The sequence below is a fragment of the Arachis hypogaea genome, chromosome 1 (assembly GCF_003086295.3).
Source record: "Arachis hypogaea cultivar Tifrunner chromosome 1, arahy.Tifrunner.gnm2.J5K5, whole genome shotgun sequence".
In the NCBI taxonomy this organism is placed as follows: domain Eukaryota; kingdom Viridiplantae; phylum Streptophyta; class Magnoliopsida; order Fabales; family Fabaceae; genus Arachis; species Arachis hypogaea.
In genome coordinates, this window is record NC_092036.1 from 108478491 (window position 1) to 108582757 (window position 104267).

At 30.1% G+C, this 104267-nt stretch overlaps 10 protein-coding genes and 1 non-coding gene across 15 annotated transcripts; 4 read left to right on the plus strand and 7 right to left on the minus strand.

Annotated features, from left to right (window-relative positions):
- The first annotated feature begins 6770 nt into the window (after positions 1 to 6770).
- On the plus strand, positions 6771 to 7723 carry LOC112708831 (uncharacterized). Its single transcript, XM_025760762.3, has one exon. It carries the CDS (start codon positions 6832 to 6834, stop codon positions 7339 to 7341), a length of 510 nt encoding a protein of 169 aa, XP_025616547.1. The 5' UTR covers positions 6771 to 6831; the 3' UTR covers positions 7342 to 7723.
- Positions 7724 to 13116: 5393 nt separating this feature from the next.
- LOC112770737 (uncharacterized) lies at positions 13117 to 15868 on the plus strand. Its single transcript, XM_072233334.1, has 3 exons — positions 13117 to 13409; positions 13505 to 15406; positions 15669 to 15868. The coding sequence occupies exons 2-3, from the start codon at positions 14029 to 14031 to the stop codon at positions 15866 to 15868; spliced, it is 1578 nt and encodes a 525-aa protein (XP_072089435.1). The 5' UTR covers positions 13117 to 13409; positions 13505 to 14028.
- Positions 15869 to 18600: 2732 nt separating this feature from the next.
- On the minus strand, positions 18601 to 22059 carry LOC112708838 (uncharacterized). 4 transcript variants are annotated; one of them, XR_003156503.3, is made up of 5 exons: positions 21451 to 22007; positions 21157 to 21231; positions 20348 to 20397; positions 19795 to 19873; positions 18601 to 18846 (listed from the first exon to the last, which is right to left on the minus strand). XR_003156503.3 is itself a non-coding variant. In XM_025760769.3 (5 exons), the coding sequence occupies exons 1-4, from the start codon at positions 21597 to 21599 to the stop codon at positions 19818 to 19820; spliced, it is 339 nt and encodes a 112-aa protein (XP_025616554.1). In that variant the 5' UTR covers positions 21600 to 22059; the 3' UTR covers positions 18601 to 18846; positions 19795 to 19817. The 4 variants fall into 4 exon arrangements, 2 of the variants coding, with proteins under 2 accessions (XP_025616554.1, XP_025616562.1); XM_025760769.3 differs by having other exon boundaries at positions 20339 to 20397; positions 21451 to 22059; XM_025760777.3 differs by having other exon boundaries at positions 20339 to 20397; positions 21157 to 21228; positions 21451 to 21977.
- Positions 22060 to 42929: 20870 nt separating this feature from the next.
- LOC112708860 (oleosin G) lies at positions 42930 to 43919 on the minus strand. Its single transcript, XM_025760790.3, has one exon. It carries the CDS (start codon positions 43713 to 43715, stop codon positions 43248 to 43250), a length of 468 nt encoding a protein of 155 aa, XP_025616575.1. The 5' UTR covers positions 43716 to 43919; the 3' UTR covers positions 42930 to 43247.
- Positions 43920 to 44308: 389 nt separating this feature from the next.
- On the minus strand, positions 44309 to 48107 carry LOC112708868 (zinc finger BED domain-containing protein DAYSLEEPER). The gene is made up of 5 exons (XM_025760798.3): positions 47685 to 48107; positions 47502 to 47569; positions 46870 to 47088; positions 45546 to 46510; positions 44309 to 45371 (listed from the first exon to the last, which is right to left on the minus strand). The coding sequence occupies exons 2-5, from the start codon at positions 47542 to 47544 to the stop codon at positions 44451 to 44453; spliced, it is 2148 nt and encodes a 715-aa protein (XP_025616583.1). The 5' UTR covers positions 47545 to 47569; positions 47685 to 48107; the 3' UTR covers positions 44309 to 44450.
- A 5335-nt stretch (positions 48108 to 53442) lies between these two features.
- On the minus strand, positions 53443 to 57103 carry LOC112708878 (uncharacterized). The gene is made up of 4 exons (XM_025760804.3): positions 56758 to 57103; positions 56331 to 56452; positions 54294 to 54467; positions 53443 to 53904 (listed from the first exon to the last, which is right to left on the minus strand). Exons 1-4 carry the CDS (start codon positions 56977 to 56979, stop codon positions 53811 to 53813), a joined length of 612 nt encoding a protein of 203 aa, XP_025616589.1. The 5' UTR covers positions 56980 to 57103; the 3' UTR covers positions 53443 to 53810.
- Positions 57104 to 59740: 2637 nt separating this feature from the next.
- Positions 59741 to 62413, minus strand: LOC112708890 (single-stranded DNA-binding protein, mitochondrial). Of its 2 annotated transcripts, XR_003156504.3 has the most exons (5): positions 61975 to 62370; positions 61607 to 61833; positions 61412 to 61512; positions 59950 to 60090; positions 59741 to 59838 (listed from the first exon to the last, which is right to left on the minus strand). XR_003156504.3 is itself a non-coding variant. In XM_025760816.3 (4 exons), the coding sequence occupies exons 1-4, from the start codon at positions 62218 to 62220 to the stop codon at positions 60008 to 60010; spliced, it is 657 nt and encodes a 218-aa protein (XP_025616601.1). In that variant the 5' UTR covers positions 62221 to 62413; the 3' UTR covers positions 59741 to 60007. The 2 variants fall into 2 exon arrangements, 1 of the variants encoding a protein (XP_025616601.1); XM_025760816.3 differs by having other exon boundaries at positions 59741 to 60090; positions 61975 to 62413.
- On the minus strand, positions 62332 to 62413 carry TRNAS-GCU (transfer RNA serine (anticodon GCU)). The gene has a single exon. It is a non-coding gene; the product is annotated as a tRNA-Ser (tRNA).
- A 414-nt stretch (positions 62414 to 62827) lies between these two features.
- LOC112708910 (peptidyl-prolyl cis-trans isomerase CYP26-2, chloroplastic-like) lies at positions 62828 to 64263 on the plus strand. Its single transcript, XM_025760835.3, has 2 exons — positions 62828 to 63995; positions 64081 to 64263. Exons 1-2 carry the CDS (start codon positions 63094 to 63096, stop codon positions 64181 to 64183), a joined length of 1005 nt encoding a protein of 334 aa, XP_025616620.1. The 5' UTR covers positions 62828 to 63093; the 3' UTR covers positions 64184 to 64263.
- A 43-nt stretch (positions 64264 to 64306) lies between these two features.
- Positions 64307 to 68853, minus strand: LOC112708902 (uncharacterized). The gene is made up of 8 exons (XM_025760828.3): positions 68628 to 68853; positions 67782 to 68001; positions 67131 to 67254; positions 66717 to 67048; positions 65757 to 66536; positions 65411 to 65507; positions 65075 to 65274; positions 64307 to 64669 (listed from the first exon to the last, which is right to left on the minus strand). Exons 1-8 carry the CDS (start codon positions 68699 to 68701, stop codon positions 64571 to 64573), a joined length of 1926 nt encoding a protein of 641 aa, XP_025616613.1. The 5' UTR covers positions 68702 to 68853; the 3' UTR covers positions 64307 to 64570.
- A 13250-nt stretch (positions 68854 to 82103) lies between these two features.
- Positions 82104 to 84180, plus strand: LOC112708917 (uncharacterized). The gene is made up of 2 exons (XM_025760839.3): positions 82104 to 82676; positions 82863 to 84180. Exons 1-2 carry the CDS (start codon positions 82455 to 82457, stop codon positions 84093 to 84095), a joined length of 1455 nt encoding a protein of 484 aa, XP_025616624.1. The 5' UTR covers positions 82104 to 82454; the 3' UTR covers positions 84096 to 84180.
- The last annotated feature ends 20087 nt before the right edge of the window (positions 84181 to 104267 follow it).

Here is a 104267-nt window from a genome sequence, read left to right on the forward strand (position 1 = left end):
ACAATCACCGCCTCTTCCATCCTTCTACATCAAGAAATCTATGTCGAGTGCTGCATGAGGTTAATGTTATACTCCTCAAGTTGTGGTAGCACCCTGTCCACTTGATGCCACTCTATAACAACAAAGTATATCAATGCCATCATTGCCTTCCACAATATCGTATGTCGTGGCTCTAGTATATCAGGGTGCACCATCTAAACAACATGGACTGTGTTGTAAGGCATTCATGTGAACTGTAAAAAGGAAATAATTTTAAAGTTCATCATTTAACAGTAAACAACTCAAAGGAAAAAGCTTTATAAATAAAACACACAGTTAATGAAGCTACAGTAATACTCACATCTCTGTCCTGCAATAAGTCTAGTCTTAGCCTCCACTGCATCACTTTGGGATCTTTCTTGCACGAGATTGGCTAATATCCTGATTACCTACCATTAATATATTAGGTTAATAATAACAAGGTATAAAGTAACTAGTAATCGACATAACACACTTAAGAAACATAAGTACCTCAATGCCAACAACCAATGAAATACGTTAAACCCAACAAGCCTAAAAGTAGGAGACCGCCAACAGATCCATGACTGAAGTAGCTACAATGGACCAGCCAACTTAATAATATTTCTTTTTGCAACACGGCACATGTATCAATATAGTCATGCAAGAGCGGCAGACCCCCAACTATATCTCCCATGTCGTCCAGCCTAGCTACATAAGGCAGCCATCGAATGTATAGACGTGTCTCATACTTGTCACCAAAGTGTTGAGTTGATAACAGCATAATAATGTACGCCCTCGTATATCTCGTCACAGTCTCCTCATTTACATCTGGAGAAAGCTCACTGAATGTCTCTTGGAACCACATGCACTTCACAATGAACTTGTCCTTTTTTCTGCAGGAGGTAACACACTAAGTAGCTCCTTGAAGTCTGTCAGGCATCCACTCACGTAGTTACCATCAATCTGACAGCTTAGCTGGTACGCCAAATATTGTAACATAATGGTGCACTTTCCAAATGACATATGAAACGTATGCATCTCAGGACGTTATCTCTCAAACAAACTGCTAACTAGCGGCTCATCCAACCTAAATTAGTGGTCGCTGAGTCTCGTAAGATGTTATATTCCGGTAGTTTATAGATATGGTATGATCCAATCTTTCAAAGACATACGATGTTGTCTCCTAATGCTAGTAATACATCAGGTTGGCTACATAATAGTAAAAAATTATTTACTAAGAATCCATAATAACCTTTACTTAATTAACAAATAATTATATTAAAGAAATTTTAAATTATTCATGTTTTGTTGAAAAAATTAAATAATAGCCAAAATTATAATTTTATAATTTATTAGGTACCTTTTTATCAAAAGTGATAATAATTTTATCCTAAAATATTAAAGTCCAATAATAACATATATGCAAAATCTAATCATGGAGTTTTTACCAAACATACTACTCTAACCATATCCATAGAAATGAAATTTCAACAAAATCTACATTCACCTATCACTAACATTTATAATTTAAAAAGATTCTAATTTAATACAATTCTAAATTATTACTATCACTAACATTTTTAACTTAAAAATTCTAATAAAAAATTGAAAAAATAACCATTTGATCCATGAAATTTGTGAATGTTGACAAAAGTACCCATCAAATAAGAAAATTAACGTTAAACCCATGAAAGATGGGTTTCGTGTGACAAAAAGTACTCAAACCTTAATTTTTTGTTAACTTTTTAATAAAATTCTCAAATTATCCATACTCTTTATCTTCAACCTTAACTTCACCACCATCTCTTCTTCCAAAAATCTTCTAGCCCAATTTTGTTATCTACGTACTCTTGCACTATGCGACAAAGACAAACACAAAACACAAACCTTATTCAGCTGAAATATTGTTTCAAGAAACAACTAATTGCTTGTTTCTTAAGAAGGCTTCACATAATCCCATTCACCAATAATAATAGCAACAATAGGTTCATCCACCTCCATGTTCATAATGAGTTTGATAGACAACTCTATTATCATATTTTTCGATTATGTAATGGTCTACTACTTTGGGAGAGAACCCCGAAAAAATAGCCTCACCACCCTAGCGAAAGGTGTTCAAAAATTCAATGTTTACATAAGTAACCCATCAATTGGCCATTGTGTTTGTATTATAGACAATTGCCACCAAAAGCATTGCTTCTGCCGGCCAGATTTGAGGTCGACTTCGTGTTCCTCTACTCTATCTCGTCATGCTAATTTTAGGGTTTCTTTTTGCCATCCAAATCCGAATTTCCAACTCAGTGTATTCTCATCAAATTCAAACAATAGGCAAAAAGAAACCAAAGGACCCTAAACCCAAACTGATTTAGCTTCGTCCCCTCTCGTTGTCAAAATTTTCTCCTCGTTCTGTCGCAACGCCCGAAGCAAGCACCGCCCGAAGCTTCCTTATTTTTCGACGACAATTCCTTTCAGAGAGAGCCCACTTAACCTTCTCAAGAATCAAACGAATAAACTCAAATCCCTAACAATGTCAGATCCGCACACCATGACACCGGTGAGGAGGAGACAAAAAGAAAACTTTAAAGGAGAATCTGTCTGTCAATTCCACAATCGAAAGTTTCGGAGAAGAAGAAGAGGAAGTACCATGAGTCAATTGAAGAAGCCAAAGACTCTGCCTTAGCGAGGAGGAGGAGGAGGAGGAGGAGGAGGAGGAAGTATGGTGCGGTAGTGGAGGAAGAAAAAGAAGTATCTTTGTTGGAGAACAAAAAAGTTAAAAAGAAGAAATGGTGGTGGAGTTGAGGTTGAAGGTAAAAGATAGGGGTAATTTGAAAATTTTATTAAAAGTCAACAAAAAATTAGGATTTATGTATTTTTTTTTATACGAAATCCATCTTTTATGGGTGTAACGTTAGTTTCCTTGTTTGATGGGTATTTTTGTCAGTGTTCACAAAGTTCATAGGTACAAATTGTTGTTTTTCTAAAAAATTTTAAATCACTACTCTAACTAACATTTATAATCTAATAATTATGATCTAAGTTATTAAAGATTGCTAATATTTCTAATCTAAAATAAAGAAAAAAAATTTGATATACTAACCTCCTCATTGATATTACCTACAATATAGACAACCTCGTCCAATTAGTAGATATGATTCAGGTCGTCATTCATCAATGCAGTTTTGAATTTTATCACTTTATACTCTAAAAAATCTCTCTCCCATGAATTTTTTTGGAGGAGGAAGGATGGAATTGTAAATGTAATTGTATGAAGCTAATTCAAATCCTTATATAAGGTCCACTAACAATAAATTGAATAAGGATGATATGTTTTATATAGTATAACATTTTTCACTAATCCAAATTTAGTTAATTCAATTTACTATGTCTTTTGTAATTCAAACTTAGATGGTTCAATTTAAAAGTCACAAATTTTGTCATGTTTCTCCATCAATAAATTGAAGTAGCCTATGTTAATTTATTATAGTTTATGCTAAATTAAATTCATTTGATTAATTTTATATATAAACGTGTGATTCGAGTTACACTAATTTAATTTACATAAAGATGTAAATCAGACAAGTGTGTAATTTATTTATGTTTTGGACATCTGTATAATTTTTAACTTAATTTATTTTATTCATGTGAATTATCTAAAAAGTTATGTTAAAATAAAAAATAATTATATTATGTATACACTAAAAATTATTAATTATTAAATTAATTATTAGTATAAAATATATATTAAAAATAAGTTAAATAATATATATATTTATTTACAAATATATAATAACTAATTTTAATCGTACATATAATATTTTTGAATAAAAAAATAATAAGAGTTGAATTTTAAAATAATATCTAACATTAATTATTTGTATCAAAAAAATTTTAAAATATAATTATATCATAAAAGATTACAATGTTAATTTATTATTCTCTTTTTATCAAATTATTCATGACATAACACATAACACGACAAAAAAGTAAAACAAAAATTAATGTAATATAATTTTTTCAATCTCAAAAATTTTTATGATGCAGTTAAATTCTGAAAATTTTTTTGGATACAAGCATAATTTTAAAGGATTAATTTTAGAGGTCACTCAAAAATAGTGGTTATAAAATCTTTCCGAGGAGTGCATTAAATATACTGCAAACCATATAAGAAAGACAATTAATTAACAAAGTTTGGCACGCAATTTAGTGGGACCTATGTGAGGCCCACATAAGTTGCCCACTTGGCCCACCACCTCCAGATGTTTTCGAAAGATAGACTTGCCCTTTGCATTATGGCATAAATAATTGCATCATTATCCAAAATGCGATAAGCTATTGTGACTTCTTATATTAAAAGTTTATAATTGACTTTCATATTACACTCTCTTTTATTAAATAAGTATGATATATTATTGAAATATTATTTTTTTATTTGATATAAAATGATATATTTGATATTAAATAATTAAAAATTTCGTTAAAAGTTTAATAAAAGTATAAAGATCAATACAGCAATCAAACCTAATCAACAAAATATGACCATAAAATATATGGATAGATACTAATTAGTAATTACATATAGAAAAGTCTACTGCACTGCGGCATTGGCACCGCCATTGATTGAACCAAACCACTTTGTTGTTTGAGGTTGCATTCATTATGGTAGGGATTAAGACAAGTGGATACCATGATTTGATGTTCACTAATTCGTCCTCCATATGTTAATATACGTTTATAAATATATTATCACAAGGTTTTTCATTGTTATTGATAGAGAATAATTATTTACGTATATTTTTATTCATTTAATTTTTTAAGATAAATAATTTTATAATATTTAAAAAAATATGTTATAAATATAATAATTTATGTATTTTTTATTAGAATTTAATTTTAAATTATTAGTATAAAATATTTTATACAATTATATAATCACAATTGTATTTTTAGATGATTATTTAACGATAAATATAAAAGTTAATTATTTAAATTTTAATCACAAAATTAAACTCTTTTAATTAATTTAATTTTTTAGAATAAATAATTTGATGAAAGTAATTATTAAAGTGTTTAATCCAAGTTATTAAAACTTGCCTTGAGTTACATGTCTAAAATTATGGCATCATGGAACCAATATTTTGTTTCAATATAATTGATATTATTATTTAAGGGAATGAAACGATCATCTTCTACGTGTATTTTATTTAGACAAAACTGGACCTCGATCTTAAATCTTCAAATTGGCAGTTATAAAATAAGAATAATGTGATATATAAGGTTTTTTATGAATTAAATTTAACAAGTTAAATAATAAAATTTAAAATAATATTAGTTATAATTAATTTTTATTATATTAGATTAATTTAATTAAATTTAATTAATAAAATAATTTAGACGTATAATATTATTATTCATAAAATACAAAGGTTTTAATATAATTAATTAGGTAGAATTTATTCTATCATAAATCATTCCACTCGCTCTATCATAAAATAATGATATAATTATTTACTCAACTATTAAAATCACATTATATTATCTTTGGTATTTTTTTTTGTCCATTCCACGACGACCGTACCATACATCCCCTATCCAAAGAAAGTCAAAGCTTATGAGCTTATTTTGAATTAATTCGGCGTGTGCTTGAGGTATAAAAAATTAAGTATTAGATTGGTTTGGTCTATTTTTGAGTTAAAAAAATAAAAGAATAAAATATTTTTATTGCATTTTAAATATATTTTATAAAAGAATATTTTTATTAAAAAACTTATTTTTTTCTGAATTCAAATAATATTTTATTTTTAAGAAAAATAAAAGTAAAAATATTTTTAATATTTAAAATTCCTTTTAAAAAATTATCCATATATAAAATAATTTTTTATTATAAATATTTTTTAAAAACCAATACAAACTTATCTTAATATTCTTACTCATTAATTATAACATTTTATTATTGTTTGAGATATTCTTATAATTATATATCTCAAGATAGAATCTATATCCAATGAATGAATTATCAAAGCATAATAATATAAGTTGCGGTTAAGATATATAAATTTAAATTAGTATAAAAAATTACAAATATAGTAAATAACGTATTATTAAGTTAATAAATTTAATTTTCATACACTAATAATATAAAAGAGAGATCTAACTATATATTATTGGTTTAACATCAAAATTAACTCATTTTCATAATCATCATTAAAAAATTATCTAAATACATAATTTGATTAATTATTAAATACATTGTAAATTTATCAAAATTTAAACTCTAAAAAATTAGCAAAAGAATATATATATATATAACATCATAAATTCATTTTCTTTTCAAGTTAATTAAATAGTTCTTCAAACACTCAATAAATTTTCCATCCAGTCACTTCCAGAGAAAAAGAAAAAATAACATCTAGTCATGATCATGGATTTATTTTCAATCTTAATAAGAAGAAAATAACAAGAATACACATTATTTTGTTTCTTTATTTGCCAACCAATTAATTTGAACACACAAATGTAATAATAATAATAATAATTAATACAAGACTGATGGAAGAATTATTCCATGTCTTGCCCACCAATATATATCTCTCTACCAAAACTCTCTAACTAAATAATTTGATACTCAAAAAGAATATTGAATAAAATAAATAAATAAATAGATATAGAAAATGAAAAAAATTAACTAAAAGATTGAGTCAACCCAGAGAAGCGTGGACTCTCCACTCTTGCGCACTTATATAAACCCTTCCTCACTTTTCAAACTCGAAAACAAAAAAAAAACAAAAAACTTACTAAAGAGAAGAATTGAAGAAAGAGTTCTTGATTTGGGCCATGGTTTGCGTTTCAGAATCCTCAGATTCTTCCAAGCATAACCGTTCCAATGGCTTCTTTGTAGCAATAACTGCCGTCTTTTCTCTCCTCGCGAAACGTGCCAGCCGCCTCAAGTCCAAACCGAAATTTTCCGCGGCCAAAACCGTGACGGACGGAGGTTTTGACGACGATAATTGGAAAATTGAGTTGAGGACGCCGCCGCCAAAATCTCCTTTGGCAGGGCCAAAGAAGCTGCTCAACAATATAAGCAGCAAGGCGTTGCTGTCGTTCGGCCATCACAACCAGAAGAAGAAGGAAGGTGGTTGTAGTGCCGGGGCGGAGGATGGTTGGGGCGACGGCGGAGTGTGGCAGAAGGAGATATTGATGGGAGGGAAGTGTGAGCCGTTGGATTTTTCCGGCGTTATATATTACGATATCAACGGAAAGCAGGTGAGTGAGGTTCCTCTTAGGTCCCCACGCGCCAGTCCCTTGCCTGGGTATCTCACGCGCCCTAGACAAGAAGCTCACTGAGAAAAAGAAAAGAAAAATAGAAAATGATATGTATTATTACTATTATGATTCATTTCAGTTATTAGATTAATAATCATTAGCCTAAACGGATATGCTTTGGAAAAACGCTTCTTTAGATTTTCTTTTCTTTAGTTTGATTTATTAGTATACTTTTAGTGTTGTTGGAGACTTGGTTTTTCACGTATAGAGTTTGTGATGATGAAATTCAAAATTGTGAGACGTGTGTGTGTTCTAGTTTTCAAGTGTGAATGTGAGTAAGTTTGAGGAATGCTTTCATCTATTTATGGCACTAACTTGCTTTAGGAGGGAGCATAATTATGGATTCTTAATATAACTTCTTTTTTTTTACTATTATAAATGAAATTATGTAGTTATAATTCAATGCGCATATGAAGTTGGTTTTAATAAAATTCATTGAGTGCCATATAGCTACATAAATAATTAAATGAGAGGTCATTTGATGTTTGTGTGTAATTAGATTCTGCGATTGAGTAATAGCATATGGAAATGAAAATTAATGATGTGTATTTAATTATTCAATAGTGCTTTTGGGAGATTATAAAAAGAGTAATTTTACACGTATAAATATTTTTGACAATTAAATTTAATTAATTTAATTTAATATTAATAAAATTATTATTATCATTTTTATTTATTTAATATCACTTACTCAAATTTTATTATTTAATTTAGCTAAATTTAATTTAAAAAAATTATACGTGTAATATTTTTTTAAAATAATTGTTTGAATAGAGTTAAATTATTTTATTTAGTATTTAATTATTATTAAAATAATTGTATAATTTTAAATATAATAATATATAATTATAAATATTATATATATATCTAATATTTTAATTATTAGATATATAAATATTATATCTAATTATAAATATTATATAAATAATATATAATTATAAATATTATATATATATATCTAATATTTTATTTAGTATTTAATTATTGTTAAAATAATTGTATAATTTTAAATATAATAATATATAAATATTATATATATATCTAATATATATATCTAATATTATATAATTTTAATTAATATCTATCTAATATTACTGTGACTATTTATGCTACGAATTTGCTTATAATTTGTTATTAGAAAAAATAATATATATATATATAAATTAAATATTATATATTTGTGTATATTTATATTTGTTATTTTATATATTTTAATGTGTATTTTATATTTAAATATATATATATTTTATATAAATAATTAATTTATGTTATACATGCAGTTGTATATTACGTTTTAATGTGTATTTTATGTAAATAATTTATTCATTTACTAATTTTTTTATACCATAACAATTACCGATCAAATCATATATGCAATGCAATTCCAACTACTACATTTGTAGATAGTTTTCAAGGAAAAAAAATTAACCGGGTCAAATACGTAACGAAGAATACTCGCACTCTAATTATCAAATATAATAGAATATATACAATGGGTGATGATATTATATAACTAAGTTATTTTATTAATTAAATTTAACTAAGTTAGTACAATAGCAGTTTTTGGTAAATAAAAGTGAATTGAAGAAAAAGAAATGTATAAAAAGAAAAAAAAAAGTTTGGCTGAATTTTTTTTCGATTGTTATTAGTATTCTCGACTATTATAGATTATAGAAATATTTACATTTTAGGAGAATTTTTGCTAAAATATTTTAAAACATTTTGAATAAAAAATAAATAAAAAATTATAATTAGTGTTATATATTATTTTTAATTTTTTATATTTACATAAGTGTTAAAATAATGATAACATATAAGTTGAAGGACTCAAAAATATTTTGATTCAAAAAGATACTAATATATGTAAAATTTTTTAATTTTGGCTGAATTTGTGAAACTAATCAATATAGACACTAATATTATTTTGCTTTAAAACAATCATAGTTAAATAAAATATATTTAAATTATATATGTTACTACTTATTATATATTATATAAATATTGATTTTCTTAATAAATTAGTTAATATAACAATTAATTAAAAATAATACAATTTGATAAATTATGTGTATAATTTATATTAAAAAATCATTATAAAATAAATATTGTGCTTTTATAACTAAAAGAATAAAAAATATTACAAAATCAAGTTATATTTTATAACAAAATTTTATGATAGAAAAAATGATATTGTTACAAAAAAATATTTTAAAAGTAAAAAAATATTGTCACTTTTGTAACAAATTTTAATTTTTACATTAAAAAAATTTGTTACAAAATGTTATTTTGTATTATAATAATTTTATGTTTTGTTACAAATTTTTTTGTAATAAAATATGCTATAACAATTTTATAACAATTTCTTTTATTATAAATTTCTTTCATTTCAAACTTCAATTTTTTTAACAATTTCTTTATTATAAATACTGATTTTTCTTGTAGTTCCGAAATAATAGGAAATAAATTCAGTCTAATTACTTTATAAAAATTAATAAAATTACTGCTATCACACCTAAATACTTGAATATACCTAAATAAATTACTCTCTTTTAACATTGCTATTAAGGAGTCACTAATTTAGATTTTAGACACATATACTTATTATATCATCGTCAAATATATAGTTTCGCAAAATTTTTAATTAGGTTTTTATATTTTTTTTTAATTGAGTTTTTACACCAATTTTTTTCAATTAAGTCCCTCTTAGTAATAATTAACTTAATTGTATAGGAACCCAACTAAAAAAAATTAATGCAGAGATTCAAATAAAAAGAAAAAAATATAAAAACTCAATTGAAAAAAATTTGGTGCAGAAACCCGATTAAAAAGAAAAAAATAGAAAAACCTAATTAAAAATTTCACAAAACTATAAAAACCAACAGAGTAATTAAACCATACCTAATTAATACTTCTATTATAATGTTAACTATTAATTATATTTCTCCAATTATTGATGTATCTGAACTCCTTAAAAAAAAAACATATTGGATTGTCACCTTACCACATTATTGTACAAAGTTTTTAAATCTATTTATTTTAAAATTCAACCTCTAATAACTATTATAATCACGGTATGTCTAATTGACCAAACATGAATCATTTGAAACATTTTTTTATATCAAATTCTTCAAAGAAATGAGTTTCAAATAATACAACTATTTTATTTATTAATAAAATTTAGTTACTTAATTAAGACACATGAATATATAATTTAGAGGCGCGGGAAATTTGGTACAAGACAACAGAATAAAGGAATATGAAAAAATATATTTGATTAGGTCTTACCCGAATTTGATCCTCTTGCAATTAATGGGATGGACCAATGCTCTTAATTTAAAACCTTAAACAAGTTGAATATGATGGAGGATTCCTATTCATAGCAAGTGCAAGATATATTATTTTCTTGTTCTAAGTGATAGGGGAACAACTTCATTCTTTAATTTGTTCTTTAATCAAACGTAGTGCTATCAATTGAATCAAAATTATATACTAGGATATTTAATTAATTCATTATAGCTAGACAACTTAGACTACAGTGTGGGAGGTCGTTCTATATTTAAAATACACCGTAAACATCAACAAAATACAAGAATAATGATAATAACCAAGTTAGAATAAGGAAACATCTGGTTTTATTATTTTAAGGTTGAATAAATTATGCAGGTTATATAGATTTAGCATAATTTTAATTAAGTAGCTTTATTTTTTAGAAGTTTTTTTAAGTTCTTATATTTTATGATCTTTATATTATAGAAAAATATTAAGTAATTAACGTTTTTATCTTGCATTATTTGATCAGTTAATAATAACTAATTCTCTATCTTTTTCTACTAAAAAATGTTAGCCCCAACTATTCTTGGTCGCTTTCTTTTTTCTTTATGTTATTGTAGAGAATCTTTTTAAGAATTTGGTTAAAATCCGTTTTAAAATTAAGCCATATTTTAAGAATGTAATAATGAATGTTTACAATTTTTATTAATTATTATATTAAAATGTAAAAAAAATTATCTTTTCAATAATAGTAAAATATTTTCTTCAAAGAAAATTACATATTTCCTATCTAATTATGTTATTATAAAGTTCAATTTAAAGGATTTAATTAAAATGTGTTCTAATATTATATTTTAAGAACATAATAATAGAAATTTCTAAATATTCAATGCATTAAAAATATAAAAATTAAATATTTTTAATAACATATTTTTTTATTAACATATTTTTTTATAGTGTTCTTAAAATGTATCTTTAAAATATGTTAGCAAGAATTTTTTTTAAAAGAAAAAGAAAACTTAATTTTCCATCTTTGGTGAATCATCTAAAAGCTAATTAAGCAAATCTTTGTTTCTTCCTTGTGCATAACCCCATCAATGTTTTGAAGCCTGAAAACGCACGCACATACATTCAAAATTTCAAACCCTTCCATATTTGTTTCTTTTGATCTTTTCAGGAGATTTAAGTTTATGTCAAATTTGTGTTTTTGCTACGTTACCTCATTGACGTATTTATTAAAGCTTTATGCATTAACTAAACACAAAATAATAAGTACGTTGTTCAATTTCATCAATTAATGTAAGATTAGGCTAGACCGGGTCACAAACCTAATTAAAAGTAAACTAAATAAATTAGGAGATTTGGTATACCATTTCATTAGTAAATTATTCACGTGGTCAAATAAGAAAAAAGTGAATGTTGGTTTGACTTTCGACTAATATATAGCGTGCCTAGTTGACATAATGAGGCTTCAATGAAGATTGAAGAACAAAGAAAAAAAACAAAAATGTTTAATCTGACTCATTCAAAATACGGCGGAAACCGCGGTTTACTTCACGATATGTATCTATCAAAGTATCAAACAGTTTGAGCAATGGAGTTAGGAAAAAGGAGACCCAAAAGTGGTTTATTTCTCTTCTAAAAAGTCTACTATCATAAGTATCATGGAGGCTATTTAATTTTCGGCATTAAGTGCCACATTCAAGTTAAAGATCGTATATATTATTTGAAGGAAATTTTTTTTTTTATAAAAAAAATATAGATAGACAACTCAAACCAAGCAACTTTTTAAACAACTCTAATTAATAGATATTTGTTTTATTTTTTAAAAATTAAGAATTGAATTATCACTAATCAAAATTTATCCTAATTTTATTTTCATTTTCACTCCCCAAAAATCCTAATCTCTTTCTCCCAAGCCCTCCAGCCCGCCCACGCTGTCCTTTCTCCAATTCGTTTGTCGCGCCTCCACCATAATCCCCCACGTCGCACCGCCTTCTTGCCAAAGACCATAGCCGCTTTGTTCGTCATGCCTCTACCCTAATCTCCTTACATCCATTGCCGCTGCCACCTCATCATCCGCCTTTCATGCAAGGAAGACAGCTAGCATCGGATGTCTGCGCATCGTCATTGCGTCCCTTCGGCCACCCTTCCTCACGTGGAGCCGATCTCTCACTCGCCGTCTTTCTGCCGCGTGCCTTCCATCGTAGACTTGTCGTTGCACTGTCAAGAGTTCGTGAGCCCCCCATCACCGCTGTAGACCGCCACTAGGTATGACCATTGACGCATCACACTTCACGCGAGACACGTTTGAGTTTTTGCCTTTGTAGGCAGTGGCGGATCCACGGGGGACCTAAGGTGGCCATGGTCTCCCCCAAATTTTTTTAAAAAAAATAGTAAATAGTAATAATTAATAATATTAAATTTTTTATATATAATATTAAAAAAAAATATAACTTACAAAATTTTATAAATTAAAAAAACTAAAAACTGCATTATGTATTAGATATTTGAATTATTGTTGCTCTTGTTAACAAATAGCCCATTCTAATAATTAATAAAAATGGTTCTATTATACTAGTCCAAGCCCATACTATTAATTAAAGTAACCCTAGTACATTTTTCAAATATTTGTTTCAAACTATCATAGGCATAGCGCCACTTTTCTCTCTCTTTTAGTGATTCCCAAACTTTTGGTCTTCTACTCTTCTCATTCTAATTTTCTTTCCATACCAAAACAAGACATATGAAGAAAAACCATTGAAGAGAAGTGAACAACAAAATATTAACCATTGAATGCACAACAAAGATTCAAAGAGGTATATTTCAATTTTTTTTAAGTTAATGACAATGTCAAGTATTATTTACATTATTTATTTAAAATAATTAATTTATTTTTTTTTATAATGGACAGTGTTCAAAGATTGAAGTGAGGACAAAACTCAATAGAATTATTTTTTTGTGAGACTTGGAACAAAAAATAATCAGGTAAATCAATAACTTTATTTTTGGTTATTATATATTTGTGTTTCTAAAATTATTTGTTATTGCTCAATAGGTTTAATATTTTTTTTAAGAAAATAATATATATGCAATTATTTTTGTTTTTTTTTGTTAGATAGTTCAAGTTAAGTTAAAAATGTCAAAGATGAAAACAATTCACTCATTTTTCAAGAGAAAAGAGAGAATATATGATGAACAAAATTCAGCTTCAGATTCTTTGAGTAATGTTCAAAATATTATTGAACAACCTGTGACACAACTTGTTGAGCAAGATATTCAACCCCCTGCTTCCAAAATAGCAAGGACTGAAATAGATCAAGTTAATATTGATACATTGATGCGTGATCCCGGAAAGCGTCCGCAAATTTGGAATTATCCTATCAATCAACAAGATGAAATGTTGATGAAGCTAGAGATGAATCTAGAAGAGAACAAATGGCACTTGTTGTTAGATTTGTTGATAAGCATGGATTTGTCAAAGAAAGGCTAATAGATGTTGTTCATGTCAAAGATACTACTTCTGCTACTCTAAAACAAGAGATTTGTTCTGCATTATCTCATCACAATCTCAACATTCAAAATGTTCGAGGTCAAGGGTATGACGGAGCTAGTAATATGCGTGGAGAGTGGAAAGGGTTACAAGCTTTAATTATTCAAGAATGTCCTTATGCATATTATGTTCATTGCTTTGCTCATCAATTACAGCTAGCTCTTGTTGCTGCGGCTAAAGAAGTTGTTGATGTTCATGCTTTTTTCCAAAGTTTGAGTAATATTATCAATGTTGTGTGCTCTTCTTGCAAACGCAATGATGAATTACGATCTGCTTATGCAACTGAAATTTCCCATTTAGTTGCAACTAATCAAATTGAAACAGGAAGAGGAGCAAATCAAATTGGCACATTAAAAAGATCAGGAGATACCAGGTGGAGCTCTCACTTCAACTCAATTTGTAGCCTTTTACGTATGTTTGGAGCAACAACTTCAGTTCTGGAAGATTTGGCTACTAATGGATCTACATATTCTCAACGTGGTGATGCTACTTATGCTCTTAAATCTTTATTATCATTTGATTTTGTTTTCATTTTGCATATGATGAAAGAAATCATGGGAATCACTGATAAACTTTGTCAAGCATTGCAACAAAAATCTCAAGACATTTTGAATGCTATGCATCTGGTTTCTAGTACAAAGTCATTGATTCAACAGTTAAGAGATAGTAGTTGGGGAGCACTTTTGGAGAAAGTTAGTTCTTTCTGCAATGATCATGCTATTCAGATACCTGATATGGGTGCTTCTTTTAGTGACATAATTCGGTCTCGTCGTAAAAAGGATGTTGTCACTGTTGAACACCACTATCGTGTTGACATTTTTACTAGCGTGATAGATTTTCAATTGAAAGAGCTAAATAGTAGATTTAGTGAGCAAGCAACCGAGCTCCTCATACTGAGTACATCTCTAGATCCTAAAGATGCTTTCAAGTTATTCAGTGTTTGCAACATATGCAATCTTGTAAAGAATTTCTATTCTTTAGATTTTTCTGAGCAAGAAAAGATTCAATTGGATTATGAGTTACAACATTATGAACTTGATGTGGTTAAAGCTCCAGATTTTCAGAATTTGTCTACTCTTGCTGAATTGTGTCAAAAATTGACAGAGACAGGAAAATCAAATATATATCCTTTAATTGATAGATTAATTCGTCTTGTTTTGACTCTTCCTGTGACAACAGCAACAACTGAACGGGCCTTTTCAGCTATGAAGATTATTAAAACAAGGCTTCGAAACAAGATGGAAGATGAATTTTTAGCAGATTGTATGATTGTATATATTGAAAAGGAAATTGCTTCAAAATTCACTTCAGAGATGATAATTGATGATTTTAGTTCCATGAAGCATCGTCGAGCAAGTTTAAAAATATCAAAATCTTAAAGTATGTAGTTGAACATTGACTTTTATATAATATAATTACTTTTTTGATATATATGCTACAAATCATATTTTGTTAATTTTTTGTTATATTTTATATTTAATTGGCCCCCCTCTTATGAAATTTCTGGTTCCGCCACTGTTTGTAGGTTTTCTGAGCCAGCGTCGCCGGCCCTTCGACACCGATCTCCTCCTGCCGCCAGCCCGTTTATTTGGTCGCTGTTGCAGGCCTTCCGAGAGAGCAACGCTGGCACATTGTTTTCGAATCCGAATCAAGTATAGTCATTCAATGGTTCAATCTCCCTCTCCAAATTTCTTATTTGTCCAAGTGCATCTGTATGATGTTTGAATTTTGGTGATCAAGTATGTTAAATATTCACTATTTTTGGAATTTTTGTTAGTGTTATGACGTTGTTTCTGTTATAAATTAAACTATGATGACGAGGGTGACAGATGTTGGCTCTGTATCGGAATGCATGATTTTTTTGTTGTTGTTGGGTTCTTGTGGAATTTGTGCTATTTGTTGATTTTGAGGTTTGTGTTATATTGTTGCTAATAAAGATTATTCTTGTCTTTTTGATTTAGTGATTTTTTGCATTTACTGTGATAATGCTAGTAACATCATGTATTTTTCCAATTACTCCCTTTTGTTAGGGAGGTTCTTGAGATCTTCTTTCTAAATTAGTAGGAGAGATTGTAGGAGTTGGATATTTATCAGAACAAGTTAGGGATAAGTCTATGTTACTGTGACCGACCTCCGTGAGATCAGATAGTGGATCTGGACTCTAGTCTGTAGATCATTGATGAGACTTTTGATTATTTTGGGCCTAATTCTTTTAATAGGAAGAGGTATGAACAATTGTTATTTTTTCTTTTTATAAGAGAATTAGATTTCATAATTGATCATAACGTCCTTCATTAAAATTAAAAACGAATAATTATGATAGGGATCGTAATAATGGGCTATATGTTTTTGAGTACTTTTAATTTAAATTATTTTTAAGCATAGAACTACTAAAATTAGAATATTAGTGATTCGAATATATATAATAATCTTCATTAGATAAAAATTAATAGATCTCATTTATTAAATTTTTTGCTCCTTGGCATCCGAAATCAGAAGATAACACGCTCACCTACAAATTTCTTTGTTAGTAGAGTCAAATAAAGGATAATACATTAAAATAAACATGTATAACGCAAAAACATTAAACAATACCTGGATACAGGTTTGTTGGATAGATTAAACCTCTGCTCTTTTGGTCCAAACTTCCTTCCTCTGCATTTCAATAGAAAAGCAAATGTGTCAAAACCATAAGGTTTCAACGTAAGGAACTTCCAGAATATCCAAAATTGTAGTAGCTAAAGTGGTTCAACCAAGATAGTGACATTTATGTTAGTCACTCGACACATGGATCTATACAATCATGCCAATGCAGTTGAACCCCAGCTATAATTTTCCAACTCGTCAAGCTTTGCCATATATGGCAACCACTGAAGGCGAACCCGATTTCCATTCTTGTCACCAAAAAGTTGAGTGGATAGTAGCATCATAATGTAAGAACGAGCATATATATGGACTGTGTCCTCACTAGCATCGGCTGGGAGCACTCTAAATCTCTCATGGAACCATGTGAGGTAGATCGTCATCTGCTTAACTTTATTCCGTTGGAGAATCACTCTATTTGCCTTCGTTTTCGAAACTTGTACCGCTATTCTCTTTTTTACCTATTTCTTTCTCCAAGTAAATCCTAAAACCACTCCCAAACTGGTTTTCCATTAGGAATGAATTGTTTGAAGTTAGTGAGGCACACACTAACAGCCGCCCCATCAACGGAAAACCCCAACTAATACGCCAAATCCTACATCATGATGGTACACTCTCCGGACAATATGTAGAAGATGTGCATCTCAAAATACCACCTCTCAATGAATGTGCTCACCATAGGCTCATCTGGCTAGAACCAATGAGTGCACAACCTAGCTAAGTGATACAAACTAGCAGTTTCTAAATAAGGTATGATCCAATCATGTAGAGGCATATTCTGTTGCATTCTAACATTATAAATACATCTAGTTGGCTGCATCATACAAAAAAGATAAATACGTATTAATCAAATCTTAGCAAATAAAAGACTAACACATAAATTATTTATAAAAATTTTCTAATCAAATTTTAAATATAAATGCATGTTATTTATCTAATCTTTCAAATATACAAACACTATACAAATGTAAGGTGAGAAAAAGTATAAAAAGACTAGCATATAAACAACTACCGCCAATGTTTTACTACAACGAAAAGTCTTATAGTTAAAAAAAAGTAACTGACATTGATGCCTCCAGCAACGTGAGCATCACCATTCATTCGATACAAATGTTTTTATTCCATGACCCCACTAGAGTATGGTGCTCACGTGATTCTCCCAATTCCAATTTTTCTCAAGCACTTGAATGAACAATCTGTCGCTAGATGTCGCGGTTTTATAACACTACTACATGTAAATCGCGATAGGCAGAAGTGATTTCATTAGCTTGTTGATTTGCTCAACACTACAAGAAAAACACCGATTCAGGTACACTTGAAAAGTGTAGCCAAAAGTGAAAAAAATGATGCTTTAGGCTACGGCTACGCTTTTTGAGGTGATTCCTATTCGGCCGTTGCCTATTCTCAAAGGCTACGCTTTTCTGCACCAAGGACTACACTTTTGGCGTTTAGGAATAGGCTACGCTTTTCAAATGATGCTGTCTAGAACCAAAAGCTACGCTTTTCAGCTTTCATTTTTCCAGAATAGGCTACGCTTTTCAATGCTACTGCATCACTTGTAAAGCGTAACCACATTGTATACCATAGCTACTTTTTATAAGCGTAGCCTTAGGTCCCTCCTTTTTTTTTTGTATACCATGGCTACTGTATATAAGTGTAGCCTTAGGTCCCTTATTATTTTTTTTAATTTTCTGTATATATATAATATTCTAATAATTATTAATACAACATAATTATACTAAATAATTTCTTTAAATAATAAAAATTATCCGTAACCAAAATATATTTATAATAATGATCCAAAAATACTAGAATGAAGTTAATTTTGAATATTCATACATCTCATACTAAAGTAAGCAGTCATACCAAAATAATCATGATACATTTAGAATTTACTACTAATACTCTACGAAAAACTATAATATTATATCCTACATAAGTATCTTCTAATAAAAGTCATTAGTCAACCATACATATATCCATTCCTAACACTACTCTATCTTAGCCAATAAACCACAATAATAATCAGCTTAATCTTTATTATCATCCTCAATATTATCCTGCATAATTATATAAAAAAAATTAGAAAAATATTTATAATGACATTCGCAATTATAAAAATTAAAAAATCAAACTCAAAACTATCAATGACTGATATCATTAATTCTTTCTGTACTGTGTGCAAGTTTCACCAATGCATAGTAGTATTTCACAAATCCAAATTTAGAATTCAAAGATAAAAAAAAAGCATAAGCTAGATAAAATGCTATAAATGATTGGGGGAACAAGCAGATTCACAAGAAATATTCAAGTTGCAGTTTATATCCAATCAATTATTAAGGAGATTAAATTGTGTAATATACAATGATTTGCCTGTTGGTGCTGTCCAATGTGACATTTGGTAATTGGTAATGGTAGTGTGATTACTCATTAGTCATTAACCACTTCTGGGGGATTGCTTGTGGGAACTGTAACTAAGCAAAAGGGGGCATTTTTTGCATATTTTATTTATTTTTATTTTTATTTTTATTTTATAATTATATAAGACTTTACGAGAGGAAGAAAGATACTGAATGCAAAAATGGATGTCAGTGTTGAAAAGGATCTCGTGTTTTGCATGGAGAAGACATATCATATTATGAATAAGAGGGAGAGTTAATTTTTATACTCAATGAAATAGAACACACAGATGCTAATATTTTGAAACTTTTAAATAATTATTATTTTTTTAATTTACAATTAATTACTTACTCTTCTTAAAATAAGTTTTCTATTAATAGTATTATTAAGAAGGCATCGAAGTTTGGCATTCCATTTGGGCCTATGATATTAAGTCATGATGATTATAGTATTACTAAATTACGAATTGAGATTAGGGTATAATAGTCAAGTTAGGGGAAGGGCGTGTGTGAGGAAGGTGTGGAAAAAAAAGAAACAGAGCAAGTAATATCTAAATTACAAATTGGTGCAAGTTATTGCTAAATTATATGCCGCAATAAATAACTAACCTGAAATGAAGTTACACTTCTCTCTAACTTTGATATGTATTGCAGCTTCCTATGTGCAGAATGTCTATTTGCCAAGATTCTAATACAAAACAAATAAGAATTTTCAGTCAAAATCATAAAAGTGTAATGTAAAGCAATTTCATATAATAATTGTCAATAAAATTCATTGGTCAGCATTCATAATAAACTCAAATGCAAATTACAGAAAATGCATATAATAATTCTCAATAAAATGCTAAGCCAATATCCCTAAATAACTGCACAGAGCATGCACCAAAGTAAAATTATACTGAAGCACTTAGCCAAGCATAATTACAGAAAATAAGAGATCAAGTTTCAATTCCTATGTGACAATCATTGAATGTCTCCACTAATACGCTTAGCCAAGCATCCGAACTGATCATTTTCAAAATTTTAATGAGTCAGTAGTCCATTTCTTTGTTTCAAGTTTCAACATCCTTATAAAATCCCTGTTCTTCAATCATATGTAATTCAAATGCAAATACAGCATACTTCTAAATTAACCACACAGAAAAAGAAATACCAAAATTACATGTCCAGCAGCCTCGTGGCTGAAATTTTGGGGAAAAGTGGAGTTTGTCCCTGAAAGGCCAAAGCATAAAAAGAAATGACAAAATGCAGAACTTAATTCCAAATTCTTCAACAATAATTTGTATCTTTCACCAATTAATAAACACAATTGTATAAGTTCACTCAACTAACGAACTCCGTCAACTAGTAACATGGTACCTAATCAACATTTTGTAGACACAGTCATGAATGCAGCATAAACATTGTTGTTACTATAACCACTGAAACTGCATCAATGCAGGAATTGCAGCCATGTGAACCAATTTTTCTATGAAATTAATTTTTAATTTGATTCACATGCTAATGAGATAGAAATTACAACTTACAATATGAAACATGGTAGAGGAAAAGCATTAATTAAACATGTATTGAACATTCAGGATATGCAAATTATTTCAACAATAATAGCTACGCACATAGACAAATTGTGCGGTGTTTCTATTGAATATTGAAACCAAAAATTCAAGGAAACCCAATTGAATAATTCGAGCAAATCGTAAATACAGTAGAAGTTAGTATACTATTCAATGATCAAATCTTACGGATTGGAGAAAAAGAAATTAACAAAAACACAAAAAATGCTTGACAGTTAGTACTATGGTAGTAGTAGTGGGCAGGGAATCAAATTTCTGGAAGCTTTGGTGGAAGTTATGCATGTCTTCCATAAAGGACTAATTAACTAATTAATTATATATCAACTTAAAAAAATAAAAACAGAATCAATATGGAGACAAAACTAAAGTGATGCAGCAGAGAGCAGACACCACTTACCACTCTTGGAGGAAAACAAAAATCAGTTCGAATGCATCCTTTGGAAGTGTCACACCTAACTCTTTGAGCTCCCTTCTGAAAAAGAACTTAACACACTATTATCTCTGAAATTACCACAACAATGGCGTATCTGGCTCATGCATCAACTTGGTTTACTCTCAAATTTCAACATTGTAATTGAAATACAAGAAATAAATAAGAGCATAGTAGCTGTGTTTGTGATTACCGACCGGAAACCGCTTTCAAAAATCGGAACCCCTGAAATTTCAGAACCAAATAGAAATTAATACATACCTAATCGACGACGTGAGCACAGAGACAACGATGAGAAGCGCAGAGATCGACCCCAGGAGCACGGCAAGCCCTAGCTGCGGCGGCGGCTTCAATCGACCCCAGGAGCGACGACAGTGCACGGCGGCACAACCTCCTCTCTTGCGTCGCATCTTCGTCCTCTCTCTCCATCTCGTCTGCAAATCGTCTCTCTCTCCCCTCTGGGCTCCCTGCTCCGCGACGGCAATGGCGGCGGCAGCAGCGACGTTGCGGCGGTGACCCCCTCTCACTCTCCATTCTCTCGATCGCGCTCTCTCATCTCCGTCTCCTCCTCTCCTCCCTCTGGTTCACTCTTTCTCTCGGATCTGGGTGTGTGTGTGTGTGAAAAGGGGCGTGGTGGGGGTGGTGAGTGATGGTGAGAATGAGTGTGAGTGTGTGGGTGTGTTAGGGTTAGGGTTTTGAAGAATTAATTCGAAGGTGATTTGCGAAGGTGAGGGGCGAAACTTTTTTCTGATCAGATGGCGAAAGTGAGGGTATTCAAATGTGAGTGTGATTTGGTGATAAGGAAAAGAAAAATTATTAAGTGTTTGGGTGCATTTGGTCTAGATACATTAGGCTACGCTTTTAAAGTGCACTCAAAATATAGCAAATATGTTACTCTTTAAAAGCGCTTCTTTTGGTATAAAAAGTGTACCCATAGATATTAACATAAGGCTACGCTTTATAAGTGATTTTTATTGTATCTAAGGCTACACTTTTTAAATGATGCTACAATTGTGTTTCCTATTCTCTTATAAAAGGGGAACACGGAGAAAAGCGTAGCCCATTCTATAAAAAGCACAGCGGATTATAGTTAATTGATGGTTGCTTGTAATCCGCGATAGGGTGTTACGGATTACATGAAGATGGTAAAACGTGGTAGGCTGCCGCAGTTTACATAGAGTTGATATAGGACACAAATGTAACCTGTTTCAGAAAATTGCATTTGTATAAATATGAACTTCAATTATTTTGTTTGTGCCATTTGCCCTAATAATAATGATAATTGGGAATATTAAATAATTAATTATTTATTCTATGATGAATTTTAAATATGGATAATTTCTTAAGTGATTCTTTTTAAATTGAGTTGTAATTTAATTCATAAGAATTCGATTTGAAATAAGATAAAATAAGATTTGAATTGAGATTTAATACCCTTGGAGAGGAATTTCTGGTGCAAGGAGTTGCAAGAGGTTTTTCAATTAAGTCCATTGATCAAATAGTTGACAGCAAGGATCAATCTCAGTGTGGACACACAGAGTTTTCGTACCATCGAAGGAGAAAACTTTTTCACTAGTGTACTCAGGTATTGTCATTTAGTCCATCTTATTTTAATATTATTTTAAAGACAAAATATATCAATAGGATTACTTTATCATTTTCGTTGTGTGGTAAGAATACTTCGTAATCATACCGTGTTATTAGAGTTATGATCTTTTTGTATTTAAAATTTTATTTTTAATTACCAAAATTTACAAAGTAATAGGATTAATTCAATTTTTGTTATTATACATAGTTAATGAAGGTGATTCATAATATATGGCATGAAATGCTATTATCGAAATTATAAATTTATATTGCATGTTATGAAAACTGTGTATGTTAAGGAACATATTATTTTTTATTTAAGAAATAAAAAAAGAGAAAGATAAATAAATTTTATATTTTGTTTATGAGGAGCGACTCAGAAGATTTATACTCAAAGATAAAATTTATATAAGTATTTGATGCATGGAATGAATAATTTTTACTTAAACCTAGACAACCTAGGAGTATAAAATATAATTTAATTAAATAATGACCTGACAACCAAGTAACTATTTGAGATTAGAATTGTATGGGATACATTTTATCATTTATTTGAAATATACATGAGTAATGACTTGACAACTAAAGAACTTATTCATAATTTTAAATATTTCTTAATACTTAATTTAAAGAATAAATATTTCTTATCTTTTTATAATAATATTTATTATAAAAAGTGTTATTTATGTGTGTGAACATATACTCACATTTATTTTTTCTGTTTAGATTCATAAATAATATGTTTGCTCTATCATTGCATAGCATACTTGAAAATAACAAATTGGTTGGAGCCAATTATGATGACTGGTATCGCAACTTAAAAATTATTCTCACGCATGAAAAACTAATTGATATAATTGATACGCTTGCTGTTATGACTCCAATCCCTAAAGAGGATAGAAGTATTGATGATGAGGCAACAAAAACTTATGAGAAGTATTTAAAAAGTTGTCTTATTGCCTATGAGAATTATTTGAAAAGTTGTCTTACTGTCAAATGTGCAACCATGGGTTCTAATCTTAAAGACAATATTAGGATATGGATCCACCAACTATTGTTGAACATCTTAAGAAGATATATAGTACATAAAGTAAGACAACCCGATATTAAGTGTCCAAAATTATGTTTAGATCCACATTGGCTGTCGGATCCTGTGTTCTTAAGATGATTGATCTTATTGAACAACTTGAGAAGTTGGGATGCACATTAGTCAAAGAACGCTTACAAAATTTGATCTTATATTATCTCTCAGAAACCTTTTTATAGTTCATTATTATCTTTAATATGATAAAAGTAAGTTGTGATCTTCATGAGATGTTTAGCATCCTACTTGATTATGAGAATCAAATTGTATCTGAGAAAAAAAAGAGTTACTATGGTAGTTAGTAACTTTTCTAAGAAGAAAGAAAAATGAACCAGAAAAAGAAATGAAAAGAATAATTCTAAAAGAGAATCGATTGCACCCAAGGGTGGTGTGACCAAACCCAAGAATAAGCAAGAAAATACTGACAAAAATGACGTTGAATATTTTTATTGCTAAGCAAAGGTCATTGAAAAAAAATTTAAGGAGTACGTTGCTTCTCTAAAAACCAAAGAGAAATGGACTACGAGTATGTTGTTAATCATTTGTTTATCTGCTATGGATTTACTTGGCGGGTGTGGTGTACTTGGTTGACATACTTTGATACAGTTTGGGTTGTTCCGAGCACGATCAAGAACCTGTTTGAAAGTTAGACAGAAGAGTCTGGCAGAAAAATTGAGTAGAATAAGCGGTTGGTTGGATTCTGTACAATAATTTGGAATAATTGGATGAAACGAAATGTGAGAATATTTAAGAATGAAGAAGGTAGAGTTGAGGACATCAAATTGAGGTCAGTGTTGAGCTTCAAAGAGTGGTCTGGTGCTGATCCATGAGGTTGTTGATGGTAATGCCGGAGACGACAATGGATTAGTCGCTTTGGTACTTTTTGTTTTTACCTTTTTTCTTGTGTCTTGGTTCTTTGTGTCGCTCCACTTTAGTGTGTTGAGTTTTTCTTTGTTAAAAAAAATGGACGATGAGTAAGCAGATGACCGAAAAAGGAAGAAACTTACTTTCAAGTTGGGAACAGAGCAAATTATGTTGTTGTAGCTATATGATTTATTTCTTTAACAATGTCTATAGGCAAGACATTAGTATTGGAGAATTATCATTATGTTTTACATTTTGTTGCAAATATTATTTCTATTTCTATGTTAGGCACGTGATTTTTAATTTAATATTAAAAATGACATTTGTTCTATATTATAGTGATGATTTATACATAAATGGCTATCTTCAATATAACATTTATATTCTTCTAAATTTGGATAGTAATTTTGTTATGCATATTTCTATTGTCAAAAGAGTTCGGATAATGAAGTAAGTGAATCATACCTTTCATATTGTAGACATCATTATATAGGGAGGAAGGGATCTCTAAGTTACACAAGAAAAGTTACCATTGCAAATATAATTATGAATCATATGTAATTTATAAATTCTGCTTAAAAAAATGACCAAAATTTTATTTATGGGACATGGAAAAAGGGTTACAGAATTATTGGGATGGATACATACAGATGTTTGTGGACCCATAAAAATTCAAGTAAAAAAGAATATTCTTATTTTATCACTTTCACTGAAGATATGTCTAGATATAACAGTGTATCTTATGAAACACAAATCTAAATAAGATAAAATTATTAAGGTGCTTAGATCTGATAGAAAAAGAGAATATCTAAATGATTATTTTCTTGAGTACTTAAAAAAAATGAAATTCTTTCTCAAATGAACACCTCTTGGTATTCCACAACACAATGGTGTATCAGAAAGGATGAATCGAACTTTATTATATATGGTTTGATTCATGATGGTTTTATTGATCTTCCATTAAACTTATGGGATTATGATTTTGAATCAGCGACTTATTTGCTACATAAAGTACTACTAAAGTAGTTTCTTCAACACCATATGAGATATGCAAAGGACGTAAACCAAGTCTTAAACTCATTAGAGTTTAGAGATGTCCAGTATATGTTAAGAGAATGTAGAGTAATAAACTTGATACTAGGTTCAATAAATATAGATTCATTGGGTACCCTAAAAAAATAATGAATTATTATTTTTATCATCCTTCTAACCACAAAGTGTTTGTGGCAAGAGGTAGAACTTTTTTAAAAAATAAATTTTTTTGTGAAGAAAGATAAGATAAAGAAATAGAACTTGATGAAGTTTAAGAAACCAATGAAAAAGTATAAGCTCAAGAATATGAAATTCAAGTTGAGCAACCGATTTTGAATGTACTCAAACCGATACCAAATTTTTCATCTTCAACGGTTAAGAATAAAGAATCAATAGTAATCCAAAGAGAAGTTAATGAACCAATCTTTGTACTACCCTTAGAATTGGTTCAACAACCTCCGAATTTAGTATAAAAAATACCTTTTTGATGGTCTACAAGAGAATATTATCCACCATTAAGGCTAAATCTAATGGTGCAAAATGTTGTGAAAAATGGAATCGATGATAATCTAAAACCTATAAAAAAGCAATGCAAAGTTCTAAAAGTCTAAAATAGTAGAATGCCATGAAATCCAAAATGGAGTCCATGAAAATCAACAATGTTTGGACTTTGCTTGAACCCTCAAAAGATATAAAATCTATTGGTTGCAAATGAGTTTATAAGAAAAAGATTGAATAAATAGTAAGGTGGTGACCTATAAAACCTGTCTAGTTGCCAAGGGATATCGTCAAAAGAAAATGATAGATTATGAGAAAATATTTTCTCATGTGATAATGTTCAAATCTATTTGGATTCTACTTGCTATATTAACATACAATTATTATAAAATATGAAAAATGAATGTGAAAGTAGCTTTCTTTAATGGAGAACTCCAAGAAAATATGTACATGATACATCAATCTGAAGGTTTCACACTCCAGTTTAATTATAGCAAAGTTTGTAAGCTACAACAGATCATTTATGGGTAAGTTTCTAGAAGTTAGAATATTTTTTTTTAATAAGACAATCAAAAAAATCATTTTTGTCCGAATTGAAGAGGATTCTTATATCTCCAAAAAGTTTAGAAGGAGTACAATCATTTTTTTGTACCCTATGTTGATGACATATTGCTCATAGAAAATGATGTATCATCATTACAAAATACCAAAGCTTGACTATCTCAACAATTCTCCATGAAAGATTTGGGAGAAGCAATCTATATTCTTTGAATTAAAATCTATATAAATAGATCTAAAAAATTGTTTAGACTCTTACAATTTATGTACATTAATACCATATTAAAAATGTATAACATGAAATATTTAAAAAAAAACTATTTATCAATAGGCACTAGAATTACTATCAACAAAAAAGATTGTTCTAAGACTCCTGAAGAGAAAGTATGCATTATTAGAGTACCATATGCTAGTGCAGTAGGAGCTATCATGTATACGATGATATGTACATGTCCCGGTGTCGCATATGTGCTAGTTGTAGTTAGTCAATATCAGGCAAAGCCTGGTGAGAAACATTGAAAGGCGGTTAATTCCATTCTTAAATACTTAAGAAGAACCAAAGACCAGTTCTTTATCTATAGAGATTCTGAACTAACACAAAAAAATTTCAAACTAACGCAAGTTTTGCCTCAAACAAAGATGATAGCAAATCTACTTTAGATTATGTTTTCACCTTAAATGATAATGCAATGAATTAAAAAAATTTCAAACAAGCCACTGTAACTGATTCAACTACTGAAGCTAAGTACATCGCAGCAAGTGAGATTGATAAAAAAGTTGTTTGGATGAAGAAGTTCATATTGAGCATGGTGTGGTGTCTTCAATTTAAAAAAAAATCACTTTTAATACTGTGCAACAATAATGGAGCTCTTACTCAAATGAAAGAGCCAAAATCACATCAAAGTATATCTTGAGAAAGTATTATTTGATAAGAGAGATCATTAAATATAGATACCTTGAAATTCAAAAAACTACTAACAAAAATAATGCACAAACCCATTCACAATAAAAATATAAATTTAATATCCATGTATGTTCATAAAAAACTATTTTGCATATAAAGTAATTATAAATTAATATGTTAATAAAAATAATTATTTTTTTACATATATGATGTGAATAATTATTTAAAAAAATTAATTAAATATGTAATTTATGTTATATATAAACTATTTTATATTATGTATACATCATAATTAAACTCATAAAATATATATATTACTAATATAATTAAATATAATAGGAAATGTTAATACTATATATTTTTGCAGAAATGCTAAACAACTTTTTTTAACCAAGTTTGATAAAGTCAAATTTACGTGCGGACATTATATTTAACATATTCATACTTCCCTTCTTTTTATTATTATTTTATCTTTTTAAGAAGAATAAAAACAAAAAAAAATAAAAATTTAAATAAAAAAAGTTTAATGATATAAAAATAATATTCTTTAATTTGAAATAACACATATTTTTTTATGAATGATATAAGAAATCTTCATAGGACCACAAGTTAAAAAATTTTCTAATAATTTTTAATTTATTAAAAAATTTATGTCACAGTTAAAATTTTTTTTGTATTAAAATTAAGAAATTTTGGTGCTATTTTATTTCTGATAACTTTTAATTCATTAAAAAATTTTCCATTTCATGCTTAAAAATTTTCTATATCAAAATTCAAAAATTTTTTGCGTCATAAAAAGTTTCGGTGCTATTTTCCTAATAAATATATACAATTTAAAATTCTCCCTCTCCTCTTTTTTATTATTATTTTCTTTTTTTATATTCTCCTTTTTATTTTATCTTTTTAAAAAAATAAAAATAAATAAAATAAATAAAAAACAAAAAATGTTGCAATAAAAAAGAGGAGGTGAAAAAATTTAAAAAAATTGTAGCAACAGTAACAATAATAATAAAAGAACAAAAAAAAAGGAAATGCATAAATTAAGAAAGAGAAAAATCACAAAAAAATGTGTTATTTATGTATATATTATAGATTTAATTTGTATTAACTTAATTAAATTTAATTGATAAAAACATTTGAATTTACAACAGAAGTGATACTTTTGTCATTATTGAGCAAGGTTTAATTATTGCAATACTAATACAAAGTGATGAGTGACTAAGGGGATAGTCATCAAAGCTTTTAAAGTATGGATGCAATAACATTAAATTCTCACCTGAAGTCCGTAGAAGATTGATGATTGGAGTTTTAATCTGTCGTCCTAATCATCTTTGTATTTTTTTTTAAGATGGAAAGTTTGAACCTATAATTTTTAAATGAATATTAAAAAATTATACTATTTAAATTATAATTTATTGGTAATTATCTTTTTAATATTTAAATATATAAAAATTTAAATATATATTATTTTTAAAAATATAAAAATAGTAAAAATTTTAATTTTTTATTTAAAAATTAAGACTTAGAAAGATTAATTGTGACTTCTAAATAACTTTTCTTATTATAATTTTGTCAATAACAGAGAGTGATAATTCAATATAAATTTGACTAATTTAAAAATAATACGGTATATTTTAAGTTTATTTATGTCTATATTTCACCATATAAATTATAAAAATGCACTACCTCATAGTAATAAACAACCAATAATATATAGTTCTCAAACTAGAGAAGTTGGATTTATATATTTTGGGTGAAATATTTACCCACTCATCAACATCATCGATCTTAAATGATATGTGAAATAATTCAGTTTCCAATTCATTAAAAAAAATGTAAAAATTTTACTTTTATAGTTTTTGTCTCCAACGTTTGGGATAAGTTCTAAAGTTGTCTCTAATGTTTCAATCGTCCTATTTAAGTCTTTAACGTTTCAAAATTGGTTCAATGTTGTTCTGCCATTAAGGATCTGTTAACAGAATTGACGGCGGGACAAAATTGAGACGATTTTGAAACGTTAAGGATCCGTTAATTTTATCCTTCAATAATATCAATTTTTTACTGTATATAATATTCAATTATTTTTTAATCACATCTAAGTAAATTACACTTAATCACACTACTTTCATTCAAAATAAATTTTTTTATATTTTTATATTAACTTATAATTTTAAGTGTAAAATTATGAAAAAATATATTTATTAGAATGAAAATAATGTGATTAAGTATAATTTACTTAGATGTTATTAAAAAATAATTGAATACTATATACATTAAAAAATTGATATTATTGAAGAATGAAACTAAAATTTATTTCTATGCATCATTTTTGTCCTCAACATTTTCGTCCTATTTAAGTTCCTAACGTTTCAAATCGTCTCAATTTTGTCCCGTCGTCAATTCTTTTAACAGATCCCTAACGGCAGGACAATATTAAGTCAATTTTGAAATATTAGAAACTTAATTAGGACAATTGAAACGTTAGAGACAATTTTAGAACTTACCCCAAACGTTAGAGACAAAAACAATACTTTACTCTAAATAATATTATAGAAACATGCATTAAATATATACTACCAAAATTGACACAAATATTTCCTAAACTAACACAATAATATCTCCCCAATATGGACATGGAGAGATGCGATGAAATCCTGGGATTGTGCCACAATTAATTTGAAAAAAATAAATAAATAATGCCATTATTGAATCAAGCAAGCTAGAAGGAGATGACCTCTTAGCTTGTTATTAATTGACAGCAAAATGTATCAGGTAGGAGTAGTTTGGTGATGATGTTGCTTCAACCAATAATGAAGATAGAGACTCGATTGTTCAGTTAGTTTATTTTATGCGGATTAATGTTTTTTAAAACTCGTAAACCCAACCTAATCCTTGTTTCGTTGATTAGATTGAGTTCGTGTTTTTTAATATAAAATTCTTATCATTTATTTGATGTCAAGTATTTTCTTCCTTTAAATAACCAAATATATTATTATTTATTTAATAATTAAATTGCATATTTACTAATAGCATTATCTCATTAATTTGAAAAATAGAATTTTTGTTACGGTACTTATTTTTATAAGATTTACGAAAAGTTTTATGCAAACTAAACTCAGAATTTTTTTCAACGAAAAAATCTTAGAATTTTTAAGAGATATATATATATATATTTTTTTTGCTTTTTCTAATTTTTCTATCAAAGATATTTCTATATTTCGTTAACAAAATTATCGTTACAACTTTTTATAAGTCATATTCAAACATAACAGCTCGAAAGCATAAAAGAAAAATTTTCAGAAAAAATAACAAATAATATTTGAAGAAAAGAGAGTCTAAAACAAAATTAAACTTCAACTGCTTGGATCAGAATTTTCTTAGGAGCTTTCTTTTTTTCCCTCTAACACCAAGGAATTTCTGTCTAATCAAATTCCCCACAGGAGGCAAGCAATAATTTAGGATTGTCATGGTTAAGATTAATTAAAAAATCAAATTTTTTTTGGTTAACCAAATATTTGGTTTAGGTTAATTAATTAAATTGGTTTTATATGATAAATTTTTTTATTAATCGATTAAAAAATTAATTTTTAACTGGTTATCAAAATTAAAACTAATTTTGTAAAAATAATCGATTTTTATTTAAAAAACCGGTTTCTATATAAACAAACCAATTTTTCCAAAAAAAATTCGTTAAAAATCGATTTTAAAAAAAAAAAACAGTTAACCAATTTAAAACAAGAGTTGTATAAATAAAATTTAGTTTTAATTTTGATTAACCAATTAAAATTTAATTTTAGTTAACCAATTTTTAATAATATGGATATAATTTTGGTTAACTACATTTTGGATTTTAAATGTAGGCGGCTTGCAATATGAGTCATGTTCATGTTGGAGTCCCTTCCTCTTGTCAGCGTATCCACAAGTTCAATAGCTCAAGAACTTGATTTATAGGTACTAAGCTGGCCACGGATGATTTATTCCATTCTGGACAAAATACAAGGGCGTGAAGAGATTATTTCTGGCGCAGTGGAGCAATATGCGTTTATGGATCTTCTCCTTATTTGCTAGTCTATTGTGTATCAATTTTCATATGAAGACTTTGATTTTCGATTGGCATATAATAAGTTTTCAAATTGCTTTCCATATTCCCTTTTACCTAAATCGTTCATGTTGGAAGAAATGATATGCAAGTTCATTTATTTTTCTCAGATCGCATGAACTCGTTTCATCCATCAATTACTGTTTTCATTCCTTAGAACTTTGAAAAATCATCCTACAATTTCACTGAGCCATGTTTTGAAATTCTCCATTTCATGCCTTTTTTCAATATCTTTCATCCTTATAAGAGACTCTCATGCCCAGGAAGGCTTGTTGAAGTATTGATTTTTAAAGATCTTGTAGAATAGAGAATTAGGCTTGATTATCCCTGCTTTACTAACATTTTTTTAATTTTAATATGAGACTAGGTTTGGGATATTTTATAGTTATTGGATCTGGCATGCATTACATGGGTGTGGGGGCTGCATAGGTGAAATCGGACGGTCTGATTTAGGGGGCATGTAATCGGACGGTCCGATTACTGGCGTGGAGGGTAAACAAATCGGATTGTCCGATTTGCGTATCACTGCCACGCGTCGCGTATGCACCAACCAGCCAGTGGACCCCTTATGACATTCGAGTAATACCCCAGCCATCCATTCAAGTGTCCTACTTCGTTTAACACTCACTCTCCACTCTTCCATCTCTTTTAAATCCCATTCCCTTTCTTCCATTGAAGCTCGAGCAGAAGCAAAAAAATCCAAGAGGGGAGACCGAAGTAAATAATGTCAAAGAGACGAAGAATAAAAGATGTTAATCGTTCAAAGTTACACATTGTTAATTATCTTGATCATCTTAATTATGTAAGTTTGTTTTACTAAATTATTTTTTTAATTTAAATAGTAATAATTAGGTTAAGTTAAATATTTTATTTGAATATTTAGTTAGTGTGTGCTGTTAGTTAGTTCAAGTGCTATAGTTGTGTAAGTATAATTAGTGAACTAAGTAACAGATTATTTTTTCTTGAGGTATATATATTATTATTTTTTTTCTGGTGGCCGTTAATTTAGGTTTAGGTTACTAATTTAATCTAATTTAGGTAGTTAATTACGTTAGGAACAATGTGGTTAGTTAATAGAATATATTATGTATGGTTGTTAATTTTTTTATATGTGTCCGTACAGTGATAATAATAATAATAATAATAATAATAATAATAATAATAATAATAATAAATAACAAAAATGAGGAATCAGTTATATTAATATAAATTAGGTATTATTAATAATTATTATTATAAACCAAATAAGATTTAGTTTAGATATTAGAATATATTTTTTTATTGCCGTCGACTAATAATAATAATTAGATTTAATTTTAAATTTATTTGAGTTTAACATTCTATTTATACTAAACGAATGGAAATTGTTATTAAGAAATAAATAGGATTTAGATATTAGAAAATATAGTTTGATAGAAATAATAGTAATAAATAGATGTATATTTTAGATTCATTTAAGATTCATTAATTATATTATGTTACTTATGTGATAATGAGAAGGGTAGAATGTTAAATATTGTATGTTAATTAAGTATGGTTATAGTTGATTAATGTGATATATGGTAATGTTTTGTAGGGTACGGTTCACAGATGTTAATATGTGATCATTATTTGCCACCGGATCCATATAATCTAATTGTGGAGGGGCATTTGCGGGAGACAGGATTTTATTACGTTTCACAGATCGGAGTTGTCCAATGTCAGTCAGCATTGGTTAATGCTCTGATCGAGAGATGGCGGCCCGAAACTCATACGTTCCATTTTTCAATTGGTGAGTGTGTTGTAACGTTGGAGGACGTGGCGGTAATTTATGGCCTTCCGACAAATGGTATTCCAGTTATAGGACTGACTCTGAATAGTTATGAGGCATTAGAGGTCGAATTCCTCCAACATTTTGGTGTTGCACCCAGGAAGACAGAATGTAGAAAAAGTTTCGTAAAGTTGACTTGGTTTTGGAGACTGAAGGCATACATATAACAAGGCCATATAATAGGTTCAAATAGTCATGCAACATCATCATAAATTAATATAACAAGTTTTATGTGGCTGGATCTGCACTTGCACCACCACGTTGACGACATCTGCTACGGCTATGGCCTTCGGCTCCATATTGCTTACAGCGCTTCGGTGCACGCAACATTCGAGGGTCCATTTCATTCAAGAAGCGGGTTATCTTTGGCCGACCTTTGGCAACACGTATGAGAAATGGATTGCCTACGAATCGAGGTCCAGTATAAACAGGCCACGTCATCGGATTTTCTAGTGGCCTAAACCTAGCTCTATAAACTCTTCAAATTTAGTCTATCTTGTATACTTCATGAACGTACACCTGCCAATCAAGTCGCTGATTTGCACAACAAGCAAATACATGTCGACACGGAATGCGATCCACTTGGAATTCACCACAGTCACATACTCTTCGACGCAAGTCGACTGCATACTCCACTGCACTAGGCATCTCACGTACCTCAAATACCTCATTTTGTCTATCAAAGCAACTAACCTGGATGTTTCTCGATGCCCGCTGATTTGCATGCAATTTAGTAGTCACAATCTCAGAGAATACATGTCCAGCATTAATATGAGCCTCAGTCTCGGCTCTTTTTCGTGTGAACAACTAATTAAGCCTGTAAAACATTGCCTTAACAAGTGCAGTGACTGGATATAAGACACGAATGTCAGGAACCAAGTCATCACCCTGGTACGCAGGCATTGTTTCAAAGTGAACGACCGCCGATGGTTCTTTGTGACACATGGCCTCAAACCATATGGGCAAAGCTTCATACGAAGCTTCCCACCTGCCGAAAATTGACTCCACTGCCTTCTGCTTTGCTAACCAGGCTTTGAGATAACTTACGGTGTAATTAAACTTCGACTGTACTTCCTAATGACTTATTTGACCTTTATAGATAGGTCAACTTCTACCAAAGGCTTAATTGCTTCTGCAATTGTGTCGGAACCCAATTTCGAATGATCTTGAGAAATGGTGGCTCGAGTACACGTGTGACTATCATTGTACCTCATTATCTCTCAGCAGTACTTTTTGCACATTTTACTCACCCTGATCAGCCAGTCACAACCAGCACCGTACTGTGTACATTTAGCATAGAATGTTGTTGGCTCCGACTCGTACACCCGATAATCTACGCCTCGACAGATTGTATAATCTTTCATCGCCTTAATCACTACCTCCCTAAAACTGAATTCCATCCCCATGATGAATTCACCATCCGCTACAACAGGAAGCTATGCTACATTCACACCACAAATTATGTATTCTGATTAATAATTATAAATTACACATATAAATATAAAAAAGTAATTAAATACACAAAAAATAAAAAATCAACCAAAAAACTAAACGCTAATTACCATAGTTAGCAACACCAAACTGATTATCAACCAGGTCATACGACCGGATCACTGGTTTACCCGGTTGATCCGGTCATAATTAAATCAAATTATAAAATTATAAAAATAAAATTAAAATGAACAAAAAAAAAAGATAACACAATTAATATCAACATATTTATATCCTATGGGTTGTTACTTGTTTGGTATTCGTGTCCATGTGTAGTCCAACCGACCAACCGAATCGGTCAGACGGTCGGTTCACCTGGTCCGGTCAGACCGGTCCAGTACGTTTTAGTCTAACCGGTCCAGTCTGGTCCGATCCGGTCGAACCGATTCTGTCCGATCCTGTCGACCGAACCGATCCGTTCCGATTTTGCCAAGTACGCTAGTTACCAGATAAAAAAATCTTGCACAATCAACTACTATTTCTACTGATCACATGTTAGTCAAGCTAGCTAATCAATCTGTCATATTAATCTATCATACATTGTATCAAAACTACATACCTGCATTCATATACTCAGGAAATTCCGGTGTATGCATAGCCTCCAAATCCAGCGAGCGCATGAAAGTAGGCTCCACAAATGGATGCTGGTTTACTAGTGCATTTGCCACATCCGCCACATCTGCCTGCATAGTGTCGTCGGCCTGATCTTCGTCTCCACTCGGATCAAGGCATTCATAATTACTTTCGAACTCATCCTCACTATCACTGTTATAATTTTCCATCTCAATATTCCGGTTTGCTTTCGACTGCTCGAACTCAATATACAGCTCGATGAACGACATCCGTGAGCGGGTTTCCATGTACACTGAAAATATATCATGCATGCTCGCTTCATCAGTTACATATTTGGTTTGAAACTGAATGAACCCACCAAATACAGATACTGGGTTCCTGTACAAAATGCATGATATTCTCCTACATATCTGAGAAACCATCTTCTCACAAATTACACATTTTAATTCTTCAAATGACAACGTGAATGGAATAACAATATCCAATGGATTTTCACACACAAATTTTACACCTTCAGCTGTTTGTAATAAAATCTGCCCATAATAATAAACCTTTAACAATACTCTATCATTCATTATGATATACTCACACGAAACACTCTCAAACTTGGAAAAATAGGATCTTCAAACAATGAAGATGAAAGCTGGTTCCCAAACAATGAAGAAGAAGAAGAAAGAATTAAAGGGGTTTCAGAAGAGAGATTTCAGAGACAAACAAGAAATGGAGACTTCGGGTAATTTTGAGGTATATATAAAACCAGAAATCGGACGGTCCGACCGCATCTCAACAATTAAGTTTTATTACGCATTGAAATTGGACCGTCCGATTTTGATCACATTCGAATTCAAAATTTTTAGCATGTAGCAAATCGGACCATCCGATTTTAGTGAACCATTCATAAATATCTCAGCCTCATGTAATCGGACAGTCTGATTACTATGTTCAAATTTTCCCATCATGCACAAATCAGGCCGTCCGATTTGTGCACTCCTTTCTCCCACAAAGAAATCAGACGGTCCGATTTCCAATCCCTATTCAGCTAACTAACGCCGTCACATTACTGTAGTAACCCCTCAAACCTTCATAACGTTGAGTTACACACATTACATTATCATATTAAAATTATTGAGCCCTTTACTAACATCACCAAATTGAAGACCTTTAGATCTTTGAAACATAAGCCTCCTACAAACTTTTCTCTGCTCAGCGTATCCCCTCTAATCTAGTGCATCTTTTTTTCACTCTACTTTTAACCCCATCAAAAATTCATCACCAATCTATGTAGCTCATCGGACAATTTAAAACAACTAAAAGTGTATATAGGAATAAAAGTGCCCACTGCCTTGATCAGTATTTTTCTTCCAATAACTAACAAGATTTCTCTTCCAATGGTTGAGTTTTTTGTTGACTTTGTCTTTTACATAACCAAGTGTCTCATTCTTCGATTTATTAACCATAGAGGATAGTCCTAAATGCTTATCCTGAGGACTCACATTCAGAATTCCAAGTAAATCAGATAGCTCTACGGAGTATTTTTATTAAAAAAAAGCAATTGATTTATTAGTTTTGAAAATCGAATCGAAGTGGCCGATTCAACCGTATTAATTAGAAATCAATCACATGGTCAGTTTAATTGACCTCAAAACCACCTGACAAAAAACCAGTAAGAAAACTAGTTGAACCGATCGTTAACCGATAAACCACCAGAACCGGTCAAATTTTTTAGGAATTTTCAGTTTAGGGTAATACCCTAGAGAGAGAGAGAGAGAGAGAGAGAGAGAGAGAGAGAGAGAGAGAGAGAGAGAGAGAGAGAGAGAGAGAGAGAGAGAGAGAGAGAGAGAGAGGGGCCCAAATGCCCAATACACGTATCCTGGCCATCCCACCCCTCTCTTTCTCTCGAAACTATGAAGAACCCTAGCCTCCAAACCTCCTTGGAAGTTCGAACATAGCCCACAGCTACCGTCCCTCTTCAAAGTCATCGCCGAACTCTTCTCCTCCGGAGACAAACCGTGGGTTAGGGATGTGCATGAGTCGGGTGAAACCGAATTTGATGTGACCCAGACCCGACTCGAAATGTATACAGGACCTATTTATTAGACCCAAACCCGATCCTAGACCCGATGAAACCTATACACTTTCGAGTCACGATTATACCGGGTAAAAATCGGGTGAAAACCAAGCCGTTAATATTACATTACCTTGATACCTTCTTATAAGCTAACATGTGAAAATATCCAAATTTCCAAGACTCCAACCATTATTTGACATGGTAAAATTCACTTAGAAAAATATAACAAGAACCAACTATTCTCTAAAATTAAAGCATAACCATAATTAATACTAATATTGTCTAATAGCACCAAATATTTAAATCAATACAAATAACACAATATTATGCATTAGTGTCTAAAATCTTATGCATTTTAAACATAAACCATTAACTTATAGTCTTATAATAACTAATAACATAAAATATTAAGGTTTATAATACTTAAATTCCATATAAGAATAGCCATTATCTATCACTAATAACACAAAATATTAATTGTGTTTGATGACCGGGACACCGGGCCGAATTCGGGTGACCCGAGCCATGGCCCAGACCTGACCCAAAATAATGACCAGATCTATTTTTGAGACTCTTACCCGACCCTAGACCCGGTGAAATCACACCAAAATAGCCCCTAAAGTATTCGGGGCCTGGCCATGCACACCCGTACTGTCGATGTCGCATCTCATTTGGAAGCTCTGTTAGGCACTTCGGGTCTCCTCGATTCGTTCCTCCTGTCATCACGTGTGGAAGCTCTATTCGGCAGCTTCAGTCCTCTTCGATTCGTTCCTCCTGACATCACCATCATAGAAAGGTTTCATAGAAAGGTCTCCTCTCCTCTCATCCGAGCTCTATCTCTATGTCTTCGCCGGCAGTTCCCATTCTTCTGTCACCATCACTTCCCTTCCTCCCTCTGTGCCGATAAATACTGTTGCTTGAAATTATTTTTGCTTGTTTTGTAATTTGTACTTTTGTTAATAATATTAGGTTCTCATTGTTTGTGGTAGTTCTCATTGTTCCCCTTCTCATTTGAGCTCTCTATCTTCAATTTATTTTTGTTTGTTTAACTCTGAATTGCTTATAGGCATGACAATTTCTCCCGATGGAGCGATATCCACATGCAATTACACGTCGGGGGACGAATTTAGGGAGCAAAATCTCCTCGTGGGGATGGAGACCCATATAACAAACGGGACAGGGGCAGGATACAAGTCCTCAAACCCGTATAATCCCCGTTATAGGAAAGGACCAAAATGCCCTTCATATATATATATATATATATATATATATATATATATATATATATATATATATATATATATATATTAGTTTCTATAACCCTTACCTCCTCTATTCTTCATTTCTTTTCTTCAGTCACATGGAAGTGATGAAACCCCAACATCTCTACTCTCTAGAAGTCAACCTCTCTTCTTCCAAATCTCATCACTGGCGGCCACCCCCCAAAACCCCTTCACTGTCGCACTCTCCCAAAATCCCGTCACCGTTGTCGTTGTCTTCACACGTTAGAGATATTGCAGCATGACTGCAAGAGCATCGCGCCGTTGCCGTCTTCGTCGCAGTAGGAGCGCCACCGTCTTCATCATTCTTCTTCTTTGTCATTCAGTGAGCGTTGTTCTTATTCGTCCCTTATGGTTTTCATTTAACTTAAAAAAAATTTAATTTCTGTAAGATGTGTGATTCATGTAATTTTTTGTGATTTTCTGTAATTTTTGTGATTTACCTTGAAGCATTTGTTAATTTGATTTTTGTCATATCTGTAATATTTTGCAATTTTTGTGATTTATATCTCATATATATGTCTCATTGTTTCTGTGATTTACCTTCAATTTCAGTAATTTCTATTTTTTTCAATTTGTTCCTTTTTTTTAATTCGTGGATATCCATGGATACTCGAGTTCCGACAGATACGGGATCCCATTACCCGTCGCGGGGACGGGATGGGAACGGGAACCGATAATGGAGGCGAGGGGTGGGGGCATGTTCCCGCCTCCATGGGACCCGTTGTCATCCCTAGTTGCTGAGTTAGGTTTAATTGTGAGTTGGGTTTAATTTTGAGTTGTTGAGTTAATTATAATGATTTTGTTGATGTTTGCTTATTCTGAGTTGTTAATTTTCTGATGGTTAAATTTTTTTGGCTATTTGTTGAGCATTATGTTTGTCATTTACATACAATTTAATTTAATTTAGGTATAAATTTTGATGTTTTAAGTTGAAATCTATTTTAGGTATAAATTTTGATATTTTAAATTGTTTATAACTTTTGTTGATAAATTATGAATAATTTATTAGATGAAATTGTAAAATTTTATTAGGTTAAAATTTATTAAATTTAAATATTTAAAATTATATATTAAATTGTTAATAATTTTATTTAATATTTAATTAAATCGGTTAAACTCCGATCAAACTATTAAACTAAGCATTTTACCAATTTATTAACCGATCCGATTCTCATAACTTTATTTCAAATTAACTAGTCCGAATTCTCGCAACTTTATTTCAAATTAACTAGTTGCCCATTAAGTTTACTATATATCTCTAGAATAACTGAATAAGTCGTGAATTGTTGCACGCTAAGTTTATTATTGTATATCTCTAGAATAAGGACTGAATTGTTGCAACTTTATTAGTTTGCCTTGAAAAATAGTAGGCAACTTTGTTAGTTTGTCTTGCAAAATAGTAGTTGTCCGCAAATAAAATATGATTGATGGATGGACATCTATTGTTCTGCTGAAATTCCTAGGAAAATGTTATTTTAGGATAAATAAATTCATAAATCAAACACATTTCAATTTTACATCAATTTTTCAAAACAAAAAATATTACATAAATGTTTCCATGCATATTTTTATTTATTGAATTCGAATTAAATTTTATAGTACTAAATCGAATTAATATGATTCAAATTAATAGTGTTTCATGTATTTATATAAATCAAATTCATTGAATTTAAATTAGCCTTTATAATACTAAATCAAATCAGTTTGATTCGATTTACTAGCTATATATACAGATTATTGATATTTACTACTTTTAAGTTAATAACTTTAAAACACAAATGTCAATAAAAAATACCCCGTTTGAATTCAAATAAAATATCAAAAAAATCAAAACGAATAAGAATAAAAATTCAACTTTTGTATTTTAGTTTAAATTTCAGAAAATATGCATTTTTATAAACTTATGAATTTAAAACGAAATAAAAAATAATTTCTAAAAATTTATTAAAAATCATCGTTTGACTCATTAGCATCTAAAGAATCATTATCCGGACTTTTGAGGTAAAAAAATTAATATAAAGCATAACCCTCCAATGTGACATAGAAGTTAAAACTTAAATTTTCCAAAGTCAGAAGTAACAAATTGTTATCCATTATAAAATGACCAATTATATTTAATTATTTATACAATATGTAACTTGAGAAATAATTAAAATATTATATCAATTATTGAAAGTGTTTTATAATGTATAACTATTATTTCTCAAGTCACATATTGTATAATTATAGTTGGCCATTTTATAATGTATAACTATCTGCTATCTTTGACTCTGAAAAAATTTAAGTTTTAACTCCTATGCCATTTTGAAGAGCTATACTTTATATTAAATTTTTCAATATGAAAAATCTCGGTAATGATCTTTTAGATGCTAATGAATTAAAAGATAATTTTTAATAAATTTTTAGAAATTGTTTATTATTCCGTTTTAAATTCATAAGTTTATAAAAATATAGATTTTTTGTAATTTGAACTAAACCACAAAAGTTAAATTTTTATTCTTATTCGTTTTGATTTTTTTAATATTTTATTTGAATTTAAATAGGAGTATTTTCTTATTGACATTTATATTTTAAAGTTAATACACAATTAACTTAAAAATAATAAATGTCAATAATCTGTCCAAGTTTGATTCGATTTACTATTGGTTTTATTCTCCCTTGTGGAACAAATAGAAAAGACCCTAAGAAAAAGGAAAGGAAAAAAGGAATCTCCTTAATGAAACCTTCTAGTTGGCTTGAAAGAAAAAAACCAAAAAGTGAACCTTCTACAATAATAGAATAAGAGATAATAGATACACACTCCTATCCATCTAGCCCAGAACTCTAATTTCTCCAATATCCATATAAAACCCTACTCCACCCCCGATCATATGCCTTACTCATGTCAAATTTCAGGGCTAAATCATTATCTCCATAGCTTTTATTCTTCAACAACTGAATGCATCCATGTGCTACCAAAACATTGTCGATAATCAGTCTACCACGAATAGACATTCTGATTATCACTAATAATATTGTTCATAAGAAATTGCATTTTATGAACAAAAATCTTAGAGATAATTTTATAAAAAAATCGTGGCTAGACTAATAGGCCTTATCTGAGACATTGTCATGGCATTATTCACTTTGAGGATTAATAGATTTATATATGATTGAAACTTTTGAGAATTTCATTACCTCCCCAAAAAAACTCTTGGCGGCTCTGCATACTCATCTCCTGAGACTGCCTCAAGATTAAACAATGCCTTCTTAATCTCTTCATCAATAATCAGCCTCGGTAATCCCCTGTGTATCGGCTGAGATCTTCCTTCTTAAACTACTTAATGCCTCGGTTGGATCAATATGATTGTCTATTAAGAATAGGTTCTCAAAGTATCTTTGAGCTCTAGCCCCAATATTGTCTATCTTCATCTTCTAATTTCCAAATTTTATTCCTTTTGTTTCTTGCTTGATGCTTGAAATGAAAGAACCCTGTATTTTGATCCCCCATCTCAGCCAGTTTACTCTGGACTTTTCTTTCCAAAATTGTTCCTCCATAGTATAGGCTTCAGTCAACTGATTTATTTCTCTTGCACATTCGGCCATTCTTTCATGATTGAGAGTGTTTCCTCCAACAATATCTCCAAACTGTTCTTTTCTAATTTCCTTCTTCCTAAGAGAAGATATGTTGGAATAATCCAACAAATGATTAAACACTAATATTTAGAAAGAGAAAATCATAGTGTACACTAATCTAGGACATTATTAGTTCCACGCTTCCACTTATCATGGATCAACATAAGGAGGAAAGGAACAAGGTTTTATAATTAAATTCATTACTTCCCAAAAAAAAATAAAAATTAAATATATTTATTCCAAAACTTCGCGAAAAAAAAATAAAACCCCTAAATTAATAGAACAGTGCTATTCGATATCATTTCTTCCTTGTGAAAAAAAATACATAATCGGATATGGATGGCAATTCTCATGTCTTGATCAAAATTACACACACCCGAAAACCCCCATAAGAAAAAGGAAGAAATGAAACAACGCAAGAATAAAATAACAGCGGAAGGGAATAATTAACTCCTACAGAGTAGTAATAATTATACACCATACAAATAACAATACCAAAAATTATAAAAACCGGTTCACCATTACCCGATCCAAATCGGTCCAAACAAACACCGGTTTGGTTCGCGTCCTGAATGAACGGATCAGAGCGAAGCTAAGCACCGGGTGCAGCATCTTTGACCTTACTCTGCAAGTACCCACCGTATTCTCTAGCGTAGTCCTTGACGTGGGTGGCCGTATCGTAGATCCGGCTCCGGGCGTAATCGACCCGGTCGGAACCGGGCGGGTGCATTCCCCGGAAGTAACGGTACATCCAAGACACGGCGGCGACGAGAACGATCCCGAATCCGCACATGGATAAGAAGGCGGCGGTTATGAGAAGAAATAGGGTTCCGATTGGGACCCAAATAGGGCTGGAGATGATTATCAAGGGGGAGAAGAAAATCATGGCGATTATGGTTCCGGTGACGGTTAGGCCGGTGAGGAGGAGCAAGATTGAACCGGTGATGAGAAGGGTTAAGAGGCCGGCGAGCTGGGTGGAGTTGGGAGTGTGATCTTGGAGCCTTCGGAGGAACGCATGGTGCGGTGATAGCGGTGTTTGGAAGGTGGGTCTGTCAGCCATGGTTATTGAGAATGATGGTGAAGGAATGAGAGAGAAGAGTGGTATTGTTGTGTTGTGTAGAGAGAGAGAGAGTGAGAGAGACAAGTGTGAGAGAAAAGGTGGTATTTTGGTGACATGCAAGAAGGGTACGTGGAACGGTCGATGTGGGGTTTCTTTCTTGCACTTTTCGGTGGGGGTGGATGGGGATCTTGTTTCCTTGCCTCTAATCTGTTTCTTTTCCCTTTTTTTTTTGCCCAAATATTTAACTCATTTATTTCTCTGCCTAACAAATTTGTTAATTTGGACATGATTTTTAAAAAATATTTATATACTATTTTGTATCTTTCGATATTGTGGCACTAGGAGAGATTTGTATAAGGGGTGTGACAGCCAGAAATTGTTGTTAGCGAAGCTTGCGTGTTTGTTTTAATGAAATCGCTGATATAAAATTTTGGTCTACACCTCTTAACTATGCAGCAAATTTTAAAATTTGAAAAATAATATTCTTTCTTAAGAGTTGTATAAGCCAAGTTGCCTTGAAGTTATTCCTGTTCTGATATTGCCAGGTTCATAAGTGAAAAAATAAAAAATAATTCTTGCTTGCGATAAGGTGCTTATTGAACATGTTTCTTCCAAGGTTAAGTTACTAGCAGAATTCAACTGTACAAAATAATACATTACACTAATACATACAACAATAAGTTTTCAAAACATTCTTTGGTCCCAAATCAAGATATAATCTAAAAGTGACCATGTTTATTTTTGCTTCTTGTCAGAACTAGCAGGGCTGTTATCTGTTGCAGCAGCAGATGTTGCTGCAAGTTCCATCAACCTCTCATAATCTATCTCCGTCGACTTGAACTTAAACTTGATGCCTGCCTGAATCCACGACTTGATGCACAGAATAGCTTGCGCGCTATCATGTGCGAGACAGAACCTTTGCTTCTCAATTTCGTCGCCCTTGCCGCAGAAGAGTTCTTCAGGCACAACCGAAGTTGCTTGCACAGCAAGGAAATCTCTAGCCATAACGGATAGCCGAGGATATCTTGTGCTATTAACCTTCCACCACTCCAAGACATCTGTTGGTATCGGGGCTGGAGCCTCCGCCAGGTACTGTGTAAGCTCGTCTGTGGCAGAGTTCATGCTTGCTCGGCGTTTCTTGCGAGCTATTTCCTCCGCAAAAGAGACGCTTCCTCCATCTTCCGTTTCTTGTGCATTGTAACCAGAACTCATGGATGGAAAATGACTGGTAGAATAGTTTCTCATGAAGTGTGTTCTCGCTTCATCCAGAAAATTTTCCGAGGTTAAACCCTCTGGGATCAGCTCTCCCTTGATTCTAGGATCTAGGATTGCTGTCATATATGTAAACATGTTAGAAACCTGACTAATATAATTTCTGGCTTTTTCTGTCATTCCTTCTGCAGCAGATTTTAGCCATTCCGGGCTGTGTCGCGATTCGCTGGACGTAGCACTTGTTTCTAATATATGATCCATGAAGAAAAGGACAAGCCCCACTGTTGGAACCTTAGTGGTGCATATGTTGTTTGTGGTCTTGTAGAATGGTTCAAGATACTGATGCATGATGTTAACCAAACTCTTGTCCGCGGAGCTCAGAAGCATTCTGCTGTCGAGAATTTCGTCATATTTACCGATAACATCTCCCATTGATTTACCTGCCTGCAATATAAAATCAACATAGTTTTAGTTTTGAAGCCATCCATCATATTGCACAACATTGATTCAAACATTTTTCAGATGCCGCAAACAAATCAAGAGTAACACACAGGCAAATTCATTTAAAATATAATACTACCAAGATCAAGATTCTGGTTATAAAATATAACATGGTACCTTGCACACAAGATCAAGCATCTGGTAGTTTCCACTCCACCTTGTCGTAAAATCAAGAGGAAATTTCCAAGTACCTTCTTGATATGCTGCCGTCAGTTGAACAAAATCTTCAGAGATCACTGATGAAGCATTTAACTCCATTACAAACTCACGGATCTTAGAGATGGCTTTTTTTGCAGATTTCAATCCATCATCTATTATTGAATTCAAAGTTCGAGCAGCACATGGAATATAACAGAATGGCCCTATTTTCTGACCATCCAAGTTCTCTTTCAATGTATGGCAGGCCTGTAATGCACCTTGACTGTTATCATGGGTGCAGGACATGATTCTGTTTTCAATATTGTAGAATTTAAGAACCTTTATAAGCGATCGATAAATCTCTGCACCACCACATGGATAGGGTATGTACGAGATATCAAGAAGCAGTTTCTGGAAACACCAGTTTTCATCAATCCAATGACATGTTACACTCATATAGAAGATCTGTTCAAAAGAAGTCCAAAAGTCAAGAGTAATGGAGAACTTGGAAGAAACATGTTCTAACATCGTTTTCACATCTTCCTTCATGCTTCTAAAAACTTCTCCCAGCACATTCTTGTACTTGTCACCTGACCAGAGCTGTATAGATGGATTTAGAAACTTGTAGGAATTTACAAGCCATTTTTCTTCTAGAGTTGAAGGAGGGAGAGAAGCTAAAACGAGCCACCGAATCAGCAACCAGTTTAGATGATCATAATCCACCCGGTTTGCTTTTACTTGGGGCTGAGACTGAGACTGAGGCTGAGGCTGAGGTTGAGATTGAGGCTGAGGCTGAGGCTGAGGTTGAGATTGAGGCTGAGGCTGAGTTTGAGGCTGAGACTTCTTGGCCACAGCCGTGGGCCGGGGTGCCACATTATTGACAGCCTCTCCCGTTGACTTATCATAACCTGGATGGCGATTAGCAAGATGCCGTCCCAAATTGCCTTCATGAATAAAGGATATTTTAGTGAATGTATATATGAAAAAAGCAAAGCATATTTATGAAATATTGAAATCAAAAGCTTGAGATATTTAAACAACAAAGTTTCATAAGCATTTATCAGGTTTTAAAGCTATATGCCCATGAGGATTATGGTCAACTTAAGCTGCAATTTAAGACTATCTAAAGAAGAAATAAAAATACATTGGGGGACAGAAATCTATTTATTTAGAGAAAGAGACATTCAAATATCTACATCTCAGAACAAATTTTCACTTTCTCTTTCTCCACTGTGTCTTAATAAGTATGAGCCCTATTGGATAGGAAATGCATCAACCGCAAAAGGTGGTGAAGACAGTTCACCTGTGGCAGTTGCAATAGAATAACTCTGTCCACAAAACTTGCATTTCCGAGTCTTCCCATCGGCGGCTGTCTCAAAGAACTTCAAAAAAACCGATGTCATTGTTTTCTTTCTTGGCTTCTGTGGATTAACGGGAACTGGCTTATCTGAAGAACTCAGGTCAATGTTAACTGGATCCATGTTTGAAATGAGAGCCACATCCATCATTGGTTTTTGGTCGCCTACTCAAAACAAAAGAGAAGAAGGAATTCAGAGTCATAAAAAATGCATCCTCAAGAAATTGATAGGATGTTGAAAAACAAGATTCAGACTGAGACATCATTTAACAACTAAAGTATGCCGAAGTGAAAAACCACTTCCCTTTCTTTGATTTCACATAGCATGTTATGCTAATTCAAAGTAGCTCAAACTATAGTTCACAGATTTAATTGGAAAAACGTGATCAAAGTCCACAATGTACAAGTAAGTCCCTCAACAACAACAATTTAACTAAAGCATCAGTTTTTCCCGCTATTTGAAAAAGGAACCATGATCATGCATTACACGAAGCTAGAATCCAATAATGTACAGAGTCTTCGAAAAGAAAATGTAAGAGGCTAAAAAACAGAAAACACAGTGGATATTGAGTAGGTACCTTTATATGTTTTGTAGTGGTTGTTATTATCACCCCACTCCATGTAACTAACACCAACTGTCACCTGCCTAAAAATTCCACACAAAAAATAGTCAGAAAAAAGGAAGTTTTTTGTTCTTATCAACGACCCAAAAAAAAAAAAGTAAAATAAGCATGAAAAGGCAAAGAGGGAATTGGGTATACCGGAGAGGGGGAATTCATGAGAACCCAAGTCTCAAAATTCAATTTTTTTGTTCTTTTAAAGCAGAATTTGGTTGCTACGATGAGAGAGAGAGAAAGATGAACGGAAGCTGAGGAAGATCGGCGTGGGATCTGAGCCGAGAGTGAGAGAGAGATATGAATGTTAGAGGCGCGTCGGCGTAGAGATTGAAGCTGCTGCAGATCTGAGAGTGTTGTGTTTCGCTGTTTTTGACGGCTTCGCTCAAACCACAAACAAAGAAGGGAGTGAAACAAAGCAAACCCAATCTAAATTTTCTTTCTATAAACAAAGCAAAGAGGGTAAAGTAGTAATTAAACCACCTTTCTCCCACTCACTGAGTCATTCGCTCAGTTTGGCTCTACCCAGTGGCTTGGTTCTGCACGTCATAAACATATGTGACTTCACTCACTCAGCCATTGTTTGCTTCACTCACTCATTAATGGGCCTTCTTCGTTATTCCTAGGCCCATACATAGCCCACTATGTTTTTCCCTTAATTCACTTTCTGTTTTCTCCCCACCTCTAATTTCACATTGGGCCCAAAGTAAAATAAAGAGTATATACTCAACTCGGTTTCTGTCCATTTTAAATTAGGACAAGATGATCCCTCACAAAAAAAAAAAATAATTCACACCGGTCCTTGTTTATGCATAAAATAACTCATCGTGCTCCTCCCGTGTATCCCCCGTCCATAGTTGACGAAAAAGTCTGATGTAGTACTTACCAGCGTTGATCTGACAGTTAGTCCAGAGTTAAGTGTCAGCCTGGATTAGGATAAATGGACAGGGTTCGATTTGTCTCCCTATCAATATTCAAAAACGATGTCGTTGCTAGATTAAGAAGGAGCAAACGTCATTCTCACCCCCAAGCCCTAACTCATATTTACAGAATAACCAAAACCCCTCAACCTTCTTCGCGCGATAGGACAAAGCGTGGTGGAAGTGGCAAGTGTTGGTGCTGACAAGGCCACCATGAAGGACTCAGAGGACTCCTCTAACTCCGCACTTGACAGAGTCACCGACGTCGTGCAGTGGAGGCAGCTTGTGTCGGCATTCAGGTTAGTAACGAATTTGGGCATGTAAAACATTATTGTAATCCAATCTCTGTTCCTAAATTGCATGTTGGTGTTGTAGTGTTGAGTAGGTTGAAATGGGTTGCCTTGTTGTTTATTTTTAAAAATGTTGTGGACGTGAATGAATTTTAAGAGGAATGCAGAGGGCAAATTAGAATATGTTGATGGAAAAGTCAAGAAGTGGCCACCTTTAGACATTGATTTGGTGAACTTCTTTGATTTTGAAACGTTACTGAAGGAGTTAGGTTACACAGAGTACATGACGATATTTTGGTTTGATAGCATGGCACCTGACTTGGAATCTGGCTTACATATTATGAGGGGTGATACTGAGATAAATAACATGAGGAATAATAAGCTTAAAAGCAAGGAGACAAATGAGATTTATATCTACTTTGATCACCCGGTTAGTATGCCAGAAGTTGTGGATGAGGAGATGCAAGCTGAGGAGGTTATTATGAGTGACTCAAGGTGGTGTGACAGAGGAATTTTCTATTGGTATAGGATTACACCAGGGATCATCCTTAGGTCCATACCTTTTCACATTAATCTTGGAAGTACTCACAGAGTATATCCAAGAGCCTGTACCATGGTGCATGTTTTTTGTCAAAGATATCGTCCTTATGGGAGAATCAATGGAATACCTAAATAAGAAGTTGGAGTTATGGAAAAAAGTTCTAGAAGTATATGGTTTGCGCATAAGTCGTAGCAAGACGGAATATATGGAATGTAAGTTCGGTCTGCGAAGGAAAAATCCTAATATAAAGGTGAAGATTGGAGATAACATCCTACAAAAAGTTACGAGTTTTAAGTATCTTGGGTGCATCATACAGGATAATGGAGAGATTGAACATGATGTAAATCATAGGATCTAAGCAGGTTGGTCAAAATGGTAGAGTGCGTCTGATTTTATATGTGATAAAAAAGTGCCTTTAAAACTTAAAGGTAAATTCTATCGCACTGCTATCAGACCGGTTATACTTTTTGGTACAGAGTATTGGGCGGCCGAAGGGGAGCACGAACATAAGTTAAGTGTGGTAGAAATGAAGATGTTGAGATGGATGAGTGGTTATATACGATTGGATAGAATAAGGAATGAAGATATAAGAGAGAGAGTTGAAGTAACATCTATTGTAGAAAAGATGGTAGAATCGCGTCTCAAGTGGTTCGGACATGTGAGAAGAAGACTGACAAAATACCCAGTCAGAAGAGTGGATGAGATGGAAGATGGACAATGGGTGAAAGGCAGAGAAAGATCTAAGAAGAGCATCCATGAAGTGGTCAAACGAGATCTATATGTAAATGGTCTCTCTATAAACATGATACATGACAGAGTTTAATGACGTCGTTTGATTCATGTAGCCGACCCCACCTAGTGGGATAAGGCTTTGTCGTTGTCGTTGTTGTTGTTGTTGTTGTTGTTGTTGGTTACATTAATATCCCGAGTATAGTTTAGAGTCCCGCTATACATACAAGCATTTTTTGCATACAAGTTAACCCTAATCCAATAAAATCCACTTACATAACACGCACATGAAATCACGTTGTTCTTCCTCCAATATTTGTATCCCGCGTTCCTCCTCCTCCTCCTCCTCCTCCTCTTTCTTCTTCTCCTTCTTCTTTGCGTTTCTCCTCCTTTTTTTTCACGTATTTCATCTTCATCGTCATTCTTTTTATTATTGTTATTGCTATATTTTTTTCCTCCTCCTCTTTCTATTGATTTTACAACATTATATATTTTTTATTCTTTGTTTAATTTTTTTTCTCTTAAGAAAAATTATAAGAATATAAAATAAGAAGATGAAGAAGAAGCAGATGCAAAAGATAAAGAAGAGGAAGAAAAAGAGTTTTAAATTATGCAGAACTTATCAGAATAAAAATACACCAAAATATTTTCAAAACACACCGCAAGTTTTCCAAAATACACCGAAACGAGAATGGAACAAATTCATCACAATAACAATTCAGATTCATAACTCTTATATCGAAATTTTGCTATAAATAGACAAAATATTTTCTTTAATGCATTTTTTCTTCTTCTTTTTTTCCTTATTTTTTTCTTTCTTTTAGTTGAATGAATATAGGTTCATTCTCTTTCAAATAATTTTACATCATTATGTATTTCTTCTTCTTCTTTATTTAATTTTTTTGTTTCTATTCTTGTTAAGAGAGAAAAATAAGAAAAAGCTTGAGAATGTAAAATAAAATGGAAAATATGAATAAGGAATAAAAAGAAGAAAATGATGATGATGATGATGAAAAAGAAGAAGCAACAGCAGAAGATGAGGAGGAGGAGGAGAAAAAGTAAGAGTTTTGAATTACGCAGAACTTATCAGAATAAAAATACACCGAAATATTTCCAAAATAAACCGCAAGATTTCCAAAATACACCGAAAGTTTTTCAAAATACACCGAAACAAGAATGGAACAGATTCATCACAATAACAATTCAAATTCAGAACTCCTATATCAAAATTTTGCTACAAATACACAAAAATATTTTCTTTAGTGCATTTTTCTTCTTTTTTTTCTTGTTTCTTTCTTTCTTTTAGTTGAATGAATGTAGATTTATCCTCTTCCAAGTAATTTTATAGCATTATGTATTTCTTCTTCTTCTTTGCTTGATTTTTTTGTTTTTATTATTGTTAAAAAAAGTAAAACAAGAAAAAAATGGAGAAGGTAAAATAAGAAGAAACTTGAGAAGGTAAAACAAGAAGGTGATGCTAATAATGAAAAAGAAGAAGCAGCAGCAGCAGCAGAAAAGTAAGGGGGAGAAAGAGAAAAAGTTTTGAATTATGCAAAACTTATTAGAATAAAAATATACTGAAATATTTTTAAAATATGCCACAAATTTTCTAAAATACACTAAAAGTTTTTCAAAATACACGGAAATGATAATAGAGCAAATTAATCACAATAACAATCCTGATTCCGAACTCCTACATCAAAATTTGCTACAAATGCAGAAAAATAATTTCTTTAATGTATTTTTTTCTTCTTTTTTTTCTTATTATTTCTTACTTTTAGCTGAATGAATGTATGTTTATCCTCTTTCAAGTAATTTTGCAGCATTATTTGTTTCTTTTTCTTATTTGTTTGATTTTTTGTTTTTATTCTTGTTAAGAGAGTAAAATAAGAGGAAACTTGAGAAGGAAAAACAAGAAGAAAAAGATGAATAAGAAAAAAAATGATGACAATGAAAAAGAATAAACAGTAGCAAAAAATGAGGAGAAAGAAAAGAAAGAGTTTTGAATTATGCATAATTTATCATAATAAAAATACACCAAAATATTTCCAAAATACACCGCAAGATTTTTAAAATACACCGAAAGTTTTCCAAAATACACCAAAACGAGAATGGAACATATTCATCACAATAATAGTTTAGATTCAGAACTCCTACATCAAAATTTTGCTACAAATGCACAAAAAAGTTTTAATTTTGAATCAAGCAGCATTATCAATATGGCAAAAATTCTACGATAACGATAACAATGATATGTATAAGAAGAAGAAGATGATGACTATAACGATGATGATCATGATGATGAAGATGATGGAGTGTTCGCGGTGCGGTTTGGATCAGTCTTGAGTCAAAAACTCATCCAATCCGAACACTAATTTTACTTGCGGTGCGGTTTGGATTGGATGATTTTTTTAAAAAAATTCAATCCGAATCCGATTTCAAGGGATTTGGATTGGATTTGCAGTTTTGTAAATTAAAAAAATTAAATACATATAACAAGTCTCAACATCAAAGTTTAAATAATCAACAATGACATAACAAGTGTCAACAATATGTTAAAAAGCCAATAATAACATAACAATAAAAATAAAATTATAGATTAGTTAAAATAAATAAATAAATAACATTTTGAACATAAAATATTTATTAAATAATAATAATACATGAATAATATAAAAATATATAACAAATTCAACATGTTATAAGTATAATTATAAATATAATAATAAAATAATAATATTATAACACATTGTGCGGTTTGGAATAGATTAGATCGGTTATCCAAAGTATATCCGAAATTCGATCCAATCCGATCCATCTAGTGGTTTGCAAAAAATAGAATCCAATCAAATCCGAATTAGTGCGGTTTTAATTGTTTTTCAGTTTAGATTGGATTGAATGAGCAGTTTAATTTGAATCGGTTTGAATTTAAACACTCCTACACCAGACGTAGTCACTCAATGCCTCTTTCCCATCGGTGCGGGCTCTCTTAGCTTTCTCCCCAACTTTATCGCTAAATGCTTAGATAAGATGAAAATGGAGATTTTTGTGTGCAACGTTAAGAGTTGTGGTTAACTCCTGGTTAGATCTTAGGGTGTGCTACTTGAACATAAATCGTGGCAGGATGCTAAGATTACAGTTAACATATAAATCGTGACAGAGTAGTGAAAGTTATAACTTACACATAAAAATTTTTTCTTGAATCTACGTAAATTCTCCCACACACCTTGGACGATTTACATACAATTGATAAAGTTGACCACCTTAAAACGATTTATATGTTATTCTTTAAAAATCATTCATACATAAATAGTTTCTGATTAAAGTGGTTAACATATTATATATAAATCATATTCTCCTGACACGATTTTATATATTATTAGAATTAGAATATATATTCACGTTTCAAAAATTGCTTTAAGAAATTTGAATAATTTTAAAATTTATTTAATTTATTTAAGTAAAGAAACCCTAAGAATAATTTCCTACTCTTTTTTCTTTTCTTTTTTCTTCCATTATATACTGTTTTGTTTGGTAATGTTACGACAAGATCCTTTATACAATTAGAAAATTTTCAATACAAACAACCAAACTATGTTTTGTTGTGTGCCAATTGCACTTTTCATTTCTATGTATCTACGATTGAGTAAAAAAGAAAAAATAAAAGAAAAGAGTAGCCCAAATTTCAAAACTCCAATTGTTTGCAGAACCTTCTTAATATATATTTTAGTAACAAATTGACTAAGTCAGCTTCAGGAAGAGATAGAGGTGTTGACTGTTGACCATCCTACTTTTACCTTCTCCTTGACTTCTTTAATCTCCAAATAATTGCAGTCGGGTCAGGGCAAATCTGGTATTTCACTTTCGGTGGAGGGGTATCTGGAACTCTGCAATACATATCTAAAAATATTACTACAAAAACATCCCTTCATTTTTTTTATTATATTGTAATAACTAGTTAAACTTTACCCTAAATTGAGATGTATAATCATATGTAATGTAAGCACTAACAAACCTAGAATTAAAGATTGTTTTATGAGGTGGTTGATAGGTAATTAATTTGAAAAAAAAAATAGTGTAATAATTTGATACGGTCATTCATTTATATTTATTTTTTTTAGATAATTATTTATAAAATAGATGTTAAAAAAAGTTATCGACTGACATAATAATACGTAATTAAATATATGTATTAAAATCTTTTACAGGGTCAAAATTAAATAAAAATAAAAGTGCCAAGAAATAGTAATGGAAGGTAGATGTTGGAGGAACTAACTGCAATCCAGAGATGTGAATAAGTGAGAAATCCATGTTAGCTGAACTGTCTAAGACACCAAGTGATGAAACCATGGAACTTTGATGAGTGTGTGGGGACATTATTGGAGGCTGATTTATGGCAATCACTCTGCAATTGAAGTACCTGGATATGTTGTTATGCCCCATTGCCAATCTATGCAAGTTCAAGAAATAATAAGAAACAAACTTCTTTCAATTATGATATTAATGATAATAATAATAAAAAGGTTTAGTTAAAAAAGAGTAAATTAGATATAAAAATGTATCCGAATAAAGGTTAAGAAAATAATTTTAAAAAGCAAAGAATGACAAAATAACTCCTAAAAAATAATATTTGTTTGACAAAAACTATCAAACACTATTTTTTGAGGATTTTTTTGTCATTTTCAACTTAAAATAATAAAAGTATAATGCATCTAAAATTCAATGCATTAGCTATCTGATTAAGACACAAACTACAATGAATGGATGAGTAGAGTTAGGGTTCTTGAATCACATTGTTGCCGAAAGTGCTATCTGTGATACAAAATCTCTAATCTCTCACTAAAAAAAAGAAAAGTTAAGTGTAGTTGAAAGGTTATGTTTCAACTTTCCACCCTGTTAATAGCTTATCCTTATGTTTGCCAATTTGGCAATTTCCTGTATTGATAACATTATTTTTGGAGCTTTCTTGGCTCCATTATGCATAACTAACAAATAGTTTATTATCATATTATATGATAATTTTCATATACCTTGTAAACTTTTAGTGCTCTTATAAATTTTAATTTGATATCTATTCCAATCAATTGTATTGTTAGATTTTATTCTTAGATTGTTTTTGGTGTTTACAAATTATAGATATTTAAATATTTTTTTATTTTTTATTTATTGACCACTGAATTACTACATGTATAATATAGAATTCGAACTCTCGATATTTACTTAAACGAATAAGTGTTCCAACCAATCTACTAACTCAAATTGGCTGTAAATACTAAAAAAAAATTTGAATTCTAAGTTTTAAATTTAAAATGAAATTTTAATATTTTAAAAAGAAATAATATGGGGCTATAGCCCATTCCAAAGTGGAGCCCAAATGCTTTTTAGGTTTTCCTTTGTATGGCCATTAAGAAGGCACGTGCAAGTGCCAAAGTTTTTCAAAAGACCAGTTTCTGACAATGCCAATGGCATGGCCATGGTCCTTTTCTAAGTTTAAGGAGCACAATACAAATATAGACAATTCACCCAATGTCCCACTTATCATGTCTTATCAATTATCAAATACATAAAAGATTAGAAAGAGTTTTAAATGTATGGAGAATACCAGTATTTTAGTTATTTTAATTATTTATTTAAATTATAAAAAATATATATAATATATATTAATTAAAATTAACGGTTAAAATAATTGGAACATCAGTTACATCTAAATTTTTTTCAAAAGATTAAAAGAAATATAGTTTTTTTTTAGTATTTAAAAATTAGGGTTAATTTAAGACAGTATAGTTCAAAATCTAAATATGTGAGATTCAGTACTAATGTAAAAGTCCCATTAATACAGATGATAAAATATACAAGTGTCAATTGAAAATAGAAAATATAATAATATAGATGTTCAACCAAACATTTTTCTTAATACACTAATAAAGAATGATATGAGTGATGAATAATTAAAGGGTGAAATTCCCCAGAAATTTCAGGTACAAGTGGACCTTTACTTTTTGCTATAGGAATGCATGTTTCTAAATAGAAAGTTTTATAACAGAGATCCAAACTTGACTCTCTCAAATGTAAAAAGAACTTGATAAAAAAAAAAAATTGACAATTTCCATATTATTCAATTTCTAAATTTCTTTCTCTGGAGCCAATTCCAACGTATTCAAGCACCCCAAGAAGATAATAATAATGGACCCCATCATATGAAACTATATTATATTTGATTCAATGCTAACAATTCCAATAATATGAATACTCTTGAAACTGATTATCCAAAACCTTAGACAAACACATTTAGACATTAATTAATTGGACTTACTTGTAAAGAAAACTCTGATCATGGAGTCCAACCACAAGCATTGAGGCTCCAATGTCTCTTACAGTTCCCACAATCTTCATCCCTTCCTTGTTCTCTTGCGTCACAACAATCTCAACCTTTGTCTGTTAACACAATCCTATATAAGATTATAAACACACATAACCATTAATTTGAACAACCACAATATTTAGTAAGCCAAACAAATTGTAACAAAACAAACTAATAATAATTTCTTCACTCTTAAAATATATCCAATATATTAACATTAACATTTAAATGTTAATATAATATTTAGTATCTTTATTTTTTTTTCACAAACTTTAAAAAATAAAAAATATCGAAAATAAAGACAAAAAATGAAAATACAAATTAAAGTAAAGGAAAGGCTAAGTGTCTAAACAGGAAGAAAGTGGAAAAAAATGCTTACATTTGAGAATTTGTTACATATATCTTGGAATGAAAGTGCTAAATGAAATCCTTTGAGTCTAAGAAGACGAGACTTGGATTTAGATTTAGAAGAAGTGAAAGGGTAGAGATGGAGGAGTGTGATTATGTCACCATAGCGAATGATGTTGTGAAGTGCCCATTGAAGTGCAGTTCTAGCTGCTTCCACCTCTTCCACCACCACCACCACCTTCCTCACATCCATTATTATTAGTATTATTCTCTCTTGTTCCTTCCTTCAATTCTTTCTTCTTTCTTCTTTATGTATGTGTGGATGTTATGAACAGAGCTATGAGAAGTTTCTCTCTCTTTCTCTCTTTAGAAGAAAATTTAATGTGACATTTATTATTGTGACGTTGATTTGCTCCAAATTAATTAGCCCACAACACAAGGCATACAAAGCACATAGGACAAAGTGGTTGCTCTATTAATTACTTATGCGTGTTATGTTCCTATAAAATATTTATAATAGAAAGTGGATCATCATGATGATATGATAAGGTCGGGTACCTAAGACATGTATAAAATTACATGTGTGTCTCTTATTTGTACTTGGTGATCACTACATGGATACCCTTTTCTCACATTTCTGGAATTACGAACGAAAAAGTGAAAGCTTTTATTATGTGCGTCGTGATTGATATAAATATATAGGTAAAAAAGATTATACTATTATAATTAAGATTAAATAAATAGACCTATCTCACCCCAAAAATTAGGTCACAGGGTTAAGGATGTATTATATTTACAAATTCTTTAGATACTTTATTTTTGAAAAATATAAAAATTTATAATACACTCTTTTGTCGTCCAAAAATAATTATCTCGAATATAAATGTTTACATGCAAGTGATTCAATAATATTAGATCGAATAGGTTTGATGCTATATCATGAAATTATTTATCTTAAAAATTTAAGATAATAAAAAGAGGTATATGAATAGTGTTAGTCGAGATAATTATTTTTGAAAGATTAAGCTGATTCGAAATGCTGGTGAAGGGTCAAGAAAGAAACAGAGGCCAAAAAGATGCACGTGCAGACATTAATTAAAAGTTATTTGACACGGACTCAATTTAGACACCTTGCTAAATCGAACAAGTACTCGAATGAAGAATCGAACAGTTGTTCGAATGGAGAATCGAGTGGTTACACAAGTAGAGAAGTTGAAGGCTTACTCTAAGTGAGAAATTTATGGGTAACGTTCATGGGCAAAAGAGTGGGAACAGTTACCTAAGAATTTGCATACAAGGCAGCGTCATGTAATTAATGGTCGGTTATGGAAGCGGGCTATAAATATTAGTAAGTTTTAGGAAATAAGGGTTGGAACTTCTTTTCAGAAATACACTCAAGCACACTCATATCGAGTTCGATTTCGGTAGTGTTCCTTCCACTGTCTTTACCTTTCATTTACAATTCTTGCAAAAAATTTTATCTTTCAAGCAAATTTATCTTTCAAGTATTGTTTAATTTTCATGTTCAATTTACATTTCAGTACCTTTAATTTCCATGTCTACAATCCTTTGATCCAATCAAGGCATTTTCGCTTTCTTTACATTTTGATGCAAACCTTTTCCATTTCAGTCAATGTTAAGTTTCGAATCCTTTATTTCACATTTTTTTTTTGCCCTTTTGCACTTTTCAAACTTATTTCCCATTTTAATACTCGTTTAATTCGAGATTCTTTGATGCACTTATAGAAAATTGGTACCTACAAAAAAGGGGTTGGTTTCGCTCCCAGACCATTAAAATCAAACTACCATCGATTTGCTAAAAATCGACAAAACAAATAATTATATGTCTAACGTATATATAAAAATTATATGTGTAAAAAATTAATTTTTTTCCAATTTTCTTAATTAAAAATAAAGGATCGATCCTAAATTGGTCCGACAAATTGGTCACTCCTTTATTTTAAAGGAGATTAATTTGTTTTATATAATATTTTTAGAAATTTAATTATTTTATAACAAAAATTGTTAAGAATTTATTTATTCAATATGAAAATTAAAAATTTAATTGAAAGTAATGGATAGACTAATTTACAAAAATAATTTTTAAAGACTTCTAGTAAATAAAAATTTATTAGAACTAAAGTTATTCAATTTAAAATTCGTTAAGAATTAATTTGGAGGTTACTTGATAAATAGAGTTTACTTATGCAGGTGGGGACTCTGGTAATTTCCTTTATGGTGATGAAACTTATTTATTTATTTATTTTTCTTTTTGGTCCTATTAAGTATTAACTAATCGTAAGATTGGGATTCGGTCCCCTCATATTCACCCCCCCCCCCTCCCATTATAATTAAAATAATAAAATAAAACATGTTTACCCAAATAAAACGAATAATAATAATAATATTTATGAGGACATACGGATTCATGTACGAATACCATTTTATAAATAAATTCTAAATGATATATTGTTGCTTTCTTATCTAGAAACAAGGAAAAAGGGGTATTACTTATTTTAGATTTCGATGAACCTGCCGAATCGGGGGTATTAGTTGGGAGATTCATAGTATTCTTAAGTGATTCATTACCCATTTTAAATTCAACGTTCAGGCATGTATTAGGTACCTTCATCTCTACTAAAAGAATATTTTCCCTATTTTCACCTTTCGCATAAAAATACATGCTATAATAATAGGGAGTGGAGTTAGGTACATCCTACTTTTAAACAATTCTCTTAATTAGCATTAGTATGTCATATCACATATGTGCCAAGATGTGACATGCTTTGTTCTCATCATATTCATCATCCCTGAAGTCACCATTATTAGTTTATTACTAATTTATAATAGAGGTGATGTCAACGTAAATGTTATGCTAAAACCTAATACCGTCCGAAAACAAGAACCTACATATCAATTTGATTAATGCTATTATACAGATCTCGAATGCATTCAATAATGTTAATTTGTGTTAAAATTTAATTAAGGTATTGACTATGAAAAAGAATGGCACATAAAGAGAATCATTCTTCCAATTCAAAGCAAAAATAGACTGAAATGTTTGCACTATAACACGTTTAGCACCATGCCATACATAAGCCCTTGAGATTCCCTGCATAACATTGCACATATTAAGGACAGTAATCACGCAATGTCAAATGTCCATGCAACAATTCGAACTTTGCATTAAAAAAATTATCAAAATCAGAATATAGTTACAAACTCGAGATTTTCTCCGTTGCCAAGCGAATTCCACGTTGTTCCTACAGCATCCATCTATATTAGTAATAACCAACAGTTCTGGTGGATTCATATTGTTTCTGTTGGTCATCATCACCACCTTGATTTATGAATACAATTCGACCTGTGTATCAGAACGAATAGAATTGCATTAAGCATCTTCATATTAGTTCTCACGCAATCTTCTGTCATTTGACAACTACATTTTAATCATGGATCATATCAACCACGGCTAAAGGGCAAGACTTGAAAGAAAGTATGTAGAAAGTGGCTTAAAATAGTTGTTCAAGAGCATTAACCCAATACACATATCAATGATTTCAGTTCTTGGAAGTTGCAAGAAATGCACCAGGCATAAAATTGTCATATCTCCTAGATCCATCAATTGACTGTTAGGGACTTTGGGTATTATGGGGTGCCCAAAGTCCTACATCAGTAGTGTGAGAAGAGTGGTTCTTCCCCATTAAAGCTGGCTTTTAAGGTGCAGTTTTCCAATTTCCTTAGGTATAAGGTATATAACATTGACAATCCAACATGTCATACACAATTAACAGTAGGTTGTACATTGCTGAGCTGAAAATAGGCAGTTGCTCAATAGAACCGAAATGAAGAACTGTTGGAAGTTGAATACATACACACTTTCACTTCAAGCTGACAACATATGGATTCTCCTAGCATAGCATAATGAAAGGGATCTAGAATTGATTTTTTTTATGTCATTTTTTTAAATTTCTATGTTATACCCTCAACCAAGATATTATCGGGTGAAAATTTATGAAATATCCTATTCCTAATTTTAACATTTATATTTTCCACCTATTTTCTATCATCTATCAATAAGAATACTGTACTTTATTTTCTCTCACTTTTCAGTAGCAGCGAATTTGCAGAAAACTTTCTAACGCTATTCACAATATATAGGTCCCTAATCTCTAATAACATATAAAAGTGTTAGTATGGTATCAAGTAGGAGCTGTGAGCTAGTGTACAAGACAGAACATTGAAACAAAAACAAAAACCTTCTGCATAGTCATCGAGTGGGAGTTTTGACCCAATTAGCTTGTTTAGATAATATCGTAAGCAACAATCCTAGACCATTTTCTTTTCAGCAGAACTCGGAAAACCAGAACAAACCATGCCAGCGACACAAGTCACTATATAAACAGTGCAACCCTACACTACAGAGCCACAAGCCCACAATGACAACATCACGCATATGGTTAGGCATCTTTATCATCCAAGTTCCAGCTACCTACCCACATTTAACTAATTTGCAACAGACAAACTGTATACAAGCATCACAGAAACGAAAGTCAAAACTGAGAAAACAAAAAGACCTATGGATTTATGAACAAAGAGAAGCAATTAAATACAAAGTCAACTAGGAAACAAACAGCAGAGAATTACTTAAGAAATCAAACCAGCACTAATGAAAAAAAAAATACCATTTCTCCGAACAGCAACCTCTCTAACTCGACGGACAAGACCAGTGACCGGATCTGCGAAAACCTTGGTCTCCAAGTTTCCCTCCACATACAAGATTGAACTACAACAAATGAACAGACAATTCATCTATACATAAGAAGAATTATTTTGCCAGAATTTGTAAATATCCAAACAAGGGTTTGTTAATTGTTTACCCTGGAAGAACAGTTTTCATTGCAAGATTTCCAAGCCTCTGGGGATAAATGCAAACACGGTGCCACTGAACGGCGCCCCGGTTGGCGTAGTCAGAGGGTTTCTCACCTTCGAGAGGCCTTCGATTATTGCGGATCCCACCGGTCCCAATTGACAGCAGAGTCATCACTGTCCCACTCCTCAGCTTCTTCTGAACCGGCTTCTGCCCAGCCTCACCCACCAGTATAGCCTTTCAATAACAAAGCAACATTATTCAAACAAACGTACAAGTAATTAATTGATTGATTAATTAATCACTTAACTAATTGATTAATTCATCCAATTGAATCATGATTAAGTGAAACCTAAGAAGAATTTCGAAATACCAGACCCTGTAAATGCCAACATCGAGGCCATTCTCGAGGGGGCGATCGAAGAACTTTTGCTGCTGCTGCTGCTGTTCAGAGGAAGAATCGGGTGATGTGTCTGAGTCAGGGAGGGATGACTCGTCCGAGTCAGAAAGGGGGTTGGTGGTGGAGAAGTGACGTGGCAGGTTGAGTTTGTAGGGGTTTCGGGCGGAGAGAAGAGAACGATAGAGCTTCCTTGAGATGGAGGTGAAACCGGAGGAGCTCGACATTTTTTTGGTTGAGTGTGTAGTTTGCTCTGAATTTCGATTGTCTTAAACCCTACACAACTTCCAAGCAAACCCTAAAACCCTTACGTTTCAAAACCCGAAAAATAAAAACAACGACGCCTGAGAGATTCGAACTCTCGCGGGGAAACCCCATGTACTTAGCAGGCACACGCCTTAACCACTCGGCCAAAGCGTCGGATGGGATGTTGGCACCTATAACCCTTATTATTGTCAATTTGATGAATGAAAAATCAAATAAATCATTAAGTCTTGAAAGAGTTATTAGTTCTCATATATTTTAGATATAAAAATTTAGATATCTAGCGTTTTAGAAGTTTAAAGATATTTTTGCATTTTTAATTAGTCATAAATTTATTTGTCTTTGAGTTAAAAATTTGAGAATTATTTTTCTCTTCATCCTATCAATTAAATTATAATGTATTACAAAATATTTATGCCACGTATTATTAACTTTTTAGAAAAATTTTAAATGTTCTTGAAATACCGATATATCAGTATTTTTAATTATTGATCTTAATTATAAAAATATATATAATATTTATTAATTAAAATTAATGTTTAAATTACTGAACACCTTTCCTAATTTATTATCTAACAAAAGGAAAAATTAATCTTATTTTTAGTGTGATATGGAACAAGGTTTAGCCTTTAGAGTAAGTTATGAGCAAATAGCTGCCATAAAACATCAACCATTTCCACGTTTCTTATCCACAAAATCTCCTCAGTATCCATCATTCTATCTATTCTTCTCCCTCCCTTTACTTTTCCAAATCCCATAATCTCATTGCACCTGCTACAACTGATGCAGACACTAACATAAACCAGTTCCTAAGCAGTGCCAAAACCACCATAGAAATGATACAAAACACAAGAGCTTCATTACCTTCCCCACAACCATTCAACACTCCAACCCGTTCTTCAGCACCAACCCCTTTGCCATTTCAGCTCCTACCCACATCCAAATCTTTCCCAACAATCAAACAGCAATGCAGTATATCGCGTAGGGATCTCGCAATCTACGGCAACTCTTGCTTGCTACTTCTGTTGGGTTCTCAGGGAGTGGAAGTTTCCAAAGCAAGAGCAGAGGAAGAAGTTGCTGTTACTACCAACACAAGCAACATTGATCAACAAGAAGAGAATAATGTGAATGCCACCACTCCTAACTGCACTGAAAGAAAACCAACCAAGCAAGTGTTCTTGGATGTATCGATTGATGGCGAACCTGTTGGAAGGATTACCATAGGTCTCTATGGAGATGATGTTCCAATAGGGGTCAATAGGTTCAGCAAGATTGTGAGTGGAGCTGCTGGCATTAGCTACAGAAGAAAAGAGTTTGTGAAGATCATGCCAAATTACGTGCAGCATGGTGGGCTTAGATCCTATGGGGTGGACGCCGAAATCGCAAAGGGGACAGGGAGTGATTTGGCTGCTGATACTCTGGTTGGGGAGTGGGAGAGACAGTATGAGACATGCTCTGGGGCTAAGAATGTTGCTGGGAGTGTTGGAATTGTTGTGAGAGACCCTTCAAAACCGCCTCCGAAACTGAAGCTGGTTGCAAGAAAAGGGAAGCTGGAGATTGATCAGGAAGAAGTTGGAGCTGATCCTAACGGGACAGAGTTTGTCATTGCCACAAAGGATTCACCAGAGTTGGATTCTTCTACTCTGGTGATTGGAAGAGTAGTAGAGGGAATGGAGGTTGTGAAGAGGATTAGTCAAGTGAAAACGGTACAAGAGAATACAAGCTCTCCTTATTTCAGGTGAGTCAAACAGACAAAGACTTTGCAATTTAACATAAGTAAATTACACTAAATCCCCCTATAATATGTAATATTGATGTAACAGGGTGGCAAAGCTAATAGGAGACAAGAGAGCTGTTGTAGCAGAAAGAGGATTCAACAGGCCTTATTCAAAAATCATAATTACAAACTGTGGTGTATTAGCCTAGCACATCTTCTTCAGTTGATTTTACAGTGTCAATGTAAGGGAACATATAATCGTTCAATAACAATCTCCTTTATCATCAAAGCTGATCGTAGTGTCTGCCATAGAAAAATGAGGAGAAAAAAGATTTACAGCCCAATTCCAATGGGCAAAGTAATTGGGAATCATAAGAATTAAGATGTAGCAAATTTAGTTTCTTTCGTTATGAGGGGGATTGGCCGAGATATATTATCTCTAAAACAATATTGAACTTTTGTTACAACCATTACACAAGGTTTAAAATGAAATAACATGCTATTGGCAATTTGGCATGTAATTACACAAAGAAACTACGGTGAGGAAAAGAGGAAGTATGTCAGAATCGGAACACCCTCTTTTACCCAAGCCCAGACTACCTATGCTCTGTATTTTGGCTTGCAATGTGAGCAAGCTTTCTTCTAGTAGATGGAGACAAGAAAAGCTTCTTAACCGAACTTACAGGGTCATCCACCTGCATAAACACACACAATTTGGTAAGATGCTGAACTTCCTCATGTGACAATTCCACTAAAAAAAAGGGCAAACAATAAAGAAATAAAAGGGAGGAAAAAAGGACATAATAAAGAGTATTAAAATTTATTAAACTCTCATTTCCATGATTTTTATTAATGGGATTGGCAACATTCACTTTGCATAAATAGACAAAAGATGGTCACGTTAACCTTGACTCTTCTATACCAAATTCAAACCCTTATATTTTAGTAATTGGTTTCAAGTACCAATCATAGGTTTGTCAAAGTTGAATGCATCACTTTTCTAATGAAATTAACATAAGGTCAAACCAAGCACTCTTATTCATGATGTTGCGAACTACCAATTTATTATAGTATGCAATAGTCTGATTCATAATAAATACCTTAACAATGAGCATAGATGTTGGAGATTTATTTGGTGAATGTGGAAAATGATTTTGCTGATGAAACAAAGCAGATAATGTTTGTTTCCACCCTGGCTCCATGTCATCTATGGATGCAATCCAGGGGCAGAAGTATCTGTGATGCCTGATTGGATTAAATTCCATTGTTTTATCAGCCGTGGTTGATTTCATGTCTCTTTCTGTGTAAAGCAAAAGGAGAAAAAAATATTCTTAAACATTTCATTTATCTTACAATATCTACAAATTGTCTCTCACATAGTCACATTTACAGTCAATGGTAATAATTTATCAGGGAAAAAAAATGTAAGTACTGACCTAAACTACAATGTTGATCCTCCCTGTTGACAAAATTTTCTACGTTGTCTTTGGCCCCATAGTTTGAAAGACGATTTACTACTCCATCCGAATTCTTCTGTGAAACAAAAAGAGATTACCTTCAGTCAATCTTTCTGCACAGCAATATAGTTAACACCACTTGCAATTTCCAAAGAATACATCACATCATAAGTGCTTATGATCAAGCAAAGAAACTCTATCACTTGCTATACTTTCTTCAGTTTGTTATAAATTATGAATACATGATGCAATGATCTAGAGATAGAATTTTCTCTCGTTGAACAAATAAATTGTCCATCTGACAGAAAAGAAAACCAAAACTAACCTGCAAGCTACTAGGGTCACCTGCAGCCGAACTGTTCAATCCATCACCCTCATGATGGGTGCTCTCTGTAACATTATCCACTACAGGGTCACGAGCACTAGCTTTAGAACCAGTTTGATCATGTGAACTTTCCCTAATTTCAGATGACATGGGAACAATTTGTTTATTAGAAGCATCAACTATGTTATCATCAGGATTCTCCTGAATCCTGATCTTCTTCCGTGAATCTGACTGCATACCATCTCCATCAACAAAGACATGATCTCTAAAATCCGAGTCATAAGAAAGACGAGCCCTTAAATTCTGACCAATAACAGGCAGAGATATTATGGCTTTAAAATTTTGCTTTGTTGGAGGAGGACCCCCTGCAATCGTCATATTGAGACTAGAAGACATATCCTTTGACGAAGTTGCAATGTCAGACACATTATTTACACCCTGACCCTGTCTGTCTTGGATCACAGAATCGTTTTTGCAATTTACTTCTGCATACCCCACTATTCTGAGTGATTCGACAGGCCGAGGAATTGTGCTGAATGCCCACAATCCAACAGTAGCTCCACACAGGGTACATTCTAGAACTGCAGAATTGGGATCTAGTTGTTCTCCATTAGAATCCTTGAGGTTTTCATTCGTTTCAAAATTGTTGTTATCAGCAACTACTTGAGAACGGTCCAGAATAGTTGTACTTCTAACAGATTGCTCCTTTGTATCCTTGCAATCAACTATGTAAGGTAGAGGGCGAAGATTCCAACCACATAAACTTATAAGCTTTTGAGACTGCAAATAAACACCAATAAATTACATTAAAAAGGTAGGAATGAAAGAAGTGCCAACATACACAAAGATGTTTTCAAGAGAATAAATGAGACAATTGAAATTTGTTAATATAAACAAAGATCATTCATCTAATGCATTTATCATTAAGTCACTAGAACACAGAAGTACACTTGTTATTACCTGGTAATACAATTTGAGTTCCTCTTGACTACTAATAATTTCTATGTCAGAATTTCTGGCAGATCCATTTCCAAAATCAAGAAACAATGATTGTCCAAGAAAGTCTTCCAATAGTGGACTGTGCATGTGCTCTATAACTGAAGATGAAACATGTGGAAGAGCTGAGAGTTGCAAAAGAGAAGAACAGCGTTCTGTGAAATTGTCAACTAACACTGGAGGAGCTGTAGGAGGAAACTGTGCCAGTGTTTCACTGCAGGCATTGTCGATCCATGGGCAAAGTAACTTATGTCCATTATCTAACTTTAAGCTAAATACCCGGGCGGCTTTCTCCACTGAATTAATGGAACACTAATTAGAAAATCATAAAATTCATTATTCCAGTGAATTGTATAACAAGCATCAAGAATGGCATACCCTGCTGCTGGTTCCAAGATGCTGGTGTTGAGAAAAGCAGACGTGCTCCACATGCTTCACAGGCTATAGTGTCAATATCCACATTTATCCAACCCCTTCGAGCACAATTTACAGCACTTACAACCTGTAAATGGCATAAGTCAAAGCATAAGCCACCGTAGAGTAAATGTTACAAATAATATATCTATAAAGAAAGTTGGCAAAGGGAAGTAGGAAGCGTGAGGCAAGGGGCTTTCTTTGGTAATGGAGATGCCGTGCCATGGTAAAATTGACGTCTAAAAATTATAATTATTCTTCAAAATAAATTTTATAATAATATTTCACTTGTCGAGTTTGAATTCATTTGTTTCCTCAATACTAATTTTTTTCTTTTTTTTAACACTAATATCAACAACAGTGTATCAAACAAATATATTCTGGTCGTGAATAAAATTGATCAATTTATTTGCGCCGTCACAGAGTTTTTTCCTTCCTTAAACGAATGGAGAGTTCATTAAATTTCTGCAATACAAGCATAATGTTCCTTTTTTATTCAAGGGTAAATATAAATAGAAAAATCATATAATAATATTAAGAAAATGTTAAAAGTAATGATAAAGTACACCACACTAGAAAGAGACCATGATTTATAGATGGAAAATGAAAAGGTACCTTGGGTTTAGCAAACCATGATATAGATTTGAATGTGGCCAATCTTCTCATAAAGTCACCACGATCCCATGGACGACAAAGCGCTCCTTCAGTTGCTCCCACTGTGGCTGACAACGAGTGTGGTACCTCAGCAGCATCCCCTCTCAGATTCAGCTCCATTGTCCCCAATGAAGTTGAGTAAGGACGCTTCTTACCACTCAAAAGTTGCATGCCAGATGAACTGCAAACATATAAACACATTATTGGTTATCAAACTTAGATTCAGAATATGGATATCAGAGAAACATGAGAATCCACAAATTCAACTATCAGTGAATGAGTTTATATGCATGGACGAAGCACAGTGCAACAAGTGCTTCCAGCTCAGGCACTAACTGATTCTAACTAAATAACTGAACTGCCGCGAATATTATATTATCTATAACTACCACTAGCTAATCCTCAACTAGCAATCCAGCATAACTGAATAGATAAACACACAATTCCTAATATAAATACCTAGTTCAAACAAAACCTGATTTAAAAAAAATAAATAAAGATTCAGAAACAAGGAATTAAACTAAATCCTCAAACAAATCATTACACAGGCTAAAAGCTTCAAATCTTACGATGTCATACAACTCTTACAGTTACAGCTAAATTAAAAGATTAAAATGAAAGAAAATTTCAAAATTCAGACAAACTAATTGAGCATTCATCTGTGACACTATCCAGCATTTCATAAATGTTGCCAAACGAAACAACAGAATCGAAAGTTTCAAGCAAAATAATAATAATAAAACAGAATCGAAAGATTCAAGCGTAATAACAATAATAATGATAGAAAGGAAGGAAAAGAAGAAGAACCTGGAAGGTGATTTAGGAGTATGGAAAAGCTTATCCATGATTGAATGGAACTTCTTCTCGGAATCTTGCGCCATTTGGGTCGTGAAACAATAAAGGTTTTAAGAAGCAAAAGACCTTAAAGAGCTTCTTATCATGAATTTGCGTTTTTCTTTTATAATTAATTAAAAGCGTCTAAAAAGTAAAAATAAATGGTAGCGGCCACGGTGGTGCTGCTGCCTCTAGCGACGATTATTGAAATCCAGACCCACCTCCTCAACCCCATTTTTGCGGTTTTTGCTTAATTGGGCTTTTTTTGGGTTGGGCTTCATTTTTATTGTAAAAATGTTGTTATTCTTGTTGTTAGGAAATGTGCTACCGATGGGCCCATTACCCATTTCAAAAGATTAGGCAGAAGCCCAACAGTCTGAGAATCAATGATCTATTACCCAAAAAAACGTTACTCAAGGATCATTCTGTTCCATGACAAAAAAAAAAAAAAAGGATCAGTCTGTTCACTACTCTTCTGATAAATATAGCTTAAAGTCAATATTGTATTTCCGACCAAAAAAGAGTCTATTATATTCGATTAATTCCACTCAAATTGGAGGGAAGAAAAGGTATTATAATGTAAAGTTTAATTGTATATCATTATCTCTCTAATATTATTCTTATTGAATGAAAAATAGTTTCAAAATATTTCATATAATTTAAGTTCTGTTAAATTTTAAAGCATGTAATTAATTCTAAATTATTAGAACTCATTATAATAACCCAAAAATAAACATAATATTTAGATATCGACGTTATGTCATTGTGTGTATGTTATCATTGTGTCATTGTATGAATATATAACGAGAGATGTTTATTTATAGGCCAAGAATATAATCTAATCATAATAACAAAATTAACATAATATTAAATTTAACCAAATCGTGTTATAATTAAAAGGATAGCAGGAAGAAAAAAGAGTTAAAAAGAGCAATGTAGATCTCCAATAGAGTGATGTTGGGAATTAAGGGAGTCCATATATAGGACATGGGAAAAGAAACAAAGCATATTAATTAAGATAGATAGATAGAAGGCATGGGAGAATGAAGATGAAGGTTGTGTAAACTGTAAAGTGTACGGTAACAATGAAAGGACATAGAGGAGAGAGTGATTGAGCTGGCAAGCATATATAGTTTGCATGCAGAATAGTGAAAGAGAGTACCTCTTTTACCCTTTCTTATTACTACCCTTGTCCTACCTCTATCTAGGGTGGTCCATCTTCGTACATCTTATATTATATAGGTCAACTGTTCTAGCCAGCGGCCACCCCTTAATTCAATTCTTGTATGTACCACTCTCTTTCTACACAACACCAATTATTATTTATATACGTGATGAATTCTAATAAGATTATGTTATGGTCATTACGATAATTATATAAATATTATTAAAATTAATTTAAGATTAAAAAAATATCACTTTAATTTTAATAAATATTATAGTTATTATAATATATTCATACTAAAATATATATGTATAAATATTTACCAGCTATTATTTTATGTATGACTATGATATATATATATGGAGAGAGGGGATGTGTGGCTTGAAGAATTGTAACTTGGAAGTTGTAACTATAGATTAAAAATATTATCTTTTTAAATATTGTTAAATTCTTAAAATAATTATTTGAACTTTAATACTAATTTTTTTATGTGTTAAAATTTAAATTTTTAACAAAAAATTTATTAAAAGATTGTTTTATTTTTTATTATATTTTATAAATTTTATAATATTGTTTTTCTGTTTTTATTTTATTATCATTTTGATATTTTTTTAATATTTTGCAAATTTAATAATTTTTACGAGTTGATTTTTATTTATAATTTTTATAATTCTTTTAATATTTTCTTTTTTATTTTTGAAGATCTATACTTTAATCTATTAATTTTTATCATTAATTGTTCTATTTTTAGTCTAATAATTCTTATTTATTTTGGATTCTTTGAATAAATTTATTGTGAAATTAAAATTTTTAAAAAATTATTTTGTATAGATTTGAGACATTTAGTGTCATTTAAATTAATACTAGTTAGAATTGTTAATATAATTATTTTTTTCTTAGATTCAATTTTATTCATAATTTATATTTTTACTGTTAATCAACATTTTTTAAAGTATGTTTTTTAATTGAAACTAAATAAATATTTTTTTTTTGTCATTTTTACATGAATAGTGCTCTAATAGTTTTACTATTCATGCCGTATATATGAGCTATGCTGTTTTTAACATCTTTACGTGTTTCTTTCTTGTCCCCTTCTTTTAACAATTTTGCTACTTTATTAATAGTATTTTTGTTAACTTTTGCCAACTTTTATTTATAACTGTATTTAATAAAAGTATCTTTGTGGACGTATCTAATAAAAATGTCTTTTTTATGACTATATTTAATAAAAATATCTTTATAGATATATTTTCTAAATGTATCTCTTTATATATGTATTTAAAATATAATAATTAATTATTATTGACAATAAATTAGTACATAATATATTAGTACCCTATATTTTTTTTTTTAATTAATAGTGTATGTATTTTGGTAGTGTTTGAGACGAGTTTTAAGAGCAGCCGAGGATCTGCTGCCTCACAAGTAGTTGCATCCGGGTTAAGTCCTATGAAAAAAAAAATAAACCTTTAAATGAATTCATGTAGTGTGTGTGAGTGTGTAATATATGAATAATGCTTAAAATTAAGAATTGTCTAATCCATCTGACAAAAAAAAAAGATGAATTTTAAGATATAAAAATAAAGACAAGGAGTATAACGATTTATTTGGAGGATGGGAGCGATAGAGATACAACTATTAAGAAATAAAGAAATTTTTTGTTTCTATAATTTTGCCTTAATATCCTTCAATAATGTTATATATTGTGAGTATATGTATATATATCAAGGATAACCTGTAATTTGTAAACACTAGCAGGTAATAAGGAGAAAAATACATAATATATAAATATTATTTCCGTCTCTCTATTTAGGTTATAAAAATAATTTCCGTATGAAAATGGGGCCTAAAATTATGATATCGATAACAGTGCATATTGTGTAGTCACAATTTTGTTTAAAATGTGTCCATGTAAATATTGAGAGGGCACAAGTTTACGTACTAGTTTGTAAACCAAATAAACCAAATTGGTCCATTTGGCAAGCAAGGCTAGTTTGTTTCATTCTTATCCTCTTTTTTGGATACTAGCTTAGTATATATGTCAATTTGTCTGCTTACTAATCGAATTTCAATGTGCTCTTATTTAATTTTGTTCAGTGTGTACGTACAATAATAGCGAAATAATAGTTATTATTATATATATTGCTTCTGATTTTTTTCCCTTCTTATACTCTCCTCAATGTCCCTTTGTTTTTCTAAAAAGATAAATATTAAGTGATGAATAATTATTTTCTTATTTTGATCTTATACTTAAATTAATATTACTTAATTCTATATTTTTTCTTATTACTAAAAGCGTCTAACATTCCTTTGCACATAAAAATTTAGCTACTGAATTAACAATGTATATTTATATATATTATTTTAGTATAATTATATTATAGTAATTATGGTATTTTAGAAAGTAATGTTAAAATTAAAATAATATTTTTTATTATTAAAGATTTTTTAAAAAGTATTACTTAAAAAAAATATTACTAAACTATAAATTAAAAGATATGCTTTTAATTTTATCAATACTTGTATAATCACTATAGTATAATCATATTAGAATTTACGTGTATATATATAATCAAATTAATTATCCGTATAACAAGGTTTTGAAAATCGAAACATTCATTAAACTGGTAGATTTAGAAGTTTAAAATTTTAAAAGTTTAACTAAAATTAAAACGGATATAATAAAATAATATATTTATGTATAAAATATACATTTTTAAAAGTAATTTTTTTATATTTTGTTATTTTAAATTATCAAACCGCTAAAAAATCACACTGGTTCAACAGATAATCAATTCTTTGATCGATTTTTTCTGAGTTTTTGATGTTTTTTTTCAATTGGCTTTTTCAGTTGAATTCATTAATTTGGTCTAATTCTTAAAATTATTACTGTATAAAATATATATTAGCATATAAAATATATATTAAAGATAAATAAAATAATATATATATAATGATTAATTTGTTAGTTAATTTTTTTGTATATATAATATTTTTATTTTATGTAAATGACTAATTTACTGCTTAATATTTTATTTACACAATTACACACAATATGATTCTTAATATTTTCTTATAACTGTTAATTCCTATATATTCGTACACATTAATTAATGAGCAATGCTAGGGGCCAGCAGTTTTATTGAATTTTGGCCAGCATGTAACCAGCAGAGCAAGGTGAGCCATTGGATGAAATTCCACACCAATCTCACACCATCAAATCATTATTGATGGCTAGTTGATGGCTAACAATTACAAAAATTACTGGCCCTAGACTTTTCCTTAATTAATTTAAGAATCTAGTAAAAAGATGACAGCAGCATTTAGAAAGAAACTGAGAAAATAATTCAGCTAAATAATAGAATTATTGCAGCCGCTGTAACTTTTCCCAGAACAGTTGAGGATCATTAACTACATGCATGTAACTTTAATAATAGAAGAGATCGCAGTAAATCGCGGTGCATCTATGAATATATATTTCAAATTTTCAATGAACGATTATGTATATATTAAAATTAGTTATTAAAATTTATTATTAGTATCAAATATATATTAAAATATAAATATATTAAAATAAATTAAATTTTATATATTTATATATAAATATATTGATGATTAATTATTAATAATTAATTTTAATATATAAATAATATTTTTATTTTAAAATTAATCATTAATATATTTTATAAATATATATGAATAAAGTTTAATTTATTTTTAATATATATTTATATTTTATATTAATAATTAATTTTAGTGACTAATTTTGATGCATACACACAATATAGTTGATATTTTAAATATATGCATGTGATTGTTACATAGAGATAGAAGCATAGAAGATAAGAATTATATGGTGCCCCAAAGTTCCAACCGAACCCACTCACAATATAATCGTTTTAGATATCATTCTGTATATTTAGTGTATTTTTTGTATCTTATAAATCAGAGCAGTAATGTTCATTAGTTTGTCATCGTTGATTCTAACAGTACCTTCCTCATAATGTCCTCATAAATTATGCAAAATGATCATATAATAATGCGTGCAACGCTAAATCTACTAATTAGTATTCAATACAACCATTTCAATCACGTTTACTTCGTTACTAGTATTTTGGTCATAATAACATTACAAAAATAATCTTTTTAAAATTATATCAATTTTATTCTGATATGATAAATTGTAATAGAAAGAATTTATAAAATTAAACTATTTTTAAAAAAAAAGTTATAAAAAATAAAATTTTTTGTCTACTAAAAAGATCAATATTTTTGTAAATTAAAAAATTAAATAATAAATTTTTTAGATGTTATTTTCATATAAAAAATTTAATTTTTTATTAATAATTAATTTTAATATTTATTATCTAAATCCTAAAAAAAAATTTAATGTGTATACTTTACATTTGATTAGATATTAAGTTTGTTGGACAAATAAAAATAATTAATTTTCATGCTTATTATTTAAAAATAATATTTTTCTTTAATTTGTGTTTATATATAAATATAATTAGGTATTAGTATAAAAAAAATTATATTAATAATTATAAAGTAGTTAACTCAAAATTAAATTTTTTCTGAAATAATTGAATATTGATTCTAATTATTAATTATAATATTAGTATTCTCTCCAAATTATATGTAATAAATATTTGAAAGAAGAGAAGTACAAATATAAATTAGAAAAATAAGCAGTAAAAATTTAAAACTAAATAAAAAACCTAAAACATATACATATTATAATAATAATAATAATAATAATAATAATAATAATAATAATAATAATAATAATAATATATTTGTTATATGAATAATATTATGGGATCATTCTTTAATCATATTTAATTATAAGTTTAATTTGTTTGTTATAATTTATGAATTTATTTAAATTATATTATTTTATAAATTTTATTTTTTGCAAAATAAAAGGATAGAGAGAGATAATGAATGAGAGAGAAAGATAAAGAAAAAGAAAGAGAGAGGAAATTTATTTAATTTTGGAATAAAATATTTTATTTTAATTATAATAAAAAATATTTTTTTATATATTTTAATTGGTCAAATTAGTAATATATAATATAAAATATAAATTACAAAGATATGAATAATTATTCAAATCAATTCCCATAAATTTTAAAAGTGGATATTTTAGTTTTTGAAAAAATTAATTCACAGATTAATTCCTAGCGTTTTTCTCCATCAGAAATAATAGTCTCCAGTTCATTAGTGAGACTAACTAACGGAGAACGTTGAGTTGGCACCTAAACTCGCACACGTGGTAATTAAGTGTTCACGTGTAGGAGATAGACAACAAAACAATACTTGACCTTGTAATAAAAATCGGTATCGTTCCTAATGGAGGTCCCGTTCTTCATCACTAAAGCTCCTCATGAAACCCTAGTTTTTCATCTACAGGAATTGAAATCTCCAGGTTCATCAAAGCGTGTCTTCACCATTATCCCGCTGCATTTTGCAAGATGTTGTCACAGCTCAAGACTTCTATCGGCGACGTCTCCTGGCTTCTTCGTGTATCTGCCCCTGTCGATGAGTATCTTGGCATTCCTCCAATCACTGCCACAAGTCTCTGATGGCGGACAGTGGCTGCCTCTCTCACGGGATGTGATAAACACCAATTTTGTAGTTTATCTTGTGTAGAATTTGGAGGGTTTTATCAATATTTTTCGCACTTATTCTCATAAATTGCATGGTTTTGTGTTTCCTCCTAGATTTTGTTTCATGGTTGAAAATATGCTTCTTTGACCCCAAAAATATTATATTTTAATCCTCTTCTATTACCATTCGATGCCGTGATGCGTTTGTTAAATGGATTTAGGTTCTATAGAGCAAGGATGACTTAGATGATGGAAAGGAAGCATGCATAAGTGGAAGGAACATGGAGAATGGAGTTTTGGAGAATTGACCGCGATGCGCACGCGTGACTGACGTACACGCGTGGATACATGCAGTTGAGACTCGCACACAATTGTTGACGCATTCGCGTGGATTGGCAAAAATCCCAACGACGCGTAGGCGTGACATGACGTATATGCGTAGATTGAAAAACCTCAGACGACGCGCACGCGTGGTCGACGTGCACTCGTGGCTAGCGATTTCTGAGGAGTTCCAGGCCCAAATCCAACTGGATTCTACATGGAAAAGACCCAAGAATTGAGGGGGGGAAAGGAGGAATCAATCATTCACACTTTACATACAATTTTGGCTAGTTTTTTGTTCTTGTGTTCTAGAGAGAAAAAAAACTCTTACTACTCTCTAGATTTAGTTTGTTTTGATCTTCTCTTGTTGAAATTCTGAATTGGATTTTGTTAATTTTAGTTTCAATTATTTAATTTGAATTCTCTAGTATAATTTTGTTTAGATCTTGTGTTTGAATTTGAATTTTCTTGTTATTTCTCATTTTCTTCTCATTTTAGGAACTTTGTGGATCTTGAATTTCTATTAGTGCATTGATATTTTCTATGATTAATAGTGTTGTTTGAGTTGTTTTCCATTGATAATTGTTAGTGGGTACTTGTAATTTCCAATTAATTTACAATTTGAATATGTCTTTTGTTAGTGCATACCATGTGTTTGATGAAATGTTTCCTTTGATTATGGAGTAGTCTTTTTTACTCTTAGTCTAGGCTAAGGGAATTGGATAAACTTGAGTCATTGGGTCTAATTGATTTGGTGATTTGAGAACCCTTAGTGGTCAATTTGATAACCATTGACACTAGCCTACTACTAAGTCAATTAGTAGCTAGGTTAGGACTTACGGATTGATGTTGATCAAGCCATTTGACATACTTCAAGCATAGAAGTAAACTTAATGAGTTTGGATCCTCACAATTGTCAAGATATGGTTATTAGATAAGGATGGTGACCCCAATTTCTATGCCTAGCCAAGAGTTCCTTTTATTATTCATATTTGAAAATCAAAAATCCCAATTGCTTGATTATTGTTATAGTTAGTTTAGTTATTTACTTAGTTATAGACTAGAAATAGATTACATGTTCTCTTGTTGGATTGAAATTGATCATACCTTGCTTTAGTTACTTGATTTAGTTTCTTGCACTTTAAGATTCCTTACATACTAAGTCTAGTAGTTTAAATTTGCGATCATGACTCCCAACCCCGGAATTCTAACCAATATTGATGCACATGTTTGCCCATTCCTTGTGAGGCGACCCGAGATTTGAATACTTCGGTTTACTTTTATTGGAGTTGAACTTTGTGACAACTATATTAAAATTTGATTTGAGCATTACTTGTTGGTTGAGAACTATAGTATCAACGAGGTTATTTCTCTCTTACCAAGAAGAAATTCTTAGTCGACGGTTTTGTCCTTTCAAATTTGGAAACTAACTCAGTAGAAATCTAGCCATCAGAACTTTGTTGTATATATTTAGTCACTTCTCCAACCCTGCTGCCACCAATATCAGTGGCGTGTTCAGGGACTTGCAAGGCCTGTCTGATCCTGCAGCAATACAACGAATAGAAGCCCCACCAAAAACATGGACATATCGGAAGAAGCTTATGGCAGAAGGTTCTGAGGGCGAGTTGGGCCATCCTAAAGACAATGGTGAGGGTGCGGGTGGAACCTCCCAGAAAATGTGTGCTCTCTCGATGTTGCTTTGTGTGAATGTGGCAGCGACAATTAGGGGGATTGAAGTTGCGGCGAAGAGGAGTGAGAGAGAATGAGGGTTGTGTGTGTCTATGTCGGTATTAGATTGGAAGGATAAGACGCATGGGTGGGTACGTAAGCATGTTAGTTTTGGAAGCTATTGTTGTTGGGAAGAACGGCATCGCAATTTGTGAATTAGCGATTTAGGGATTGCCATCTTACGACACTGTTTTTACTACAAGGCGAGGGACGATTTTGTCTTTTTCAAATACGTGGATACTTAATTGCCACATGTGCATGTTTATGTGCCAATTCAACATTTTCTGTTAGTGTGTCACGTCAAAAAATGGACTGGAGACTGATATGTCTGACGAAAAAAAGGTTGAAGATTGATCTGTGTGTATTAATTTTTTTTTTTGGACTAAAATGTTCGCTTTTAAAATCCTTAGAGATTGATTTGGGTAATTAGTACTCTAAGGTTATATATAGAATAGAAAGGGTAGAGAGAAATAAAGAATGGGAGTGAGGTAGATATATAAGAGGATGGAAGAAGGAAGTTTATTAATTTTGAAAGAAAATATTTCATCTCAATTTTAAGAAAAGGGTGTGTCATAACATATTTTGGTTGTTAAATTAGTAATATAATATAGCTATATTTTAATTTTAATTTTAATTTAATTTTAATTATAATTAAAGAATTTTATGTTGTTCATTTTATATTGTCAAATTTGTAATTAGTCATTAATAATAATATATAAAAAAAGGTAAATTCTACTCTACCCTTCCAATAATAACATGTATATTACCCTCTGTGACATGTCACTCTCTAATTGGTGATTATGTTAACTATAGTTAAACTATTGATAATTAAATTATAGCCCAAAATGGATAATTGTATAATTTACTAAACTATTAAAAATTCAATTTTTGTTTCTTCCCCAAATCATGCCCCGAACAAATGAACCCTTGTTTTCAACTGATAATGTTATATCAAAGGCATGTTGTGGCTTTGCAGAATCAGCTACCCAAAATCGTGAAGACTTCTTGCAAATGTTGATCCTTAAGGAAAGAAATTCTAGCATGGTTTGAGCATCAGGAAGAAGATGACGGAGTGTCAGTGTCATTCCCCCAGAATTGTCCTTCAATTGAAATCATCGCACTTGCTCTCTGTTTCCTAATTGAAATTGAAGAATATATTGACGCAGTACAGCCATTGGTGATCTACAACGGTGAAAAATTCATCAACGCGAGTTTATCCGTGGCCACTTGTTCAGATCATTTGTTCATTGTCTGCGTGAATGGTTACTATTTTAGTAAGCTATTATGCCAACATAATATAATTTCAGGTTATCATCATGAGATGATCTTGATATAGGACGTAGATATGGAGCACGTTAGGTGACTAAGTATTGTTTGGATTACCGTTTGTAAATGAGAGTTTGCATAAAATTGATTTTGATGAAAAGTTAGTTTGGATTAACGTGATTTATTTTTGGCAATCTTTATATCAAAATTGATTGTAGTAAAATAATTGTTGTTTGGATTATACTACTCAAAATTATTTTTAGATGAAAAATTACTAAAAGAGACATCAGTTTAAATAATTTTTTTATATATATGTAAAATCAGAACACTAATAAAAATAATATAAAAAATATTTATCATATAAATAAAATAAATACAATAAAAAATAAAAATATGAAAGAGAGTACTATAAATTTTATAATGTCAAACAAAAAAAAATATTTTATAATTTTTTTAGTACTGTTAGTACTCTTTAATTTAGTATTATTTTGGACTATAAATTTTCATTATTTATGGCTTTATTGTTACTTATAATTAATTTTTTATTTATTTTATCCTTTTTTATAGGATCATAATTTATATTATACAAAATTTTGATAATAAACGTAATATATAATAATTATAATTACAAATTTTACAAGGTCAGAATAAAGAATATAAAAATTAATACAAAACAAAAATAGAGTACATCAAAAAATGGAAAAAAATCATACAGATAAAAAATAATAAAAATTCCATAAAATCAACAATATATATCATATGAACAAAAAAATACAATAAAAAATAAATAAAATTTGTATGAATAAAATCAAATAAAAAAATAAAAAAATTTTATACACAACCTAAATACAATGCAGTAAAGGATAGGAAAAAAAAGAATTCATATGAGCAAAAAAATAATAAAAATATCATAAAAGAAGTCAACAACATTTGTCATATGAATAAAAGAAAGACAATAAAATAAATAAAAAATCATATGAACAAAGCCAAACAAAAATAAAAAAAAAAAGATTTCATAAAAAATATACATATAAAAAATAGTATAGTAAATGATAAAAAAACTCATAAAAATATAACATAAGAAATCAGAACACTACATAAATAATATAAAAATATTTATCATATAAATAAAAAATATAATAAAAAATATAAAAATTAAAATATAAAAATGAGTACTAAAAATAAAAAAATTAAAATATTCAATTTGCTGGTGATTAAAACAAATCTGAACTATTTTAATGAAAAAATAAATTAGAACGAACAATTATGAAGAAGTAGGAAGAACTACAAAGACTTATTGTTAAGGTAAAAGTTACTGGTATCCTTTTCAAAGAAGAAAATAAAGAGTAGGGTTGGTAAAAAAGAAATAAATTTTTCATCTAATTTTCCAAGGATAATAAGTAACCATGAAACGCAGAGGCTACAAATTTTAGCTTCTCCTGAACGTGCTTTCAGAAGCAGAATCAATTCTGCGTTCAGAAAGATAAAAATGGCCAAACATAAAAGTGAAACTTTCAAGAAGTTCAAACGTACTTCTTTGCTCTCCAACGCGTTTGCCAAACACACCCTAAGCAAGAGGAGTGAGGTACAGGTTGAGTTATTTTTTCTTTCAATTTCAGAGAGGAATGAAAAAATGGGCATTGAGCTTCTGAACAATGATGAGAAATATAACTTTACTTTTTAATGTTTACAGAAATTATATATTCTTCCCTCTTATAAAAATATTTAATTACAAAGTTACTCTACTGTAGTTAATATATTAACTCTTATCAAGATAAATTAACTCAAACTAAAACTAAACATCCAATTAAAACATGCCATGTCATAAGGGGTAATTTACATGTTGATTTAGAGGGGGTTGGGTAGAACTCACCATAAAAAAAATAGAGTGAATGAATGAATTAGAGAGTTAGAGAAAAGGAAAAAGAAAAAAAGAACTCTTTAATTTTAAAGGTAAAAATTTGATTTCAATTACAGTAAAATAAAAAAAATATATGTGACGCATTTTAGTTATAAAATTAATAATAAAATATAATAAATTTGACAAAATTTAATTTCGGATGTACAAACATTATAAATAAATAACTAGTAATTTATGAATTCTTTTCTTATCAATTATTTTACAACGGTAGAATATATAATGACGATGGTTAATTTTTTTTATATAGTATATGAACTTAATAATAATAATTTATACTTATATATAATGAATATTTGTATTTCGATTTTTTTTTTAGTGTAAAAAAGTATTCCTTAAATTTGAACAAGAAACAATTAACTATTAAATTAAAGAACTTACTAACTATCTTAATGACTAAATTACTATTTTACACTTTTTCAATAACATATATAAAAATAAGGATTGATACATTAGTAATAATAATGATAACATCTTTTTACCAAAAAAAAATTTATTGTCTTCCTGACTTTTTTTTAATGCAGAATAAATATACATGCGTGACTTCTGAATGTGACCACCAACTTTCAACAAAGAACATTTTAAAGAACTGATATTGAAGTTGGAAAATGAGGTGTTGGATCCAGAATGATGTCTAGATTTTATATATACTTTGATTAAGTGTTTTTTCTTAAACTAACTTGGCTTAGTAAAAAATGGTCAGTTCATTTATTAAGGAGTGAACGGAATTAGATTGAATTGGATATGATTAAAATTTCGATCTGATCTATATTAAAACTGCGATTTTTAAGTTTGGATCCAATCGAATTTGATCTCGAATATATTTTTAAAAATTTATTTTTATTAAAAATATTAATAAAATTATTTTTTTTTCCACTCTTTTATATATGTTTACTTTTAAAATATTATAAACATATTTTTTTTAAATAATAAAAAAATAATACACATATAAAATAATTATTAGTTAAAATCAAACATAAAAATAATATTTATTTATTTATTTATTTATTTATTTTTATGAATCCATGAATATGAAGATATTTATATAAAATTCGAAATCCGATTTTACTAGTATGTGGATCGGATCGGATCGGATCCGATCTAATCTGATCTGATAATTTTGTGAATCGGATCGATATCCGTAATTTTTGTGAATATACAAATCGAATCCGATTCATGAACACCCTTATATTTATCCCTTCAAACAAATATTGAGAATTTGAATGCTCTACTACAGGCCTACAGCAAGTTATATTCTTTCTAAATTAAATACTACAGTTGTTTTTAAATTAAAAATCTTTTAACCTAAAATCTAACGCGCAATTAGATTATCAGATTTATTCTCAAAAGTTTTTGAAGCTATGCTTTAATAATTGGATGAATCTTCCTCTGCTTCTCCCTCATTCATTTAAGGCCCTTCCCCCATTCAAACCATAACCATGTGGGAATTAAATATTAGAGAAATTATTATGGTCAATAACAAGTTGAACAATAATATTAATAACTAAAGAAAAGGCACATGAAAATGCGCATGCACATGCATTAGCCTGAACTGCTGAACTTCTTCGCCACAACCCTATTGGTCAATTTACCTCTCTACCCCATCAATGTTTTTTAACCATTTTATACTCAAATTTTCAGAACCACTCTTGTTATTACCTTTGCCTCCATTTCCGTCCTTTTGAGTACAAGTGTTACTATTAACACATAGTTGCTATACTTATTCTGATAAAATTCACAATTTCCTGAGCTAAATTTTTCTGACTTGATTGTTTGATTTTGTGATATTTATGGCTATTAGGATTATATCAAGGAAGTGCACACAAGCTGTTTGTTTTATGTTCCTCATGGTTTTGCTTTTTTGTGTTTGTGAGGGACAAGACTCTTCTTCATTGTCACCAATGGATGAGAAAGAGAAGCAAGTCGTCTACAATGTGATTCAGGGTTTTGTAGGAAAATGGTGGAATGGTTCAGACCTTTATCCAGATCCTTGTGGCTGGACTCCAATACAGGTTTGAAATTCTGAACACAACAATGTTTCTACTGTTCCTTCTTTTTGTTTTTTTAGAAGTCAAAACTTTAATGGAACAGTAATAACAGTGTTTAGTAAACTGTGTTGAATGTCAAAATGTTACTTTTACCTGCTATCATTGCATTCTTTATAGTTTCTTTTTTTGATTTCATGAATAAATTTGCAGGGAGTTTCATGTGAACTATATGATGATGGATTCTGGTATGTAACTGTTGTGAACCTTGGACAAGTTTTTGACAACTCTCTCATATGCAGCAATGATGCTAAATTCCCAGAACAACTATTCAAGCTCAAGCACCTCAAAGTTCTCTCATTAACCAGTTGCTTTCTTTCACCTAACAAAAATCCAGTTACACTCCCAATTTCAGGTTGGGAGAAGTTCTCAGAAAGTTTGGAATCTTTGATACTCAGATCAAACCCTGGTCTTGTTGGCACAATTCCATCCACAATTGGAAGCCTTAGAAGCCTTCAATCTCTTGTTTTGCTGGAAAATAGTCTCACAGGTGAATTGCCACGAAGTATTGGCAATTTGGTTAAGTTGAGACAACTAGTCCTTGCTGGAAACAACTTGGTTGGTGAGGTTCCAATAACTTATGGAAGCTTTTCTGAGCTTTTGATATTTGATGCAAGCAGGAACAATCTTTCAGGTTCACTACCACCAATAGTTGGATCTTGGAGTTCACTTCTAAAGCTTGATTTGAGCAACAATGTGCTTGAAGGGTTGTTGCCAATGGAGCTTGGAAGGCTAAAGCATCTCACATTACTTGATGTGAGTCATAACAAACTTATTGGTGGTTTGGCTGAGACAATCAAAGAACTTGTTTCCTTAAAAGATATGGTCTTGTCCAACAATCCAATAGGGGGTGATCTCTTGGGAACAAAGTGGAGAAGTTTCACAAAAGTTGAGACTTTGGACCTTTCCAACATGGGTTTGGAAGGTAGTGTGCCAGAGTCCATAACAGAAATGAAAAGGCTAAGGTTTCTTGACCTTAGCAACAACAACCTTAATGGAAGTCTCTCTAGGAATCTTGAGAACCTGCCATGTCTTAAAGCTCTTCATGTCAATGGAAACAACTTGACAGGGAGACTTGAATTCTCACAAGAGTTTTATGGGAAATTGGGAAGGCGGTTTGCTGCTTGGAACAATAATGAAAACTTGTGCTACGTTGCCAAACAAGTGACACCAGTGCCTTATAGTGTGAAACCTTGTTTACAGGAAATAACTAATTCTGAGGGAGTTTCAACAGTTGAGAATTTTGAGATGAGTGAAGGGAGTTATGATGAGGATTCCTTTGTAGAAACCTCTTTTGGAATTTCAAGTTTTGTATTCAATGATGTATGGTTGATTCTTAGTGTAAATGTAGTTCTTACTGTGCTGCTGTGGAATTTGTCATTTTAGGCTAATTTCAGAGAAAACTGATACCACCACATGTGTTACTATTACTCTAGAGAAGTAAACAATATTAACTATTCATTCTGACCAATGTCATTCATGCCTAGACTAGTAACTTATGATATTCGGATTTATGTACATACATTATTTATTGTCTCTAATTTAGCATATGTGTATAATAATTATTATTTTTATTTGACTTCCCTGCTCAATTGGAGTTTTAAGCATACAGAATTTGGATTTTTCACTTTCATAAAATATAAAAAAATTTTAATTTTCAAAACAACTTAAAAGGACATTATTTTCCATAATCTACTTTTTTTTTGTCTTTTCATTAGCTTCGTTTAATAGAGAGGGAACTTCTGCAATGCACACAAAATTCGTCTATCACAACAACGGACTTGCCTATTTACACAAAGTTGGTTTATGAGTTCAACGGATTTTTTTACGATTTGGATAGTATTAGTATATTTTTATTTTTTTAATTAATCCAATTTTACTCAAGTAATTTAAAATTCTACAAATATAAAATTTTTAATTTAAAATTTAAATAAATATAATTTAAATTAATAATTTAATTTAATTTATAAAAATAAATGCACTTGATTATTGAATTTATATGATTAATTATTATATTTATTCGTTTTGAAAAAATTAATTATTTGAAATTGTTAATTTTAAATTAAAAAATACATGTATTTGTATTATTTTTAAATTAAAAAATTTAAATAAACATACTCTTATTATTTTAAATTAGTGTATCAATTCGTGCCAATTAATTCACTCTTTTATGTATTAAAATTAAAATATGTATAAAAGTAATAAAAATTCAATTAGTTGAGATGGTAACTGATTTATAAATGAACAAAAGACTACGAGTTCAAATGTTGGAAATAATATTTTTTAGAATTATATACAACGAACAAATCTTCTTGTATTCCTATTATATACAGTATAGAATAGATAGATAGATATAGATAGATGTATAAAGTAATAAAATTGAATTATTTGAGATAGTAAGTGGTTTATAAATGAACAAAAAGTCACGAGTTCAAATATTAAAAATGACGTTTTCTATAAATTATATACAACAAAGGGAATTTTAGAAAAAGAAAACTAGACACCAAATATTCTTATATTCCCATTATATATACTATAAATTATAGATTAGAGATATATAGATTATAAATGTGTAAAAATAATAAAAATTGAATTAGTTGATATGCTAACTGGTTTATAAATGAACAAATAAAATGTTATAGGTTTAAATTTTGGGAATAATATTTTTTATAAATTATGAGCAACAAAGGATATTTTAGGAAAAGAAAATTGGACATCAAATCTTCTTGTATTTTTATTATATATAGTAGTATACTTTTCATTATATATAGTATAGAAGTATAGATAACTTTAAAATCAATACAAGTAGGTTTATTTAACATTTTTAAACATATATATTCGTATTATTTTTAAATTAGAATAATAATATGAGTAAATTATTTTTAAAAAGTTAATTTTTTTAAAAACCGAATAAACATAATTAATTATATGAGTATAATCTCTAAATTGTTGTGTCTGCGTGTTGGACACATTTCGAATACCACACTCACCGACACTCGTCCGACACGCTGTCTTAATAAAAAATAAAAAAATTTTCTCGAACACGCTTGGACATACCTAAATATCGTCCCGTATCAGCGTGTCCAGTCTTATTCTTAATATATATTTTTGAAATAAATTTAGATATAGTATATATTATTATTTATTAAAACAAAAAATATTTTAAATAATTGATATAATTAAAATAAAACATTAAAAATAATTACAAAATTAATGTATATTTTGGTATCAATAAAATATCAAAATATCATTACGATTTATCTAAAAAATATTTTATATTTTATATTTTATATTTATGCATGTCTTTGTGTCTTATAAGATTTTAAAATTCACATGTCGGCGTGTCCCGTGTCCGTATCACCGTCCGTGCATCATAGAGTATAATAATAAAAGATGTTTCTCAAATTACATTAAATTATTAATTTAAAGTATATCTATCTAAATTGTAAACTAAAAATTTTATTTTAAATTATTTGAAGAAAATTAGATTAATTGAAAAAAAATAATACCATCTAAATCGTACCATAACGTAAGCAAATTTTGTAAATAGGCAGATTTGTCGATGCTATGGGCAAATTTTGTGGGTATGGTAAAAACTTTACGAAAACTCAACAAAGAAGTGAATCCAAAAAAATAATGTCCTTTTAATTTGTTTTAGAAATTACTTTTTTTTTTATATTATACGAAAGAAAAAAAATCCAACAAAATTTTTATTTGGAATAGTCATGTTTTGGTAAGATGAGATGCACTGTTTTTAATTATTTCTGTTGGAAAGCAGTGAAAATGAAGAAGATGCAGTTGTCAGGACCAGACTTTAGAGGAGAAGCAACAAAGCAAACATGCATTTTGAAAATATATTAAAAGATTAACTTGCTAAATCTTAATTACGTAACTAAGCATGTAGTGTTCAACGCTTTATCATCTAAATGTTCACATTTCACGTATATTCTTATCATCAGAGCCAATAATAATTTCAGTTCCTGTTGACTGCGCTAATAATAATTTCATTTCCAAAATCAAGAAACAATGATTGTCCATAGCTGAGATCCCCAAAAGAGAAGAACAAAGTTCTCTGAAATTGTCAACTAGAGCAACTTTCTCCAGAGAATTAAAGGAATACTAATTAGAAAATCACAGAATAGAATTATATAACAAACATAAAGAATGGCATACCCTGCTGCTGGTGTTGAGAAAAATATTCCTTTTTTATTTAGGGGTAAATATAAATAGAAAAATCATATAATAATATAAGAAAATGTTAAAGTACACCACGCCAGAAAGCAAGCACGATATATAGATGGAAAATGGGTTTAGCAAAGCATGAAATAGATTTGCTCCCACGAGTGTGGTACCTCAGCAGTCCCCAAAATGCAGTTGAGTAAAGACGCTTCTTACGCTCGAAAGTGGAATGCCACATTATCAGAGAAACATGAGTTGAGTATCCACAAATTCAACTATGCATGATAACGGAAATGCCGCGAATCTTATCTATAACTACTACTAGCTAATCCTCAACTAGCAATCTACCATAACTGAATACATAACATCAATACCTAGTTCACATAAAACCTGATTTTAAAAAATAAATAAAGATCCAAAAACAAGGAATTAAATTAAATCCTCAAATAAATAATTACACAGGCCAAAAACTTCAAATCTTACCATGTCATGCAAAGCTAGAACATTCATGAATGTTGCCAAACGGAACAACAGAATCGAAAGATTCAATAATAATAATAATAGAAGAAAGGAAGAAAAGGAAGAAGAACCTGGAAGTTGATTTGGGAGTGTGGAAGAGCTTGCCCATCATGAATTCATGATTGAATGGAACTTATTCTCGGAGTCTTGCGCCGTGTTTGGGTCGTGAAACAATAAAGATTTTAACTTTTACACTTTGTTTGGATGGAAGATGGAAAATAAAAGAAAAAAAATAAGAGAAAAGAAAATGAAAAGAAAAAAAATAAAAAAAAATTTATTTTTTTATGTTGTTTGGACGAAAAAAAATAGATAAAAAAAATAAAAAAAATTATAACCAAATGAAATTACATTAAAACCTTTCATTTTTCTTTTATTTTTTTAACATTATGGATAAATTAGTAATTTGACTTTCACTTTGTATATTATCATCTATTTTCTCTGCAAGAGTGAGAGAAAAACTTGAGAGCTGATTTCATGCCACTTTTTTTCCTTTTCTTCCAATTTTCATTGTCATCCAATCAATGAAAAATGAAGTTTTCCATCTATTTTCCCTTATGCATTTTTCTTCTTTGCATTTTCTAGTGATCCAAACAGTGCGTTAAGAAGCAAAGGAGCTTCTTATCATAAATTTGCGTTGTTTTTAATCTTTATAATAATACAAATGGGGAGCTCATTTGCTAACGTGGCACTCATACGCTGAGTCTGGGAGTTTATTTGTTGACGTGTCGTCACTAGAAATTTTAAGATTTATATTTATAAATTATAAATTTATTTGCTTAAGTTATTATTTTCAAATTTTAAGTTTAGGTTGTTTTACTTAGGTTATTATTCTTTAAATTTTAAATTATTTTATTTGTTTGGGTTGTTTTACTTAGGTTATTATTTTTTAAATCTCAAATTATTTTATTTAAGCTGTTATTTTTTAAATTTTAGATTGTTGTACTTAGGTTGTTATTTTTTACATTTTAAATTATTTTACTTAGATGGTTCTTTTTTATATTTAACACTATTTTTTAAAAATCTATTAATTCTTTTTAGCATTATTTTTTAAAATTTTGTTGATTTTTTTTAAATTGCAGCTACATAAATTCTTTTAAAGAAATTTAGAGTTTAAAAAAAAATTATGTTAATTATACTTTGGTTGTTACATACTAATACTTCGGTTGTTTTTAAATATTATTTGTTTAGGTTGTTATTTTCAAATTTTAAGTTTGGGTTGTTTTACTTAGTTTGTTATTTTTTAAATTTTAAATTAAAGTCAACCAAATTAAAAAAAAAAGTTAGTTATGATACAACTATAATAGTATAAGTTATGAGAGATGTAAAGCATCACAATTTAAAGTATATCAATCCCTTTCTTTCCGTATATCTAAAATCTCTCTACTTTTTTCGCTGGTATTCACAAAATTACTGACATTAATCCTACAATCAACAATTTATGTGTACGTATACGAGTAATACAGTTATGGACACTACCAAGTTACAGAAATTCTCCATTGCCATACTCAATTGAGATGGTTTGGCTCGATGAAGACGTGAGTTTTCTACTAATATTTTTCTATTTTATTTTAAATTTATATTATTTATACTTTAAATTTATTTGTTTCTTCCCATCTAATCGTTTTTTTATTTTTGTTCATTAATTCTAGGGAGGAAAAATACACACCTCAGTTAAGAGGAATTTTGTGTCTCGATTCGTGAATTTGCTGGAGGAAGAAATATCTTATCAAATAAGATATTTTGGTGTTGAACTCAACAAGGGTTACTTCAAGACTACACATCATGAGTATGTGATAAATTTAAACCGACGTACTGATGTGCATAGACTTCCAGAATCATCGATCCTACGATATGGATTTAAGTTTGTGAGTTTTGACATTTTCAATACTCCTGGGTATGATTGCACCTATTTAGTTGGTAAGTTTATTATTTTAAAAAAAGTATAATTTATATATAAATTTATTTATTTTATTGATAATTTATTGATTTATTCTGTGTTTTTTTAACAAATTTATTTACAACAATTTTTTATTTTATTTTAAACCATTTCAGATGTTGTTAGATATCTTACTGGAATTAAAAATAATAGAACTCTTAAAAAGGATGACAAATCTACTAAGTATACTATTATCGAAGATTGATATTAAAAGACAAAAAAAATACAAAGCATAACACAATTCAAGGTAGTTTTCATACAAAAAATAACTAACATGTGATGAGTATTTTGGCCGAATGAAATCTCATAAAATACAATAATTTCTATATATTATTTAGGTATTGACAAGTAATAAATTATTAATATATATTGTCTTCGTAATATATATTACTAAATTTGTTTATGAAAAATTTACGAAAAATTCGAGTGATGGTTTTAATGATGTACATTTTCAATCGGTGTTGTCAAACATTACAAATAGCATCAATAATTGATTTTTGGATGATTTTTTTTGAAACTTACTTGTGTGAATGCACATGCACTTTATATATTTTAATTTTCTTACTATTTATTCAATTATAAACTTTAACAGATGTTCAAAACTAATATCTCGAGTTATCTTATTAGGTAATAACCCAACACCATATCGATCAAGGTCTCTAACTACTAATCTACACTCTCTGTAGGTGAAAAAGAACGATGTTTCAATATTAGTGATATTAGTAATTCGGATATCACATGCGAAGCATATGATAGCCCATGTCATCAGACAAGTCAACAACAGCTTCAACAAAGATCAAACAATATCGATCAGTTGCAAAGCCAGCTAATGTTAATATGCTTTTATTACTTAAAGACCAAGCATTTAACTTTTTAATTGGTCAATTAAAAACAATCTTTGGTATATACTAAATAATTATTATAGATTCATTGGAGTATACAAATTGAATTTGATTGCAAAAAGATACAAGACTGAATAGGAAGACTATGCTATTTCAAAAGAAACATAATAAAATAAGCATGATAGATTAAAATTATTACAAACCTAAAATTTTACTTCTTTTATATATATATATAATTCAGCTGATTCAAACATTTAACATATATTCATTTTTCTTTTTTTATAATATAAAGTACTTGATTTATTATCTTTAATAATTACAGGAGCAAGTACATCTAATTTAAATTTAGATACTAAAGAATTAGAAAAAATGTACATAGCTGAAAAAGGAAGACACCTAAGACAAAGAAAAACATTCTTGAAGAAATTGGTTATAAATCTTTCAAAAATTATTGCAGAAGTTAAGGATATTATTGAAAATACGACTACATTAGATGATTCTGTGTAAATTGAATACACAGCCATATTCGATGTTGCTGAGAATACAGGTAATCTAAGAAGTAGCAATATCATCACTTTATTATTTACTATTGTTATGCTTTTTATAAACAAAAAATTATCGTTTAGTGTTTAAGTTTTTAAAATTCAAACTAAGATATGGTTATATATTATAATTTTTGTATTTGAATATTGATTTATTGTAATTCTTATTGTTTGATTAGCGTGCATGTAAAACTTAAACCTTGAGGTTGGCACAATGAAATTGTATTATATGATCTCATCTTTTTAATCCATAAATTGCAGTTTTCGGTAATCTTTTATAAATATTATTTTTATACTTAACATGGTGAAAAAAAGGTATATTTTTATATAAAGTATTTGTTGCAGATATAACTGAAACATAATTTATTATCTTGGTGATTATTAGATGTGATAGATATTGGTGACCCAGAATTTTTTTGTCGCCATTGTGACGCCATGATGTGGTATGAGGAGAGATCATAGAAGTCAAGATCCAATATTGAGTTCTCAATACGTTGTATGCAAGGGAAGGTACAACTGCCGTTTTTGCAACGTCCACCTCAACTCTTGCAAGGTTTAATATCTGGAGCAGACCAGAGAAGCAAACACTTTAAGGATAATATAAGAACTTATAATAGCATATTTTCCCTTCAGATTCAGGATTGCCATTTAAGTTCCAACGGAGACAATTTTCATTAACAGCATGCTTTGCAATGACCATTAACAAGAGTCAGGATTAATCATTATCACATGTAGGGCTTTATTTGCTAAAATCAGTATTCACCCATGGACAACTTTATGTTGCTTTGTCAAGAGTTAAGAGTCGCAGTGACCTCAGAGTTTTAATTCTAGACGAAGACGGTAATCCAAAGTCATCAACAACAAATGTCGTGTTCAAAGAGGTTTTTAATAATATTTAGGTAAGACTAATATTATTTTTATTTTAATAGCATGTTATGATTTATATTTTTGTACAAATATTTATTATAGATACAACTAATTTACTTATAACTCTTTTTTCAAATTTGAAATGAAATGTGTAACAAGGAGCACAACATCCTATGCCAATTACTTTTCTAATGAGGTTAGTAAGATACTGGGTTGCTGATAAATTTTTATTAGCTTTTTTTATATAAAATTTAGTGTAAAATTAACATGCTATTATTATAGTTATATATGTTTTTATTTTTTTCATGTCTCCCTCCTTATAATTCAAGAATATTATAAACTTCAAACTCTTCTATTTATATTTTACTTTGAATAAAGATAAAACAATATATTTAACACGTTTATTATATAACAACGATGATAATGTTATACTAAATTTAAAAAATATATAGTTATAAAATATTATTTTTAATTTAACTTATCAAATTTAAATATAATCTCGTGCATCGTACGGATTTAACACTAGTAATTAATTGAAAGCGTCTAAAAACTAAAAATAAATGGTAGCGGCCACAGTGGTGCTGCTGACCTGCTGCCACCGAAAATGATGATTAACCCATTTTCGGGGATTTTTGGTTAATTGGGCTCTATTGGGCTAGAATTTTTTATTAAACGTTATATTCTCATTGTAAATTAAAAACAAATGTAAGTGTGCTAGGGACAGGGGCAAGGGCCCATTGGGAATTAAAGGCCTAAGCTCATTGATAATAAATGATCCATGACAAAAGAAAATTTACTCAATGATCTCTCTGTTCATTACTCAAAAGACCTGTATACTTGATACAACAAATACTCTAGGATGTGACCTACCTACACATAGAATAAGTATTGAAATACTAAGCTTTGAAAAAGTAAATACAACACAATTTAGCTTACAATAGTAGTATAACAGTATCATATATGACTTGTTAATAGCTAAAAAATTAGAAGTCATCAATACTACGACAGCACCAATGACATAAGAAAACAGCTATTATTATCCTTTGTTAACAAGCAGTATATTAGTCTAGAAAGACACTCTATTCAGATTCTTGGAGCTATTGGCATTGAGGAAGAAACAAGACAATATTAAGGAATTGATCATAGAATTCTGTTTTAAAATTAAGGCACATAATGTTAGACATAGTTACAAAATATTGTTCACTAAACTTAGGCTACTTAGAAATTACAACTTCTCTACATTAAACATAAAAATATCCATATTATACACAAATTCATAAAAACTATACAAAAAATCTAGAATAACATGATAAAATTTTCTACTTATTTTAGCAAGTATATACAAATTCACACCTTGTTTAAACTGTACAATTCCATCTTTTACTTCAACCTGATTGAAAAAAATACATACATAATTATACACACACACACACATATATATATATATATATATATATATATATATATATATATATATATATATATATATATATATATATATAAATTAGTTTATTTAAATTAATATGACAAAAATTTTATACATATTCAGGTTATCTATAAATCGAATGATAATATAATTATGTATCAAAATTCAAAATTTATAAAAAAATATATAAACACAAAATAAGTTACAATAATATTAGCATGGACAATACAACTCTTAAAAAATCTTAGAAATTCAAGTGGTTTAAAATCATGAAAATTGTGATTTTTTAAAACAACTTCCATCTTTCTATTTATCACATTGACTTTTCGATTCTCCAAGCATATACCTTAGTTAAATTTCTGATAATATTATACAATTTCAATTTCTTGATCGTTCATTAAAATATTTATTGGCCATAAATATAAAATATAATTTTTTTTATTTTTTAATAAATATAAATGGTTAAAAATTACATTCCATCTTGAGACCAGAATATTAATTTTAACAATAATCCTGAAACAATTATAACAACAATGTTATAATAAATATATCAATAAAAGGGATAAGTACGATTTTGGTCCCTAACGTAGAAGCCAAAAATTTATTTCGTCCCCGACCTTTTTTTCGCTACAAAATGATCCCTAAAGTTTCAATTTGTTTTAAAATCGTCCTTTTTACCGATTTTATTTTTTTTATTATCAAATTACCCCTCATTAAAAAAATCATAAAATAAAATAAAATAAATAAATAAAAAAGAGGAAAGAAATGATACAGAGAAGCGGGGTGAGGAGAGAAAGAAAGGGGGTGGGGCGCGAGAATGGGGAGAGAAGGGGGACGAGCTCACCGCCGCACCGCCACTGTCCGTCCGCCGTCGCTACCTCTTCTTCTTCCACCATACCCACCGCACCACCGCCCGCCGCCACCTCTTCTTCTTCTTCTTGCGCCATACCCGCCGCACCACCGCCCGCTGCAGCCTCCCTTGCTTCACCACCGCCAGCGAGCATCCCTGCTTCCCTTCCCCTGCTTCACCACCGCCATACCCGCCACTTCTTCTCCTTCTTCTTCTTCTTACCGCCAACCCCACCGTCGCACCGCCGTCTGCCACTTTTTCTTCTTCTTCTGTGAATTCTGTGAATTGGATTTTTGTGAAATTTCTAAATTTTTTGTGAAATTTATTGTGAAACATTGCTGTTGATGAAATTTGAATTTGGAGTATTATTGTTGCTGATTCTGGGTTCTTGCTGATTATGATAATTTTCTGAGTTGAGTTTTTGTTTGTCTGAGTTTGAGTTCTGGATCTGAGTTCTGGATTCTGATGAGGATGACGATGATGATGTTGATTTTCTGAGTTTTGGTTGGTGTTATGCAGATGGTGATGGAGTGACAGTGGGTGGAGAGTGGTGGTGGTGGTTCTGGTTCTGAGTTCTTATGATTCCATCATGATGATGGTGGTGTTAGGTGGTGGGTGGCAGTGGGTGTGGTGGTGGTGGTGGTGGTGCGTATGCTTGTGTTTCTGCTAGTAATTTGCATGATTTTGGGGAAGAAGGGATAGGGGCATTTTGGTCCGAAGGACGGTTTTAAAATAAATTGAAACCTTGAGGACCATTTTGTAGCAAAAAAAAAGGTCGAGGAAGAAATAAATTTTCGGCCTCTACGTTAGGGACCAAAATCATACTTATCCCTAAATAAAATTAATAAATCAATAAAAAACTTAAACATGACAAACTCTGTTAAATAATTTAGGAATAAATCGAGTTACAGTCGATACTTTGGATGTTCTTCCTCTTTAGTCACCGAAATAGTGTTGATGACATCTATACAAGTAAATATATCTTCACCAAAAGTATTTATGCTAATTTTTATCCTGATACTAATTCCAGATCTACTACTAGTTTCTTTTTCTACTTTTTGCCAAAGTTCTTCTTCTTACTCAATCCCAATAAGATATATTCTTCCATTGTGTATTACTAAATTTTGTTTTTTATCCAATACTCGATTACTCCTATTTATTATATCATGCAAATATGGTAATCTTTTGAGAAAATTTCTAACGCATTTTCTGAGTTGATTCGAACTTTTAAATTAAAAATCTAAAAAATCACTCTCATCATTACCAAAAATATATACCTCCTTTTTTCTTTCTATTTATCTTTTTGTATTATTTGATTTTTTGAATAAAATACTCTAAAAGTTTTGCTTCAACGTGATTAAAAAAATATATATATATATATATAAAAATTAGTTCATTCAAAATAGTATGTCAAAATTTTTATATATAGTCAAGTTATTTATAAACAGAATGATAATATAATTATACATCAAAAATAAATTTAAAAATTAAAAAATACAATAATATTAGTATGAACAATACAATTCCTAACATATCTTAAGAAGTGAAGTGGTTTAAAGTCATAAAAATTATGATCTTTAAAAATAACTTTCATTGTATCATGCAATTATATTAATTTTTCCTTATCATTTAATAAATATGGATGGTTAAAAATTTCGTTCCATCTTGAGACTGGGACATTGAACATACAATAATTTTGAAACAATTATAACAACAATGTTATAATAAATATATAAATAAAAATAATAAACCAATCAAAAACTTAAACATGACATACTTTGTTAAATAATTTAGGAATAAATCAAGTTTCACTATATACTCGAAATGTTCTTCCTCTTCAATCACAGAAATAGTATTGATGACATCTCTAAAAATAATTATATCTTCACAAAAAATATTCCTACTAATTTATGTCCTGATACTAATTATAACCCTACTACTAGTTCTTTTTCTATTTTTTGCCAAACTTCTTTTTCTTGTTTAACTCTCATAAGATATTCTATTCCATTGTGTATTACTAAAGGTTATTTTTTATCCAATCATCCATGATTACTATTCATTGTATCATGCAAATATGATAATTCTTTGAAAAAATCTCTGACGCATTCTCTGAGTTGATTCCAACTTTCAAATTAAAAATATAAAAGATCACTCTCATAATGGTCAAATATATACCTTTTTTTTTTTCTATCTATTTTTTTATATTGTTTAATTTCTTAGATAAAGTACTCAGAGGTTTTGTTTCAATCTAATTAATATATATATAAAAGTTCATTTAAAGTAATATGTCAAAAAAATTTATACATATTCAAGTTATTTATAAACAGATTGATAGTATAATTATGCATTCAAAGTAAATTAAAAATTTATATAAAAATATTTAAAGACAAAATAACTTACAATAATATTAGCATGGACAATGCAATTTTTAAGAAATCTTAAAAATTTAAGTGGTTCAAAATCTTAAAAATTGTGATCTTTAAAATAATTTCTATCTTTTCATCTGTCATATTAGTTTTTCAATTCTTTAAGTATATACTTTTCAATCAAAGTCATTCTTTAATTTGGGAGTTAAATTTCGATAATGTTGCACAATTCCAATTTCTTAATCTTTTATTAAAATTTTTATTGGTCATAAATATATATTATAATTTTTTCTTATCATTTAATAAATATGAATGATAAAAATTACATTCTATCTTAAGAAGAAGACATTAATCTTGACAATAATTCTAAAATGATTATAAGAAATTTGTTATAATAGATATATAAATAAAATTAAAAATCCAATAAAAAACTTAAACATTAAATACTCTATTAAATAATTTAGGAATAAATCGAGTTCCAGTCGATACTTTGAATGTTATTCCTTTTCAGTCACATAAATAGTGTTGATGACATATATAGAAATAAATATATTTTTTTCAATAATATTTCTTCTATCCTGATACTAGTTTCAGTCTTACTACTAATTTTTTTCTATTTTTTGCCAAATTTTTTCTATTTGTTCAACTCCCGTAAGATATAACTAAATTTTATTTTTTATCCAATTCTCCATGACTCATATTTATTGTAACATGTAAATATGATAATGTTTTGAGAAAATCTCTAATATGGAGTTAGTCTCAACTCTCAAACTAAAAATCTAAAAGATCATTCTAAAAGTAGTAAAAAATATATACTTCCTTTTTTTCTTTCTATATATTTTCTTGTATTGTTTGATTCCTTGAATAAAATATTCAGAAATTTTACTTCAAGCGGATTGAAAAAAATATATATAAAAATTAGTTCATGTAAAGCAATATATCAAAAAAATTTATACATATTCAGGTTATCTATGAACAGAATGATAATATAATTGTTAGAATTTGGTTGAATTAGTCCCACATTGCTTATGATAGCAAGTAGAGTGGGTGGCCTAGGCTATAAATATGAGGTTAAGTTCTTTATATTTTTTGCACCAGTCGAAAATACTTAAAGCTTGTATTTGACTTTTCTTTTCCTCTATACCTTTTGATTAGAGAGTGTTGTGAGGTGTAGTTAAATATTTGCTTTGAGAGTGTGGGTGTATTGGGGTGCCGGTGTTAAAGAGAAAGAAGTCTATGTGTTGTAACAATTTTCACATAGTGATATTCTCTGGTTGTCATTTGGCAATGGCCGTGGTTTTTTCTCCAGTAATTGGAGTTTCCACGTTAAATTCTTGTGTTGTGATTGTGTCTATTTTATTTCTCTGTGAAAGGTATTTTCTCAAGGAGGAATTGTGTATTATTCCCAACAAGTAGTATCAGAGCTTCGGTTCGGTGGGATTTATTCGGTGGGATTTATTCTTAGTATGCTCTGTGGTTGCAGCTTAGTCTGACCTTCCACATCAGAAAAGAATTTTGTCCTGTAGCTTGAGGTTGATCTTTGGTTGCTGTTGTTGTTGCTGGAAGGCAGTGTGACATTGTGAGAGTGCAGTTTGGAAAGGTTATGGCTAAGAAAAGACCTGGTATTTAAGTGTGTTCATTGTGACCTACCTCTCTTTCCTGGGACCCTTCCTAGTGCACGGTCTACAATTGAGTTATACTATTCCAGTATACGGTTGCAACAATGTCAGGATATTCAAGTGCTGTGAAGCTTCAAATAGAGAAATTTAATGGAAGAATCAATTTTGGCTTGTGGCAAATACAAGTCAAGGATGTGTTGATACAATCAGGTTTGCACAAGGCGTTGAAGGAGATGATCTCTGGTATGAAAGATGATGTTCTCTAGAAGACAAGAAGTATCCTCATGGTAATATTGCACTGCCATGGATAAGGATAAGTTGTGGCAATCGGGTCCACAATTGCACACGGGCATTGGTTGGCGTTGAGATGCAAGGTGTGTGTCGGAGTTATGTCGATGGCTGAAGAACTTCTAGGAAAAGCCAATTTGGAAGTTGCACCATGAATTTTCAGCAAGGTTTCGATATGTACCAAGGCGAAATGTTTTGAGTGGTCTAATTCCAAGTGAGTATACTTTCATGGTGGAGTATGATAGTTCTCTGAACTATGATTGTCGGTATAGACAATGGCAGCAAAGAATTATCATTGTTGACTATGGAAGCTGAAGATGTGTGACTATTTCAATCAAGGTGGAGATTGTTAGAATTTGGTTGAATTAGTCCAACATTTCTTAGGATAGTAAATGGAGTGGGTGGCCTAGGCTATAAATATGAGGCTAGTTCTCCATATTTTTTGTACTAGTCGGAAACACTTAAAACTTGTATCTGACTTTTCTTTTTCTCTATACCTTTTGATTAGAGAGCGTTGTGAGGTGTAGTTAAATATTTGCTTTGAGAGTGTGGGTGTACTGGGGTGCCGGTGTTAGAGAGAAAGAAGTATATGTGTTGTAACAATTTTCACATAGTGATATTCTCTGGTTGTCATTTGGCAACGGCCGTGGTTTTTTCTCCAGTAATTGGAGTTTCCACGTTAAATTTTTGTGTTGTGATTGTGTCTATTTTATTTCTCGGTGAAAGATATTTTCTCAAGGAGGAATGATGTATTATTCCCAACAATAATTATGCAGCAAAAGTAAATTCAAAATTTATAAAAGAAATATCTAAAGACAAAATAACTTACAATAACAGTAGCATGACAATACAATTTATGAGAAATATTAGGAATTCAAGTGGCTCAAAGAGTCAAAGTCATGAAAACGATAATCTTTTAAAATAACGTTTATTTTTCTATTTGTTACCTAAATTTTTTTTATTAATAGTAGATGTAGACTTATTTGTTGTAATTTTTTTATAGTGGGAGCACATAAAAGAGTAAATAATATATAAGATGTAATAACTCAATAAATATTTTTTAAGAAATTTTTTATTCTTTTTAAAATTTGAAGAACTTATTTTTCTCCCTCTCTCAATTCCTAGTTCATTAAATCATTAACATCCGGCATAAATAAGTTAGGGCATGAAATTTTCTTTCATGAAAACTTTTTTAAAAAATATTTGTTAAGTTATTACACCTTATATACTATGTACTCCTTATGTACTCCCATTATAAAAAAATTACAATAAGTAAGTTTACATCTACTATTAACAAAAAAATAATTTAAAAGTTTTGATGGAATTCTTAAAAGCATATATATCTTTGTCAAAAGCACCTTTCCTATTTCTTATTTCCAAACTTCTTTTTACTCAATTTCCATAGAAAATTTTCTTTCGTTACATATTACTAAATTTATTTTTTTTGTTAATCTTAACCATATGTATTTCTACATATTAATAATAAATTTTAAAATAAAATAATTATATTTATAAATTTTATTTTAATATAAATACTAATATATTTTTTATTAAAATTTTTTGCCTCTTCAAATTTTTTTTCAAATTCCGTCTGTACTCTTAGGTACTCTCATTTTTTATTAAATTAATTTGTATTGATGTAAAAAATTTGAAATCACATGCCTATTTTAGTCATTTCATATAATATTTTAGTCTTATTTATGTATATCCAAACATAATACTAGACGCTACATTAGTGTCTTGTCCATCGTATCCAAACACAATACACAAAAGATAATTTTTAGTGTCTCCGTCGTATTGTCTCCGTCATGTTCTGTCCTGCCTCTAAAAACAAACGCAGCCTTAAGTATGACATTCTCATAACAAAATTTTTAATACATTCTCTGAGTTGATCTCAACTTTTAAATAGAAAATATAACAGATTACTTTCATAATAATAAAAAACATACATCTTCTTCTTCTTTTCTCCATCTATCTTTTTCTATTGTAATATTTCTCGAATAAAATGCTCAGAAGGAATGTTTAAAAAAAACTGAAAATATTGAAATGCAAGTGTATTTTCATCCACCACTAATAGCTTAACTTTATTATTACAATGGTATTTATATTCCGCATTCTAAATAATAATTCATCTCCCTTTTTAACTAGAATTTTATCCTTAAAAATTTCATTTTCCTCTAAATATATATCCATATTTTCCTGGATAAAAGAAAAAAGAAAGTTGTAAATATAGGGATGACACAGACAGAAAGAAGAGCGACCAACGGCTGGTGGTTGTAAATAATAATTTTTTACCTAGATTATATTTTATCAATAATAGATATAGGGTTATTTGTTGTAATTTTTTTATAGTGGGAGTACATAAGGAGTACATAGTATATAAGGTGTAATAATTCAATAAAAACTTTTTAAAAGATTTTTCATTCTTTAAAAAATGGAAAGAACTTATTTTTTCAGTTTATCAAACCATCAACATCACAGTTGTAATTATTTAGGACATTAAATTTTTTTGTGAAAAGAATAAAAAAATTTTAAAAAATATTTGTTGAGTTATTATTACTTTTATACTATGTACTCCCATTATAAAAAAATTACAACAAGTAAGCTTACATATTGATAAAAAAAAATAATCTAAAGTTTTGATTGAGATTTCTAAAGTATATATATATCTTTGTCAAAGCTTTCCTACTTTATATTTGCCAAACTTGTTCTTCTTGCTCAATTTGCATAGAAAATCCTCTTTCGTTGCATATTACTAAATTATATTTTTTTCTCAGTCCTCTAACTCTTATTCTTCGTATCATCATTTAAGTATGACATTCCCATAATAAAATTTCTAATACATTCTCTGAGTTGATCCCAACTTTCAAATAGAAAATATAAAAGATCACTTTCATTATAATAAAAAAACATACACCTCCGCCTTCTTCTCTCCATCTATCTTTTTCTGTTGTGATATTCCTTGAATAAAATGGTCAGAAGGCATGTTCAAAGAAGATCGAAAATAATACTGCACTGATTGAAATGCAAGTGTGTTTTTATCCGCCATTAATAGTTTAAATTTATTATTACAATGGTATTTATATTCAATTTCTCAAATAATAATTTCATTCGAGCGATCAATGGCTGGCGGTTGTAAATAATAATTTTTTACCTAGATTATTTTTTTATCAATAATAGATATAGGTTTACTTTATGTAATTTTTTTATAGTAAGAGTACATAAGGAGTACATAGTATATAAGGTGTATATAAAGTGTGATGTGGATGGTTTGATAAATCAGAAAAATAAGTTCTTCTCATTTTCAAAAGAATAAAAAAATTTTTAAAAATATTTGTTGAGTTATTACTACTTTTATACTATATACTCCTATTATAGAAAAAATTACAACTAGTAAGCCTACATCTACTGTTGATAAAAGAAATAATCTAAAAGTTTTGATGAGATTTCTAAAAATATATATATCTTTATCAAAAGCACATTTCTTACTTTCTATTTATCTACCTTATTCTTCTTACTCAATTTCCATAGAAAAATCTCTTTTGTTAAATATTACTAAATTATATTTTTTTTCTCAGTTCTCTAACTCTTATTTTTCATATCATTTAAGTATGATATTTTCATAACAAAATTTTTAATACATTCTTTGAGTTGATCCCAACTTTCAAACAGAAAATATAAAAGATCATTTTCATAATAATAAAAAACATACACCTCTTTCTTCTTTTCTCTATCTATTCTTTTCTTTTATGATATTTCTTAAATAAAATGCTTAGAAGGTTTGTTCAAAGAATATTGAAAATAGTACTGCAGTAATTGAAATACAAGTGTGTTTTCATCCGCTATTAGTAGATGTAGGCTTATTTATTGTAATTTTTTTTACCAATGGCTGGCGGTTGTAAATAATAATTTTTTATCTAGATTATTTTTTATCAATAGTAGATGTAGGCTTATTTTTTGAATTTTTTCATGGTGGGAGTACATAAGAAGTACATAGTATATAAGGTGTAATAACTCAACAAATACTTTTTAAGGAATTTTTTTTATTCTTTCGAAAATGAGAAGAACTTATTTTTCTGGTTTATCAAACCATCAACATCACAGCTGGAATAGTTTACAACATGAGATTTATTCATGAAAAGAATAAAAAAATTTTTAAAAAATATTTGTTGAGTTATTACTACTTTTATACTATATATTTCTTATGTACTCCAATTATAAAAAAAATTACAACAAGTAAGCTTACATTTATTATTGATAAAAAAATAATCTAAAAATTTTGATGGCATTTCTAAATATTGTCAACCTTGTTCTTTTTGCTCAATTTTCATAAAAAATCCTCTTTCGTTACATATTACTAAATTATATTTTTTTTCAATCCTCTGACTTTTATTCTTTGTATCATTTATGTATGACATTCCCATTATAAATCCCAACTTTCAAATTAAAAATATAAAATATTACTTTCATAATAATAAAAAACATATACCTCCTTCTTCTTCTCTCCATTTATCTTTTTCTGTTGTGATATTCGTTGAATAAAATACTCAGAAAGCATGTTTAAAGAAAATTAAAAATAGTATTGCAGTAATTGAAATGCAAGTGTATTTTCATCCGCCACTAATAGCTTAACTTTATTATTACAATGGTATTTATATTCCTCTTCTCAAATAATAATTTCATCCCCTGCCACCTTTTTAACTAGAATTTTATCGTTAAAAATTTTATTTTCCTCCAAATATATATCCATGATTTTCCTGGATAAAAGAAAAAAGAAAGTTGAACTTATCAGAAAGAAGAACGACCAACGGTGACGACAACGATGAATAACAATCTTGCTGGACAGTGGCGGAGTTTGAAATAAAATTTTGGGGGATCAGATAAAAAATAATTGTTAATATGATTTTGATATAGACCCCATTTAAGATAAGTTCGTCTAACCACATCTCTCTGATTTGGGTGATATTGTCAAATTTAAAAACTTTTTTTTCAGGGTCTCGTTTCAAAAAATTAAGGTCAAACTAATCAGCTGCAATTCTTTGATTTTTCATAATTATTTTATATAAAAATTTGAATATATATCCTATAAAATATATAAAAAATAAGTTAGAAGGACAAATATTAAAATTTATAATATTTATTGAATTTTTTTTATCAATTTATACAAATACGATAGTATCAATACTTATTGAATATTCTAATTAATATTTTTTATCATATAAAAAATTAAATTAAATAAACAGTCAAATATAAAAAAATATTAAATTATATAAATAAAAATACCTAATTTTTTTATATTTGAACTCAAAGGTAGAGGGAGTGTTGCTTATTAAATAGAGAGTTACGAAATGCGAATATACTCAATTCAGTCTAAATCCAACATCTTTTGAATGTTTAAAACTAAAAACTATTGTGCAATAAAAATAAGAGATAAAGATTGAATTTTGGTATTTTAAGTTATAGTAAAATATTTGAGCCAACTTAACTATTTTTTATTTTTTGAAAAAGTATTACTAATTTTTTTAATAAAAGTTTGGGGAGGCCATGTTGCTGGACGACGAAGATGATTCTCCTCTGACCCGACGATACGGCAACGCTTCTTCCTCTTATGCGACGATTCTCTTCGGGCAGGCACGCGATGACGACACTCTTCTCGGGTAGGTTTCTCAAGCGCACGACAACGGTGTTTCAGTGACCTTGAAAGTGAGAGGGGGAGGTAGGAGAATGGGAGGCACGGCGGTGAAGGGGAAGGAGGGTGGCGGACGACGGTGAGAGGAGAGATGGAGAAAATCTGTGAAAAGTTTTAGGTTTTGCTGAGTTTGAGAAGAGAGGAGCAACAACCTTTAGGCTATGTTTGGTTGGAAGGAAAAAAATAGAGAAAAAGGAAATAGAAAGGAAAGAAAGAAAAGGAAAAAAATTGAGTAAATTTTAATTTTTTTATTTTTTTAATGTATTTGGATAGAAAGAAAATAAGAAGAAAAGAAATATTATAAAAAGACAATTTTACTCTTGTATTATAAAATATATTAAACAAAGAGAAGGAATAATATTAGAAGTATAGAGAAAAAAATAGTTTTTTTTCTTTTTTTTTCCAACATTGAAGAAAAAAAATTAATAAATTCTA

Bases quoted from the DNA above. Each gene is read 5' to 3' on its own strand.
- LOC112708831 (XM_025760762.3), top strand. From the start codon at position 6,832: ATGGTTTGCGTTTCAGAATCCTCAGATTCTTCCAAGCATAACCGTTCC.
- LOC112770737 (XM_072233334.1), top strand. From the start codon at position 14,029: ATGGCACTTGTTGTTAGATTTGTTGATAAGCATGGATTTGTCAAAGAA. The intron at 15,407-15,668 runs GTATGATTGTAT...CACTGTTTGTAG, and splicing joins AGATGAATTTTTAGCAGATT to GTTTTCTGAGCCAGCGTCGC.
- LOC112708838 (XM_025760769.3), bottom strand. From the start codon at position 21,599: ATGCGACGCAAGAGAGGAGGTTGTGCCGCCGTGCACTGTCGTCGCTCC. The intron at 20,398-21,156 runs GTAAGTGGTGTC...TTGGCCTTTCAG, and splicing joins TTTGTTTTCCTCCAAGAGTG to GGACAAACTCCACTTTTCCC. The intron at 19,874-20,338 runs GTATTTCTTTTT...GTTTTGTATTAG, and splicing joins CTGCTGGACATGTAATTTTG to AATCTTGGCAAATAGACATT.
- LOC112708860 (XM_025760790.3), bottom strand. From the start codon at position 43,715: ATGGCTGACAGACCCACCTTCCAAACACCGCTATCACCGCACCATGCG.
- LOC112708868 (XM_025760798.3), bottom strand. From the start codon at position 47,544: ATGGAGTGGGGTGATAATAACAACCACTACAAAACATATAAAG. The intron at 46,511-46,869 runs GTGAACTGTCTT...TTATTCATGAAG, and splicing joins TTCTATTGCAACTGCCACAG to GCAATTTGGGACGGCATCTT. The intron at 45,372-45,545 runs GTACCATGTTAT...TTTATATTGCAG, and splicing joins TGCTTGATCTTGTGTGCAAG to GCAGGTAAATCAATGGGAGA.
- LOC112708878 (XM_025760804.3), bottom strand. From the start codon at position 56,979: ATGGATGTGAGGAAGGTGGTGGTGGTGGTGGAAGAGGTGGAAGCAGCT. The intron at 56,453-56,757 runs GTAAGCATTTTT...TTGTGTTAACAG, and splicing joins TATGTAACAAATTCTCAAAT to ACAAAGGTTGAGATTGTTGT. The intron at 54,468-56,330 runs GTAAGTCCAATT...GAACTTGCATAG, and splicing joins GATCAGAGTTTTCTTTACAA to ATTGGCAATGGGGCATAACA.
- LOC112708890 (XM_025760816.3), bottom strand. From the start codon at position 62,220: ATGTCGAGCTCCTCCGGTTTCACCTCCATCTCAAGGAAGCTCTATCGT. The intron at 61,513-61,606 runs GTAAACAATTAA...CATTTGTTGTAG, and splicing joins ATGAAAACTGTTCTTCCAGG to TTCAATCTTGTATGTGGAGG. The intron at 60,091-61,411 runs GTATTTTTTTTT...TCTGATACACAG, and splicing joins GGTTGCTGTTCGGAGAAATG to GTCGAATTGTATTCATAAAT.
- LOC112708910 (XM_025760835.3), top strand. From the start codon at position 63,094: ATGATACAAAACACAAGAGCTTCATTACCTTCCCCACAACCATTCAAC. The intron at 63,996-64,080 runs GTGAGTCAAACA...TTGATGTAACAG, and splicing joins ACAAGCTCTCCTTATTTCAG to GGTGGCAAAGCTAATAGGAG.
- LOC112708902 (XM_025760828.3), bottom strand. From the start codon at position 68,701: ATGGCGCAAGATTCCGAGAAGAAGTTCCATTCAATCATGGATAAGCTT. The intron at 68,002-68,627 runs GTTCTTCTTCTT...ATATGTTTGCAG, and splicing joins ACTCCTAAATCACCTTCCAG to TTCATCTGGCATGCAACTTT. The intron at 66,537-66,716 runs GTAATAACAAGT...GTTTATTTGCAG, and splicing joins AACTCAAATTGTATTACCAG to TCTCAAAAGCTTATAAGTTT.
- LOC112708917 (XM_025760839.3), top strand. From the start codon at position 82,455: ATGGCTATTAGGATTATATCAAGGAAGTGCACACAAGCTGTTTGTTTT. The intron at 82,677-82,862 runs GTTTGAAATTCT...ATAAATTTGCAG, and splicing joins GTGGCTGGACTCCAATACAG to GGAGTTTCATGTGAACTATA.